This window comes from Gopherus flavomarginatus, chromosome 9, assembly GCF_025201925.1.
Source record: "Gopherus flavomarginatus isolate rGopFla2 chromosome 9, rGopFla2.mat.asm, whole genome shotgun sequence".
NCBI classification, from domain to species: Eukaryota; Metazoa; Chordata; order Testudines; family Testudinidae; genus Gopherus; species Gopherus flavomarginatus.
This window is the reverse complement of record NC_066625.1, coordinates 74,237,804-74,381,982: the sequence shown is the minus strand read 5'-3', so window position 1 is coordinate 74,381,982 and position 144,179 is coordinate 74,237,804. Positions and strand designations below refer to the sequence as shown.

Below are 144,179 nucleotides of genomic sequence, written 5' to 3'. Positions count from 1 at the left end.
GTTGATTTGCACCTAGTTGCATTTTTTAAATCATGAAGGTGCCTAACTCAATGGAAGTTACATATCCAGGCACTTTTGCAAATCTAACTAGGCATCTGTCTGCATTTTGCAGTGTCTAAATACCTTTAAAAATCTGACCCTAAGTGTTTTCAGAATCAGGCCCTTGGCAATTCTCTTTCCATTCCTGCTATGGCCTTCTTCCTTGTAGTTGTCTCTAAATAACCTATGTGTTCTCTTTCTACAATCAGCCAGGGCCAGTGCAATCATTTAGGCAACCTAGGCGGTTGCCTAGGGTGCCAGCATTTGGGGGGCACTATTTTCTTCGGCAGCGACCGCAGCAGCCAGATCTTCAGCTGCCCCGGTTGCCGCTGGCATTTAGGCGGAGGGAGCTGGGGCAGGGGAGCGCGGGGAGGGCTGCCTGCAGCAAGTGTGTGTGTGCAGGGGTGGCACGCAGGGGAACTCCCCGCCCCACCTCCTCCCTGAGCGCGGTGTGGCTGCTTCACTTCTCCCGCCTCCCAGGCTTGTGGCATCTAAGCTGATTAGTGCCGCACGCCTGAGAGGCAGGAGAAGTGAAGCAGCCACGGCGTGCTCAGGGTGCGTGTGCTCGTGCTTGGAGAAGGGGTGATCTGGAGCAGGGGTGGGTGCCTCAGGGCAGTGGGTGGGGTGTGGGAGCTGCTGCAAGGGGGGCGCTTCAGGGCAGAGAGGGGGAGCTGCCGTGGGAGGGCTCGGGACGGGGGAAGGGGGTGCAAGGTGGAAATTTCGCCTAGGGCACGAAACATCCTTGCATCGGCCCTGCAATCAACCTCACCTAACCATCAATACTGCAATTTACTACCGTGTGACAAAGCCCCCATCATTCCTGACTATTCTTTGAATGAATTTTAGCACATCAAATAGTAATAATGTTATTCTCTTAATGGAACTCTTTCAGGAAGGTGTTAAATACTCTTTGACTAAACAGAGGACCATACACTGTAAAAAAAAAAAAATAGTTTAGTTTATCCAGAAAATAATGAGGAAGGAAAATATTTGATAGAATGCCTAGTGTTGTTAACTCTTGCTGTTTTATCATGAGTCTCATAATATCTGGTGATTCTCTTAAAGGCCCAGCTTCTCTAATCATGTTATTTCATGAGAATTTCAATTTTCATTTAAAAGAACAAAGTTTCTAACTCTCATGCTTGTGGAGAAAATCTTCAAAATGTGACCTAAGTATGCCCTGATGGCACAAAAACTAAGATGCAAATAAAAAGAACCTGAAATTTGATTGAAAATGTTATTTGTTTAAAATCTCATAATTTTTATGCCAATCTCCTAAGTTTTGGGGGCCTGATTCATGATTTTGGAACAATTGGGATGGTTAGCACAGGCATTTTAAAGAAATGTTGACTTGGTACCAAGAAAAAGGAAATTGCAATTTTTATGTATTTCTTTAACTTCCAATAGGAGGAGTCCTTTTAATCAAGGCTAATATGTACTTTGAGAAATCAACTGAAGAATTAACACCCCTTGCAACTGTGTCAGCTCTGACCAAAGGAGAATGTGCTTATATATGGGCAAAGTCTATGCAAGCAGAGATTCCTCCAAGGAGAGCATCATAGATCATGTTGGTATGAGAAGGAGAAAGAATAAAATGCTTCTTCTGTCAAATATTACTTTATCATTAATTTATTTATTATGAAAACTAAGATTTCCTCTTGCTTTCCAAATCTTTTCACATATTTCATGTTAGTTGTCTGAATGCTTTCATTTTCTTTTTCTCTGTTGTAGTCTATTTGATATTAAAAGTTTTCTCTGTTTTGTAAAATCAAAAATTGACTGTTCAAATTATTTTACTATGGGAGAGGGTAGTGTCTGACATGTTAAAGAGAGCATGACCTTGTGCTTTGGCTAGAGGCAGGTAAAAGAGGTGGAAGTGAAAACTTCTTGCTGATTATGAGCTGAGAGAAGCTGGAGTTTCTGCACATGAGATACCATAAGACCACCAGAGGGCAACTCAGTGAGTAAATGACAATAAATTATTGGTTAGCATCATATAGTCACAATGAAAGATAGCAGTTGTAAGGCTATTTTGTAGCCCAATACCACAAAAATACTCAGAATTGTATTCTTTCTTTAGATCCTTCTTGACTTACAAAATCAGTTCTCATTGTTAGATGTTATTCCCTTGGCTAGAGAGGATCTTTGCCTGGATGATTCTCATTTAAGTAACAAGAAAATCTGAGATATGGCAGATGTTACTGACAGATGTGTTAAAGTCTGTGTAGTGATTCTGTCAGATCACTACATTGACTTGGTGTGTTTAAAAATGTTCTTTCCGCACCTCCATGTGAGATTGTAATGTGGAGCACGCAGAGGAACAGAATGCACAATTTCCATCAACCAGGGCTGCCCAGAGGATTCAGGGGGCCTGGGGTCTTCCCCACGGACAAATTGCCACCGAAGGCCCGGAGCGGAAGAAGCTCCAGAGGACCGGGCCCCGCAAGAGTTTTCCTGGGCCCCTGGAGCGAGTGAAGGACCCCGCTCCAGGGCCCCTGAAAAACTTTTATGGGGGCCCCTGCGGGGCCCGGGGCCTGGGGCAAATTGCCCCACTTGCCTCCCTCTCCGGGCAGCCCTGCCATCAACTATGCTCAGCACAAGAATATTTCTAAAAGAGCACTTCCTTCCCTTAACAATGACCTTTTAAATGTTAATTGCCTTTAAAAAAGTTGTCTTTATAGTAAAACATGCGTGTGCGCGCACACACACGCAAAGCAATTCCTGATGTCAGCTTTTGTTACAAAGTACCCATTTAGACTTTTGAGGGGACTGGTTCCTCTTACGCTAGCTTTACACCAGTATAATTCTTGATCTGCAGTGAAGTTACTCCTGATTTACACTGATTTGAGAGACTGATAAGTCCCTTCAACTTCAGAAGTACTGGGGTTTTTTTTAATCAGTCTCTTCTAAAATACAATCATGAAATTATATTTCTAGCATCTTGTTTCTGGTATTATTGCAGGGGTGGCCTTCCCCTCCTGCCAGTTTTTTATGAATGTCACCAAAGTCTTGCTGTCATCTCTAATTTTCACCTTTTAAGATGACTAAGCCAGCTGTGCGCTCCTGGTTCTTTAAGAATGATTCACTTTTATTATTTTTGTTTTCTAAAATAGTAATTACGTACTGCAGCACAGAGTCTTATTTTTTCTAAATAGTATAGTGCCAGTTTAATCTCTGACGTAATACCAGTGACTTCAGTGGAGTTACATGACAGATGATTTGCCCCTATGAGACTTTTCCAAATGTTAAATTCTTTTCTCATCATTACTCAGTGGAGCTGTGAAGACAAAGGCAAGAAGATGGGTCTTTGACAAAAAGAACCTAGTTCAAACAGCATCCCTGTTGCTGCCACTTATGCTGCTCCATATGTTGCTCATTTGAGAGGGAGGTAGATTAGATCCAGTGCAGCCAGTGCTGATATGCACGCTGTGTCTGAAGGATAAGAAGAAGCATTCACCGTAGCAGATCTGGTGCACATTTCACAAAACAGATGGATTATCGACTGCTACTATATCTAAATAAAACTGAGTGGGAGAAGCATTCAGATATTCATGTAAGTATTATGCAGAACTGTTTGAAAGTTAGGAAATGAAGTAGCATGTCCACAAACCAGACTTACCATATTTGTCAGAGATTTGCTCAAGTTCCAGAAATCAAGATCCAGTTGCAGATTAGATTTCAGGAAACCCAAAATTGTTTTTTGTTTTGTTTTTTGGGTGGGGTGGAAGGATGATCCTGGGCTGATCCAATATCATTATAAAGATAGGAGACATTTACAAAGGTATTTGGATTCAGATTTTGTTCTTGCCCAATTTTTGGTTTTATTTGGAGAGTCGATTTTACATTGGGCTTGTCTCTAATGTTCCTATCCAATCAAATAATCTGCCAGCTCTGTTAGAATATGGAAATACTGACATTTCTGTTACAGCCAGATTGATAGTGTCAGTCTGCATATATTATGAGTATTTAGAGAAAATTCCCCCTCATACCCTAAGAAGGCTGCTGGTGTATTTGAATGAGAAACTGAGTGGGAGGGCTCATGAGCCCAGATCTGTGGGCCTACAGGTAGGCCTCAGATTGCAGCCATGAGCCAGTAGCTTGCTAGTACTAACAGGGAGTGTGGACTGGTGGACCGTAGCTCACCATAGGCAGTAGGAAGTTATCTGCGAAACTAGGTGAGTTCCTGGATGGCTGCCATAATGGACCCTGCCTTCTCACCTGACTCCTTATTCCTCCTGTCCTGTCCTGATCCAGGCATTTTAATGTCCCAGCAACAGTTATTTATATTCCATTTCTTTTTGTGTCAGCTGAAACTACATTTGCTTAATAAACAGCATCGTTCATAAATGCCTGTTCTTATTCCTAGTTCAGATATATTAGAAATGTGTGTACTGGACACCAATCAGTTCCCTCAGACACAGAGCCTGAATTTCAATCACTTAACAGGACATCCAAATCCCCCAGTTTACCCTCGGATTTTCACTCCACTGCTTAAATACATTTTTTATCCACCAAAGTGTTGATCTGAGGATTCAAATGTGGGATTTGATCATTGTATTAAGGGAACCCCTGTTTGAAAATAGGCCCTGTAGGTAGATGAGTAACAAGATTAGTTACGGGCCTGCTCCAAACTGATATAGGCTCTAACCCCACCAAGTACTTAATCACATGCTTAAATTGAAGACAATGAGACTTGAGCACATTCTTAAGAGTTTAACAGAATCATGGCCTTAAATGGGAGCAGGGCTGGCTCTAGATTTTTTGCCACCCCAAGCAAAAAATTTGCTGCCCCAAGCTTCGAGAGCGCAACTGCCCAAGCAAAACAAACAAACAAAAATGGGTGGCTGGAATGCCACCCCTGGAATTGTGCCACCCTAAGCACGTGCTTGATTTGCCAGTGCCTAGAGATGGTCCTGAATGGGAGTAGAATTGGAATCTACATTTGCTTGAATAAAGCTGCCTACACTAACAAGTGAACATTACGCTCTCCAGCAGACTTTATTGGCAAATACTGTTAGCATGAGAATTTACTAGCTTCTTTTTGCTCTACCCTCTGTATGTATTTGAGGGAGACTTCCTGAGCATTTCCATGGAGTCTTTCTAATTTTATAAACATAAGAGGGCTGAAGTTGATCTGGTGTAGCTAAGGAAAGCTAAATGTCTTCTGAATCTGAAGTAACTCCATTTAAAAAAAATAAATCATGTTTGTATTACAATACTCGCCAGAGGCACCAATCAGGACTGAGACCTCTCTGTGTTAGGGATTATATAAACATATCGATCTGAGCTGCAGAGAAGCCTGTGAGGCTTCCATTGGACTGCAAATCACCACTTCTAGCAGTACCTAGGTATTTTGTACTGAGGAGAGCACTGAGTTTTTAAAAAGATGTAACTTTATGTTTGAGCACAAACAGTGAAGTCCTGATGGAGCTGACTTCATTAAAAAACAAGCAGGCAAAAGTGCGCGCACGCACAAAAACTATATACTGGGGTTTTGGTGATGCTTTGAGTGTGATTGCTTCTTTGGATTATGCTGTAGCTGCTTATTCTAAAAATAATACAGTAACTTTTATCTTAAATGCTGCTTTGGGAGTATTGCAAACTTCCTGAGTAAACATTTCAGTTAGAAAGCAAATCTCAGAGCACTAGCATCTACAGCATATTACAAAGAAGAGACTTTGCCAACCTGAACAGTGAAGCAAAATTCTAATTCAACTGGAAAAAAATGTATAAACTAGTTATAAATTTTATTTAAGGATCTCGGTTACTAAAAAAATGACCAAGATCTCACAGTTCCTGTCAGATGAGAGAAGTTACTGTCAGATCCCACACGCTACATGTTGGGAGTGAAATTCTTGGCCCTCTTGAAGTCAATGGGAGTTTTGACATTTATTTCAATGGAGCCAGGAACTCCCTCTGGCACTGGGCTTGGATAAAAGCAAAGAACAATTAGGTGTTGATGGAAGTGATGTTGGTGATTCAGCAGTGAAATGATAAAAACAGCATGGTGTGAGCAGATGCTTTACTGCTAGCAGTGTGATCTTTCCAATTGGAGAGAAAAAAACAAGGTCTTGACCATTTATGGTTATTAAAGATCCATGGCACATTTGTAGAAGTGGAGCTGTTAATCCCAGTGTCCTGGCCAAATTCTATTTTGGGTAATTCCAATCTAGCTATTAGCATTCCCTCTATTGTTTCCATTGGCTATGGTATTTGCCACCACATCCTGTTCTAAACTATTGTATTCATGTATATTTTGGAACGGAGATATTTTTCAGAAGCAGCTACTTTGCAGAGGTGGGTGAAGTGATTTCTATATATCCCTTATCTGTCTCACAGGAATAACATGAGGTTTAATTAATTGTGGGTGAAGCCTGATCCTGTTGAAGTCCATGGGATTTTTTTCCATTGGCATCAATGGGAACAGGATTTGCCCTGCATATGTGTAAAATGTTCATTCTGTGATGAGAGGTATAGTCCTGCAGTGTTACCATATCAACATACCATCTATGACAGGGGTATCCAAACCATAGTTTATGAGCTGCATGTGGCTCTTTTACAGTTATAGAGCAGGTCACGCCCAGCACACACCTCCATTCTCCGCTGAAGCCCTGAGCCCCAGCACGCGCCTCCCACGAGGCTGAAGCCCCAAGATGCCACTCCTCGCAGGGCAGAAGCCCGTAAGCCCACCACTCTGCTGCAGGGCAGAAACATAGAGCCACAGGAGGTGCGCCCAGCTCTCGAACTTCTCAAGATTATCGTATGTGGCTCGGAGAGTCAGTAAGTTTGGCCACTCCTGGTCTCTGACTTTGTGCAAGTGGGTATATAATTAGAATTTCTTTAGCCAGACACTACATTGCACCCTAGAGGATTTTGTCCCCAAAGTATTTGATAAATATTTGTCACATGGCCCAGGACAATCGGTGAGGAAATCAGAGATCTTGGAATCAAGCTTTAAAGAACTGGTGTTGATTGGACTACTGTTTTGGCTTTGCGTGTGTTGTGCATTCAAATAATGATTCATGCTGCAGTTTAAGGGTCTGCTCTTGCTAGGGTGACCAGATAGCAAGGGTGAAAAATTGGGTCAGGGAGGCGGGGTAATAGGCACCTATATAAGACAAAGCCCCAAATATCGGGAGTGTCCCTATAAAATCAGGGCATCTGGTCACCCTAGCTCCTGCTCTTGTCTCATTGAAGTTGATACTGTCAGATAATATCCAAGAAACCAAATTCTCTGCTGGTGTAACTCTTGACATAATTGAAGTAACACCAGCAGAAACTTTGGCCTTACATGTTCTCAGAAAGCTAAATCGTAAACAACTATGGCTGTCAGGCTTGTTCTCTTAGATTAAGTAAAGGTGAATCCCTCTGGGAGAAAAAATATCAGGAAAATAGCCAGATCCCCTAACTCTGACAGACTTTGGCTAGATGGGTGAGGAGAATATAATATAGTCTTTGCTTACTTCTTCTGTCACATGCCATTTATGACTTGTGATATACCACTTGAGACTTTAGATCTGCTGATATGAGGATACAAGTTATATCCTTGAAATACACATTTTAAAGGGTGGTCTAGCTTCTTCCATACAATCTTAGAAAAAAATGGCCCTGTAGTATTTTGGGGAAAAAATGTTAGCCAGATGGACTAGCAATAGGAGGGAAAAGCCAGGCAGCCACCAGATGGACAGAAGAGCTGTAATGAACATTCTTAAAGGTGAGTCTTAGTAAAGGTTAGTCTATTCCTGTGAGAGAAAATATCAAATTCAACTTACAAAAATGTCAGTGCATACAATAGTCAGATACCCTATATTTTTATATACTTTTCACTTGAATGTGACATTCATGCCTTATAAAATAAAGTCACGTTACTCTCACCCTTTTAAGTATCTAAGAAAGATTTTCAGTAAATGTGTCAGAATATTACTCCATTGAATAAGGATTGATTTAAAGCAAAATAGTTGAAATGTGGTTAAATTTATGTTGTGCTATAGAATTGTATATATCTTTTGCTAGTGTTGGTCATAAAGACAAGTTTAACTAGTTGATTAAAAATGTCAGCTGTACTGAGAAGGAATCTTAGAAAAAAGCAAAAGCCGTATTTTCCTTTTCTTACTTACTGTTTATTCGAGACAAAAATTTTCTGGTACACTGATGTACATCTGGAGGAATACCAAATGGAAAAGTGAATAGAGTTACTCCAGATTTATATAAGTGTAAATGTGCAGAGTTTTACTCAATGGGAGTTTTGCCTGATTGAGGAGTGCCAGATAAGAGCCTCTTATGAATTAAGATATGAATTGCCTCTTTGAACAAAGGCAGCTTTTGAGTGGCACATTCAGCATTCTAAAAATAGCTCTTATAATGTGTCTTTTAAAGGAGAAACCCCCATTTTTGCGGCCCATTCTGGGAAAGGGCTACTAGATCTGAGATACCCTGAACCAACTGAAAGTCAGACCTCGCACTTCATGCAATCCAACTGGCTTCACTCGGTTTGCATGGTGGAGTAAGTTAGCATCAGATTTGGCCTGCGTAATGCAGAGTATGACTCCATCTCTGGCTATTACAATGACCCAATAAACTAATTGTTGCCTGGTGTTAAAAGCAAAACATTGTCCTGTGATTGACTGGGCACATTAACTATGGGATTCTTATGATGCCATAAACTTGCACTTCTGTCCAGCAGAGAAAATACACAGATACTGTGCTTCTGAAAAGTGGAAGATATATTCTAGAATATTTATTCTAATTCTATTCTATTCTATTTTTGAATTTCTAGAATGTGTCCTTTTGTGTATGTAATTTAATGTTTTATTGAGTTTTTGAAACTCTTTTTATATAATCAGCAGAAAAAGATTGAAAACCCATTAGAATCTAGAAATCTAGGAGAGAATAAAATCATCCTTTGGACAATAATTCATATCATTTTTCCATATTAGAGGAGAAAGAAGAAAGGAGCATGATATGGGAAACAAGACAGCAAGAAATTAATGAGGAAGAAAAGCATGACTGTGGAACTTCACAAGTTCTTCTCATTGCTTATATATTAGCCTCATATTTACTAGACCATTTTACCAGACCTCCGTGTTTTGGGACTATTTATTTATTTATTATTATTTAGTAACGAGGACAGATATTGTGGTAGCACCTAGAAGCCAGCTATGTTGAGGCCCATTGTGCTAGGTGTAATACAGTACATATAGGAACAGTCTCTGTCCCAAAGCACTTACAATCTAAAAGACAAGACATAACAGGTAGATGGAGACAACTCTTGGATTTCTATCTTTATAAAGCTAGAAACTTAGCCATCAACGTTGCTTGAAGTATCCAAAGTTTCTATTCCATGAGGCCCATTTTTACTTCTGTTAGTCCCAATGGGTACTCATCAGCCCTGTGAAGATGATCAGTGCAAGGCTGATTCACCATTTGAGTATTACTGGTGTGTGATTACCAGTGCTTATCAACACTATTTTTATACTGGTCTGACTCCACTGACTTTGAGAGAATAATGTCAACTTAAAACTGGTGTGGCAGCATAGTCAGTCCATGCAAGACTTCAGAATATGATTGGGACATAACTGGTGCATTGGCCCTGTGCTGGGATGAATTTCAACCAGTATGAACATCTCAGATCTTGACAACATATTTTTATTTTGCAAAATGAAATTGACTATAATAACATACATTCTTCAAAAAGCCCTTTTACTTGGAGGAAAATCATGTTAATCAAGGAGCCTAAGATCTTCCTGGAAAGCCAGCATTTATCATCGCTTTTTGTACCTATTTTATATAAGCGGTGTGGGTTCTTGTACAACCTAAAGCTTTTGCTGGATCTAACATAGGGCTCTGATCTTGTTCCCACTGATTTCAGTGAGAATTTTTCTATTGATTTCAGTGGGAGTTGGATCAGGCCTTCAGTGCTGATCCAGAGCTGATGGCTTAGGGTTGTGTCCTATGGCATGACATTGTGAGGTGTATGGACATTCCAGGGTCAGAAACCTTAAGTCAGCTAAGTTCTCTTCAGAAAGTTTCATAGGATATTAATACATGACCTCAGCTGACCTCTCTTATTTTTCTCTCTCTCCTAAAATCTGAGTAAGCACAATGGGGCCAAAGTGATGCTCAGTCAGACACTTCAGCTGCAAACATATCCAGAAAGCAGCTCTTGGATGTTTGCAGAAGACTTAATGACTTTGAATCTTGTACATCTGCAAATGATTTAATGACATTGTGCTGGATGAATTGAGACAAAGTAACAATTCCCCCCCTTCCCATTTTTTCAAAAGTGAAGGTTAATTCTGAATACAAAGTACGTAATTTCCCCGTAAAACAGAAGTGTGGAACTTAAGTTTAGTGGTTAGGTATGTGACCATACTCGTCTAATAGCTACAATAGCAGGAAATTAGGCATAAGAATGCCTATAATAAATTAATCCTAAACAGCAAAAGATGGGGCTGTGATATAATAGTTTTTGTTCAATATGAACCCATCTAGGGAGGTTACTTGGTTTTCTGACATCAAAATATTGTTTGCATCTCAAGAAATGAGTAATATTATGCACCTAAATTAGGAAAGCAAAATCTTCCTTTGTACATAGGGAGGTAAGTGTGTGTGTGTGAGAGAGAGAAAGAGGGAGAGAGAGAGAAATGTTCTTTTTGGTAGGTTCTCACTTTGACCAGCTCTCTAATGGATAGGTTGTGATATCCACATTGCTCTGCTTTTATGAGTAGTTAGAGCACGTTTCCTTTTATAGACAGATTACCATTCCTCCCTTCCCCGCATCAATTGGCTTCTCCCTTGCTTAGCTGCCTCTTCTTCTCCCAGATTCAGGTGGGATGTTTTGGGAAGTTCTTGGCACCACTCACCCTTTGAGAAATAGGAGAAACTTAGAGTTGCTCCAGCTAAACTGATTTTGATAACTTATATCTAGGCATGGTGATTATCTTTTGGAAAGACTTTTCCACTTCAAGAAGGAGCCCTTGATAAGAAACAAAAGCTCCAAATATTTCTGGCATTCTGTCACAGATAGGCCGTCCAGGACTTCACAGTCACCCAGAGAAAAAGAGAGAGGAAGGAAGGCAGAGCTCTCACCTCTACGACCTGAGATTGCAGCCATCTGGAAGGAACTGGAAGCGGAGCTGTTCCCTTCCCCAAAAAGTAAGCCATATTCAGACCCTACTGTGACCATCATTCTATGTGATTTTTTTGTGAGGGAAAAAACAACAACAAAAACACAGGCAAAAGTAGCTCCAAATTTGTAATATACAGGGCAAATACCAGCCTTTACAGGGGCTTGTGAGGAATTTGAATACTGAGACTTACAGATCTGAAATAAAAATCGTACTGCTACGCAACAAGCCACTTTCAGGTGACTGGTTAATCACCATTTCACATGACTTTTGAAAAAAAAACAGGCAAAACTAGTGCAAAAATTTGTAAGTCTACAGCAACAAACCAGGCACGTGTAAGGACTTGTCTGGGATTTGGAACAGGACCTGCTCAAACCTAAAACAAGAATCATGCCGCTAGACCAACAAGCCATATTTGAATGCAGTGCAACAACCATTCCATACTATTTTTTGAAAAACAAGCAGGCAAAGTAGCCCAAAAATGTAAAGGTTGAAGACAAAATCAGGCATTTGCAAGGGCTTTTTTGGGATTTGAACCCAGGACCTCTCATGCTGTTCATACAGAAGGACAGACAGTCACAATGCTATTACAGTTTGGTAAATGGGGCACCTGTGTCGGTATGACAGAGGGCAGGGGAGTCCACTGAGAACTTGACTCCTGGTAGCACTGGCCCATGCACCATGTGGGCAAGAGAGAGGGGAGTGTCCCCAGCTGAGGGAGAGATAGGATCTGCAAAGACCAAAAAAGGGTCCTTGACAGGAGACTGGAATTTTCCCCACTGCTCTCCCAATAAATATATGAACTGGAGCTACTGATTATTAGGTCTATTTTTCTAGGTATTATGATTCCCAGATATCTGACTTAGTTATTAGGCCGTTGGAATTCCTATCTAATAAAAATATACTTGAACATTCTCCTAGAAATTGGGGGAATATCAAATTTGTCCCAGTTAGTTTTAAATCCGACACTGCTCCAAATATCTGTAAAGAAATTGTGGGGGGATCGATCTTACCAGATATCATTGTTCTGCATTCACACTGATGGATTTTGATTTCAGTTATACGTATAGGTGGACATGAGATGCCATAGGCAGAGACACAGGCAATATGAAGTACACATAAGAAGAAAACATCTTTGTTGCATGAGACAGATTAGGGAAAAATATTTGAGAAAAGGCTACTTGTTCTGATGGATGCCTTGGGTCCTGTACATAGTACTGTACTTTAGACAAGATTCAAAGTAAGTAGTGAACCCATATTTCTCCAAGCCAAAGAAAGGGAAATCCTAGTCCACCTTATTGAGTGCTTCTTTGACGTCAAGTGATTTACTAAAGAATGGGTCTTGGTATAGAGTCATTAAAGCAATGAGGTTGGAGGTAATTTGCTTGAATTGTATATGTTGTGGACAAATCACTCTTGGTTACGGTGAGTGATATTAAGTAGAGTAATTTCTAGACTTCATGACAAGACTTTTTCCCGTGTCTTGCAGGGTAATCTGGCTTTAATAAGACAGCAATCAGGGCCATTTAGAACGTAGGAAGAAGTTCTCTGCTAGTCAGGGGCAGCTCTATGTTTTTTGCCACCCCAAGAATGGCAGGCAGGCAGTTTTCGGTGGCGTGCCTGCGTGGGGTCTGCTGTCACACAGATTTGGCCACATGCCTATGGGCGGTCTGCTGGTCACATGGATTCGGCAGCATGCTTGTGGGCGGTCCGCTGGTCACACGGATTCGGCGGCGTGGTGTGGGCGGTCCGCTGGTCACACGGATTCGGCGGCGTGCCTGTGGAAGGTCCACCGGTGCTGCACCATCGGCGTCCCCGCTGCCGAATTGCTGCTGAAGTCATAGGACCAGCAGACCTCCCGCAGGCACGCCGCCGAAAGCCGCCTGCCTGCTGCCCTCACAGCGACTGGCAGGCCACTACCCCCTCCCCCCCTGGCTTGCTGCCCCAGGCATGCACTTGCTGCGCTCGTGCCTGGAGCCACCCTTGCTCCTACTCTTTGCTTCTGCTAATCACCTTAAGTAACAAAAAGAGTCTACTTGGTCTACACGTTTGGTAAAATTCATCAAGGAAGCTATCTAAGGCAAGGACTTTGAGGTTTTGTGCTATTAATAGCATCTTTATTTTCAGTATCAAAGGATGGCTCTAAAAATTCTTTTGATACTATGTTCATAAATTCAGTGAACCAGCTGCTTGAAAAGGGAAGTCAGATGTATGGCTCCCTACAGAATTTTTTTAAGTGAGTGCTTATCTGTTGGTGATGTGTGTAAAGTATTTCTGTTATTTGATTCGCGATGCTTGTATCTTTATTGTGCTTTTGTCTATAAGATGACAACTTTCTTCCTTTCCCTCAGATTCTCTTTATGACTGGTGAAGTCTAAATAGTGCAAATTTTGCTTGGGCTGCATGTAACTTATTGGCTTCATAACTATTATTAATTAGTTGTAGTTTAGCAGGGGATGAACTAAAAAATTGTTCAAAGTCAAAGACTGTAATTTTATCTGATCAAGGTATAAGATCAGCTGGGTAGGGTTTTTAAACTATTTTTTTATTGGAAGCATAAAATATTATTCAGCCTCTCAAACCCGTCTTCATTGCTTCCCTTCAGATTTCCTGAGAGGGGCGTGTAGGAGCATGAGTCATCAAACAAAAATCAAGCCCTTTTTCAAAGAATGGTGAACAGTGTGGATCCCATAGTAAGTATTAGGGTTCCTTCCCCACTCTAAACTTTAGGGTACATATGTGGGGACCCGCATGAAAGACCCCCTAAGCTTATTTACCAGCTTAGGTTAACAGTAAGCTGCCACCACCAAGCGTATTTCAAATTTTAGGGGAGAGCCACTTGGAACTCTGCTTTCCCCCTACTATTTCCCAAGTCCCTAACCCCCCCTTTCCTGGGCAGATTTGAGACTAATTCCTCCCCCCCTCCAAGTCCTTACACCCCTTTTTCTGGTAAGCTTGAGAGTACACCCTCACCAATTAGTTCTAGTGAGCACAGATCCAAAACGCTTTGATTTTAAAACAATGAAAAATTATTCAGGTTTTTAAAAGAAGAATTTTATTAAAAGAAAAGGTAAAGTTCATTTCTGTAAAATTAGGACATAAATAACTTTACAGGGTAATTAGATTTAAAGAGCCCAGAGGAACCCCCTCTAGCCTTAGGTTTCAAGTTACAACAAACAGAGGTATACCCTTTAGTAAAAGGAACGTTTATGAGTTGAGAAAACAAAGATAAAACTAACACGCCTTGCTTGGCTGTTACTTACAAGTTTGAAATATAAGAGACTTGTGCAGAAAGATTTGGAGAACGTGGATTGATGTCTGGTCCCTCTTAGTTTTAAGAGCAAACACCACCAAAAACAAAGAAACACACACACACACACACACACACACACACACACACACACACACACACACACACACACACACACACACACACACACACACACACACACACACACACACACACACACACACACACACACACACGATTTGAAAGAATTTTGTTCCCTTATTGGTCCTTTGGTTCAGGTGTCAGCCAGGTTATCTGAGCTTTTTAACCCTTCACAGGTAAAAGGATTTTGGTGCCTTTGGCCAGGAGGGATTTTATAGAATTGTATACAGGAGAGTTGTTACCCTTCCCTTTATAATTATGACGGTAAGGCAGTACTTAGCCTTACAAATCGGAGTTATTCCTATGCATGGAGGGTATTAATCTCCAGATATTCCTGAACTTGATGACTTTCCCCTCTTGGACAGTCTGAGAAGCCAAATGTGGCTTCTCAAACTGTCCAAGAGGGGAAAGTCATCTTCTTATGCTGAGGCCCAGTCACATCCTCATTGACTTTAATCTGAGCTGTTGGATGCTGACTACCTTTGAAAAACAGGCAGGTGTCTCAATATGGATTTTTAAAGCTGACATTGAAAATTCTGGCCATCGTCTCATTTTTCCATGGCACTACTCATGCATCACCTAATCCTGCAGGGAATCCATTCAGGAGTTAATACAGACTGGTCCTTTAATGGCGCGTTCCATGTGCCACTGCCTAGACGGAAAAACATGTTAGCGCTGTGAGAGAGTCTGGAGCCAGTACAAAGGCACAGAATCTTGACGTAGATGATTCTGGCCCTTAGCATGGGGATGCCATCCATTTTCTGTGAGGGAGGCAGGGAGGACAGCGGGGTCAAAGTCCACCTCCACTTATGGAAGAACTGGAAAGAAACTCTGCAGGGAGAACCTAACAGAAAATGTTTTGCACTATCATGGATGTGTGATGTAAATCATCCCCACAAATGCAGTCAGCTGAAGAGTGTTGGCAGATAAAAGTGCTGTAACTTTGGACCCCTTACCCAGTAGGTACTGTAGCGTACACTCGAGCAAATTAATGGCCTTCAAAAAACTGACTGACTGCTCAAAGCTGTGGACCAAAATGTGACCAAAACTGGGGTATGGCCATCACTCTCTCGGAACATCTCAGTGTTCAAAAAATTTAAAGAATACTTGCCTATTCAATCAAATATTAATATTTGATATCAATTAGACAATGCCTAATGCAGCATGGAGTCCAGTGCAGCCAGCACAACAGAATTTTACATGCCCATCTCTCATGGTTTTAACCCAACTTTAGTATTATTTTAGAGATTAGTTTTTTAATCTAAAATTCTGTGTGATGGAAGAGAGGAGTATTTAAACAGATGTCTGCAATTTTTAAGAAATAGAGACTGAGTTACAGATGGTGGTGAGGTCTGAGAATTAAGAACATCTGAGTTATATGAAAATTTACGTGTGAGAAAAATGTTTTATTGAAACGAATGATCCTGAAATTCACTGTTTGAAAATTAAGCTGCTTGCACCAAAAATGTGAACACCTTTCTCTGTTGATAGTATTCTCTATCTCATTGTTTCATTAAGTCATTGTGTCTTTAAGACGTCACTAAAAGCCTTGACTTCAGTAAGGCTTTTGATACAGTCTCACATGGACCTCCTCATAAACAAACTACGAAAATACAATCTAGATGGAGCTACTATAAGGTGGGTGCATAGCTGGTTGGCAAACTGTTCCCAGAGAGTAGTTATCAGTGGTTCACAGTCAAGCTGGAACGACATAACGAGTGAGGTCACTCAGGGATCAGTTCTGGGTCCAGTTCTGTTCAATATCTTTGTCAATGATTTAGATAATGGAATAGAGAGTACACTTATAAAGTTTGCAGATGATACCAAACTGGGAAGGGTTGCAAGTGCTTTGGAGGATAGGATTAAAATTCAAAATGATCTGGACAAACTGGAGAATTGGTCTGAAGTAAATAGGATGAAATTCAATAAAGACCAATGCAAAGTACTCCACTTAGGAAAAAACAATCAGTTGCACACATACAAAATGGGAAATGACTGCCTAGGATGGAGTACTGTGGAAGGATATCTGGGTGTCATAGTGTATCACAAGCTAAATATGAGTGAGTGAACAGTGTAACACTATTACAAAAAAAGTAAACATAATTTTGGGATGTATTAGCAGGAGTGTTGTACACAAGACATGAGAAGTAATTCTTCCACTCCACTTCACTCCGCGCTGCTTAGGCCTCAGCTGGAGTATTGAGTCCAGTTCTGTGCACCACATTTCAGGAAAGATGTGGACAAATTGGAGAAAGTCCAGAGAAGAGCAAGAAAATGATTAAAAGTGGTGTGCCGAGTCTTCATTTATTCACTCTGATTTAAGGTTTTGCGTGCCAGTGATACATTTTAAAGTTTTTAGAAGGTCTCTTTCTATGTCTATAATATATAAGTAAACTATTGTTGTATGTAAAGCAAATAAGGTCTTTAAAATGTTTAAAAAGCTTCATTTAAAATTAAATTAAAATGCAGAGCCTGCTGGACCGGTGGCCAGGACCCAGGCAGTGTGAATGCCACTGAAAATCAGCTTGCGTGCCATAGGTTGCCTAACCCTGCCTTACAGGGTTCTAAATTAAGTGTATCAACTCAGGAGACGTACCTGGGTATCCTTGTGGACAGCTCAATGAAAACCTCTGCTCAATGTGAAGTAGTTGTTAAAAAAGCAAGCAAGATGTTAGGAAGCATAAGAAGCAGGTGGAAAATAATATGGAGAATACCATTATATAAATCAGTGTTGCAGCCTCATCTGGCATACAGTGTGCAGTACTAGTCACCCCATCTCAAAAAGAATGTTGCAGAATTAGAGAGAGTTCAGAGAAGGGCAACAAGAATGAGTAGGGCATGGACAATCTCTCATATGAAGAGAGATTGAAAAGGTTGGGATTGTTTACCTCAGAAAGGAGACTAAAAAGAGGAGATATGATAGTATATAAAATAATAAATGGTATAGAGAAGGCAGATGGTGAGCTTCTGTTCTCAACATGCAAGAACAAGGGGACATTAAATTAAATTAAAAGGCGGAACATTCAAAACTGGTAAAAGGAAATATCTTTACACAACACATGATTAGACTGTGGAACTCACTGCCACATTATGTTGTTGGGGCCAAGCATTTAGCAAGATTCAAAGAGGAATTGGACATTTATATGGATTTAAAACTCTAGCGTTATAATAGTTAATGCTAATGTTTTTTTTTTTTGAGGAAGGTTATTAGACCTCATGTATCAGGTCTCAAATTAATCTCTAATTATTAGGGATTAGGATGAGACATTCATGGAGGCAGATTATCCCACATCTACCTAATGTGGTGTTTTTTGCACCTTCCTCTGAAGGTGCCACTGCTAGAAACAGAATACTGGACTAATTGGACCACGGATCTGAGGCATTATGGCAATTTCTGTGTTACTAAAGAAGTAATAGGAGCTGCATGAGTCATTTCAAACACACAGCACTCAGACTAATCCATGAATCAAAATCCTCTGGGAGCAACAGCTGAAGATGGACCAAGTAAGTTGGGAAACACTATGTACTTTCAAATGATACTTCAGATTTTGAACAAAGAGCTGAATTTGATAGCTAATATATTTATTACTAGCCTTGCATGGAGGCTCCTCAGAATAGCCAGGGACAGGAGTGCATTGACTCCCCTGTTCTTGAGTCAAATACAGTAGTATCTTTAAAAATAGGTACTGAATATGTCTCTGCCTATTGGTTTTGCCTACCCACTTTCAGATGCCGTCAGCCTCCTCTGCTGTCTTTGGAAAATAGCATAACAGTAACATTTATACACTACAAATTTTCCTTTGTACAGATCCTATAAAGAAGAAATAACTTGACAAGAAGCTCGGAAACTCTCTCTCTCTCTGACCTCATCTATTTTATTGTAGTGCATCCATTTCTGGTATATGAGCATAAACCACATGCAGAGTGAGACAGTCAAGTTCAGGGCACAATGCTTTCTCTAAGTGTGGGACCACTTTTTAAAATGCTTTTTATTGATTTTTTTCAACACCAGGAACAATATATTGTAGAACAGTTTATATGTAGATATATTGCACATTTAGTATGCTTTGCTTGCTCTGGTTTTGTCAGAAATCTTGATCAGAAGAAATGGTCCTTTTCCCCCAACCTTCCCCAAATATTCAAATGGTAAAACTTAAGCAATGTTCATGTTATCTCAAAAGAGGATACATTTCATAGAGATAAAAACTCTATTTGAAAATATTGTATCTGGCATTTCTGTAGCATCTTTTTTATAGTAAAACAGTAGAGAAAATTGTGGCAATCCAGTTTTACACTTACCAGGTTCAGCATGTTCTCTATGATATGATTTAGTCTGGATTTCTATCAGGCTAAAGATGGAGAATGCCTGGAGGACCTGCATTGAATTGTTTATTAATGCTGACAGCTGCTCTCTGACTATACTGGAATTATTAGGTATTTTGGCAGCCTCTAACACGGTACTGTGTAGTTTCACTCCAGAGTTTAAAGACCTGTGTTGGACAATCTGGCATTATTCTGGCTCCACTGGATTATTTTGTGTGTGTGTCTTTTTTTGTTTTGAACATCTCACTTATTTTTTTTTTTTTGGTCATAGATTTTCCTTCACTGCAAATGCATAGGGCCCCATGGGGTGACTTCAGTTCTTTATATTTACATAAAACTGCTTTGAGCTGATATTTGCACATTTTCCAACATTACCTTTTGAACAGAGCTGGAAAGCACTTTGTGGTATCACTCTGAATTAGGAAACGCCTGGTGCCAGATGATTTTATATAAAGGATAAGATCTGAAGAATAATGAAAGAATCTTCCTAATTAATAATCAATTTCTACCCCAGGTTCCCTGAACTCTGACAAAAAAAGATGAGATTAAGTTTTGCAGCACAATTAATCTTCAATTTGCTCTTTTAAGGATGACCTGCAAAGGGCTTTTAAAAAACAGGGTTGCCTTTTATTTATATATTTATTTTTTCTTTTATAGTAGGCCTGAATAATTGGTTTGTTTTTTAAAGTGGGTGTGTTTTTTTTTTTCTGCTTGTTTGGGTTGTCGGGTCTGGTTTTCTCTGCTTTTGCTATAGGACTCATTGAAGGTCTCAGCTGTTTATTGTAAACTCTGACATTTTAATGGAAAGGACAAGGCTGTTGAATCTTTAACAAATACATCCTTTGTCCAAAATATTAATTAGTCATTGGATTAAATCAATATTAACAAAACCAATCATAAACCAAAGTGTTTAAAACTATCTGATGTAAAATCCCTTCCTTTATCAGTTGCTTAGCTTTCAGTTTTTTGTTTCTTATGATGTACTAATTTCACTTGTTCTCCAGTCACCAAAGAATCTTCTAGGGGAGACAAGAACTCAATTTCTGCCATAAAACACAAGAACTCCTCACCAAACCTTTTTGACTAAATCTTTCAGGCCATATTTATACATCATAAATAGGGTTGGTTATTTGTTATCACAAAAAATCAGAAAAGGCATGGCTCTGACATGGTGAAAAATGCAAATCTTATAACTCTAGTTTTTTAAAAAAGTGAAAGCACACAATATTTTGTTTAATAGTAAGTTTTGGGAAATAATGAGAACATTTATCACCAGATACATAAATAGACTAAAAAGACTTAACAGCATCTTTTATGGCATAAAAATATACATGTGAAGTAAAATAAAATAAAGCAAAAATGTAAAATATGGCAATAGTGAAAGCTAAACAAAAAGGAGAGTAAAACAAATAGAGGTAGGAATGGGATGAACCATCTTTGAACTCTGTGGAATGCGGACTGAGTACGTATATTTATTTTAACTAGGACAGTCTTGTGTGAAGGACATATTTATCTTGGTTTACAGGAATCAGAAATAATATATTTTACAGGCTCCCAGGAACAGTACTTTCCATTTGCAGGATTTTGATTAATTTGTTTCATAGTTTGGATAGTGCTGGGGCTTTCTGCACTTTTTTCAGAACTTGGAGTTTTCTTGAATCTTGCCACGTAGTAAGGACACTCTTATGAATAATATATTGTGACTGAATTATCTCCATCCTGTATAGGCGCCATATCAGAAGAGAAAAATAGTGTCCTATGTGAAAGCTGAGGAACTAATTAATTATGACAGCAGATTTATAGTTCTTATTCCAAGAGATCCCGAAGTGCTTTAAGAACTATGGGCCCAATTCTGCAGCTTCCTCCTCATGTGAGTAGTCTTTACTTATGAAAATAATTTCGCCTGAAATGTTTAACCCAGAGGTGGCTACCTTTCAGTGTTGAATTAAATAATTTATCTATATAGGGCCCAATCCTGCATCCCTTTACTCATCTGAATAGTCCTTAACTACATGTAATTCCATTGACAAATTATTTTCATGGATAAAGACTACTCACATTAGGAGGAGGCTGCAGAATTGGCCTCATAGTTCTTAAAGCACTTTGAGATCTCTTGGAATAAGGAAAGCAAGAATATCTTATCCAATTAGAATGATAGAAGGAATTCCAGGGAAAGATAATGCAATATCCCAATTAAATTAAATTTTGGCCAGAATGCAGGAGTTAACTTCCCCTCTCAAGCAACATGTGTCATTGGACCTTTGAAAAGTCAGAACCACAGTTTTATGTCTCTTCCAAAAGGGGGGTCTGAATTCTTACCACAAATAAAGCTTCATATTGGGGAAGATCTCTCCAAGCCCAGTTATATACAGTACACTTACTACCATTATGATAATATAATGGCTAGGGCCAATCAGAGGGGGGCCCAGGAGGGCCATTTGGCCTGGTCCTCAAGCTCAAAGGGGGCCTCAAATTTAATTTTTTGGCATTTGATAAGTTTTGCAACTTGTTTTTATGCACATCCCTATCGGACCAAAATGTGACACAGTCTCTCAGCTTAGAGCTGCAAATTTAAGCAAATAAGAGATGTAATTTGGTAATCATATAATTTTTTTGTTAACAGATATATATTTTGTTATATTAACGAGTTTAAAATGTTCATATTAATAAAATTATATCTGTTCTGATGGCATAAGATTAGGCAGTGATGAATTTGTCCTCACAGATCAGCTGAATTATATAAACAAACCACTACTAGTGGCTGGTGCTGGATCAAGTGTGTTTTGAAAGGTAGAGAATTGTTACATTTTAGTGTCTTTTTAGTTTTATGTCTAGTTGACTAAGGAATTATTCATGTGTGAGAATTCCTCATTATTGTCTTCATATGGTAGATAAAAGAGGTGACTGGCTGGTTGGTTGAGCCCTAACTTGGTAGCTTGGCCATCATCATCGGCTTTCATAGTCTATAGGCCCAGGTTCAAGGTGAAAATTTGTGAGGACAATCTTGTACAGTGAGTTTCGTGAGGACACACGTTTTAAATTTTTTGACATTATCCCTCTGTCTGTATCCATGTCTGCGTTTTACTATATATATGTCACCCCTTTGTCTTCAGCTCAGCCTGTTATACTATACCTTGTGTGCTTGAGTTTTGATTCAGTGATAAGGATAATAACCTGTATGACTATTTCATTTTGTGTTCTTATTAGTATTCCTTCATTTTAAGTCTTTTCAGCATTTGTGTACCATTCAGCATTTCAGTACGTTTACAGTACAAGATTTCAAGTGTAGATAAGCTACTTATTTACAGCAGAACATTTCAAATATGGTTAGCAACATGTTGCATATTGTTGTCAGTTTGCCTGCATCAGTGTCTTCAGGTGAACGCACCTTCAACATGTTGAAGCAGGTAAAGAACTAACACCGTTCAACTATGGGACAAGAGCATTTGAATGGGCTCGCCATGCTTAATATCAACTGTGACATTGCACAAAAGCTAGATTTCTCCTCAATAATTAGTGCATTTGCACAGAAAAAGCATTTGTTAAATAAAAAAATATTCAAATTATGACTCACTATTTTTGGTGCCTTATTTTGTTTTCACGTGTCATCATTTTTTATTTTTATTATGGCCAGGGGCCTCAAAAGTGGGAGGTGACCCGGGCCTCTCTGGACCTCTGAGAAGGCCTAGCAGTGGCTGCTCTTTTGGTTAACACACCAGGGATCGAACCAGGGATCCTCTACAGATTGGCAGCTTTAACACACATTCACCAGTTGGTTATATTGTCACACCCATCCCTTTGCTAAATTTGCTCGTGTGGCTATGGCCTTAACATTTTTTTACTGTAGTGCAGTAGTACCTGTTTCACACTTCATATTGTATTAGATGACAGGTTAGAAAAAGTGATAATTTTACATTAAGACAAACGCAATTCCAGTTTCTTTTTAATAGTGAAACACATAAAGCCTTACTCTACTTTAATAAATCTGAATTCCATTGGAAATCTGTAAAAGTTCCCATTAAGCCATCTATAACAGTAGCCCATAAAGTATAACTGTTCAGTGAAACAAACTCTTTGAATAGGGAGGGTGTATGATTGAATTTCTTCTGTCACCTGCAGGATTGTTCAGGGCAGGAGGGATATGAGCTGAAGGTTTAAAAAATAAATTGTGAGACAAGAATCTCAAATCTAACCCTGAATTGTGGGGAAAGCTGAATACCAGGATGAATTTAAAAAAGTCTAATACTGTCTTTATGATTACCTAGGAGGAACTAGAGGGTTTCTTTTAATCTGAGATTGGGAATGAGGAGAAAAAGAGAGAGCGCAGAAAAGGAGATAAGAAGTTTTTAGGCTTCAGCTGTCAAATAAAGAGGTGTACAGCTTTCCTGTTAAATCTCCTTCAAGTAAATTTAGTATCTGGCCCTTGCAAACCGGTAAAACACAACTTAAAATCTATAGTAGACATTTGGCTGTCATTATAATAATCCTCATGACAGTGAGAAAAGCCTTTGGAATACAGCCATCCTGAAGTTTAGAATGATACAGCTGCTTATCTTTGTGACATTTTCTAAATTTGCTCTTAATTTTTTTTTAAATGTCCTTTTTCCATTTTTTTGAATGCTGGAAACTTCTTAGAAAGAGGCTCATACAGCTGTAATTCCATCTCAGGGTTTTAATGACATTAATAAATGACTCAAGTTTCACTTGAGTGGTTTATGATATTACCAGAACCCCTAGATGGAATGTCAGCTTTATTTTGCACAGTTGGGACATTGTTCCTTATGTAATTGGTCAAATTTTTCTTCTTTGCTTGGTTTCTAGTTAATGCCAGATCTGCAATTAAAATACAGCTATCATACAGAGCACCAAAACAAGTACATTTAAATAATTTACCCACACCTCCATTCTTTAGGTTTTAGGGGTTTTTTAAATGTAAATTAATGTTCAGCAGGAGCGGCGCCAGGGTTTTGGCGCCCTAGGCGCAGGGCCGGCTTGCCGGTCCCACGGCTCCAGTGGACCTCTGGCATGCGTTCCTGCGGACAGTCCGCTGGTCCTGCGGCTCTGGTGGACCTGCCTCCATCAGAGCCGTGGGACCAGCGGACCCTCCGCAGGCACACTTGTGGGAGGTCCACCGGAGCAGTCTGCCGCCCTCCCAAATCCTGGTGCGGTCGCCTAAATGGAAGCGCCGGCCCTGATGTTCAGTAATAAAATGTTGAAGGTAGTCATTCTTGACAACAGTGTATATCTAAGCTGTCCAATCACTTGTAATTTTGAATGGGAGGAGAAGTTAAAATTCAGTCATCACACACAAGATCTCTTTCCCCAGCATAACAATGTATGTGTGCAACACAGTGACAAAAAAATGGAAGTGGGATAAACAGAAAAATTAGCTTCAGAACATATTTGCAAACTTACATCTGCAAAATGAGCATTTATTTATGGAATTCATAGAGAATATTGTGTGTATGTGGTGATGGGGAGGTAAATACTGGAGAAGAGAAGTCACATTACAGTCACAAAATGACAGACCCAGGTAACTGAAGTATTTAGCATAATATGATTAGCAAATGTTAATGCAAGCAGGGTTGTGTATTTTTGAGATTGTCTTGATTTTAACAAGGTGATTCTGTGTCCCACAAGCCATCCCAAAGCTGTTTCAGGGCCAGCAAAAGATCATCATAGTGTGATTTTGCATCTTTTTGATGATAGTTTGACACAATTTTCATCAGGCTATATTATGAAATGACAGTCAAACTCACAACAGTAGCACTCTGAAAGGACAATATAGAGAGGAGGCGATAGACACAGCTAGAACTGTGCAAAACTCATAAAAACTAAGAGGTGGCACTGTTAGTGGGACTCCAGAAACCTGGAAATGAGTGCAATTCCACAGAAGGATCAATTTGGACCATGGTGTCAGCTCCTGTCACTCACTAATTAACAAACACTTAGCCTATATGTGCTTTAGCTTCCTCATCTGTGAAAATAGTCTTCACAGCTCAAAGCACATTCCCTGAATTTAGCGACCAACCTGCATGCATAGAGATGGAGCTGAAACTTCCCACAAAATCTGTGGTGTTTGGTTTGTCCATTGGTACAGCTCGTGGAAAGGCCATAACGTTCAGAACCAGAGGGGATCGTTCCCAAACTTTAGGGTTCAGGGATCCCAGTGTGTGTGTGGGGGGGGGAGGGGAGTGGCATTTGAGGAGGCTCCAAACCCTCGGGTCAGAGGCTGGCTCATATGGAAGAGCTGGCGTGCTCCCAGATCTCTCCCAGAGTCTTGGGGTGCTAGGCCTAGGCCGATCTCTGCCTGGGCTCCCTCCACAAAGCTCGGCTCTGGATTCGAACTTCCCCGGTCCCTTTGGTCCAAGCCGACGTCGGGCAGACAGTGAGCGGGCAGAGTGAGAACTCAGGGCGGGGGCGCCTGGAGGGGCGGGGAGCCCTGCCCCCCCGGGGAAGGCGCCCTGCCCAGCCGCTGCCGGGGGAGCGCAGACAGCATGGGCAGCAGCGCGTGGCTCTGCCCGCCGCCCGGCCTGCGGGAGGCGGCTGCGCGAAGCAGGTGGGGACTCGCCGCCGCCAGCTCCGCGGTGCAAGGGAGCTCCCGGGAGAACCCCCCAGCTCCCGCCTCCCTGCCCAGCGCGGTGTCTGCGGGAGGCTGGTCGCTGCCCCCGCCGCTGGGAGAGGAGGTTATGTAAGGGGAGGAGGAGGAGCAGGACGGCTGCAGCCGCCGAGCAGGCACAGGGAGAAGCCGCCGCCCGCCCGGCTCTCGGGAGAGTTGCTGCAGCCGCCGGGGCCGGCCCGGGATGCGCAGGAGCTGAGGGCGCCAACAGCCGGCGGCCGCATGTGCGAAGTTGGGAGTCGCCCCGCGCCCGCCGGGGACAGAGGCGAGAACCCCGGGGGCGCGCCAGGGCTGCAGGCTGCGGGCGCCGCCGGGGACAAGTGCCGAGACATGGGGTGAGTGTCCCCGGGAGCCTGCGTCCCCCGCGGCCGCTGCCTTTCCTTCCCGCCCCGGGGGCTCAGGTCGGGCTGTCCCCACCTGCTGCCGCTCCCACGGGGGTGGGGGCTCTAGCGAGCCGCTTGGGGCTCGGCGTGTTGAACTTGCAACCCGGGGCGCGGCCAGCCCCCGCTCGCGGGTGCCGCGGGGCGCTGTATTGCGTGGGGCAGTTTGTATCCCGGGCTCCTGTGCCTGGCTCCGAGCCGCCACCCTGCCAGGCTAAGCGGGGTCAGCGCTGTTCCGGGGTCAGGCTCCTCTCCCGCAGGGGGGCTGAGTCACTCCCCGGCACGGGGCGGCTGGAGGGGGCTCGCCGGGGACAGAGCCCGGCTGTCTGCAGCCGCGGGGCTGGAGAGGAGCGTGGAGCGGGGGCTAGGGGAGCTTGTCCGCGGACAGGACTCGGGTGCGAGCTGAACGAACGGGGAAAGGCGCAGATCGGGAAACGCCAGAGAGAGCCCGGCAGTGGGAGACAGAGAGCGGGGCTGGGTGGAGCGCGAGCAGGTCCCCAATACTTGGTGCGCTCTGGCTTCGGGATTTGGTCGTTGTGGCCGAAGTAGCGCAGCAAAGATTCATTTCTGGCTGGTGGATTGAATCTGGTCCGGGGGCGTTTACACTAGTCCTAGGACTTGGCTTGGGCCATGATTTCTTTTTGGTTTCTATCTTGTTAGTTATTTTTGTTAAGGTTCTCGAGGCCTTTGTATGAGAGTTCCCAATGAAAATGTATTTGCAGTGTGGTTGTTGCCCTGTTGGTTCCAGGATATGAGCCTTTCTCTGTTGTTGTTGTTTTTTATGTTTTAAGTCTATTTTTAAAAAAGCGTTTTAGTTCATTAAAACACTTTTATGAAGTGCTTTGAAATCCTCAGATGTGCAAAGTATTATTATTCAGTTTAATGTTTTTAAATGTAGTTTAACTGATTTTCATGCTGTCTGATAAAATAGGATCTTGTAGAAATAATGTGGATAATCAAAAATAAGTATAAATGTAAGAAGGGGGGCAAAATTGTTTAAAATTTGAAGATGTTAGTTTTGCTGTTAGCTGTAGAATAAAACCTGAAGTGTGAAGAAATGTCCTTGTAGCAGATAAACACTGAGGTATGATTTAAATGGCTAAAATGACTGAACAGGTGTCTAAATTATAATGTGAAAGATTTGTATCTTGAAATGAGTAATCTCTTCATATGTATAAACTCACTTAAAAGCAGACAATTTATTTTCAGCGACTCTATGGTGTAATTCAGCCAGAGTACTAAGTCACAGAAAGCACACAATAAACTTGTCCAAACATTATTGTTTGTTATATTTAGATAATTGTTTATGAAAGATTTCTCTGTTTAAACGCACAAGATTTTGGTCTGAGAACATGCCCCACTGGACAACTCAGTTTGGCATTTCAGAGAAACTAATAGTGCATATTTTCTACCCTCTTGTTCAAATTACAAGATATGAAAAGTAAATACTGTGCTTTAAGGAATCTGTAAACTAAAATCTTAGAAAGCAAGAATTTTTTTAAATTTTTTAAAAAAAGCATATCTTTTCAGTGTGAACTATGCCTAGACTTGAAATCGTCTTAACAAGACTGGAAGGTGGTATGCTGGGGGGATTCCAAAACCCACACATCATTTCATTTGCTATATTTGCTGTATGTTCTCTTACAACTTTCCTCTTCTCACCCTCATGTGGTGAGGAATCATTCTTTAATTTCTCAGTTTACTTATGCCATTTTGGAACTATGCAAACTCCCACTACAGAATTTATTACCGTATCACTGAAGTGGCATAATTTGCAACAGTTATGCTAAAGGTAAATAATATAAACATGAACAATTAAAAAATACAATGAATGTGCCTGATTTTGATGCAGAGAACTTTTGGAAAGAAGGTGGGAGGAGGAAGTAAGTGTGGGGTGATATAAGTGGATAATGATCAGTATGCTACACCAGAAATTCTCTGATGGGCTTATCTTCATTAAGTAAACATTCATTTAAAAACAAGATAGCATCTTGCCTTTCAAATTAGAAAAGTAAGTTTCAGAATATGAGATGATGCAGTGCTGTCTCATTGCATCTATAGATGGACAGAAAAATGGGTCTGAAGAACTGCCCTATTCATCTCAGTTGGGTGGCCAAACAATATTTTCATTGTCATCCTTGTTAACTAACTTTAGCAGAATATTTTTTGCTATTCTAGCATGAGAACTTCAATAAAAACTAGAAAAATATCTTTTAAGAAAAACAGTCTGACCTAGAAACAGGGAATCCATATTCCACAGAAAAACTATTCTTTAAAAGTTCAGAAGGATTTGAAGTCTACTAATCCACTTGCAGATTGCTATTTGTACTTCTTGTGGATTTATGGTATTACCTAGGCTATTTTGCGTTAGGCAAGCCTATATAAATACAAGGTGTCTCCACCAGTGTGCCTGATTCTCCACCCATTCTTGCACTAATGCAACTCAGTTTACGCCAATGAAGTTACTTCAGGCTTATACTGATAAGTGAGAGGTGAATCAAGCCCCCAGTTCTACATTTTCATAGTGTTTGTGGGCTGAAGATTCCATCTGTATTATCAAAACCCAGTCTTGGATATAATTATATCTTTGTATGGCCTCATGCACAGTTAAACTTCAGTTCAGTTTTGTAGTGTAGACAGGATTGAACCACGTTATAAATAATGCTAAAGCAGCTGTGGCATACGTAGTGCAGTGGTTCCCCCTTACCCCCCCATCTGAAGGGCCAGTCCAACCCTAAGTGGCGCTGCGACTCCATGCACCAGGGGCCAGGTTCTAATGCCTGGACTGGGGAGCCGAGCCTACTCAGCTCTGCCGAACAATATTTGCTTCACTCAGGACAGAGGGGTTTGTGGGTCAAAGTGAGATGGTCTTGTGATTCCCTAGGGGGTCACAACCTGCAATTTAGGAAATGCAGGTCTGGTGAAATAAATACAGGCTTGGGAGTGAAGACGCTTTGATTTTATTCCCAATTTTGTCACGTGTATATTAAGTGACCTTGAGCACATCGCTAAACAGCTCTGTGCCTCAGTTTTGCCATCTGGAAAATGGACATATTAATGCTTATCCATTTTTGTAAAGTGCTTTGAGATGTACATTTTTCCAATATAAAAATGCCAAGTATTACCTTGCTGTTTATCAGTGTTATAGACAGTCTGGTTTGAGAATACTATTGAGTTCTGTCTGTGGTGCAAGAACAAACTTTAAGTGCTTAGGACACTACTTGTTCCAGCTAGGTCCAGTAACATGGCAGGTTTTGATAAATTTACATGGGACCTAGTCAGGATCATATGGAGGTGGAAGCTTGCTGTGAATGGGGGAGGGGAAGGATAGAAAGGGGAATGAAGGAAGCTACTGAGACTTGATGGGACTTGGGCGTGGAGGAAGCTGGCTGCAGGCTGGGATGTGGCATCCTGGTAGTTCCTACTGCTGTTCCTACGGCGGTTCTTTGGTGGCTGTTGCCAACTGCTTTGTGTCACTGCCCCCTCTGATCAGGTGCCAGTGGCTTATCCTCCACCCTGGCAGCTGGTGCACATGCTCCTGCCCATCTGCTGATCCAGTGTCTTGCCAGAGTGGCTGGAAGGTGGGTAGAGCAGAGGTGTTACTGCTGGCTCCCTTCCTGCCAGCCTGATCTCCTGCGCTGCAATTGTGGCCACTCCATCCCTTCCGCTGGGTCCCGCTCTCACCTCTGTGAGGTAGTGTGAGGGCAAAAAACATTGAGGGGGCTGAAACATACATTGTCCCCTCCCTCAATATGTTGATTGCAAGGGTACTAGCCCCATCTCACCACCTGGTTCCTCCTCCCCTAGTTCCTCATGTGTAAAGTGTGGGAAGAATTTGGCTCATAGTACTTAAAATTGTTTTTGTGTGGTTGGCCATTATTAATATGTACTGTTCCTGGGTTTGGCACTGAGTAACACTATAGAAGTATGAAAACTGACAGCTATCTGAACTGTGCAAAACTAGTTATTTAGCTCATTAGCATAAATTTCCTGTGATGTGAGAGATCTAAAGAAGCAAAATTACTAAAATGTATATTCAGCTAATCATGAGAATGTTGCTCTTATATAAAATGTTCCCTGAACAAAGAGAACTGGACTCCGAAGCCCATGGAAGTCCATGCAAAGTCAAGTCTTGTTGATTTCCATGGATTTTGGATCTGGCCCTAATGTTGTTTACATTAAAGAAAAATAGTTCTTTTTCCCCCAGGGCTAATTCCCCATCCTTGCAATCCTACAGCTGTGGTACTATTGTCTCAATAGTCTGGCCAATGAACTTGAACTATTCCCAAAACACTGTATATCAGGCTTCCAATGTCCAAGACTTTTTTTTAAAAATCTGAACCAAGGGTCGGCAACCTTTCAGAAGTGGTGTGCCGAGTCTTCATTTATTCATTCTAATTTAAAGTTTTGTGTGCCAGTAATACATTTTAATCTTTTTAGAAGGTCTCTTTCTAGAAGTCTATAATACATAACTAAACTATTGTTGTATGTAAAGTAAATAAGGTTTCAAAATGTTTAGAAGTTTCATTTAAAATTAAATTAAAATGCAGAGACCCCCCTGGACCGGTGGCCAGGACCCAGGCGGTGAGAGTGTCACTGAAAATCAGCTCACATGCCACCTTTGGCACACATGCCATAGGTTGCCTACCCCTGATCTAAACATATCTCTTGAGTTATGTCTTTTCACACCTCAGCAAAGAACTAAAAAGCGAAGAAAATGGCTAGCTTATCTGTTGCTCAGATTTCTAAACTATATCTGCTAATCTAACAAAGAATACCTGTTTCAATTTGACCTCAGTTTTTTTAAACAAAAAAGCTAACGTTCTATTGTAAAGGTGGCACAATTTAATTATTAAAATGATTTTAAAAGATATTGGCTACATTTTCCCCTTTCTGTAATCTAAGACTCTTTTTACCTTTTTAATTTCCAAAATACACTTGCAGTTCCCTTTAATTTTCCAGATCTCTCGCTTACAAAATGTTGCTTGTTAGTAGAGAAGTGACAAATACCCAGTTTGGATTAGAGTTATACATCGATTCTTTGCCACTGAAGATGGTGGTGTTCATATTTGTTGAATTAAAATTCAGCTAGTCTAAACACCTATTAGCAATGAAACATAATTTTAAAGCCCTTTTTAATAAAGCATTTGTATCAAAATGAATTAACATCCAAATATTAAAACACACTACAAGGAAACACCATACAAATTAAATGCAAAAATGTACATAGAAAATAAATGGTGAATTATCTTGGTGTGTGAATTAATGTAGTTTAGTTAATATGGAACTATTTGTTATACCCACTTCTGCAGACTGAGGAACTGGATTTTGCATAGGGGTGAACTGGGAAGGAAGCATACCAATACTTCTTTCTTCCTCCATCTCTGGAACCTTGTGGCAATCCCTTTGTTGAAACTCTCTGTGGACTGAGATCAGGGGGCTATGGAGGTGAATGGAGGTATCACAACCTTAGTCCCAGATTTGGACCTTAGCGTCCAAAATATGGGGGTTAGCATGAAAACCTCCAAGCTTAGTTACCTGCTTGGACCTGGTACCTGCTGCCACCACCCAAAAAATTAGAGTGTTTTGGGGGCACTCTGGTCCCCCTGAAAAACCTTCCCTGGGGACCCCAAGACCCAAATCCCGTGAGTCTCACAACAAAGGGAAATAATCCTTTTTCCCTTCCCCCCTCCAGGTGCTCCTGGAGAGATACACAGACACAAGCTCTGTGAATCCAAACAGAGTGAATCTCCCTCTCTGTTCCCAATCCTGGAAACAAAAAGTACTTTCCTATTCCCCCAGAGGGAATGTAAAATCAGGCTAGCAATCCAACACACAGATCTCCCCGATTCCTTCTTCCCACCAATTCCCTGGTGAGTACAGACTCAATTTCCCTGAAGTAAAGAAAAACTTCAACAGGTCTTAAAAGAAAGCTTTATATAAAAAGAAAGAAAAATACATACAAATGTTCTCTCTGTATTAAGATGATACAACACAGGGTCAATTGCTTAAAAGGATATTGAATAAACAGCCTTATTCAAAAAGAATACAAATCAAAGCACTCCAGCACTTATATTCATGCAAATACCAAAGAAAAGAAACCATAGAACTTACTATCTGATCTCTTTGTCCTTACACTTAGAAACAGAAGACTAGAAAGTAGAAAGTACTTCTCCAAAGCTCAGAGAAAAGCAGGCAGGCAGACAAAAGACTTAGACACAAAATTCCCTCCACCCAAAGTTGAAAAAATCCGGTTTCCTGATTGGTCCTCTGGTCAGGTGCTTCAGGTGGAAGAGACATTAACCCTTAGCTATCTGTTTATGACAGGAGGCCAGGCTCCATTTATTCAAGAAGGAACTATTCTTCACAGCATGCTCCTCTCCAAAGTCCACTGGTATTCAAGCAGATATCTGTGCCTAAGTAATGCTGCTTGAAGCTGTATTAATGTGGGCTCCATGCCTGCACCCATCTGGGAGAGAAGGCCTGGGATGTCTGGCCAGTGGAGAGAGCCATACTACCATGGCTGAGGAGGTCAGAAGAGTAAGAGGGTTGATGTCTAGAGCAAGATGAAATTTTTCAACCAATTTTTTGTGTGCGAAATGTGCAGATTTGGGTCAACCAAAACATTTTGTGACTTTATGTCAATCTCACCAAATTGTTTTGTTCAGGAAAAAATACTTTTAAAAAATGCTCTGAAAAAATCAAAATGTTTTGTTTCTACATTTTTGAAATAAAACCATTTGACTTTGGTTTGAAAAAACTTTTTATTTGAAATTTCCTTCAATTTTATTAAAATGTTAAGTATGAAAAATCCTCAATCTAAATGAAATGTTTTATTCAACCCAAAACTATTTTTTGACACTTAATCACCATATATTTTGAATTTTTTTTGTTTTGGATCAACCTGAAACAATTATTTTCTGAAACGGCCAGACAACCAAAAAATGAGTTATTTCCCCATCTCTACACGGGTCTACCATCAATGGGACTTAATGTAAATTCTGGTTCCCTGAAGATCATCTGGTTTTGTGAGGTTTGGATATGGCACTTCTTGCCCCTTTCCTGCTCCTCAAAAGCCCCCTCTCACTTCAAAGGATAACTAGCTGGAAACTCCATCAGGCAAAGCTCATCTAGTTTTTGACATCTCTCCCTCTCTTGTTGGTACGTCTGCAAGAGGGTACAATTTGGTCCTGTTTTTTTTCCCCCATTATGTGATGATATTTAAGAACACTGTGAAGTGATCTGCCTTCTTCCCCTCTGCTAGCAATATGCTCTTACATCTTTCTCCTAAATTATTCTTTAACTGATTAAAGAATGCCAGCAGAATGGAGGGAAGTGGCATGGGCAGCTGCCACATATTTCTTTCCTTTTTGTCTTTTAGTAGTGTTGGATGGAATCCTATGGGTGAGAGTGAATGAGTTGTAAAAAGATATCAATGGAAAAGGTACAGAAAAGGGCAACAAAAATGATTAGGTGTATGGAACAGCTTCTGTATGAGGAGAGATTAAAAAGACGGGGACTTTTCAGCTTGGACAAGAGACCACTCAGGGGGCATAGGATAGTGGTCTATAAAATCATGAATGCTGTGGAGAGAGTGTTTACTCTTTCACATAATACAAGAATGAGAGGTCACCCAATGAAATTTAAAACAAACCGAAGGCAGTACTACTTTCCACAACGCACAGTCAACCTGCTGAACTCATTGCCAGGGATGTTGTGAAGACCAAAACTATGGGGTTCAAAAAAGAACTAGAGAAGCTCATGGAGGAGAGCTCCATCAATGGCTGTTAGTGAAGAGATGGTCAGGGGTATAACCCCATGCTCTGGGTGTTCCTCATCTGTGACTGCCAGCATGTGGGCAGCAGGGGATGGATCACTCGATAATTGCCTGTTGTGATCATTTCCTCTGAAGCATCTGGCATTTTCTTTTTACGGATACAGACTAACACAGCTGCTACTCTGAAACCTGTCAGAAGACAGGATACTGGGCTGGATGGAGCTGTGGTCTGACTAATGTGGCCGTTCTTATGTTCTTATGGTTGGAGGGTCGAGTTTGTGGCAGAACATGAGAGAGAAATCACAAACAGGGTTTCTGTTCCAAAATACTGACAGTTCTACGTTTGAGAGAAAGATCTTCTGATCTTTATTCAATAGATGTACCCCATTTCCAAGAAACAGTGAGGTATCAGAGCTTGTTTCTATGCCATACAGTAAAAATTGCTGGTCAGCCAGAACAGAACCCTCCAATGAATTCTCCAATGATTAATGTTCTTCCAGCAGTTATTAATAGCTTTCATGTTGTTGTTGTAGCAGTTATTCAGACACTCAGCCAAATCCAAGAAAACTATCAGTTCCTGGACACAGATCTCTGCTGTAGTCCAAATCTGTATGAGGTGTATGCCAGGAATAAAGCCAAAACCATTTCCACCCAAGTGAATCACTACAGTGTCCAGTAGATCATAACATCTTAAGTCAGCTGGTTAGGCACTGCAGAGTGGGCAAAACATGAAGCCCATGCAGGCTACCACTCTCCATCCCAATGGCCCTGTAGTGAGCAATCTCCATGTCATGGTCTACTTCTTGCTCTCCCACAAACTTTTTGCAACCTTGTTATTCAAGAATCCCACAGAATCCACATGTTGGCAACCTTGGCATTACACACATTTCTTTTCCCTCAATAGTCAAGGTGCCTGTGCTGTGAGTTCCAAAACTTTCCACCACGTCTCTTTGGAAACATCACATTAATCTGCATTGAGGTAAGGAAGGAACCATTTGCTCCCTTCCTCCCACCTGGAGGCTAATAAAATATAGATTTTCTCAAACAAGCAATCCAAGGCTTTCCTACCAACTTTCCTCATTTCCTGTCCCCTCCGCAGCTGCAACCCCTCTTCCTGCCCCCCCAGGCCTTTCGCCCCATCTCCACACACACAATCATCTGTTTCTGACTCTTACCCACCCGATGTAACAGAAATTTTGGTTACACTGCCTGATGATTATTCTGCTGTGTTCACACAGTAAGCCTCCCCATAAATAACACATCATAACAGAGACAACTTATAGCAAGCAACATGAGTTGACACATTCCTCTGAACTACCCAGGCAAGCATAAAGGGGCTGCATAGAAACCTTCTCATGTGTTTTATTTTTTTAATTGGTACGTGGACACTGTAATCCCTCCAGACTGCACATCTGTGCAAGTGAAGAAGTGAACATGTTCTTAAATACCATTCTCAGTTTGGGTCCCCCAAAGATTTAGTGGGTGCCATGAACTACCTTGGATAAAAATAGACAGATTGATACAACTTTGACCTGCATCACACTAATAGTTTGATCCCTCGCTCTGCACACAAAAAAACCCATCTGGAAACTTTTTGAGAAATGACTGTTCTCTTCACAACCCCTAGCTCAAATGACCCCAAGTTTGGGACACTCACCTGATCTAGCATTCTCCTGAGGCAAACCAGATTTAAAAGGAATCTGACCAAGCATGTCGATTTTAGAGACTTAGAAATGTTGACCTTTAAATTAATGTAGTGAAGCAATCTTAATTATATTGGCGCTGCTATGCCACTTTAGTAGGGTATTGCAGAGGAAATTCACTTTAGCCCTAGTTTAGCTCCAACTGAAGTCAATTAGAGTCGTGTTTGTGTGTGTGTGTGTTTTATTGACTTCATTGAAAAGTAGATTGGGCCATCCATTGATGTTGGAAAGAGCACCTTGCATCACTCTTGAACAGCCTTTTCTGGCCAACTGACAGAGCAGCATAAAGAGGCTCATCCAGACTTCCTTTGGTGGAGAAGGAACATCACTGTGTGTTCAAATCCAGCCCAAGTTGGTAGTGAGTGATCTGATGGCTTTCTGGCCTATGGGAAGTGAGTTGGTGGTTTTGGTTCAGGGCCTGTCAGTTCTCATGAGCCCCGTTTGCATCAAATGTCATCCCAGCTGGTGGTGGTATTGGCAGCCTCAACAAAGGGACTGAAGATAGAGTGGATATTGAAGCTGATTTACTCTCTGATTTGGGATGTTGGTTTTAGGCCAGAATTGAGGCATGCTGGTGGATGCTTTGGTTACCTTACTACCTATACTGTACCTCTTATGTGGATAGTGGCTCTGATGGTCCATAGCCTTGCATCTTGCATAATCATTTGTATCTGTGCAAAGTGGGTCTAAACTGCTGCCATTCTGATATTGAGCATTTTACACACACTTTGCACAGATATAAATAACTTTACACAAAGTGCAGACCAATGGAGAATCAGACCCAGAGAACTCTAGGGGCAAATCTCTAGGGGGTAAATTCCTGTCTCCATTAAAGTGAATGGGAAAACTCCCATTGTCTTGAGTAGGGCCCAGAATTTCACCCCAGGATTATAGAAGCTTTAAAATAGCTTTAAAAAAAAAGAGTTAGTAGGGAAACAGGAAAGTCTTAGCAAGGGCTTGTCTACGTTTGGGATTTTGGCACTGGTGTAGTTACCTTGGGGTAGCTGCATTTGTGCAAACCCCTAGTGCAGATGTACTGCACCAAAGTGAAAACTGACTTGCACTAGTGTGGTTTACTCTTCTTTCCATTGCAGGCTACTGTTTGCACCAGTGCAGTACATCTACATTAAGAGTTTGTGGTTGTGCAGCTACACTGATATTACCATACCAGTGCAAAAATCCTCACTGTAGATAAGCCCTAAGTGAAAGAGAAACCTGACATTGGGAAGATGTTGAAACAAAAATGCAGAAAATGAGCAGAAACAAGTGAAAGGGAGCGACTGCATGCTATTCAGAGACAGAAGTGGGGGCAGAGGCACTGGGAGGGCAGAGTAGAGAGAGAACTGTAGGCAGCGTCTGCAGTAGAGAATTTCAACAAAAAATTCCCACCACTGGTACCATTGATTCCACTATACTGGTGGGGAGTTCAGCAGATATTTCCACTAGTGTAGACAAGGCCATAGAAGAAGAATGAAGAGAGAAAAGAGAGAAATTGAGAATAATTTAATTTTAGAGAAGAGATCACAACTAAGATTTTCAAGCTAATAAATTACCACTGTACATTTGATTGACACTTGAAAGTAGCTCCTAAATAAAATATCCTCCCCAAAAGATGGAATATCCCTCAAATCTCTCCTCAGGTGTAAAAGGATAGGCTCCTGACAAAAATGAAACCCGGAATGAAATGCTGAAGACAAGTGACCATTTAAAATATTAAAGCACTCCTTTCAGTAGAGAACAGTTTTAAACTAGGTCAAGCTTTGACAATGTCACTTTAATTTCTCAAAATATAGTCTCTCTATGACCAAGTTGGGCAAAGTGCAGCAATTTATGTGGAGAGAAATCAGGATAAGAGGATGTTAGTCTGTTTCTGTTCATGGATTTTTTTAATCATTTTATATTATGTTCAGATCTAAACATTACTGTAATACCTAGAATAAATAACCTTAGCCGTAAAATTAAATTTATGAAATATACATATTTTTGAAACAGCTGCTGTTGTGTGGGAAGTTCTTTGGCTTTCTGAAGACCGGTAAATAAATGATCAAATCTCCAACTCTTTTTCGCCCTGAAGTACTGTTAGTCGTGTTTGTGGATATGGGTATCCTTTCTGCACCTACAGTGTGTGACTTGAATTGTATTTTGGAATTAGCTTGTTAGGATGTAAATGTGCTTGAGGGAACATAGGCTGTTAGTACCAAGGAAGGTTATTGAAGCATCATAGCTGCATGTCATTCAGAACAGGCTAGATAAGGCATGAGTAGGGATTATGTGTAATATTCCTGCAAACTGTAGATGATTACACTGGACGATGCAGTTGATCTTTTCTGATGATCTTTTCTATGACTTATGCTCGCTGTTCTCTACCTGCTGTAGAATGAAGGTTTCTTCAGTGCTGCCTGCTGCAAAGTCACACTGCTTAGCATGTGTGATGCTAGTAGCCTTCTGCTTACCTCTGACCTTATCACTGAGGTTGAAACTGGTAGGGACCACTGTGCCCTCTGCATCACTCAGAGTTATTTTGTAAGGTTAGTATTACCACTGGGATCAGGATTAAAAGGAAGCAAAATATTTGTCACAATCCACGTTTAGGAATCTTGGTGTTTTTAAAAAAGAGGTGGATGACATCACTGTTGCTGGTCTGCTTGGATGACTCAGATGAGAGAACCAGCTCTGCTGTGTAGGTGTGTAGGATTTGCAGGTTTGATGGTAATTTTATCCTTTCATGCTTATAGCTGGCAGGACTGGGAGCTTTAGCTGGAAAACGACGACAGCTTTATCATGGAGAAGAGGGAGTGGATTTAAAACAGAGAAAAACAGTGTCTGACTATGAAGGCAGGCATAAAAAGGACTACTGCTTACCATGCAAAATCGCTCATTTCGCTGTTAACTCCTCCTCCTTTTCCCTTCTAAATACCCCTCAGTGTAAGTCTGATTGCTTTCAGCCATTTGTTGTGACTTGTCAAAATACAAGACTGTAAGCATTTTCACAGAGGAACTGTTTTGTCAATTGTTTTTATTTTTATTTTGTCCAGAGTTTTCAAAGGAGCCTAAGGGAATTAGGGGCTGTTGTGATAATTGGGCCTACAAAGGTAACCTATTGTGAGATTGTGAATTCAACTGTAAGACATGAGTCAAATGTTATAAAACATCACAATAATCTATAAGAACAAAAGTTGGTGGGAAAAGGTACAAAAGGGAAACAGACTGGATTAGTCCAAACCAAAAGGCCTATTGATATAACTCAAGGACTGTGTTAAAATCATGCCAGGTAAATGAGAGAAGTGTGAGATCAGAAATCAATGAACCAAAATCGGTGTGTCTGGAATTAGGTTTCGTTGGTAGACCTAATAACGAGGGGATGGGCTATTCCACCCATCAGTCCCTTAAAGGAAGAGACTTCGGGGAGACAATTTTGCTATAGGAACAAGCTTCTCCATCATGGCTGCCATCTGGCTGGTATGTGACCGCCATGTCCAGTTTTATATGGATTTGCTGGTTGCCAGAAAAATAATTTAATCTGCTGGCTTTTTTTTCCATGGGTCTAATGATTTGCATTATCACCACAGTACACTAGGATATCTAATGTTAAAAGTTTCCGTGTCCAGCTAAAGATGCTGCAGTGTTCCCACTTCCACAGTTTGTGATAACAGATCTAAACAGTTGGAAATACAGCAGCCGTCTGCCCACTAACATGCAAGCGCACTAAGCATGCGTGTGTGAGAGAGAGAGAGAGGGTTTGAATCACCCGAGAGTGAGGAGACATGCAATGTTATCAATCTTGTCTATATGTGTTCTCTCTCTAGATACTAGAAGTGGCTGTTCAAGGAGGGGAGCCACTGAGTTGCTTTGTGGTTGAGGTTGCGATGGGCTGTCCTTGTGTGTGCGCGGGGGGGGGGGTGCGTGTGCAATTTTTGCATTTTAAAAGTGGTAATCCTCCTGCCACCCCCACCATTTCTAGGGACCCCCGACCTTCTTCATCTTAATCCTGAAAGACGTCCTGATCAGAGAGAGGGACCCAGATGCTGCTGCCACCTTTACTAGCTCTGGCTGAATCCTGAGCATCACTTGGGATGTGAGACTTCGCTGTCTGCCCTCCCCCGATGTGTTCTTTTCTTTCCTCCACCTTATTTCTTCTCTTTCCAGTCCCTCTCCTTTTTCCTTCTGTCTGATAAGAATCTGTCTTAGCTGTCAAAGACTATATATTTTGCAACAGTGTTGTAAACCAGTGACCAGACAGTGGCAGCTAAAAGCAATGCCCTAAACAGCACGATGCAGGTACAGAGTTTGTCAGGTCTTTGAGTGGCTGATAAGACCGTGTGCCGTGCCTATGTTTTTCCAGCTGTGAGATTGCAAATGAGTCAACAGCAGAGACAGAAATTGCATTTTCTATCTTAACTGTTCTTTTCTTTCCCCTTTTGTATGTTTTGTTTTGTCTTCCTGGAAATGGAATCTTACATTTCAAAGACTTTAACTGCTTTTTCTTTCTTCTCTGTATCTTTAATAAAAGGTTGAAAGGATATTTAGTGGTGTGTTTGCTATGGTCCTAGGCAAGCTGAGATCTCTGTATTCCAAATTAGGTTTAACACTGTTTAACATTGGACAATGACTGGGTTATGTTAACACCTTTGACTCTTTGGGCCCATTTATGCCATGCAAATTAGTACAACAGGGCTCAATCCCCCATGAAATTCACTGAGAGTTGAGTGCCTAACTCACTGGAAAATCCCAGCTTTCATGTATGCACGTGACCTAGCACAAGGGGACCCTGATTCCTGACTCGGGCTGCTAGGTGTTGCTGTAATACAAAGGACAAACAATAGTAACCGTGGTTCTGCAACCTATTCTGACAAGACCAGGCTCTTTTTTTTTAGTAATTCAGGCAGCAAAGGCCTTTTTGGAATGAGTTAGAAAATATATAGCAGTCTTGTAAAACATATTTTCATAGGCCATCCCTAGTCTTGTTCTGGATTCCTGGATGTGGACTATTGGAATGTTATGTCCCCGATTAAGATTTGCCTTTTCCTTTTTGTTTGAGCAATGTGGTGAAACAGCGGTATAGCTGCAAGTGGGATCAAATGGCCTCTTGTGGAGCAATATACTTTTTTCAATGCTATATGCTTTAGAACTAGCATGTAGCCTAAATAAAAGGAAACCACTAGGTTTGTTATTTGGAGGTAGAGAGTATTTTTGTTTTCTATGCTTATTATTGATTGATCTATTTTCAGAGAAAGGATGGAAGTGTGGTAATAGTGGGGAGTATTCAGTGTATTAAGCCTTTTTCTATGAAAAAGTGTTCTTCCAACAAAGTAGAATCCACATGCTCTTGTTCACTTTCACTAAAGTTCCATGAAATTGAATCTTTGCATTTGGGAAGTTGCGCTAGAATCTAACCCCCCCCTACAACTTGAACAGCTTATTATCTCCATTACTTAGTCCCTCTCTCTTTTTCTTATACAGATACGTGTAGTTCTGCCTCTCACTAGGAATGTGTTACACATAGCTAAAGATCTCTCTTTAGTCATTAACCTAGGAGTGTGTGTCCTGTTTTGTGATTTTGCAAAAGATCTATATCAGCATTTGAAAAAGAAGAAAAAATATTTTGACCGAGATTCTTCAGCCTTTAACTGAGCAGAACTCTAGTGAAGCTAGTGGGAGTTCTGCTTCATTAAGAACTGCAGAATTTTTTTTTAGTTATGAAACTGAAAATGGGAGAGAAATCCTGCATGATGATGTTATATATTGTGACGGGTTGGGTCACAGATACCCCTTTGGCACTGCCAACTGATGTGCTGGGTCTGCCTCTGAGCCCGTTTTCCCGTGCAGTTTACAACTTCACTACCTTGCCTTGTTTGAGCCAGACACGCTTGCCTGCTACAAACACAGATCCAGGTCTGAACCATGTCCCCTAAAAGCTGCAGGCTTAACTGAAAACAGCTTAAAAACTGCTCCTGTCTATAGCACTCAGATACCTAGTTCCCAATGGGGTCCAAACCCTAAAAAAATCCATTTTACTCTGTATAAAGCTTATACAGGATAAACTCATAAGTTGTTTGCCCTTTATAACACTGATAGATATGCACAACTGTTTGCTCCCCCAGGAACTAATACTTGCTCTGGGTTAATTAATAAGTAAAAAGTGATTTTTATTAACTATAAAAAGTAGGATTTAAGTGGTTATAAATAATAGAACAAAGTAAATTACCAAGCAAAATAAAATAAAACACGCAAGTCTAGGCCTAAAACAGTAGGAAACTGAATGCAGGTAAATCTCACCCTCAGAGATGTTCCAATAAGCTTCTTTGACAGATTAGCCTCCGTCTAGTCTGGGTTCAGCAATTACTCACACCCCTGTAGTTACTGTCCATTGTTCCAGTTTCTTTCAGACATCCTTTGGGATAGAGAGGCTCTCTCTTGAGCCAGCTGAAGACCAAATGGAGGCGTCTCTCTCTTGTGGGTGGAAACTCCTCTCTCCCCCATGTAGAATCACCACTAAAAGATGGAGATTTGGAGTCACATGGGCAAGTCACATGTCCATGCATGACTCAGTTCTCTACAGGCTGAGCCATTGCCCACATGTTGGCCTGAAAGTTCCCAGGAAAACTCAGATATGGATTGGCATCTGTCAAGGTCTGTTGTTGACCAAGTACTCCCAATTACTTGAATAACCCCCTCACACTGTTGACCAAATCTGCCTTACGTGCTTTCTACAGTAAACACTTTAAATACAAGCATAGCGCCAACACGCATAACTTCAGATATAAAAATGATACATGCATATGAGTAGGATGAATATATTCAGTAGAACATAACCTTTGCAAAGATATGTTACATGGCATATCTAGCATAAAACATATTTCAATTATGTCATATTTACATTCATAAGTATATTTCTATAAAGCATTATGGGGTGCAACGTCACACATATAATTTCATTTGGGGGAACATCTGAAGATCCCAGTCAGGAACAAGGGCTGCAGTGTACAGGCAAATAGTACTAGGATGGCCCCTGCTTCAGAGGGTTTTCAGCATTCGACCTTTCTGCTTCCTCACTAGCTCTATCACACCTCAACTGCTAGAACAGGGCCTCATCCTCCCTGATTGAACCGACCTCGTTATCTCTAGCTTGCTTGCTAGCACACATATATATACCTGCCCCTGGATATTTCCATTACATGCATCTGAGGAAGTGGGTATTCACCCACGAAAGCTCATGCTCCAAAACGTCTGTTAGTCTATAAGGTGCCACAGGATTCTTTGCTGCTTTTACAGATCCAGACTAACACGGCTACCCTCTGATACTTAGCCCTATCTTATCCACTTTACCTCTCCCCACTGGTGGCCTGCCCTTCCAGGAGAAGTGTAGGGCAGTGTTCCGCAACTTCTAGCAGTTTATTGAAAAATTACACAACTCCATTAAGGGCAAATCACTGGCAAGAAGAAAGCTGAGACATTTCTCACTTGTCCATTGAGGTGCTACAGAACAGGCAAGGTATCACCTAGTATGTTTTAGGGGTGGGAGGGATGTGATCCAAGTGGTCACTTTGGGGAAGATGTAGGTCTATATAAAATGTGTTTCTGGGGGCCTTTTATGAATTCAGTATTTGTAGTAATGATTCCTTCACTTCCTTCACCCATTGGAATTCTATTGTCCGTAAATGAAAGGACCAAAGGGATTTAATTGACTAAGACATACACAGCACCTAATCAAACGAGTGCACTCTATGCTGTTACATAGCTGGAGGTTTAGTACCCTCTGATAAGCTTCACTTTAATCACCAGCAATGAGTGTTGATTATTGCAGTTAAAGTGACACTGCCAATATAAAACTCATTAGTCCCAAATTTATTACCATCCATAGTTATAAGCCACACCTAAGGTGACTTGACTTGAAAGAAGTCAGCAGAAAAATATTTTTCTGTATGTTTTTCAGTTTCTTTACTTCATGCATTTGATAGGCCTCGTCATATTCATTGTTTCTCATGTGTAGCCCATCATGGGAGTTAGTTATTCCTTTATTGAAAACACCCTTGTAAACATCAATGAGGGAACTGAAAAACCCTTAGAAAATGTACTTAAAGGGATCTTCTAAAAATTTCCAAACAGACTATATTAACAAGTGCTAAAAGTGGATACCGTCCCTATCAAGCCAAAAACAGAGTGGGCTTGACCCCAACTGAATGTGACACACCCCAAATTCTGGGAAAGTCAGATCTGAACTTGAACCTCTGTCCCATCTCCATATAAAAATAAGCAAAATAAAAATGAAGTAGGATCTGATTTGGTGCTCCTTGAGCGTTCAGGAATTGAGCCCTTGAAAGTCTTTCAAAAGAAAAAAATGTTGCAGCTACTTCAGTTTCAAAACCCATTCTTTGCCCTTCATAGACAGACGTTGACTGATCAGGGAAAGATTCTGCCCCTTGGAATCCAGGTTTCTTCATGGTTCCTTGTGCCTGTTCCACTTTTTCCTGTCCTCGAGGTTCCTGGGGCAATGTCTGGGTATGTGTGAATGTTCTGCAGTTCCATGCTGTATCTTTTTGAAAAGCTCGAAGGACGGGTGTCTTACTGGTGAATCAGTAGCTCAGGGCTTAGCCAAGTTTAAGCCTAAAATCACCATGTGCACTCTTGGGTTCATAGACAGGATACTCTGGATTCTCCTTGAATGCTGCCTGAGGCATTTCTACACAAATATCTTCATGTTGGATCTTTGGAGATTCCCCAACCCCAAGTTAGACCTGAGCAGCTACTCCCAGGATCCTCAGACTGATCCAGTAGGAAAGATAACATATCGACTTTCAAATGCTGAATTAAGATCTTGATCAGACAGCAGCTCATGACTCTCCAGATGTCTGATACAGTGCTCAGCCATCCCAAACTTCTTCTGGAAACTATCTCGCTTTCTACTGTGCTATCAGAAGAGATCTTAACATTCACTAGTTCAGAACCAGGGTATTTTAACTTCTTTCATAACGATTGTTGTAAGTAAACCTCTTGAGGTCTGGCAGCTCCTTTTCCATGCCATCATGGCTACTACTGGCTGCTTTCCTCTGCTGAGCGGACCTATTATGAGTTTTTCCCTCTTAATGCAGTAAGCTTGCATGACTGTATTTTAGATTTATCACATCTTGGAACCTTTCTCCATGGCTTAGAGAAGAAAATTTCAAATTCTTTTGGAGGAATAGTTTATATTTTAAACTTCATATTAGGGTACCAGAGTAAGAAGCTGAAATAAAATGTCTTGTTCATTTTGCATTCCCCGCCAGACCTCCTTCACCTGAATTTTTAATTGAAATCTTTCTGTCTGAAGGAAGTACAGAAACTCTGTGTAACCCATAAAAGACTTCTCTTGTGAATTGTAAATGTTACATTGCAGCGCTTAGCAACACATTTTCAAATACCTATTAACACAGCATAAATGACAGAGTATGACATAGGACTGTAACGGAAAGAAGTCAAGATGCTCTATTTCATGACCTCTAAATTATTTGTCAGCAAAGCAACATAGACACACAACTATTACAAACAATTTAAGATGGATTGGTAAATCTGTACTTAAAAGCGTTGCCTGTTTGTTTTGTGATGTCATGAATGAATAGGCTCCATTAATTCGTGTACTAGATAGTCTAAAACGGGGGTGGTCAACCTATGGCACATGTGCTGAAGGCGGCATGTGAACTGATTTTCAGTGGCACTCACACTGCCCGGGTCCTGGCCACCGTCCAGGGGGCTATGCATTTTAATTTAAATTTAAATGAAGCTTCTTAAACATTTTAAGACCCTTATTTACTTTACATACAACAATAGTTTAGTAATATATTATAGACTTATAGAAAGAGACCTTCTAAAAATGTTAAAATGTATTACTGACATCCGAAACCTTAAATTAGAGTGAATAAATGAAGACTCAGCACACCACTTATAAAAGGTTGCCAACCCCTGGTCTAAAATACGGTTTCATACATGTGAAGTTCTAGACACAATGATCCCAAAGACATTCCTGATGCAAGCAGACTAGTATAGCAGGGTCCAAAGTGTTAAAAAGATTTCCTATTCCAACTTGACTCTTCCTGCAGGGCTGCCTTGCCGTGCTTTTATTATTATTATTATTCTAGCAGAGAAATCCTAGAAGGTAGTTTGGGGTAATTGCATTACCTCTCCTAAGGGTTCTCCCCCACAAGATTCCAACTTATCACCCCTTCTCTCCAGTGTGTCTGTGGACCATTGGGAGTGTTAGTGAGGAGGTGTGGGTTGAGGTATTTTGGATATGCTAATGACACTAGGTGTAACTTTCTGTGTCATGCAACCCAGAGCATGTGTCTGAAAGCAACTGGAGTGTGGATGAGAACCTGTTTGGAACTTGGTAGGTGAGGGAAAACAGCCAGAAAATGTAGCAAACTTTATATTGGTCCCCTCTGAGGCCATATGTTCACCTTTGGTCAGTTGAGTACACAGTTTTGGGACCTACTTAGACTCAAATCTTCTGTTGGACAAGTGTGGGCTGGATTCTTTGGTCCAGAGAAAGGAGGAGTTTTGCTTCTGCTATTCTTATCTCTCTTGGACTATTTTAAATTATTTGTCAAGAGCGCTGAGAGCCTGGGGCAGGAGTTCTTATGTTTTATATATTGAAATCAAAAGAAATAATACAACGTTAATGGAGAAGGATAGTACGGTTTTAGGTTGCAAGTACAGTATTCTTTACTGAAACTCTCCCAAAAAAGTTTACTTAAGTCCATAAATTGAGCATATATTCTACTTTTATTTTTTTATACAATTTTAATTGCCGTGGAAACTCAATATGTGAGTGGCAACCATGCTGGGGTGTTCTGCTGTTTGTGAGCCCCATGTTCTTAACTTGACTCCTAATAATTTCTTAAGTCTTATTTATTAGAAGAAAGACCAGATGGTGGTGATTGATATTGAAATTGACAAAGATATGATAAAAATGTTACATTTAAAATAATGTGGTTATGTACAGTATTTGTTTAGAGACAATGTACATTTTGGGCAGTTCTTACTTGCCTAACCAAGACTTACGTTATGAGCTGGGTTGGAAAAATATTGGGCTGTCTCTGCTTCACCTGAGACATTTCTGCAAGGACATTATTTTATTGGACAGGGTTCTTTTTAATAAAACCCTACATTTTAAAATGCGAATCAAAATGTTGCAGGTATGGCATAGGAATAAAATATCTTTCTGTTCATTAAACAGCTCATACTTTTCTCTCACCTATCTTGTTTGATGGTGATTATCTACAAAAACCTTTTTCAGATGCCATTCAATGGTATCTGAAATAACCTGGGGAATGTGAAGAGATGACAGCTATTAAACATTGCAAAAAATATGTTTTTATTGCCAGTTCTAAGAAGAAAGAGGTCTCAGGACAGTTCTGAGAACTGATCAATCATAAAAGCAGAGGAGGAGGAGGACTGCCTGGATTTTTGTTAATAGCAGAAATTTATATTACAAAGATTTTTCATGCTGTTGTTAAATACAGGCAATATGCTTTGTGCTATACAGAACACAAAGGAAGCTGTGTCTTTTGCACAAATAACTGAAAACATATCTATCTGATACCTGTGGTATTTAGATCATTGCCAGTGCCATCCCATAGTATTGATAGTAATCCTAGATATTAACTACAAAATTAGCAAAGTGACAGGCTATGCATGCAATCATTTTGCTAATAACACCAAGGGCCTGATTCTCCTCTCACTTTACACAAATGTTATGACCACATAATTCCATTGATTTAACTGGAATATACTCTTGATAGATGCTGGTATAACTGAAATCTGAACTTGGTGCTCAGTGTTATCTGCAATATTGTCAACATGAAGGAAAGTTGAGGCCACTGGGGTGGTGATCCACAAATAGACACACAATTCCTGCTGATTTGGAGAGTGGGCAGCTTGAGGGAGGAGAGCTAAGAGGAGAAGGTTTTAAAATATTTAGTCTTATTTCATTTCATTAAAAAAAATCTCTGTAGCCCCCTAAAGTGTTACTAGTGACCATTGCAAATAAATTAACACATTTATGGTAGGCTAGTGCCCGGATAGCTCTGAGAATTGTTGATGGGATATGGAGCTTCTCGGTTCTTGGTGGTCTGGTTTAAATGTGGCCCAGATTAGTAATAACTGATAACTGCCACCATCTGTCAGTTTTTCAGTGGTGTGCATAGAACGTGATTATGAGGTCTTAGTTAATTTCCTAATGGATGTGTCCACATCACGACTGCCATTTTGTTAGCAATTCCAGCAGAGAAGCCACAGACTGAATGGGCTACAGAGACTGACAACCGTCATATTTGTAGAGGCAGCTTGTCTCTCGAGGACAGTACTGAGGCACATCATTAAGGTGGTGTGGGGAAACCGGCACTGCTACTGCCGATGTTATATATATCCAGGGAGGGGGAGAGGCCATTGAGTCTGTCGCTTGACATCTTTCAAGAGTAATGCAGTCCACCTAAAAGGCAGGTAATGGTTTGTAATAGTAGAGAACTAAAAGTCTGAATGCACAGGTCCATTCATTTCCATATTTCTCGTCTTCCTTTGATTCTTATAGACTCATAGACTCATAGGACTGGAAGGGACCTCGAGAGGTCATCGAGTCCAGTCCCCTGCCCTCATGGCAGGACCAAATACTGTCTAGACCATCCCAGAGAGACATTTATCTAACCTACTCTTAAATATCTCCAGAGATGGAGATTCCACTACTTCCCTAGGCAATCTATTCCAGTGTTTAACTACACTGACAGTTAGGAACTTTTTCCTAATGTCCAACCTAAATCTCCTTTGCTGCAGTTTAAGCCCATTGCTTCTTGTTCTATCATTGGAGGCTAAGGTGAACAAGTATTCTCCCTCCTCCTGATGACACCCTTTTAGATACCTGAAAACTGCTATCACGTCCCCTCTCAGTCTTCTCTTTTCCAAACTAAACAAACCCAATTTCTTCAGCCTTCCTTCATAGGTCATGTTCTCAAGACCTTTAATCATTCTTGTTGCTCTTCTCTGGACCCTCTCCAATTTTTCCACATCTTTCTTGAAATGCGGTGCCCAGAACTGGACACAATACTCCAGCTGAGGCCTGACCAGCGCAGAGTAAAGCGGAAGAATGACTTCTCGTGTCTTGTTTACAACACACCTGTTAATGCATCCCAGAATCACGTTTGCTTTTTTTGCAACAGTATCACACTGTTGACTCATATTAAGCTTGTGGTCTACTATGACCCCTAGATCTCTTTCTGCCATACTCCTTCCTAGACAATCTCTTCCCATTCTGTATGTGTGAAACTGATTGTTCCTTCCTAAGTGGAGCACTTTGCATTTATCTTTATTGAACTTCATCCTGTTTACCTCAGACCATTTCTCCAATTTGTCCAGATCATTTTGAATTTTGACCCTGTCCTCCAAAGCAGTTGCAATCCCTCCCAGTTTGGTATCGTCCGCAAACTTAATAAGCGTACTTTCTATGCCAACATCTAAATCGTTGATGAAGATATTGAACAGAACCGGTCCCAAAACAGACCCCTGCGGAACCCCACTTGTTATACCTTTCCATCAGGATTGGGAGCCATTAACAACTACTCTCTGAGTACGGTTATCCAGCCAGTTATGCACCCACCTTATAGTAGCCCCATCTAAATTGTACTTTCCTAGTTTATCTTAATTGTGGTGCCAAAGTGTGAACTTGCAAAAGCACAATAAGTATTTCTCACCAATTGGTGCTTCATCCTCAGTGACTGTGTAGTTGCACTCTAACACCAGGCACTAATTTTTGATTATAGCAACTATGATGAGTACAGGTTTTAGCTCGTGGTTCAATAGAATTTACTCACGGAAGATAGAGGAAAATGGTGCATAAACTTTGCCTCTCCTGACAAAGAAAAACATCTGCTGCCACTTGTTGATTAAGTAGCAACTTGTATATGCTCGACACTTTCCAAACAAATCATTCTTGTTACACAGGACTTGTGGAATTTCCACATATGTTTCAGAAGAATGAAGCAAACAAAAGTTTGTTCTGAAATGTTACATGGAAATTCTCTTTTATTGTACAACATGGGTTTACTATTTTAGCATAAAACAAGCCCTATTAAGAATTTGTGGGTCTGACTCTGCCTCCATATACACTGGTGTAAATAAGAAGTAACTGTAATGAACTGAGTTACAGCTGTGGAAAGCTGATGCGAGAGGAGAATCAGGCCCAATTTGTTTAGCTCTCTCTTGTGTTTAGGGGTTAAATTCATCCCAGTGCATGAGGCATGTAAAATGTCCTATGCACTATATAAGCCCCACAATAAAAGAATAAAATCATAGATAAGGTCTTATGCAGACAATCTCCTTTGGAATGAATATCACTCTGATGTATTATCCAGAAACAGTTTGCTTTTGGTAATATGATAAGAGAAACTCTTAATGCTGAAGTAGTTATGTGGCTTATCAATTCTGCTGTGTACAGATCCGGAGGTGTGCCAGAGCAGTACATGAAGAAGAGAGGCAGGCATAGGTTGCTTTTTGCCACCCTTCTGGCCCTCTGAACCTGAAAGCATCAGGTGCCAACTTGATTCCACCAAGTGGCTGATTTAGCTTATGCTGGCAGTAACACCCAACTAGAGGCTGTTTCACGGGCCTAGGGTTGCTAGAACACAGTCCCATACCCTCTGGCGAGGCTCTTGTGTTGGAGGCAGAAGTGAAAGTAAGCCGGTACGGTACAGTCCGGCATACTGGCAAGAGCCGGTACACCATGCCGGACTGGACCGGCTTCTCCAGCGGTGATTTAAAGGGCCACTGCAGGGACCCCCTGGCCCTTTAAATCACCACTGGATCTCTGGCAGCCAGGCTCAGGCAGGGATTTAAAGGGCTTGTCATAAACAGATAGCTAAGGGTTAATGTCTCTTTCACCTATAAAGGGTTAACAAACAGTGACCTGCAAACACCTGACCAGAGGACCAATCAGGAGACAAGATACTTTCAAATCTCGTGGAGGGAAGCCTTTGTTTGTGGGTTTTGGGTTTGGCTTTGTTCTCTCTGGATCCTGGACGAGACTAGAGGTGCAACCAGGTTTCTGCCAATCTCCCTGCTACAGTCTCTTATCTATTCAGAATTGTGAGTAAGAAAAAAGGTGGTTATAGTCTTTTAATTTGTTTTCTTATTTGCATATGTATACTTGCTGGAAGTAGCTTAAATTGTGTTTCTGCTGGAGAAAGTTTCTTTCTATTGTTTATAAGTTGAAAGACCCTGTAACTGTTTACCATCTATAGTGCAGAGATAAACCTTTTACTTTTTTCTTTCTTTTTTATTAAAAGTTTTGCTTTTAAGACCTGTTGATTTTTCTCTCCTAATTAAGACTCAAAGAAATTGAGTCTGTATATACCAGGGAATTGGTGGGAAGCAAGGAGGGAAAGGTAAATTTGTATTGCTTCTGGGTGAGGGGGAGAGAGAAACTTGATTTCTCTGTGTTGTGTTTCAAGGAATTGATTCACGGTATCTCCTAGTGTACCCAGGCAGGAAAGATCTGGGAGGAGGTAAAGAGATGGGAGGGAATGGTTTATTTCCCTTTGTTGTGAGACTCAAGGAATCTGGGTCCTGGGGTTCCCAGGGAAGATTTTGGGGGGACCAGAGGGTATCAGGCCCTAAAAATTCCTGATTGGTGGCAGTGCTACAGAATCTAAACTGGTAATTAAGCTTAGAGGACTTTATGCTAGTACCCATATCCTGGACGCTAAGGTCCAGATTTAGGAACTATACTTGACAGGGCCCAGAGTTCTGGCCCCTGCGGGGAGCCCCGGGCCCTTTAAAGTGCCACCTGAGTCCCGGTGCGGGAGCTCTGGCGGCGCTTTAAAGGGCCTGGGGCTCCCCGCAGCAGCCAGAGCATCTGGCCCTTTAAATCACTGCTGGAGCCCCGGGGCTCCTGCAGCCGGGCTCAGGCAGGGATTTAAAGGGCCCAGAGCTCTGGCCCCTGCGGAGAGCCCCGGGCTCTTTAAATCACTGCTGAAGTCCTGCCTCCCCTACCCTGGGGCAGTGGCAGCAGAGCTTCAGTGGTGATTTAAGGGACCCGGGGCTCCAGCCACCACAGGGAGCCCCGGACCCTTTAAAGTGTTGCTGGAGCCCCGTTGCCGGAGCTTGGGTGGCACTTTAAAGGGCCTGGGGCTCCCTGCAGCAGCTGGAGCCCTGGGACCCTTAAATCACCACCAGAGCCCTGCCGCCACTGCCCCGGGGTAGCGGCTGCAGGGCTGTGGCAGTGATTTAAAGGGCCCAGAACTCTGTGGTGGCCAGAGCTCTGGGCCCTTTAATTTGCCCCTGAGCCCCAGGACTCCCAGCTGCCTCTGCAACTGGTAGCTCTGGGGTGATTTACTTTAAATCTTGAAAGGCCCCGGCTCTTCTGGTTGAGGCTATGCCCCCGATCAGGACTCAGGTGTACCAGTAAGACCTTTAAGTTAGTTTCACCCCTGGCTGGAGGTGGCAGGGGCAGATGAAGTGGAGACCCCCATGCAAGAGGAATTTCCAGCTGGTTGTTCAAGCCAGCTTTCCATCACCTTTGCCCTGTTGAAGCAGCGCATCAGTGCTGAAGATTTGGCCCTTAGCGCTTTTAAAAATAGAAACAGGACTGAAATAATTTGGTTGAGTTTGAAATCCAGTTCAGGATCAGAGAAGGATTAGAAAGAATTCTCAGGGAGAAAAAATAAATGTGCAGACTTCATTACAGCATAAATACCATGTAGTAAATATGGCAGCTAAACCAAAGGCAAGGCATCAGTGGTGAAAATGAGACATTATCCTCTGGCTGTACCACCACTATTGTACTCCAGCTGAGGACCCAATGTACAAAGCCAGTTAGATCAATAAGTTTGTTGCCCTAAGGCCATGGAGTCTACACTAAACTGGAGGAAAACATTCATTTCTAGTGTGCTTAAGGTTTGCTCATCTTAGCTCTTTAGTTTTTCATTTATTCTGGGTTTCATGGAAAAATTATTTTAGATCATCTCATTTTAAACATTTTTAGGTGTTAATATACTTTCAACAGAATAGAAATAATTACCATATGGCTGCAAAATTTGCCATCTGTCCAAACACACTAAAAGACAATTAGTCTGTGTAGTCTGTTTATCAATCTATAAGTGACAATATTCAAAGTCCTAGTAATGCTGCTTGCTGATAGTATAAGTTTTCATTGGCCTACCTGTCCATCCTTATTATAATCAATATGTAAATGAAATGGAGAAAATTCCTACAGCTATGTCCTTCTCCCTAGCCCAAAGGAAAAAAAAAATCTGCATATATGTAAAAACTTGACAAAATATTCAGTATTGATAAGTGTCAGCATTTCGTTTGTACTAATGCATTTCTGTTTTATAAAACAAATCCTAACTTTCTTTTCAACTTCAAGTTCACAGCCAAGAAATATCAGCAGGTCTCTGTGCTCTGTAGAACAATAGAATTTAATAATAGATTCTGCCCTGTTACGTGCAGAATCAAATCTGAAAATCTACAAGTTGGAAAGACATGGTCAGTAGCATCATTTATCTAGGGTTATGTATAAGCTTGTTTTAGTCCTTCAAGGTACCTTGTCTGGGTTTTAAACACTGAATAGATCCCTTATTGTTCTTACTTGAAGTACACTGATCTGTAGTACATGCGGAACTATTTTTTGAAGCATATTTAACTGTGAAGAACTAGGGCCAAGGTTTAAGAAAAACAACTAGTGATATTGTTGCCCAATTTGACCCCTTGGAGTGGTCTGATTTTCAGAAACTGCTGAAAATCAGGTCCCTTCGGGTAAGTCTACGCTGTAGCTGAGTGGTGTGATTCCGTGGTTTGGACAGATTCATGCAGGCCCAAGCAGCTGCTTGTGCCGTAATATCTACAGTGCTATTTTTAGTGCACTAGCTCGAGTAAGCTAGTAAGCATCTGTCTGTCCATGCAGGAATCATGCCTCCCAGCTACAGTATAGACATACCCTTTTGGTGCCTAAGTTGGGCACTCAAAATCACAAGTTCATTTTTTTTTAAAGCTTGGGTTTGATTTCTGATGGATAATATGGATTTCTAATAATACTGTAACTTGTGCTCTCAGTTTTCTCCATGATACACCTAACTCCATTAGTCTGTATAATACAAATTAATGTCTTTTGTTCCACTACTTTTCTGTCAAGTCACAGTGGGATTCTACCAGCATAGGCATGGAAATCTTGCACATCTGACAAGCCATCCTTTCTGGAGGTCAGGAGAATGCCAGAGGATCCACAGTTACGTGCAAATGCTGTTACCAGTCCTTTATACTCATAATAAATGTGCATTTCAGAAATCTGCAGTGCAGATCTGATGGTACCAGATGGTCTTACATTTTTAAAGTTTGTCATCTTTGAATAAGCTAATGTCTAGGAGCTCGAAGTTTCAAGATGTATTTTTTTAATATGTAACGGGGGGGGGGAGGGGAAGACCCATCTTTTGTAAATAGAGTGAAATGTTGTAAGTTACTTTTTTTTTGCTGTAGGGATGGGAACTCCTAACTGTGTCTATGGCTGGTTCTCCTTTCTCCCAGCTCTTCATGCGGTAAAACACCCCAGAGTATGTTGCCTCATGTACTGTTGGTTCCGCTGGTCTCTGTCTCTGAGGCACCTATTTTCACCTGCTAAAGCACTTGGGGATTGCTGCCCATATTTTCCTAGAAAGCATTGATGCAAGTGCAGTTTGGCAGCATGGTAGATGCAGATGCACAAATAGGTTTGACACAGGAATAGTGTTTGGGAGGGAAAAAAAGCTGTTTTGTGAACGTAACCGTGCATTTTGTAACCAGGTCTGGCGAGTGTCGTGAGTTGGCTGCAGAAGCATGGCTGTATGTGTAGTATACCCAGGCCTTTACTCTCCCCTCCCCCTTTTGGTATGGTTTTGTGTACATTATTTTCAGGAATTTTTGTCCTCTAGTTAAGGTGTGCTAGAAGAACCCTGCTAGTTGCAGCCCTATTTATACATGGCTGAACCATAACTAACCTGGTTCTGCTTTCAGTGTTCGTTATGTGCATTAAAAATCCATTCTGGCCATCGGTTTGTTCATCAGGACCACGAAATAGAGGAATTCCATATAATGGCCTTTGAAATTATGATTGATGGAATTCCTTATTTGGCGCGTTAGGCAGTAATTCAAAAAGAGGTATACAGCTTGTTCTTTAAACTGTGAGCTGGTTGAGATATTTAGTCATATTTTAAAATAAGTGGAAGGCAAGCCTTGAGAGAGAATATTTGAATAGTATATGAAAAAGGTATATCAGTAATTACGTGCATGGGTTAATGCACCAAAGTACATCTTTGTTCAAGGCTCTGTGTAGTTTTATGACATTTGAAATCGTTGAGCCTTTGATTATTCTATTCTGCAATAGCAGTACTTTGACTGTATTACTGATTAAAGTCAAGTTTTCAGATTCACTTATACAAAGATAACATAATCTAATGTTTTAACTTTAATATGCAAAGGAACTAAAAAATTCCAAATGTCAACACATTGCCTTGGGGAATATCAGTGGATTTGTCCTCTCTAATGCCCCCAGCCCCATATTAATTTTTCAGACTTCATAAATGTTAGTAATATTTTGGAGTTCGGTTCTGAACTTTAATCTGGTTTTTGTTTTGGCTTTTTAATAAACATCAAACAGTACATACAACCTGAAAACATTCCCTGCCTAGCACTGAGCATTCATCCCATTGACTCAGCAAGCCTCCAGAAGGACATTCCTGGTATTGAATGATGGCAGGGCATAGTATGCTGTGCCTATACTATCCTTTTTGTTTAAAAGTTTCCTACCATTGCTAACACTTGTTCAGCTCCACCAGTGGTAGTAATGGTGAGTGTGCAGGTAAGGGTCTAGGTATTTAAATTGTCTGAATTTGCACTGAGCTGGTCTATACAACATTGTAGTAAGAATACTGGCAGTCACTGACACCTTATCTACCTCAGCACTTCCACCATAGTTAACAACCATGGCAAGGCCCTGGAAGGACTTTGAACTTGTATTGGTCTCCTTAGCAGAGACGAAATGGCAAGTGCTGTGAGAGATTTTAGATGTGTGTCTCCGGCTGTTCTGCCCCTGTATCTGTGCCTGCATCCTAAATTCCATGAGGGATAAGCACCTAAAAATATGTATGGACTTGGTTACCCTGTTTGGACATGTGTCTTACCTATACCTTAGGACAGTGGTCCCCAACCTTTTTCGTCTGGTGGGCGCTGGGCGATGAGCCACCGAGGACCATGGCCAGTGGAGGAGCATCCGCCGAAATTCCGCCGAGAAGCAGCAACGTCAAGAGGCGTTGCTGCCGAAATGCCGCTGAGAAACAGCAACGTCAAGAGGAGTCGCCGCCGAAATGTGCCGAAAATCAACGGCATTTCGGTGGCGACGCCTCTTGATGACACTGCTTCTCTGCAGCATTTTGGCGGATGCTTGTCTGCTGGTCAGTATGCAGGTGCAGATAGATGCCCTGGCTGGCGCCATGTCGCCCGCAGGCATCACATTGGAGACCACTGCCTTAGGAGATGTTAGTGAGCTATATTTAGGGAATTTAGCAAGCTAGTTTATAGATTTGCGATTTACTATTTGTCTGTTTTTTCATTTTTGTTTTGTTTGAGGAGGATATTACCAAGGGAAATAACTTGTTATTCACTTGTTAAGTGAGGTTTATTGCGACGCTGAAGCATAGGCCCAGACTCTCTCCCCAGTTCTGGTTTCTTTGGGCTGCTCCAATAATATAAAGAGTTGGAATTTGGATGTCTGTCAACTGAGAATTTCCCTGGCATAGTGCTATTCCCAAATGGCATGAAGCTGGTATCATGTGCTTGAGTCAGACAGAGATTCAGGCAATTATAACTGACTCCCTTGTGGACCCTCCTCTGCTGTCCTGAATGGATCTTGGCTGCAGCAGAGAACCAGGCCTAGAGCATTACAGAGCAGCCTGCAAGGTGGAGAGTTCATGAATTGGAAATAATTTATCCTCATCCCACAAATTAGTAATCCTGACAGATCATGGCTTTTATTTAATGCATGCAATCAGCCTGCTGAGCCAAAGAGTTGTGGAATGTAGCAAAGAGGGTGCTGTCTGGATTCTGTTTAGTTAGGGTTGTCTTAGCATCACAGCATCAGTTGCAATTAAAAGCTAGGTTCCTTCCTTTTTACTTTCTTGGCATATCAGATCAAGATTTTATACTTCTAATTAGCAAAAAAAATACCCTGCAGTGAAACGTGACAATAGAAAACTTTAACATCAGAGTGCCACAAATGAGATTGTACTCTCTTAGGAGTGAGCACATCTAATAGACATGAACATGGTTGCCCACCTACCATGGAATTGCAGATGCTCCTTGTAGTCCCCTATGTGTTAACAGGACCTCAGTTGCCATATATGACAATCTGGGTAGAGGACTCTGTATGTGCACTAACAAAGAGGGAAACAACCATAAAGCCTAATCCCTTCTTCCTCAGCTGTCTGGCATTTGAGTTTCTCTCCCGTGTCAATGGAAGGCTTTGTGAAGATTTCACAGATCTGTACCAATGAACCAGATTTTAGAGCTTTTAAAGCAGTAGTTTGTTTTCTCAAGATTATAAACATATTGTGTCTGTAAGAATTCTCAAAGATACACACAACAGTTTTTCACAGGCTTGTTCATCAAGTAATAAAAATACTTCGCAGTTTTTTGCTCACATACTGTACTTATTTTTTATTTCAGGGAATCGTACCTGTAGAGCATTTCTTTAGTTTCCATTCAGCTCAGCTCAGCTCTTACTCATATATGAGATTTCTTATACAATCTATTCATAGAGCATCTTGAAAAATTAATAATTGTGTTAGAGAGTGCCTGCTAGGCTAAGTGTGAAGCCAGTATATGAATTAAGATGTTTGCATTTAGCTATGTGTTTGAAGCAGGACATCACTATGCAGTGAAATCAGATGCTGCAGTGATTTTCACCCTCTGATGATTTTTATCCTGAAGAACTATGCTTGCTGATTTAAAAAAAAAAAATCAGCTGCTAACTCAAAATCCATTTGATTACCATTTCTTGCTTTAACAGTACGTTCCTCTTTAGCTCATCTGGCTTTTCTCTTTCTATATTATTTCTTGCCTCCAGTATCAGCTGGAGCTATTACAGTTCCTATGCATGCAAGGAGCTCCTGTGCTAATTTCCCTCCCTCTATCACAATAATACTGTCTGCTAATAAAAAAAAATGGAGCTGTATAAATGTGTGTTTTGCATGGATTTAATATCTTCAGCATGCTAGTTAATAGCAATTATAGTATTATAAAATGAATTCTAAAGAATTCTGGATTGTGGTGATTTAAACCAGTCATATGACCCTGCAGTTAATCAACACTATTACTGTGTTCAGAACTTCTTTTCACGTAGGTAACCTCTTTGCCATCATTAATAAGCATATAGATCAGGGGAGGGCAAAGTTTTTGGCCCAAGGGCCACATTGGGGTTGCAAAACTGGATGGAGGTCTGGGTAAGGAAGGCTGTGCCTCCCCAAACAGCCTGGCCCCCCCATCCACCCCTTCCCACTTCTCGCCCTCTGACTGCCCCCCTCAGAATCCCCCACCCATCCAACACCCCTGCTCCTTGTCCCCTAACTGTCCCTTCCCATCTCTCCCTCCTCCCCCCCGCCCCTAACTGCTCCTTGGCACCCCACCCCCTATCCAGCCCCCCTGCTCCCAGTCCCCTGACTGCCTCGACCCCATTCATACCACCGCCCCCTGACAGGCCCCCTGGGACCCCACACCTATCCAACCCCCCTATTCCCCATCTCCTAACTGCCCCCAGAACCTCCACCCCATTCAACCACCCCCTGTCCCCTGACTGCCCCCCAGAGCCCCGCAGCCCACTTACCACACTGAGCAGAGCATGCAGAGCAGCATGTCTGGCTGCTGTGCTGGCCAGAGCCAAACACGCTGCCACTCTGGTCGGCAGGAGCATGCAGCTCCGCTGCCCAGGGCGCTGCTTGTGCAGCATCGTAGCTCTGTGGGGGTGGGGAGAGGAGGGAGAGATGGGGGTCACTAGCCTCCCTGGCTGGGAGCTCAGGGCGGGGCAGGATGGTCCTGCAGGCTAGATGTGGGCCGTAGTTTGCCCACCTCTGATATAGATCAATGGAGGAGATGCACTTGAATTTCAGCAGCTGAAAAAGTCACAAATAGGGAAATTCAAATAATTTTGAATTAAAATAATGAAAAAGTAGGTTTTCCCCCCTAATTCCCCTTTTCTGTGTATTGTGTTCCCTCTCTGCTTGTGGCCTTGATTTTTTTTTTAAAGCCCTCCGATTTTGCACCGATTATGCAAATGTGCCATTGTGGGTACACTTTATAGCACATAAATGTCTAAGAACCTGTTTGCATTCACAAATCTACTTGTATGCCCGTGTGCTATAAAGTGCACTTTCAATATTGAGCTTGTATTTGTTTGTGGAGACAAAACATGAGGCTGAAAATAGGCACCATTTTTTCATTCTCTCCCTAGCTGGTTGTGACACAGACCCTTCCCATTCCCCTCCTGAGTTCTTCATGTTACATCCTTCCCCCTTTCTACTCCTCATTCCCTCTGCTTAAGTGTTCTTTTTCCTTCGTCTCCTGCTTTGCTCAGGATTGAGTCTCTCTCCTCCTGGGCTATGCTTTTTTGTTATATAAAACTCAAATGGAAGATTGCTTGAGTTTGCAAACCAAATAGAATTTAATTGGGCCAGAGGAAGAGCCTGGTGGGGAAGCACTGGGAGGGAGCTGCAGCCTGACAAGAAAACTTAAAGCAAAGAAAAAGAGGTTGTTTAAAAATGTTAGTGTCCTGGCCCAGTCATAGGTCAACTGCTCACCTCCCCGGCTTCCTCTCTGCCTCATCAGTTTCTTTACTCCAGCATGATTTATTCTAAGCAATCAATAGAGCTGCTGATTAGTAAAGTCTTATTTGTCAAGGTTTTTAGTTGTTTGGGTGGGGAACATTCTAGTGGTGCTTTAGCCTGTGTTAAATTAACACAAACAAACATTTTCCTGGTTTAGGGAAACATTTGTTTAAAAACTGGCCTGTAACCTTATAAGTGTTACCAAGGAATTGGAAGATCTGAGTTGTATTTCCAGCTTTGCCGTTGATTCTGTGTGTTCCCCATAGCAGGTAGTTTTGTCAATTTGTGTCTTTTTTTTTTTTCCCCCTCATGTGTTATGGAGATATTACCAACATGTAAGTGCTTTGAAATGATATTAAAGGTGTGTTTCACGTTTGTCCCACCCATCCTATGTCCTTGACTGTTCTTCTTATTCTGTGCCATAGAATATTTTGCAATCTTACTCACAGGTTTAAATGTGCATTTCACTTTTGATTGTTAAACATCCTGGCAGCAGACTGTGTAACTTGTGTGAAGAGTCTGATGGAATCTGACTGAGCTGACTTAATTAGTGTATGCCAGTTTGGGGCTGGGAACAAGCTGTTTACTTTCATAACTCTTGCATGCTGTTATTCCTGGTGTGAAGTGTATAGATTTCAAAAGTTTTTGTCATTATGCTGCTGCATTTTGCATTATGGGACTTACTTAATTCGAGTGAGCTTTTTCATGTTTAATTCAAAATATTGCATATGTTTAAAATACAATTCAGTTTAGACATTGGACACCTGAGTCTCTTCAAGGTGTGATGTCAGATATTTTTTAAAAAACAAGTCTCCCAAATCTATCAAATAATCAAGTTAAGGAAGACACTCTTTCTTTTACTACCTAGGGTTGCCAATTTCGATTGGATATATTCCTGGAGATTTCATCACATGACATAATCTTTCATTAAAGAATAATCTTTAATTCCTGGATACTCCTGGCCAGTTCTGGAGGGTTGGCAACCCTACTCCTATCCCTTTTGTTCTCCAGTGAAGAGCTCTGTTGTGGATTTATGAACTTCAGGAGGGAGCAGCCATAGGTTTTCCCACATATCCCTTCCAATATATCTCCATACTGACCTGATACACTTCCTGGTTTTCTAATCTTTGTCAGTCAAGAGAGAGTTGTGGTACCATACTGTGTGTTGCATTCATAATATCCATGAGGAGTAGGATGAGACCATCAAACCTATTTAATTCATGACTTTTATGGCATAGGTCAGGAGTCAGCAACCTCTGGCATGTGTCTCTCCAGGGTAAGCACCCTTGCAGGCCCGGCCAGTTTGTTTACCTGCTGCCTCGGCATGTTCGGTAGACTGCGGCACCCACTGGCCGTGGGTCGCTATCCCAGGCCAATGGGGGCAGCGGGAAGCCCCGCGGGCTGAGGGATGTGCTGGCTGCAGCTTTCCGCCACTCTTATTGGCCTGGGATGGTGAACTGCGGCCAATGGGACCCTCGGTCTGCCGAACCTGCCGACATGGCAGGTAAACAAACTGGCCCGGCCTGCCAGGGTGCTTACCCTGGCAAGCCGTGTGCCAGAGGTTGCCGACCCCGGCATAGGTTGATCTTGCTATCTTAGAAAGCAAGTATCAGTTTCACTAATGATTTCAGTAAGCTTACTGCTGGGCCCTTCGACCCTGGTTTCCAGAGGTAAGACTTCCTTCATTTCTTCACTGCGCCATAAGAACCAGTGAAAAGGCTTATACCATTTCTTAACTATAGTCAAAGATTGAAAAATGTTCAATGTTCTTTTGAACAATGATTAAAGTTTTAGATAAACTTCAGCCTGTGTGCAGAATGCCATGTGTTAAAATAAATAAGTAAATAAATAAGAGAGTTGTAGTCATCCTCTTCTCTTCTCTGTATTAGGGTCAGTGCTTTGATCTTTAAAAAAATTATTACTGGTAGCGGAGGGTGTGAGAGTATGGGAACATGCATCTGTGTACTCACTCACTTGTGCCGGGGTGAAATTTGTATGAATGAGTCATGAAAATACATCGTGTGTGAATATTTGTCCAACTTAGTGTTTGATATAAGGAGATTTAAGTAGCCAAAGATACAGAACCTGCTGTACCACTTATCTCTTCATGAGCCCACTGTGCCAAGGAAGCCTGGGACAGAAACTAGAGGCTTTTGTTTAACAGCTGTTCACGAGCTGAACAGGCATGCAAGGCAGTCAGTATGCAGAGCTGGATAACGGAGCTCTATGCAATATATGGTTGGACTATTCATATTTTTCACAAAAACAACACAAACAATTATTTTAAAGAGGGAGACACACACTTACGGATGATTTGGCCAAAAAGTTTATTTGCTGACCTCTTCATTATTATATCTATGGATATGTTGACAAGGAATTGGGCATGGGGCCTCGTGCTGGGCACTGTTCAAACATAGATAAGAGAGAGTTACTGAGGTCAGAACACTGCATTTCTAGGATGTTAATAATTAACAACAAAAATGTTGTTCTCTAAAAAAAAAAAATTACATAGATTGCTGCAGTTTTTAAATTGAGAGGAGTGGTGACCAGCATCAGGGTCAGATTTGGTGCCTTAATGGTGATTTCATGTTGGTGGAATCTGGCATTTTCCTGAATCACTTTAGCACAGTGTTTCTCAAACTGGGGTCTCTGCTTGTGTAGGGAAAGCCCCTGGCAGGCCGGCCCAGTTTGTTTACCTGCCCCGTCCGCAGGTCTGGCCGATCGCGGCTCCCACTGGCCATGGTTCGCTGCTCCAGGCCAATGGGAGCTGCTGGAAGTGACACGGGCGGAAGGACTTACTGATTGCCGCTTTCAGCAGCCCCCATTGGCCTGCAGCGGTGAACCATGGCCAATGGGATCCGCGATCGGCCAGACTTGCAGTCGGGGCAGGTAAACAAACTGGCCTGGCCCACCAAGGGCTTTCCCTACACAAGCAGCAACCCCAATTTGAGAAACACTGGTTTAGCAGATCAACAACCTTTGCTAGAAGGCAAGTGTGTGAATTGAGACAATCAACCCTACAAGTCCTGCTTACCATGGTTGCGTGTGGTTCTGTGTTAACAGCTTGGTAAATTAATACTTGTAGGCTTCAGTCCTGGAGCTTGTTATGCATGGGTGGATTACTGCAGCCATGTGCTGCCCTACTGATTTCAGTGGGTTCCATATGCATGCAGCATTCTGACTGCAAGCAACAATTTGCAGGACTGGGTCAGACACAGCAAATCATGTCCCAGAACTGGTAGTCAAGGTTTTATCATTGTATTTCGGAGTGAAAAAATGAATGCCAAGGTTGGTATTACTTGTGTAAGAATTTGCCATGCCTGTATCTATATAATTCATAATAAATTTGTACTTGGACTAGTGGGCAAGTGTTCTGAAATTTAGACCAAGTACTACAAAAGGTTTTTCAGCTAAATTTTGATTTTGCAAAGTGCTAACCAGGAGTTCTGATATGATTATCTGAGTTTCAAATGACAGCAGTTTCTTATATACAGAAATCTGAACTGAATAGGGAAGGTGTTGTACGGTGGGGATGATGCGGAAAGGGTGTAGTTGCGTGTTTGTATAGAGCCTTGCATAATAGGGTCCCTTACCTGATTCAGGTCTTTGGTTGCTATCAGAATGCCAAAAAATAAAGAGAGCGAGAAAAGAAATTAGGACATCACCTTAGAACCCATATAACCTATAATCATGTTGTCTCAGTCGTGCAGATTTGTGAATTAAAGGATTTATGTATCACACATGTTAGTTAATTATTTTTTAGCTTTAGTGACAGTTACCAATAACATCTAAAATATATTCTTTGAACAACAGGTGCTGTTTATTTGCGTACTGTGAAAAACATGTGAAGTCCAATGTTCAAAAATATTCCTTGCTATATTGCTTTAAAATAAACCGCAGAAGCTTCAGTGAGGAAGGAATAAACACACATGACGTGTTTACCAGGAAACTTTTCCTTGCTCATCAATCTCTAAACAAAGAGACATTCTTATTGAATAAGAAAGCGGCTGTGTCAAGATGTACTTTATCTCTATTGTTTTCACTTTCTCTATAGATATAGCACAGATTGCATCCTGTGGAAAAAGATTTATCTTGCACAAATATTTTCTTCCTACACTAATTTTCTGGGATAGTGGTCCCTAAAGATGTGACTGTTAAAAAGATCAATAGCAGTCAATGACTTTGCTAAATTAATATATCGTTAATTTTCTTAGAGGAAGGACACACACACACAATAATACTATAGTGAATGTGGTGCTTGTGAATGGAGGTGATTTGACAGAACTAACACCCCACCTCCCAAACTCCACAGAACGTATGCTGTATGGGTGGTCCAAGACTCCTCATTCTGTCTGCAAATATACTTATCCCCAGACGGAAGACCACTTCTTAAAGTGAAAAGGTAGTTATTCTTCATGTGCCCAATCTATCCTTGCCCTCTTGGCTGAGGCAGCCAATAAGCTTGTCCCAATTATCATGGGGAATTTTGTGGGGCTGTGAGATATGGACAGCAGTCCACTAGCCACTGCATTGAGGACACAAGTTAATTTCACATAGTCCAGAGGTGAGCAAACCTTTTGGCCTGAGGGCCACATCTTGGTATAGAAATTGTTTGAGTGGCCGTAAATGCTCACAAAATTCGTGTTGAGGTGCAGGAGGGGGTGCGGGCTCTAGCTGGGGGGTGCGGACTCCAGGGTGGGGCCAGAAATGAATTCAGTGTGTGGGAGGGGGCTCTGGACTAGGGCCGGTAGAGTGGGTGCGGGGGGTAGTGAGGGCTCTGGCTGGGGGTCCAGGTTTGGGGTGTAGGACAGTGCTCCAGGCTGGGACTGAGGGGTTTGTAGGGTGAGAGGGGGATCAGGGCTGGGGCTGGGGTAGGGGGTTGGAAGCAGTGTCATGTCTTCCTTCCATCTCCTATGCAGAGATGCAGCCAGGCAGCTCTGCTACGCACTGCCCTGTCTGCAGGCACCACCCCTGCAGCTCCCATTGGCCACAGTTCCCGTCCAATAGGAGCTGCGGGGGTGGTGCTTGGTGTGGGGGCAGCATGCAGAGCGGAGCCCCTGGCTGCTCCTATGCATAGGAACCAGAGGGGGAACATGCCACTGCTTCCGGGAGCCACACGGAGTGGCCCCCGACCCTACTCCTCGGCTGGAGCACCGGAGCAGGTCAAACCCCAGACCCCACTCCCCAATGGGAGCTCAAGGGCTGGATTAAAACAGCTGGTGGGCCAGAAGTGGCTCATGGGCTGTAGTTTGCCCACCCTGACATAGGCCATCAGACCATTATTGGATCGCAATATCTTTCCTTTATAGCTGACCAGGGACTGACTTAAGCTTGTGACCTAGCTATGAAGAGCTGTAATATACCATTACCTATCTGCTGAGCTAATCAGTCCACAGTGAGTCTCACTTTCATTAGCATGAACTTCAAATTTCTCCCCAAAAGTAAATCTGATTGAACTTGCCTTCCCTCTCTTCCTGCCACATACTGCTGCAGAATAGGAAGGGAGGGTTGATTTTTCATAAACATCCTTCTACATAAGAATGGGGAGTGAGGAGGGCATTAGTTATAGTCTTACACTTTTTATGATAGTTTTTACAGTAACATTTAATGGCTGTGTAAAATACTTAAAAGTAAACATGAATCCTTCTAAATCTTATTAGGAGAACAACAAAAGGAAGAAATGGTAGTAATGAGGCTTGCAGATTGGAGCTATAGGGTGTGATTTTGTACACACCAGCAAGTGCTACAGGAAGACACTTGGAGTACATCTACGCTGCAGCTGGGAGCATGCCTCGCAGCCCAGCTAAACTGACATATGCTAGCTGCGTCTTAGCTAGCATGCTAAGACTAGCAGCTCAGGTGGTGGCATGAGCTAACTCCCTGAATACATGTCCGCCTGACCCTCTGGGTCCATACTCAAGTTTCTAACCCGTCCTGTTGCACAAGACACAATGTCCACACTGCTATTTTTGGCATGCTAGGTCCAGCAGAGCTAGCGTATCTCTATCTAGCCAAGCTGGGAGGCATGCTCCCAGTTGGAGCGTAAACATACCTGTATGTACAGTACTTCCAGTCTGAGTAGTGACTGTCTGTAAATGTAGCACCTTTGTGCTCAAATAACCTTGACAAATTCCTTTTTATGAATTGGTTCTAAAAGAGGATAATATACTCATTTTTGGGATTGTCTCAGTCACAGAACCACAGGATCCCATGTAATAGTGAAGCAGTCTCTTTGCCCACCTAGTACTCTCTTTCAGCAGTATAAGAGAGACTCCTATTTTAAATGCATGTCCTTTAGAAAATAACTTTTCTTGAATACTCCGTTATATAATGCTTTTATAGTTTTATATTGAGCATAACACAGAAAACTGTTGTGCCTTGCATTGTGCATTTTATTTAAAAGAATCCTCAGCACAACATTAACTGTTTTACCAGAATGGCAAATGGAAGAATTGATTCTTGATTCAGATGCCAGAAATCATTACTAAAAAAAAAATTACCGTGTGGGTTTTAAAGTGTGGTGTGTGTTTGTTTCATTCTTTTGCAGCCAGGGCTACACACATGAATCCCTGATATGCTATTAGCTTCAGGGCCCCTTTAATGCAGTTGTTAGAAATCACAAGTAAGGAAATAATTCTATTTGAGGCTTCTGGAATTGTAGTTGCAGCTGTCACTTTGCCATGTGAGAAACAATGTGATGGTGCGAATCTTATTACCTCATGGGAGTTCTGTATATCCACAGTTACGCGTTTGCAATGTTCAAACACAATTTTTTTCTTTAGTAATTTAGCTTCATAGTAGACTATCATAAATGTGTGCCATTCCAGATGCCACAACATATATGGAGGTTGATTTGTTCTTTTCGTTTATCATACAATCAATAAAATCAGTGGGTAGTAGTACTGGAGCCAGATAATTATTATTATCAAGTTTATTATGTTATATGTATCAAAAGGGAATCTTTGTTAAAGCCCAAAGCGGTAGTAGTAATGGAAGGTTTACCTTGTATCAAGTGGCTTTGTGTTACTATCTAATTTTTTCTTTCATGGAAAATTGTCCATATCTAGTACTTGCTATGGTGCACCACTGCAAATCTTTTGGGATCATCCGCAAATAGAAGTATCATCATGTGCCTGGAGATGGCCTCTAGCAGCAAGTACTGTATTACAAAAATCCCGAGCTTAGATGTTGTCTGGAGACCTACAAATTCTGTACCAAATGCAAATGATATAAATAGAAAATAACTACTTTAAATACTTTAATAGTATGTATTTATCAATAGAAATCATGTAAAACTACCTAGAACAGGGGTCAGCAATCTTTCAGAAGTGGTGTTCCGAGTCTTCATTTATTCACTCTAATTTAAGGTTTTGCGTTTCAGTAATACATTTTAATATTTTTAGAAGGTCTCTTTCTATAAGTCTGTAATATATAACTAAACTATTGCTGTATGTAAAGTAAATAAGATTTTTAAAATGTTTAAGAAGCTTCATTTAAAAATAAATTAAAATGCAGAGCCTCCCGGACCATGGCCAGGACCCAGGCAGTATGACTGCCACTGAAAATCAGCTCATGTTCCGCAGGTTGTCTACCTCTGACCTAGAGAGTGATGGGAAACTAATGAGCATTACCAATTCAGGTTCAAGCTTCCTAAGTAATCAAAGAAACCTCAGATATCCAAGTATCTATTAATTATTAGTACAGTGCACAGCAGATGGGCAGATGTATTACCAAGCATGTGGAACTGAAGCTTGCAGCTGATGGCAAATATGACACATGGGTCACAGTGCTGGTTCTTATTGCCCATTCTCACAATTATGCTCCTAGTTTCTTAAGATGTCTGCAGTTTCTGTTACTAGTAGCTTCCTTTTTCTGACCCAGATATATCTTGTATTTCAGTACATTTCCAGACTTCGTCTTTTCATAAAATTTCTAACTTCAGAATTAATATCTACTGCTTACTCATCATTTTGTTGTTGGTACATTATATTTATATATGTAGTCCCGTCTATTGCAGTTAAGACATTGCTTCCTTAGTCGAAAGGCCAGGGTACTGTGTTAAAGGGTCACTGTCTTTCTTAACAAATTTAGCAAGCTTGTGTTTTTCCCTTCTTAGCCTAACCATCAATGATTGCAGGAATCTGGTTCATGAGTGAGCTCTAGGCCTTATAAAAGTCTGGCTCATAGTTCAACATGAGTCTCCAGATAATGTTTTCAGTGTCAGTGCAGATAAAAAGCAAGTGACTATAGACCATTAAAGTGAAAATTTACTTACTGTAAAAATTTGACTGACTGTATCTGATCCATAGGAAACTTTAGACTGGAACTCTTTTAGACATGCTATGTATTTTATAAACCTGAGTCCTGATCCTGCAAACAAACCTATGAGAAACTTTTCACATGAGTAGCCTTTTTGAGCTCATGTGCGCATAGTTACTCAAAACTGTAAGTGTTTGCATGATCAAGGGCATGATACCTTAATGCCTGAACCTGACAGTGACTCCCTACAGCCAGGCAAGTCCTTGCGGCTCCCTGTGGGCACAGCAATTTGTTGTTATCACACATAGTCAGTTGTGGGAACAGGGCTTTGTTTTCAGCTTGTGTGCATGAAATAAAACCACAGCTTGCACTCTTTCTGTATTACCACTAGGAAAGGGATAGATAAGAAGATAGAAAATATCATCATGTCACTATATAAATCCATGGTAGGCCCACACCTTGAACACTGCATACAGTTCTGGTCCCTCTGTCTCAATAAAAATATATGAGAATTGGAAAAGGTGTAGAGAAAGGCACATAAAATGATTAGGGATATGGAACAGCATCCACATGTGGAGAGAGAAGAGACTACGAAGGGGAGGCATAATAGAGGTCTATAAAACCGTGAATGGTACAATGAAATTAATAGGCAGCAGGTTTAGAACAGCCATAAGGAAGTATATCTTCACACAGTGCACAGTCAACCTGTGGAACTTATTACCAAGGGATGTTATGAAGGCCAAAAATACAACTGGATTAAAAAAAATTAGGTAAATTCATGGATGATAGGTCCATCAATGGTTACTAGCCCAGATAGTTGGATGCAAACCTATGCTCTGGGTGTTCCTAAATCCTGACTGCCAGAAACGGAGACTGGACAATGGGATGGATCACTCAATAATTGCCCTGTTCTGTTCATTTCTTGGGAAACATTTTGCACTAGCTGCTCTCAGAAGACATGATGGTGGGTTAGATGGATCATTGGTCTGGCCCAGTTGGCCATTCTTGTGTTCTTACCAACCCTAAGCATTCAGAAGGCCCATAAAAGCCATGATGGTGATTTAAAGTTCACAAGACTCTTATAATTTTAGCATCTCTTTGCCTTTTTTTGTTGTTGTTGAGGTTTTAACATTTTGGTTCTTCAGGCTTTTCTCCATGACCATGATGGCTAGAAATGCATCTTTTTTTAATGAAAGTGGACATTTTTGTGTAACCAGATGATTTCATGTTCAGGGGCTTTAAGAAAAACACCAAATATCACAGGAGGACTCTCTATAGAATCATGAGAGATGGCAATGCTGTTGCTCATATTCAAATTTTTATAAACAGCAACGATCCTGACAATGAAATAAATCATCCATAACTGTAGAATCCCCCCCACCAATACACATACTATTTTTGCACTTAATTTGTTTGTTCATTTATAGTTCATGAATGAAGGGTGCAGTTATAGTGATCACAGCTATCTATTGCACAAGAATGCCTACTTTCTGGCCGAGTGGTTTATCATGAATTGCTGGGTTATGCCTCTACAGTATTCACAGCTGTTTTCTCATATATGATTGAAGATAGAGCCATCTTTGGAATTCTTTCTAGGGTACATATCCAAAGACAGGGAGGGACTTGATAGCTATGATCGTGTTGAGCCCAGAGCTGTGGTCAAGTCTGTGTCCAGAAAGTATTCAAAAATGCCAATTTAACACAGATTTGGTAATTTATTCACTTGATCTGATTCTGAACATAAGAACATAAGAACGGCCTTACTGGGTCAGACCAAAGGTCTGTCTAGCCCAGTATCTGTCTACTGACAGTGGCCAATGCGAGATGCCCCAGAGGGAGTGAAGCTAACAGGCAATGATCAAGTGATCTCTCTCCTGCCATCCATCTCCATCCTCTGATGAACAGAGGCTAGGGACACCATTCTTTACCCTTCCTGGCTAATAGCCATTTATGGACTTAGCCACCATGAATTTATCCAGTTCCCTTTTAAACATTGTTGTAGTCCCAGCCTTCACAACCTCCTCAGGTAAGGAGTTCCACAAGTTGACTGTGCGCTGTGTGAAGAACTTCCTTTTATTTGTTTTAAACCTGCTACCTATTAATTTCATTTGGTGACCCCTAGTTCTTGTATTATGGGAATAAGTAAATAACTTTTCCTTATCCACCTTCTCCACATCACTCATGATTTTATATACCTCTACCATATCCCCCCTTAGTCTCCTCTTTTCCAAGCTGAAGAGGCCTAACCTCTTTAAGCTTTCCTCATATGGGACCCTCTCCAAACCCCTAATCATTTTAGTTGCCCTTTTCTGAACCTTTTCTAGTGCTAGAATATCTTTTTTGAGGTGAGGAGACCACAACTGTACACAGTATTCGAGATGTGGGCATACCATGGATTTATATAAGGGCAATAATATATTCTCAGTCTTATTCTCTATCCCCTTTTTAATGATTTCTAACATCCTGTTTGCTTTTTTGACGGCCTCTGCGCACTGCGTGGACATCTTCAGAGAACTATCCATGATGACACCAAGATCTTTTTCCTGACTCATTGTAGCTAAATTAGCCCCCATCATATTGTATGTATAGTTGAGGTTATTTTTTCCAATGTGCATTACTTTACATTTATCCACATTAAATTTCATTTTCCATTTTGTTGCCCAATCACTTAGTTGTGTGAGATCTTTTTGATGATCTTCACAATCTGCTTTGGTCTTAACTATCTTGAGTAGTTTAGTATCATCTGCAAACTTTGCCACCTCACTGTTTACCCCTTTCTCCAGATCATTTATGAATAAATTGAATAGAATTGATCCTAGAACCAACCCTTGGGGAACACCACTAGTTACCCCTCTCCATTCTGAGAATTTCTCTCTCTCCATTCTGCTCCCACAGCGTGCCTGGTTCATAATTCCCTGGGATGTGTTTAGTTTAGTTATATTGTAATTTTGTTCTAAACACAGTTATTATGGGTCCGGCTCACGTTATTTCAAATAACTAGTGTACATGAATAGAGTATTTATTCCATCATCTGTGTATTTGTAAATGTTGCTGTGCCTGTAAATAAATAAAGCATACAGAAAGTAAACTTGTCAGATTTCATGGAGCATGGAGGAGACTTTATTTTAAACAACACAACGTTAGAAACTTTTTTCTTCTTGTTTTATATCTTGGAGGTACACCTCTACCCCGATATAACACGAATTCGGATATAATGTGGTAAAGCAGAGCTCCCGGGAGTGGGGTGGTGGGGACTGCGCACTCCGGTGGATCAAAGCAAGTTCAATATAATGCGGTTTCACCTATAACGCGTAAGATTTTTTGCCTCCCGAGGACAGCGTTATATCGGGGCAGAGGTGTATATGAGGTTTCATTTACATTACAATGTGTGCTATGGAAATTGAAATTTGAAAGTAAGTAACCTAGCATATTTAGTCTTGGGAGTGTATTCAATAATTTACACACACTAAATGTGTAGTGATGTTGAAATTCTTTGGAATTGAAAACTATTAAGCTATGCAAAATTAAACTGGTGAGAGTGAAGATATGGTGTTGTCATAAACAGATAGCTAAGGGTTAATGTCTCTTTCACCTGAAGCACCTGACCAGAGGACCAATCAGGAAACCGGATTTTTTCAACTCTGGGTGGAGGGAAGTTTGTGTCTGAGTCTTTGTCTGTCTGCCTGCTTTTCTCTGAGCTTTGGAGAAGTAGTTCTGTTTTCTAATCTTCTGTTTCTAAGTGTAAGGACAAAGAGATCAGATAGTAAGTTATATGGTTTCTTTTCTTTGGTATTTGCATGAATATAAGTGCTGGAGTGCTTTGATTTGTATTCTTTTTGAATAAGGCTGTTTATTCAATATTCTTTTAAGCAATTGACCCTGTATTTCGTCACCTTAATACAGAGAGACCATTTGTATGTATTTTTCTTTCTTTTTATATAAAGCTTTCTTTTAAGACCTGTTGGAGTTTTTCTTTACTTCAGGGAAATTGAGTCTGTACTCACCAGGGAATTGGTGGGAGGAAGAAATCAGGGGGAGATCTGTGTGTGTTGAATTTGCTAGCCTGATTTTGCATTACCTCTGGGGGAAGAGGAAAGGGCTTTTTGTTTCCAGGACTGGGAACGGAGAGGGGGAGTCACTCTGTTTGGATTCACAGAGCTTGTGTCTGTGTATCTCTCCAGGAGCACCTGGAGGGGGGAAGGGTAAGGATTATTTCCCTTTGTTGTGAGACTCAAGGGATTTGGGTCTTGGGGTCCCCAGGGAAGGCTTTTCAGGGGGACCAGAGTGCCCCAAAACACTCTAATTTTTTGGGTGGTGGCAGCAAGTACCAGGTCCAAGCTGGTAACTAAGCTTGGAGGTTTTCATGCTAACCCCCATATTTTGGACGCTAAGGTCCAAATCTGGGACTAAGGTTATGATAGTGTAGCTTTGTGTTTCGTAGTCCTACGACTATTAAGAGTGAACTAGAGTATTAGACTATTGTAGTGCTTTAGCTACTTATTAATAGGGGTGTATCTTGTGAAATGAAAGCTCTGCCCGTTTGATATGGAAATAAGTTTGGCAGAGGTGGATTGGGCTTGCCTCTCTCCCCCTGTTATCTGAGCAAACCTTGCAGTGAGATGAAAAGGAGAGCAGCAGAAGGAAAGGATTACGCTCCAGTGAAAACAGCAATACTACCTGGAGTTTTCCTATGCTTTCAGATGTCACCAGCCACTGCTGGAGTTTGAAGGGATTGCACATCTTGGTTTAACATACCCATTCCATTTTTAATAATCAGGAACCAAAGATGGCAAATCAACACTAAATGACATATCTTAGAGACGTCTTGCTCATACTATGTAGTAGCGAGTGCCAGTGCTGTACTCTGCTGTTGGAAGTGTTTTGTAGGGCACATAAAATAACTACATTTCATTCCAATCTGATATTTGGTAAAATGGTGTCTCTATAAACTACAATATGTTTATATAAAAGAGATCTTGGTTTTGCACATTATTATTCTATGTCAGTTGCAGGGTATTTGCACTTGAAATGTGACTAATACACATTAAATATGCATGGAAAATCTGTGGAGGGGGGTATAATTTATAATGGGACTGAATTATTCTCTTACACATTTTGAAGTGAAAGCTGTGTCATGAGTGCAAGTAAGAGCAGAATTTGGCCCTCCTGGTGTACTCCAAATTTGACTGGCTGGTTGTGAATGTGGCTTTTACTTGATGGTGCCAGTTAGAAATTAAAATGTTCATTGGGGAAGATGCATTGTTTTCAGTGTCTGTCTCCTCTTCTCTTTGTCAGTTCTTGCACTTCTCTATAACTCCTCTTTTTTTTCTTTTCCTTCACTGTGTGCTTTACCCACAAAACTAAAACTAGGGGTCACCTGATGAAATTAATACAAACAAGAAGTAGTACTTTTTCACACAACACACAATCAACCTGTGGAACTCATTGCTGTGGGATGTTGTGAAGGCCAAAAATAACTGAGTTAAAAGAAGTAGTAGTAAAGTTCACGGAGGACTGGTCAATCAGTGGTTATTAGCTAAGAGGGCTGGCATGCAGCCCCTTGCCCAACACAGTTCTTAATCTCTGCAAGAAGCCAAAAGTGGAAGATAGGGGTGGATCACTCCAGAATTGCTCTGTTCTGTACAGTTGCCGTGGAGCTCTGGTATTGACTGCGGTTGGAGACAGGATGCTAGACTAGATGGACCACTGATCTGAGCCAGTATGGCTGTTCTTATGTACCCATCCCCTTTATTTCTGTCTCTTCCAAGTCTTTCCCCAGAATATTTTCCCTAATTCTGTTTTCTAAATTGGCCAATCAATCTCTTCATTCCCCCTCACTCCAATATCCACCCTCTTACACACCATCAGCCGTAACTTAATGTTGCATACACACACTCTTGCATGGACTACCAGGCACCTTGATATGCAGAGGACTAAACAGCAGTGAGGTCTCACTGCTCAGAAGTCAATACCATTTGAAAAGGCACGACCTTACCCGTCACCCCAGTGGCTGGATTCCTACCAGGTTGCTGCCCCTGAACATTTTTTGGCAGCTCCATTTATTTTTGTAGATGCCAGCTGGTGTAAGTGTTTTGAGTAAATTGGAATGCTCTCTCCCAAACTCAATCTGCCGCTGCCGCCGCCACCACACACACACAGCGTCCTGGGTGCTGGAGGAGGAGCTTTCTCTCTAGGCTTTCCCTCCCACCCAAAGATTCCTGGCTACCTCAAGACTGGAGGTGGTGAGGTTATCAGCCACTATTTTGGGGGTTTAACTTTCTCAGTAAAAAACTCCAGTGTCTGCCTGTGCGCAAGGTTTCTTTCCCAAGCTGCAAAAGAAGACTGAGTCTTGCTACTTTGACTGCTCCCCAGAGGTTTCTGAATAGCAGTACTGGAACTGTCAGTCTGCAGACTCAGGATACAATGTTATGTTTGTTATTCCCACAGAAAATACAGAGCAAGGCAAACAGGGTGAGGGAAGATATCTATTCCCTGGCTGCGGAGCTATTTAGTATTTTTTTTAAGAGCCCAAGAGCAAGTACTTTAAAGGGCAAATTTCTCTGACTTCCCCATTATGGATAAACTCTCGCTGCTTACTCAGGTGGCAATCTGATATGTTTTAATATGAAGATAATTATTGGCATGGCAGCGAATAGACTCACTCGTATTTGCTTAAATAAAAACTTGACATGTGAGTAGGCTTTAGGCCTCTTAACTTGAGTATTTTATGACTGAAGTAGTCCATGTGTAGCATAGAGAAATGCCCCTTTTTTCTAAATAAGCGCTGCACAAATATTGGCATTTGAAATGAGAGCCAAATTCACATACCTAGGACTACATATAACATCAGTCTCGGAGAGCTACTGATAAGGAATAACTGGAATAATTTATATTTCTTCACTGACATAATGAGAAAGTCCCATTGTATTTGAAGTGTCTTCCTCATGAGTATTGAATTTGGCACAGCCATCCATCCAGAAACTTACTTAAGAGCTCCTGAAAAATTTAAAACCTTGCATATGTCTTAGAAGGAAAAAAACATTACTACCGCACTTGCATGTTTTCATTTTTAGGCCTCATTAGGCTTTTCACTAGCAAACCACCTTTGCCAAGTTAATTCTACAATTAGAGTAGCAGATATGCCCAATGTCAGTAAATTTACAGCTCTGATTTGTATCATCATGTATTATCTAGCACCTAGAGACCTCAATCAGGATCAGGGCTGGTTTGTGCTACATGTTGTTGTGCAGACAGAGCAGACCACAGTCCCTGCCCTGAAGATCTTACGGCCTAGAGGTATGTCAGCATTTTGAGCTTGAGGTGTAATTTCCAGATCCAGGGCACACCCTCACTAGCTCTGATTGAGCTAGGGCACTAAAAATAGATGGGTAGCTGCAGCAGTGGGAGGGGCTAGCCGCCTCAAGTAGGATGCTGTCTGAGATGCTAGCTGTGTACTCAGGGCTGTTAGCCCCTCCTGCCTCTCTCACCCTGGCAGCTACCTTTCTATTTTTAGTGTCGTGGATCTGTCTTCTCAAGCTGGAAATTACTGTTCCAGCTCCAGGTGTAGCCATAGCCTAAGATAACACAACAAGTGGTGTAACAATCAGCTGGGAGGAACAAAGGACTGAACACGATGGAAAACATGCAGGCCAGATATGTACACAGATTGATGGTTTTGAGGTGGGTAAATTTAAAATATTTATAAAACAAAAACCTAGACATCGTTAGTTAGCCTGGTGCAGCCTATTCAGTTTGTGTGTTGTAAATATCCTATTTCTCTGAGGCTGATATGGTGGGTTGTACTGAAATAAACTGACATTTCTGCATCCTGTCTTAATTATGTCAAGATAACATCTTAATTATATAATATTCTATATGTGATATACTGAGTGGTGATGTCATGTAATGTTCACTATTTATGTAATCAGCCCTCAGACTCGGGGAATAAAATATTATATAAATATAGTAGCGTTTGCTTTACAGTTTAAAATTTAACTTGGATGGAAGTACAATTTGAAGTGGAAACAGAATATTTACTGACATTACTGCCATAATAAATCCTAACTGTAGTCTTCAAACCAAATAACTTCATGTTTATCACATGTATTGTTCTTCCAACCCTGCTGATTCTCTGCTCTCATGTTATTTATGCTGTCATCCTTAAAAACAAACCTGTACTTTGTGTGGAATTCACGTGTTGGGTAAAATTGTCTGTGAATTGACTGTGTTATAGTTAGGAAATGAAGCTGTGGGGTGGGACCCCAAATACTTCACCCATAAATACAGTTTGTTGAACTACAATTTAATACAACTTTTTTTTTTCATGGTGGTTAGCTACTTTGCAGCTAATTCAATTTTCATGCATATCCATAGAACAAAATGAAAGAAAGGACTGAAATTTTAGTATGTAAATAGTGATACTGGGCATTTGGTTTAATAAAATTGTAAGGAGACTCTGCAGTGAGTTCTGACTCTAAGTAATGATTCATATGGCTGAGTGGTATGAGGAAAGAAAGCTGTGTGTTTTTAGAAAAAGCAGATCTATTTGGCTAAGATGTGTGTCAATGTAATTTAATTGAAATAATGTGCTAATTTGCAGAAAAAGATGTTAATGTTTTAAGTGTCCAGTTATGGCAACATGGGAACTAAAATTGAATTTGCACTAGTGGCCCAAGAAGGGAACAAGGTCAGTGAGTTCAGGGAGCTAAATGTCACATGGTAAGGCTAAGAATAGGTATAGAATGCTGGAGTGCTGATTCAGATAGTAATTTTAGTGCACTGTTTTTCTGTTTAGAATTCCAGGGTTATCTCATTTGAACTGTGAGGTTAGGTCTGCTGTTTTCAACATGGTTGATCAAGAGCGGACTTCTGCAACATTTCATCTTCCACAAACTCATGCATCCATTTCTCCTGTCCCTCCCTATTCCAGAGAACAGCCTATCTTCACCACCAGAGCACATGTCTTCCAGATTGACCCCAGCACCAAGAAGAACTGGGTTCCTGCAAGCAAGCAGGCTGTAACTGTTTCCTACTTCTATGACAGCACAAGAAACAGCTATCGGATTATCAGTGTGGATGGAGCCAAGGTAGGAGGTTGACAGATACATCTAGCATGTTTATTGATTGGAGAGCATCGTATGATGATACTCAGCATTAACTGGTAATAGATATGGATGGGCCAGCCTACAGAGATAATTGAATAAACACTTAATTTGTATGTAATCCACTCTGTTTATTTGTACTCTTAAAACTTTGAGTGCAGAAATGGAAGAGTGTGTGTGTGTGTGAGATAACAAATGGCTTTCTAAACACAATCATGTTTGTGGAGGCAAGACTAGATCAATTAGAATAGCTTAACATCTTGGCAGGCCAGTACTTCTTAGTGTCAAATTTTGGCTAGTATTTGGCTGATTGTGTCTTAAAATATCGTCCATTGAAGGTACATCTGAATTTTTGTGGCCATTTTTAAAGGGTACAATGAGAGAGTTGCATGCTCAGACTAGAGCTATTAGTTTTGAAGAGAGGATTGTCTACCCCTTAGGATAAAATAATATGTCTTCAGTGAGTAATTATGCCCTCCAGCCTGCACCTTGATAGACTGTGCACTGTTGGTCACTTTTTTCAGTCTGCAAGACATAGTCTGCTATTGTAATTCCCAACTCCATGCAACATTCCTTCTAGCACAGTAAAAAAAACTGAAGAAACTCCACAGTGCTGCAGCCCTTCTCTTCTGCCCCTCTCCTTTTAATTAGTTTTTATTGTTTTCGATAGTAACTAGTTAGGGCCAAATTCTGCCCTTGGAAGAATGTCTACATTGATTCAGTGGGAGCCCCAGAGGTGCATCGAGGGCAGAATTTAGCCCCTTGCATGTTTCCTTTGTTAAGAGAGAAACTGGAACAGCTTCTGTTTATCACTTAATTCAGTGGCTTATGTTAGCAAGGCAGAGTTCATTAGCCTGTCATCGTATTCTAGGTTAATCTTTTTTCCTCCCTCATTTTTATATTAGTCTGGCTAAAAGCAGTACAACTTCAGTGACCATTTTATTTAAAATATTTCTTTCTTTAAAATAAATTATGAATTACAGTTTTATTTTGGCCTTAATAGAAGCAAATAAACATTTCAGTTGCTTTGTTTGGGGTGGCATACATCACTTGAAGCTTGTGTGCTCCCTTGTGGGGCTCAGTGTGCTTTGAAAGGAGCCTTGGTATATTCTACCAAAAGACATTAAAAAAGAGCAAAAAACCTGTCAGCATTAGGGTGCACCAAATGAATCCCAGTCATTTGAAATTAAAAATCTCCTGAGACACGTTCAGCAGAGAATGAATTGTTCACCAACCTCTGGATTGTCCTTCCTCTTTCCAGAATAGTGGGCCTGTGCTGGCTGAGGAGCAACAGAATGTTTACACTGGCCTCCTTGGAGAGTCCCTCATTACCCCTTCTGTGGAGTCCTTTCATGTTGGGAATATAGGCTGGAAAAGGAAACCCGGGTATTGTGCTGCCAGATTCAGATAGTACGCATCATTGTTATAGCAACTTTTTTCCATCCAAGAATCTCAGCACATTTACTAATACCAGTTAATCTAGCTTCATAATTTACCCTGTGGGTCAGTGCTTTTATCCCCATTTTAAAGATGAGCAAACTGAAGTATGGATCGATTAAACTAGTTGAGTGAGGAAGTCTGTGATGAAAATAACTTAGATTTCATGACTCTCTATCTTATGCCTTAACCGCAAGATTTCCCTCCTCATAGGCGACTGCTTTGCTTAGACAAGTCAATGCAGGACATGCTGAGAAACTTGCATAAAAATCACATTGAAATCCCACTTCAGCAGGTTTGGTATGGTTTTACCACATCACTCTGACATTATGTAGCAACAATAAAATATTATGAAAACTTTCGAGTGCAGTGCAATTCAATCAACGTTGGTTATTACTTGGCTGTGTAAGCTTCATTTTACTTTTTTTTCTTTTTTAAAAGCCTTCATTGTTCCTCTGGGACTACATGTTGAATTGCAAGTATGGAAAAGAATGTAGGGTCGATCTAACCCCTTTGCTGCCGTTGTCATTCACAAAGTCGGGGGCTGGCTGCGTAATGCTAACTTAATGAGTATTTGTTATCCTTCTGACGTGCCAACAGTCTGACAGGTCATGCTCCTTGAAAGAGTGGTTTGTTAAGGGGAAAAACATGATTTTCCTAATAATTACCCAGTGTTTAGGGAGCACTCAGTGTGTCTGTAGAGGGCTATGCAGTTTTCTCTGTATGGAAATGTATGTACATTTATAGAGAACATAAGCAGTTAAGAAAACATGAAGTAAAACAGGTTTGAGAATGAAATGTGAATAGTAGGTATCTCCGGCTGTCTGACCAGCATTTGTCTTCCCGGCAGAATGGTTTCTAGAGGTAGTGTATCACCTATAAGGATGGCCTAGATGAGTTAAACTACATGGTAGATCAGGGATCCAAAGACACACACACAAACCTTAGCCACCCCAGACCGGGTAGTGCCTTTGGTGTAACCTCTCACAGAAAAAACACCTGACATATTCCCCTTTCCAGATAGGCTGTTAGTACTTATGTCAAGTGTGAACATAAGAATCTTTTACAAGATACCATTACCAAGGAAAGGAATAGAGCAAAATGTCTTTTAATTACATAATAAGAAAGGGACTTTGTAACTTTTTCAAGAAAGTTATTTCATCATAATTCTTGAAGGAATCATTCGCCAGAGGCCATCTGAACAGGAAGATACAGAAAGCTAATGAAAGTAATATTGACAAATAGGGCTTGGAATGTTCCAGACTTAATGAGGCAACTAGTGGCTCTGCCATATGAAAACCCCTAGTCTTTTAGGCAAAAGTCAGAGTGTGACTTAAATTGGGGGAAAAACATGAGCTAATCAGTGGCTGGTTACTGTGCAGTGTGTGGGGGAAAGCTTAGGCCAGACTCCTCATTAAAATCAACCTATATTATTTTACCTTTAGAAACATAGAGACCTGAAAGAGTGCAAACTAAACAGAGCAATAACCTCCATCACCCTTTGGAGTTATGCATGGTACTGCCTGGATTGGTTTTAAAACAGTAAAACCTTCAAGTTCTAAATATTTGTTAAACAAGGAAAATTGAGGTTGGAAAAATAGGAACCTAACATTTCCATAGAGAATCTGAGAATTAAAACTGTTATTTTCAGCCCCCTCCAAATATGGGGGCAGTGACAATGAGCAAGGGCTAGGTCTCCCCCGCCCTCAATATTGCACTTCGCTCTGTTGACCCTGTGTAAGACCGATAGACCTCAGTTGTCGATGGGTGGGATTGAACCTGGGGCCTCTGGAGTTGAGTGCATGAGACTCTACTGCATGAATTAAAAGCCATATGGCTGTTAACTCAGGGTGTACTGCAGATTCATTAGTCTCTCTCTAAGTGGTCTTGGTACCACTAGATGAGACAGAACACCGCACCAAGGAGGGGTGTGCGTTTCATACTTCCCCTAGCCTGAGGAGGTACATCCGAGCTGAAATCCCAGATGAGCCCATACTTGTGACATCAACAGACACCGGTCGTTGGTGGGTGGGATAGAACTTGGGGCATCTGGAGATAAATGCATGAGCCTTTACTGCATGAGCTAAAAGCCATATGGCCCCTAGAGCAGACTCATTAATCTCTCTAAGTCAGTAGTCCCCAACGCAGTGCCCGTAGGCACCATGGCGCCCACCAGGGCATCTGTGTGCGCCCGTGTACTGGCCGGCGGACAAGCATCCACTGAAAAGCGGCGTCACCAAGAGGTGTCACCGCCAAAACGCTGCTGATTTTCGGTGGCATTTCGGCATCAACACCTTTTGATGTTGCTGCTTCTCAGCGGCATTTCGGCGGATGCTTGTCTGCCGGCCACGGTCCTCGGTGGCTCGTCATCCAGCGCCCGCCATCCAGAAAAGGTTGGAGACCACTGCTCTAAGTGGTCTCGGTGCCATTATATGGGACAGAACACCACACCCAGGAGGTGTGTGGGTTACACTTGCACCAGTTAATCTTTTGAGAAAATATTCTATTCTGTCCTTGGGGAAAAAAATTACCCTGAGAATTAAAATCCAGTGATAGTTTGCGATGGAACAGATATTTTGAAACGGGTCCGGCAGAGAAACCTGACATCTCATGTTGTGATTGTGACAAACTGAAGAAGATATTTCTATGAAAATGATTAGACAGAGGGGCTGAAAGAAGAGCAATGAAGCAAGATCACAGAGGGGAAAGACCAGCATGTTTCAAGACTGGATCTGGTAAATATATGCTACAGAAATGATAACCTTCAGCGCTGTAAGTAAGGAAAGCTTTCATTTCAACTACAGAGTGACCATTCATTTGCAAAGCCCAAGTTTTTGTTTCCATGTGATATGAAACAACATACAGCATATTTTCCCTTGAGAATTAACTGGCAATGGCCAAGTGGATGATAACCTTGTTAAAATACTATGTATAGTAAGGAAGAGTCCCAGGATACAAGGTTTTGTTATCTGACAGACCTGCGGGTCAAAGTCAGTGGGCCTATTCTTGGAGTAAAGTGCAACTCAGTGTGAATAAGGATGGCAGAATCAGGTCCTTGGTGTATATTCCTCAAAGTGAATATAATAAAATGAATAAGCCTCTCTGCAAAATACTTGTCCTTCAAATTTCATATCCTGTCATATGAGATGAGTAAAAATATCACATGTTGAAAAGGAAGTTTCTACTGCTGAAGACAGCTTGGATTTCTTTAGGGTTTGTCTTTCTAATCCTTGCACCAGTCTGCATTGCTAGTTAATACAATAGCTCAGCGCCTCTGCACAGAACATACATTTCTTTGTTGAATATTTACACAGTGAAAAGGGGGTGGATTTAGGAAACTGAGCTCTAGAGTTACCACTGTCAAGAAAACCAGCTGCATACTTTGTGGATGAAAGTGAAGTGGTTGTGAAAGACTGGAGGCTATTTTTTTTTACATTTTGGGATGTTCTGCCAAAAGGTGTGCATTCATATTTGAGGAATTTGCAGTTAGTGCTGTCAGGGGTCTGAGAGAAACATACCTTTCTCTAGATTTTGTTTTGGCTTCTATATCTTTATCTTTTTCTTTGTCCTAATTTCCTATATTAGAACAGTATTGAATCTTTTTAAGAAAAATATTTGGAGTGACCTTGAGAAGCAATTCCATACTGTTGCCTTTTTTTGGCACCACATAAAGACTTCATACCGCATGCTATGAAAATATTTTGCTAGATACTTTCATATTCATCATAACAATTAACTTTACATCTGAGAATTGGTGGATCTGATTTGTAGCAAATATAATGCATGATTTAGCTGCAATTATTTATATTTCTTCTGAGCATATTCCAAGTGAAGATGTAGTGATATCCTGATTTAACAGATTAATTAGCTGGGGATATATATAGTATGGCTGAACATATCTGTGGGAATCGCTAATGGATTCCTCCCCTGCTACTCCCTGCTGTTGTGACTATGACAGTACTGACATGCATAAAGTCCTACTTTTCCATGCCCTTTATAGATTTCACAGCATTTAGCTCCATTGTGAACAGATTGCTGGGAGGCAAATGGCTTCCCACCTCTGCTTTTGCCCCTGCTGACTTATGGACCCTAAGGGAAATGTGTGTTAGCTGCAATTATATGTTGTACAGTGATTGCACATTTTGTCTACATTTTTGGTCATGTCATCCACTAAAAACAAAACATATATGCTTGTAATCGGAGATTCACCTTTGTCAAACCTAAATTTCCTGTTCTGTGAGCATTACAATTTAATGACCAGCAAATATTTTATAGTCACAAAATGCAGAGGAGGAGGAGGAGAAAGCAGCTCAGGAGTCTTTAAAAGTGATCTGAAAAATGAAGTGCTTTGACTTTTTTTGCTTGTTTTTATAATGTATAAAGAATACCTGGAAAAATATTCAGAAAGAGATGGGGAAGGGGCATGTGCATGGAGAGGGTTCTGTTTCCTTGTGTTTTTTTTTCATTAGAAAGTCAGGTTTTTTCTAGCCAGATTTTATTTGCTGTCATTATTTATTTGTTGTTGTTGGCTGTTTATTTTATGGTAGCACCGGAGTGCTGGTCAGGATCCTATTGTGCAGTGCACTCTGCAATTGTGGAGGATGACATGGTCCCTGCCCTGAAGATCTGTTAGTTACTGGATTGTGACATCCAGAGAACTTGTGCCAGTGAAACCTGATCACGTGAGCAGAAAATGATAGACTTTTTAAAGACTTTTTTTTTTTTTTGGTCCAACAACTCAAATGCCTTAATAAACAGTTTGGTGGGTGAGAATGTTCTCTTCAGCACTCCTTCCCACCTCTTTGGGTAGGAGCTGAGCTTGATAGAGATTCCAGTCCACGTTTGAGTCCTCCAAGAAAGACCTCTAGCAAAAAAAAGGAAGAATTAACTTGACACCATTTACATTTTTAACATAAAACATTCAGCAGAAATAAACATTCAGCAGGAAGAAAACACTTCAGGCCCTCTTTATATTGCATAAACCTCTTTGAAAGTTAACTGTAAGGTGAATCAAGATACTGCTCAGTATCAAGGTCAATAGCTTTTTCCTTTGGACACCTAAGTTCAAATGAAGGTTGACTGGTTTTACTAAACTCCTATGCAGATTTGTTCACAATAGAGAAACCTCAGCACAATTCTCTTGAGCAGAAACTCCCAAGGCTGGAGTAGTTGAGGTGCTGCAGTTTAGGAAGTTGAACATATTTGATCACCTTATTCTCATTATCTATGAAATATCAAAACTGCTAACTTTGACATGGTTATCAACACAGGACTTTGTCTGCTTTATGATTCTAATATGTTTTCAAAAGGAATTACCAACTAAGGAAAAGATTAGCATGAGGTGAAAACAGCATGGTTGGAACTTTAAAGACTCTATATAAAGTGTAAATGTAGAGCTCAGTTCTGTCCTCCTATGTTTCATGCATCCCTATGTCTGTTGTTATTAACATTTTGTTTTTATATTGGAGAATCAGCCATTGAATGCATGCCTATTAGCTGAGGTGTTCTTATGTATGTAGTGATGCATGCACTGTAAATACTGTTTGGGTTTAGAAACTGATATGTTAAGCTGCTGGAAGCCCACACTTTTTCTTATTGTAATCAGTCCTTACTCAGACTCATCAGAGCAAGCAGTTTTGCTCTTTGAGACAGCTGTAACTTAGACTCTCGTAGCTTGAGACGTCACAGCATAGGTTAAAGAAAAATGCTTGAATATAAAGATCTGTGTCCTAGTAGCAGTGGCAGTTTAAATAATGCACTTGTAAAAGCTGTCTGGAAAATCTGGAGTTGCTTCTTGCAGTCTTTTTCCCTTTGTAAATAATGAAAAGGGATTGGGCTTCAGTCTGAGAGGCAGCTGTTGGTTTTGTTATGAAGTTCTCCTTCATTTTGCATGATGAACAAATTGAGCCAAGGGGAGTATTTGTCCTACATCTGAGGCAGAGCCAGTTACCACCATCCAAAAATGGACCTTGCTGTTTTTTTAGCCTTATTTTCTAATTACATTGGAATAGTGGAATAAGTTACAATGAATGAAATCTACAGAAGACTGGTTCTAATATGCACTTCATGAGGTCACTGGAAGACACTGATGAATAGTTCTGTGGTGCACACTTCTTTTAAAGGGATATTGAAAACTGGAAAGGGCTCAGAAGAGTCACAAGAATGATGCAAATTATTAAGAACCTGCCTTAAAAGTGAGAGGTTTAAGAAGAGATTATATGAAAGAGAAGGTTGAGGTGACCGGATCACAGTCTGAGTACCTGCACAGGAGAAGATTTCTGATAGTGGGGGCTCTGTAATGTAGCATACAAAGGCATAACAAGGTTGGCAATGGCTAGAAGTTGAAACTGGATAAGTTGAAACTGGAAATAAAGCACAGATTTTCAGCAGTGAGGGCAATTAAGCGTTGGAACAACCTCTCAAGGGATGTACCCGATTCTCCATCACATGAGGTCTTAAAATGCTTCTCCATCACAGAAGGTCATCAAGATATGATGTCTTGCTAAAAGATATGATACATTTCACCCAGAAACTTGACACAGGAGTCACTGGGTGAAAATCTTTAGCCTGTGTTATGCAGGAGGTCAGATCAGATGATTTAATTGATCCCTTCTGGCCTTAAAATCTATTATTCTAGTTCTGCATTGGGTTAGTAGTAGCTTATGGTTATCTGAATTTGTGGTACAACAGTATTAAATGGTATGGTAACCTAAAATAGCTTGAGTGCTCTCTAGCTATTAAAGTTAAGCATAACTATTACAGGTGCTTGGCTGGTCCCACCAATTGGTGTTTGAATTAGTTGCAGCAGCCTGTCTGCATGAGGGGCTCCCAGAACTGCAAATGCTGGTTGAGCTGAACTGGTGTGAGGGATGGAGGGAAAATTTTGAAGAACATTTTTGGCATAGACAAGACCTGAGGCTGTGAAGGGAACAGAAGATTGGTTAGAACTGGGAAATGAAATGAAGTGGGATCTGTTGTGTCCTGATTTGGCTTCAGGAGACTTGATGGGTCCTTTGAGACTATGTATGTATTAACTAGGAGTTCCGGCATCTGTTCAAGATGGGTTGTATTTCAGAATAAAATATCATCATGTGGAGCTTTGTGATTTGAATGGCTTGATCATTTGTACTGTAATTTATTTTCACACTATTAAAATCCAAGTGCAAGATCTCTCATCCCTTCCTTTGACACGCAGGATATGAATTCTTCAAAAGCAATCCTGTAAACCTAGTCAGACATAGGTGACAAATTGTTGGCAGCAGCTGCATGGTGGTAAAAGTGAGCTGGACCAGCTCCACATTTGATTATGATCCTGTGCGGTTTGTGTCTGTGTTCCCGTGGGACAGCCCAGCTGCTTCTCACTGGCTGTGTGAAAAGACCACCCAGAATTGCCTCCAGCAGATTAATGCTGCAAAAACCGCTTTTCAGATACAGTTTGTGGAGTATGTTGGTCACAAAGCATGTGCCCTACAGACACATTTTAATCATGGCATTTTCCAATTAGGAAGAAAATTGTTCCTTTTGCTCAAGCTGGAGATCACATGTAATTGGTGGGAACACCTATACTTATGGAAAAACTAATGACAATTCATAATAACCTCTAACCAGGTGGTTATCCAAACTGTGTGATATTATGATAATGAAACCTGAAACCAGGCAAAGCGCCCTGATGTCCAATTTTTTGTTACTCTCCTAAACTCAGGCCAGGCTCAGTGACGTTAGTGGATATTTCGGAAAATCCTGCTCAGGTCTTTGGTGAGCATGAGCCGGTAGGTGGCATCAGGTGAAAAATCACAAACACTCAGAGGCTGTTGCTGGGGTCATGAAACCAGGCACAATCTGCTGGGGTTTTTGGTGGTGTTAGCTTTCAAAGTAAAGCTTGCAGGGGCGTGAACTGATGAAGATGAGTGTCATGTAGCGCTAGTGGTTAGAGTGCCTCGCTTCGGCTCACCAGAGTTCATTGACTATGAGAACACTTGTCATCATGTATGGATTCTGCGTGCTCCTCTGTAGCCCTTCTTTTCTAACAGGAATAAAAGCCATATACCTTGCAGTTTATTCCCAGAGGTTTCCTTGATGAATCAGCAAATGCTTTATTGCATAAGCCTTCCTCCCTTCAAACAGGGCATTTTTGCTTTAACCCATTTTTTTAGTTCAGCCACCGAAAGTAATAAGGAAGAATTGACGTAAGCTGTGATGCTTTTTAAAGCTCTAAGGATTGCTTGTCCAATGGAACAGCTTTTTACAGTGTTAGTTTCTCTTTTTCCCCTGGCTGTACGGCTGGAGGTGTCTAATGTTCAGAAATCCCCACACAACCACTAAAACAGTCTGAGTGTTAATGTTTCAGCCATTCTAATCAAGTCAACAGTGCCAATGCAATTTATAAATAAACTATTATAACATTCACTCCTTAAAATTTGTGCAGCAAACGTAATTTGATGTAATAGTCTGGCCAATTTTATTGCCATATTATTTTTTAAAAGAGGAAAAACAAGTAGAATAGAAATGATTTTCTTCCATGGAGCACACAGATATTATTTTATACAATCCCATAGATGTATATGTGTATACATAGAGGCATACGCCTTTGGCTGTGTGGCTGTAGAAATTGCCAGGTTGGATCAGACCAGTGAGCCTTCCATCTAACTGTGACCAGACCAGATGCTTCCAAGGAAAATGGCCAGGAGACGTTCTCATTGCCTGTAAATAACTTGTCCATGTTCCTTCCTCTATCAGATATCAATTATCTACCCAACAGTACGACTTTTGCAACACAGAGAGTCTTTTTAGTAGACTGTGGTTACAAGTTCAGCCTTTGGGGGGCAGAGAGTAAGCTGCATTGATCGCTCTATCGTAGATTCAAAGAGTGGCACCGAATTGCTTCAAAAAGACTTCCAGTTAATCTTCCTCTGAGAGAAGAAGGGTGTCATGAGCTTAGGGGTGGGGAAAGGGGAAGAAATAGTAACATAAATTAAAAATATAATTAAATATAAGAGCTCAAAACAGAATTTTTCTTTTTTATATGTGCAGTGAAGATGTAAATATATTGCTGCACTGGAGCAGGTTTCACTACACAGGGATGACTAAATTAGCTCATGTCCCCTAATTATACCTGCTTCCCCTCTCCAGTTCCAGGCCATGTGATCAGTATGAAAAGTTTATGACCATAAACAACCAAGTAGGGAGAGCCTGTGCAGATTGGACTCTCTAGTACGTACTTGGCCATGTCTGTCCCAAGATAGGAACGTTTAGAACAGCAACATGAGGCCTTTATCCTGAGGCTGCTGTAAAGTAGTTACAGGGGTGTAGAAAATGTCAGACGTTTTGTAAGACTTCATACACGTGTTTGTCTGTAATATGGTGGCTGCACAAAAGACAATGTGCTTTTATTAGGCACAGAAAATGTGGGTGTTCTGTAACCACAAACTATTTTTGTGACATATAATTATAGTGTTTTCATGTACTTATTTCCAGTCACCAGGAAATCCTTAAAGGGTTAGCTCCACAAAGGAAAATTAGGCTCAGTGTTGCAATGCTGAACTCTAGGTGCCCTGCCAACTAGTGGAATCCATTGCCCTGAGTTGGTCACCCAGGCTCCCTATACAATGCATAGGAACAGTTAGGCACCTAAGAATGGGATCCACAAAAGACTGTGTGCTGAGCTAGCCAGTGGGAAATGCTGAACAGAGGGGTGTGGCCTAAGCCCTGCCCTTCAAAGGGATTTAGGTGCCTGTCTCCACCTGGGATTCACAGTCACGAACCCTCCCCTGGAGTTAGGCCTCTACGCTGGATCAGGCCTTTTTGCAAAGGAGGAGCACAGACTTGAATGTGGTGTATCGTGGACTCATTCTAGTTCAGTGAATAGTCTGTTTTATACAAGTGGAACAGCTTCAACAGGAGAGCTTGAGAGAGCCCCCACCCCAAATACCCCATAGCTTATCCCTCACAGTTCCTACTACTCTCAGGCAGAGTGGGTTTTGGAACCTGGGTGGCCCACATTCTGCATGACTGATCTAAGCACTGAGCTATAGAATATACGGTTGTGTTTTGTGCAGGACCTGATCCATTAGGCTGGGAAACTCCTACTTTGTGAATATCACAAGTTTAGGCTTTGCCTGTGACCACCAGCAGAAATGTGGGTGTCCTGGGGGCTTTTGGGGGGGGGAATGTAGGCACCTACAGGATTTGGTGGCAGCGGAGTGAGGGTTTTGAGGTTCTAAATTTTGGATTTTGGCACCTAAATCCCTTTACAGATCTAGCCCCAACTATCCACTTTGTACAGCCTGCAGACAAATTAGAAGGCTCCCTTCCCAGCTAGTTGAAACAATACAGGAAACTTTGCTTATATTCCTTATAAAAATCTTACATTAAATCTATAAGTAACAGTTCATATCAATGATTAAAAGTGCTTGGAAAGACAGACTGTAGACTTCCTACAGGAAACAGTACTCGGGCTTTTGAATAGTGTGGGTGGCTGGATGTGTGCACTGTGCCTTCAAGGGAAAAAATTTTAGTCAGATGTCAAAGCAAACACTGGAGATTTAGACTGGATGACACCGCCGCACTCCCCCCCACCGCCCCCCCCACACACAAAAAAACCTACCAAAAACAGTGGAGATGTAAATTACCTTGGAAGATATTACGTTCGGAGTAGGCGTAGCTGTAAAATTACGTAGTAGAATTCACGTAAACCAGGAACATTTTTTCAATGCATTTAGACATGTTTCTAAAGTAAGAAAGTTAAGAGTTCATCACAGAATTATTTTTTCAGTGGAAGACTTCTTTAGTCTTATTTTGTTAGTACTTTTACATCTGTTCATAAAATGAGTTAGGAGCCATTTCCAAATGGAAATCGTATGTGGGTTTTGCTTGATTTGTTTTAACTTGGGGTTTAAAAACACACTCCCATCACTCAACTTGACTGTTTTGCCTGGATGCAAGGTAGATTCATAAGGCAAAGGGATGTGAAGAATGATCAGTATTGAAATACCAAACCTGCCGGGTTAGTTTCACGTACAACAGAAGTCCCCGCAAATAACCAGCCTTGCCAGATACATCGGGCTAAAATGTGGGTCTCTTGTTCAGCCCCTGTAACTAATTATCTGGTGATAAAATCAGATCTGGTCTCAAGTATTGTCCCATCAATGCTCTGAGCCCCTCAGTCATGTGTAAGTGATGTAGAGGAGCAAAGAGGAACATGAAGAGAGAGGAATTACAAAGCTCTTCTTTGAATTGTGACCTATCCATATTTAATACATCCTTATCTTCAACTCATCCAAATTAAAGCAAATGGTACATGGCAGGTTGTGCAGATGAATCAAGACTAATGCATGCGCACAGCTGCTACATTCAATTTCCAGGGAATGGGTGTGTCAGATTGTATTTCTCAGGGTGTAGCAGCACTCAATTTTTAGAAGCTTCTCCCACAAAGACTTTGCAGAAAGAGTGAAAAGAAAACTCGATCACATTCAGTGGTAGCGATTATAACAACTATAATTAATCCGCCTGCATCACAGGCCCACTGCTTGAGCCAGAGTACTGTTCTCAATTTCTGACTCCTTAGTTGCTGTTGGATTGTGTTTCTTTGCTCTGCTCCTGTGCCCTTTGTTTCTTTTTATAGCAGTCTTGATTAACAAAGCTTTTTTGAAATATATATTTTGGTGGACTATAGACAAGGAGGAATACTCTAGATATTCAATATGACTGGCTTTGTAAGACTGGCAAGGAGATGATCCAGCATTACATAGCTGTAGAGAAGCTGCTTATTGGTGGCAATCAACATGCATGTGCCAAAATGAATTTGTTTGCTATGACTTTGTTTTTTATTTGAAAAGACTGAAAGCGTTCTAGGCTTAGGTGCCATGCTAAGATAGGCAATGTTCCTCACTTTGAAATTTGAATTTTTGGAACACTTTGCCAATACCATGGGCAAGTGATACACTTCTTCCCCCACATTTTCCCCTTTAATTTTTTTGTGCATGAATACCTTCTAAGATCCTTCTCGTGTGGAGAGCCTAGCACCATATTCTTCTTCCTAGTGGTTTACTGGTGAAACTCCTAGGGAAAAGATAGTGTATGTAGGTCTTGAAGCTGCCAAATGAGTTAAATATAATGTAACATCTTTATAAAACGGTAATACAAACTGCAGAAATATAGGACAGACACAGAAAATGCAGAAGGAAATTACTGAACATTTGACGGGAGAGAGGGAATTTCCCTACATATTAATTCCTGCCTAATCTTCACATACAGGATAGCAAGTACTTCTGGTTTTCATTTCTTTGACACAGAACCTACCTGCATCCAGAGGAATGGCTATTTCTTTCCCTTTTTCATTTGGTTTTCAGACTGAGTGCTTGTCTAATTGGTGAGGTAAAGCACTGTAAAGTATGTTACCCCACCATCTATACAAGCCTTGAGACTAGCCCCGATTGCAGACATGCAACCTAGAGGCCTGGAGAAATGAAATTTCAGTTGAGGCGGGACACACACATTCAGCTTCACACCTTTGAGAGAGAAATTGATAAATTATTAGTAGCTTGTTTAGGTAACTTTAATGACATACTTAATGGTCAGTTACTGTGGCTTCATTATTTAGGGCGTGTCCATGTTAGGATTCCTCTGAGACCTCTTCCACTTGGTTCTGCAGGAGCTCAGTTTGACTCCAGTCTCATCACCGTGGTTCCTTATTTGGCATACAGGAAAGCTGCGCTGAGTTGGTCAGGCTCAAGCATAGGAGGCGGGAACAGGGCGTACCAAACATCCAAAGTTACACAGCAGACCTCTCCCTTTATATACATTTACACATTACTTTGCATCTGCCATACATTGCATCACATATTTTTGGATTGGGTTGGTCTCTTTGTAAGAACCTGTACAGCAGGCTCTGTCCATGCACAATTTACTCTTTACCTCAATTTATGTTCCAGGCTTATCTTAGCCATTGTAAATTGTTCCCTGGGTGTTTCCTCTTATCATATCTTTTACAGACATTCTATTTTCGGCCTGCTGATCCATTCAGCTGCCTAATCCTGTCTCCCAAAAAATAAGCCTTCCCCCCTCGCCCCCCATGTCCAATTACTCATGTCAAGCCAGGCCTACAGTCCGTGTGAGGAAATTATTCCAGACTAAGCATATGAATTTAAAATGCAATAGGTATTCTGTGTTAACTCCTGTGTGGGTACTCTTAGTGCCTTTTTCCAGTTTAGTTTAATCGACTTCCAAAGTATACTGGCTAAAGGACTGGCTACTTTGCAGCAGTTATTCCATTGAGTTTCCACATGTAGACAAGCCCTTGGGTGGAGCAGGTGAATTGGATGTTGTTCAGACCTGGCAGATATTCTTGTGGAAGGTTCTTGTGTATAGGAAATATTATTATATTGGAATATGTCCTGCTTGTGAGTTGCCCCACCCTATAGGTGTGCCTATCACTCTGCCAAGGTCCTGCTGGGTTCTTTTTCCTCTTCCTTTGGGAGTTGAGCCTCTGAGTTCTTTACTCCTCCCTTGTTTAGATAGGTGCAATGGGGAGTGCTCATCTGGCAAGCAACGGCTGATGCCACAGGGCATGCCAACCTAAAGAAAACTAAATCCCAAAGATCCCTTAGCTCCAGTCTGTTGATATTCAGCTAACTGACATTTGTGCTGTTTTTAAATCCTCTGCTCTATCCATGACCTTGTGAAATGGTGACAATACACAATGTAATGAGCAACTCACAAATATCTCTTAATTTTTTTCCTTTAGCCTTGCTTTTGGGAAGTACAGTGGCATTTTTGAACCTGTTCTGCAAGGTGTACATGAGTAATACATCTATGAATCAAGAGAGCCACTTTCTGCCCAATGCAGTTCTGTCACACAGATCTCAGACTTCTTAGATGCCAAAGTCCTACAACTTTTAAAAAATGTCTGTATGCATCTCACAAGCATTTTGACAAATTACATCACCCATAGTTTCTCTCTCTCTTTCTACATGTTTATGCTTTCTTGTAGAGCCTGTACTATTTACTTATTTGGCTGAGTCTCTCTGAATGAAGGCTTGGATGTCATCTGTTGTATATGTGTCTTTGTAGTTTCCAGCATATTTATGTTAACTTTTATCCAACAAACATTCCCTTTTTCAGGCCATTCTGTTAAAGTATCTAGAGTCATACATGACTTTGAGAACTTGCTATCTGGGCATTGTAGCACTAAGCTTGCACTGAGATGGGTTGCATCATATTTTTTAATTATTTTTATTATACAGGGTATCCATTAGGGTTTTCTCTTTTGCTGAAGGAGGTCCAATTAATATAAATTGTTTTATATAGACATTTCAGGAACAATAACTATCAATACACTATATATACTATCAATATAATAACTTCCGATAGTGACAGAGGATGTGGAAAAAGCTAATGTACTCAATGCTTTTTTTGCCTCTGTCTTCACAAACAAGGTCAGCTCCCAGATTACTGCACTGGGCAGCACAGCATGGGGAGGAGGTGACCAGCCCTCTGTGGAGAAAGAAGTGGTTCAGGACTATTTAGAAAAGCCAGACAAGCTCAAGTCCATGGGGCCAGATGCGCTGCATCTGATGGTGCTAAAGGAGTTGGCGGATGTGATTGCAGAGCCATTGTGCATTATCTTTGAAAACTCATGGCAATCGAGGGAGGTCCTAATGACTGGAAAAAGGCTAATGTAGTGTCCATCTTTAAAAAAGGGAAGAAGGAACATCCGGGGAACTACAGACCAGTCAGCCTTACCTCAGTGCCTGGAAAAATCATGGGCCAGGTCCTAAAGGAATCAATTTTGAAGCATTTCGAGGAGAGGAAAGTGATCAGGAACAGTCAGCATGGATTCACTAAGGGTCATGCCTGATTAACCTAATCGCCTTCTATGGGGAGATTACTATCTCTGTGGATGAGGGGATAGCAGTGGACATGTTATTCCTTGACTTTAGCAAAGCATTTGCTACGGACTCCCACAGTACTCTTGCTGGCAAGTTAAAGAAGTGTGGGCTGGATGAATGCACTATAAAATGGATAGAAAGCTGGCTAGATCATCAGGCTCAGTGAGTAGTGATCAGTGGCTCCATGTCTAGTTGGGAGCCAGTATTAAGCGGAGTGCCCCAATGGTCGGTGGTTTTATTCAATATCTTCATTAATGGCATGGACTGCACCGTCAGCAAGTTTGCGGATGACACTAAACTGGGAGGAACGGTAGATACACTGGAGGGTAGGGATAGGATACAGAGGGACCTAGACAAATTAGAGGATTGGGCCAAAAGAAATCTTATGAGGTTCAGCAAGGACGAGTGCAGAGATCTGCACTTAGGATGGAAGAATCCCATGCACTGCTACAGACTAGGGACCGAATGGCTAGGCAGCAGTTCCGCAGAAAAGGACCTAGCGGTTACAGTGGATGAGAAGCTGGATATGAGTTGATAGTGTGCCCTTGTTGCCAAGAAGATTAACGGCATTTGGGGCTGTATAAGTAGGAGCATTGCCAGCAGTTCGAGGGATGTGATCCTTCCTCTCTATTTGACATTGGTGAGGCCTCATCTGGAGTATTGTGTCCAGTTTTAGGCCCCACGCTACAAGAAGGATGTGGAAAAATTGGAGAGAGTCCAGTGGAGGGCAGCAAAAATGATTAGGGTGCTGGAGCACATGACTTTTGAGGAGAGGCTGGGATTATTTAATCTGCAGAAGAGAACGAGTGGGTATTTGATAGCTGTTTTCAGTTATATGAAAGGGAGTTGCAAAGAGGATGGATCTAGACTGCTCTCAGTGGTAGCAGATGACAGAACAAGGAGTAATGGTCTTAAGTTGCAGTGGAGGAGGTTTGTGTTGGATATTAGGAAAAACTTTTTTTCACTAGGAGGGTGGTGAAGCACTGGACTGGGTTACCTAGGGAGGTGGCGGAATCTCCTTCCTTAGAAGTTTTTATGGTCAAGCTTGACAAAACCCTGACTGAGATGATTTAGTTGGGAATTGGTCCTGCTTTGAGTGGGGAGTTGGACTAGATGACCTCTTGAGGTCCCTTCCAACCCTGTTGTTCTATGATACACTTAGTATAGATGACAGTAAAAAGCTTTTCTTTCTTTTACTACATATACAGATCTTAGTTTGTGTGATAAATGAGTTTATTATTCTTTAAGGTGCTTATTACATTACTTTCTCCTCTGCCCTGTTTCTAAGGAAAACTATCTCTCTGGTCTTGATCATATTTGATTAGATTATTCTGCCAAGAGCTGTATGACCATTGAACCTTCAATTCTGGATTAAAGGTCGAAAGATTATTCAAGTTTCTGGCACGGTAATAATTGCATCTAGTGCTTGTATTATATTAGTGCAGCCCAAATCCAAAATTATTACGTGTCTGTTGGATTTGCTGGGTCATCTTTTCTTACAGAATTAGAACAACAGATCCAGGAAGTTACAGATCGAAAAATCCTGTCAGATTATTCTGTCCACTGCAGAATTTTTTATTGAAGTGAATTTGCTTATCTAGTGTATAATTTAGCTTTGAGACCCAAGCAACAATGTTTCCATCACTTCCCTTCAGAGACTATTTTACTGACTAATGGAGCTAATGGTCAGAAAGATTTTTCATGATATTCATCCTAAATTTCTTTTTAATGTGCACCTTTTATTCTTTCTTACAGCCTTTTGTGTGTCTGTCTTTTCTATTCTTAGTGCTTACAGTCTTCAAATATTTATAGGCTACAGAAACATAGAAATTAGAAGTGTTTTTCATCTCTGAATATTAAATGACAGGATTTTCCAGGGTTGTGGATTTTTTTTAACTTGTTAGTTTTTTGTTCAACTAAATGATACTGCAGCTGTTAGCTACAATATTTGGATTTAAGAGATTTTTGACTCTTCTCCTAACCAACCTGTTCAATGCAAAAAGAATAAAAAGAGTGATAGTTCAGGGTTGTCTGCTGTTTGAAATTGTGTCCTATGATATATTTTATTGTACGATACCAAGTAATGTTGGAGCACTATTACATGGCTGCTGCTCCTTTGTGAACCACATTAAAAACAAGCTGGCTATCTCATGAGGTTATTTTAGTGAGCAACATCTTAAGTAAACACAGTTTCCCTCTTGCATGTAACATTCAAATTCCAGTTCCCACTTTTATTTCAAAACCCGATAAAATTAACTGTCTTTTAAATGTTTTTTCAATAGAGATAAATAATGAATATAGAAAATGTTGGTCCAGCTGTGCATTGCGTGCTATTAGTGTAGTGGCCGAACAGTTTGGACACAACTACTCTTGCTCTAAGCAAACTAATAATGCAAGGACACTGAGATGGAGCAGTTAAGAGTATTTGTGAATACATAAGGCCTTGTGCCTGCTTCCTCTCGTTCGTGTGTATGTGTGTTCTAAGTATACTCCCTTCATATCCATAGCACACTAGATAGTTCTTTACAGGTAATAGCATCTCTGCTTTCAAAAAAACAGATGGAAGAATGTTCAGATAATCGAGCGAACCTGTAGGCTGAGTATTCTTAGATGCTTTAACATAGCAGTCTCTTCAAAAGTGGACTTTGCCTCATTGTTTTTCCATCAGAATCCTTTCCCTGTTTGTCCCTGACTAGATAGAGATTGGTAGGCAGAACAGGCAGGTAGTAAAATATTGTAGATATGGTTAAAATGGCCCCCTAACTTCTGTGAACCAATTTAGTGCCATCTCTAGTTTAATCTCTTATACCTTTTATTCTCTTTCTTTCCTGTGCGCAAAAGGAAATCTTAGTTAAGTAACTGATTGGCAGACTAGGGTGTAACAGTTAGAGCCAGCTCCCTCGTAGTTTCTTAATTGCAGCTTATTACAAATAGATGACCTGTCAGTTTCTTGGAAGATTTCTGATCGCGGTGCAACATTTCCTTGCATTTTAGCTGCCAAAAAAGCGAACCTTTGCCATGTTTAATGGATAGCACCTAACATTTTTCACTTCCTTTCCCAAGCAGGTGTTTTTACTTGTCTACAACTCATACTATCTTAGTCCCTTTATAGCGTATTGCATATTATCATACATGATACATCTAGCTTTTGTAGTTCTAGGAAATGTAAATATTTATCGAAGGACCTTTTCAAGGTAGCTGTTTGAAATATTTTATTGCTCTTTCAGTTTCTGTCCAGTGAGTGGGGCCGTTGTCTGTCAGTGGTGGCTGCCATTTTATTAATATTTTCCGGTGGGAGTCCAGTTTAAGATGCAGATTCAGATTCAAAGAATAGTTTTAATCACTTGAAAGCCTGGGAAATGTTGAGCCTTTCTAAATTCTGAAGTAAGTTCTATAACTGAAAAAGCTTGATTTCATTTGCAGTTGGTTTAACCACTTAGCATAAATATTTTATTTTTTTTAAAAAGTGCACCTCTACCTCGATATAACGCTGTCCTCAGGATCCAAAAAATCGTAGTGTTATAGGTGAAACCGCGTTATATCGAACTTGATTTGATCCACCGGAGCATGCAGCCCCATCCCACCGGAGCGCTGCTTTACAGCATTATATCCAAATTCGTGTTATGTTGGGTGGCGTTATATTGGGGTAGAGGTGTATTTCCCATGAGTTTATAAATGGTGGTTTTCGTGGCTTTCAGATGGTCCTATTCAGTATCATCTCATCAAGATGTCATATTCCTGTTGCATTGACAATTAGTTATGTAGATCACTTAACTAAAATCTTTAGAGTTTTGTTTTTCTTTGCATTGAGATGTAAAGGCTTGAATATCTCTTATTACACTTGGATTTTCTTTTGAATTGCAGCTTCTGTTTCCTTTGCTACTTCTGTGATAGAGAAGAGTATATCTGGAATCTCTGTTTATATTTGGACCTCTGAGTCAGTCATTCAAAAAAATCTTGTGTGAAAGATCAGTTACATACTATGTATATCAGCCACTGCCTCTGCCATTCTGATTCTTCTAAAACAAAACAAAAAGCCTCAGAGTAGCATCCCCCTTCCCCCGGTCTATTTTAGTACGTTTGTCAAAACACAGGAGAATATTGTCAAGGACATTTGTGTTTGGTTGCTATTTGGATCTGTACCGCGGTGCACTGATTTTTTTTTAATTAATTTTGTCGCATATTGCATGCCATGAAATAAGGTAATAAATATATCTATGCATATCACAAAGCATTATGGTATGTATTCAGAAGAGGAAATAGTAGAAAGAGGGAAAGAGTAAAGCTGAATGGATTATAAGAAAAAAATAGCACTAATGGAAAGGTCATAAAACTTAAGAAAGTAGGGGAGGAGGAAGAATCATGTTATGAATTGCATAAAACACTTTTTGCTCAATGTAAATTATAGTTTAGAAAAAAATTCTGCTTGAAATACATCGTAGATGGTGTTGCCAGGATACTTCCTGATCGTGTTAATTAAAGTGTCCTGCAGATATAGCTTAATTAGCGCATAATTTGCATATTAGACACAATGGTGCATGTTGCTAAAGAAAGCTCCTCTTCTACTAAAAGACCATGGTATACAGATACATTTTTCAAGGGGGAAAAAGTCTTTAGACATAACTATATTTTCTTTTTGCAACCACATGATTAAGATCTGTGCTAATGAACTGATATGTCTCTAAACCTGTGTAGTAAGATGGTATTTTATGCCAGCTCCAGTACATTCTTTACCAGATCCCTCTTTGAGGGCTGATTCTGATAGTTTTCCTCCTGTCCAATAGTGCCTTATTTCATGACACACCCCATTGCTTACTGTGGTATTACTTGTGGAGTAAGGTACTAATAAAATGAGCAAGAGAGGCAGAATCTGTTTCCTGAAGATATGATTATCTACAGTACTGATGCTACAGTTCAGAAGTCTCCCAGATCACCTGGGACAGTCCCGCAATTAAGCATGGCTGTGCTGCTCATTTGGGGCTCCCTTCTCTGGAGTTAACTCCCGCAGCACCTCTGGATCAGCTTGCCATGTCTGTCTGAAGTGACATAGTGGGGAGCAGAGCGCTGATAAGAAGGCAGTTCCTTGCTCTGCCTACCTGTGGAGAATGCTTTACTGATTGGCGTTCTGTGGCCTACTTAGGGTGACCAGGTGTCTCGATTTTATAGGGACAGTCCCGATTTTTGGGTCGTTTTCTGATATAGGCTCCTATTACTCCCCACCCCCGTCCCGATTTTTCGCACTTGCTCTCTGGTCACCCTAGGCCTGCTCTGGCCAGATGCTAAAGCAACGGGGATCAGATGCTGCAGGAGTGGTTCCACTGCAGTGACAGAGGCAGCCAGGACAAAGGAGGAATGAGAGAAGAACCAGTGGGGCAGTGAGCATGCTTGCAGATGGAGGAAAAAACAGTAAGAGAGTCATTGAGAAGAAGGGGACAAGGAAGGACAGGGAGCAGGAGGGAAAACAGAAAGACGATGAGAGAGAGAAGAGTTCAGAAATGGTGGGGAGGAGAAAAACAAGGTGGGAAAGGAGAGAGAAAAATGACAATCAAAATTGTGTGTGTGTGTGTGTGTGTGTGTGTGTGTGTGTGTGAGAGAGAGAGAGAAACAATCCCTACAAAGTGCATCCTTCCCATCTCTAGTGCCTGACTTTCCCCTGCCTAGCTCCTTGTGTGGTCATTTATACATGTGCTAAGTAGGTAAATGGCTACCCAAGGTGCTAAGCAGAGAATAATTAAGTTCCTAGTGCCTATGAAATGCTAAAAATGCAAGTGCTTCTGTGAGTTCCCAACGAAGACACTGCCCTTCATCACAGAACTCTTGGCCTTGGATGCACCTGGCTCTCACGCAAGGTGTTGGAAGCTGTTAATAGTGTATATAGAAGTATTTTTGACTGGCAATTTATTGTAATGTTTACTGAAAGTTTTATGGGAGCATCTAATAAATACATTTATTTACAAATATACCCATTTACAAAGAAGATGATAAAACAAAACAAAATATGGTAAAATACGTGGGTCAAAAGATCTCCCTGGAAATTGGAAGATTGCAGAGAAAATCCAAACAAAAGGAAGTTAGCAAGAGAGGAGAACAGAAAGAAGACACTTCTGTCTGGAGTCTGTAACATTCGTATAGAAATTACAGGGATTAATTATATATTTTTTCCTTGTATGAATTATTTTTATGTCCAAAGATTTTTCCTGTAACTCTCGGCATTGCCAGGCCAGCATTCAATCAGTATTTCAGCTCCTCAAAGGAAGCATTTTCCTGATGCTCTGTGAGCTCTCTTTTAATAGTAGTGGATTTGGATTCTCTCATTTACAGAAGAAAAACATTTTCACTCGTTTTCACCTTGCTAAAGTAATCTACTTCCTCTTTGATTATGACAGAATTCTGATGTCAATGAAGTAGTGCAGGAGTAGTAAGCTGTGGGACTACAGTGGCATTTTTTTTTTAATAAAAAGTTATTGAGCATCTGAATCAAGTGACAGTCAAGGTATTAAAATATTTCATAAGTTGGTAAAAACCTTCATGCCTATTGCAAACTCCAAATTTAGACTGGGAACCTGCTAATCTTTCTGAATAATGTTGTTGCTAGAATATGCATTTCAGATGTTGCTTTTGTATCTAATTATTTTTTAAATTTTTTAAAAACAGGTGATTATAAACAGCACAATCACACCTAATATGACCTTTACGAAAACATCGCAGAAGTTTGGTCAGTGGGCGGACAGCAGAGCAAACACTGTGTTTGGTTTGGGTTTTTCCTCCGAACAGCAGCTAACAAAGGTAACTGGGCTCATTTTATTTCTGAAACACCAGTTGTGGTTCTTGTGAATTAAGGAACTGCTGCACTATCAGTACCAATCTGGTGGGAGTCTCACAAACTGAATTTCTTGGCAGCTTGTTAACTGTCTCTTCTTCTCTACATGCAAGTTGGTAAACTCTTAACTATCCAGTGGTTGCTTATGGAGCCTCAGTGAAGGTTACAAAGTTCACTGTTACAAGGATACGTTTTAATTTGATCCCTTATCCCACTCTATAAAAGCAAAAGGCTATGAGATTTTGAAGCTTAATTTTTTAGATGTTCTCAAATACAGTGTAAGCAGTTTTTTGGTATCTCTTTTCCTAGACTGTGCGCTAATTTTATACAAAAACTACATTAAAAGAACATGAAGGATACAAAGTGAAACACTAAAATGTCAGAAAATGCCAAAGTTAGGCTTCCTATGCATGCTTAGCTCTACATCGATGTTGCAGTGATGTCTCTATCATTTTAGCAGTGACATCCAACTAACAGGCTTATCTAGAATCGAAAATTGCCTTCCTGTGAAGGACACATGGCCTTGGATGTAGTGTAGCGGTGAACTGGCTTGGGTGTTGATGAGTGAATTTGACCCATAGTGGCTGGCCCTTTGATGTTAAGAGGACTTTACAAGTGACTATAAAGGAAAGTTCTTTATCTCAGCTGGTGTAGGCCTGTGCTTTTGGAACAGAAGGCTGAGGATTGTAGTTCTAGCTCCCCCATGTCACTTGTCTGCAGAACAGGGCTTGTTTACAATGAAGGCTTGTAAAATGTCCAGCCAAATCTGGTAATCAATAACTAGTAGTGTAAACAATACGCTCTTGCAGTGATTCAATTAATACTTTGCAAATGCAAGTCAAGCAACCAGAATGTATGTTTGCACAATAAAAGAAGGTACTTATCTAACACATAGTTGATGTTTTAAGCATGCACACTCAGCCTTTATTGGCACCGTTTTATCAGTTAACCAAATATCATGTCCTTGGGCATTCCAAACAGTCTCCATTAATCTCCCTCTGTCTTCTTGCATGTTTTGGTCTGAGAAGTACTAGAGTTGAAATTTTAAAAGCTGCTTCTTGGGTCTGAAACAGCAAAGACTGACTATTATAGGGAAAGGAAAAGCCTGTTGGATGTAACGTGTTTACTTTTAGTCAGTTGGGTGACTGAATTCTACATTAACTTATTTTTATTAAATTGGTCTTACTGAGTTCATGCATTTTCCACACCATTGCATTTTTTGCAAATATTTCACATTTGCAAAAATGTTCATGCAAAATTGTTTTTCCTCTTGGGGTGACTAGAAAAGTGTCCTGGTAACAATCTGGTTCTCCTGGAATGTTACAGGACTACACCATCCAGTAAAATGAAAAAATATTACCTGCTTTAAAAAAAGGAGAACATATCTGCGCCAGTGCTTCAGGAAACTTACCTCAAAACAGAAGAATCAATCTTAAAAGGAATGTGTACCATGGAATATCTTTCAGCTCCCATAAGAGAGGGGTGTGTGCGTTAAGTAGAATGGGAATGTAAAAGGATTTAAAACCTATCCAGAAGTCAGATGAGGTGGTTGTTGGATGTGCAGAGGGCAAACGTAACAATTATGCACCAAGTAAGGAATATACCTTTCTTCAGAAATAATTTTGGAGTGATTGCAATGATCCAGAATTCAAAGGTAATAGTGGTAGGTGACTTCAATAGCTGTCTGACCACAATGTGGGATAAACTACCAACGAGACAAGGTCCAGCTAAAGGAGCTCAAATGCTGGAACTAGGACATAAAGGACAGGACACAATGGAGATTTGGACTTGACTTTTTTTTTCTCTGAAACTGCCGAAAACAGATACTAGCATAGATTTAATTTTAATATCAAAAGGTTTCCAACATGAAACCTTAATATTAGAATGGAGTATCTCTGACCCTGTTCCTGTCTTCATGAAAATAAAGTCCAGTTCAGGATGAAGAAAAGTTGGAGATTCCGTAATATAGTGTTAAAAGACACAAACTTTGTGAGTGAAATTGAAAACCACATTGATGATTATATTAAGGACAATAGCTCACAGGATATACCTGGGGAACTAGATGGGAAGCCTTTAAAGCAGTGATAAGGAGACATACTATCTCATGCCATAGGTATAGGGGAAAAAAAGACATTGGCGAAACTGGGAAGAGTTAGAGTAAGAAATTTTGCAGGAGCCATGTGTCTAACAGTGTAGACTTAGAGAAATTAAGAATGTAAAAATAGCATTAGAAGGACTGACAACAATTAAAAAAAAATAAGTCTCTACGAATTGGGGAACAAGTCAGGCATATTATGCACCAGACTGCTCTCGAACAGATGTCCCACAGCAGCTGTCCGGTACTTTAAGGACGAAAATGGGGTACTCCAAAGCAAGCAAGTAAGCAAAGGGATCAGCAAAGTACTAGCGTTATATTTCCAAGAGAGAGACACTAGCAGATATATCAAGTGGAAGATGTGGGAGGAAACATGCTGCAAGATGTTAAAATGCCCATACTCCCCTGCATGTACACTTTTTTGCATGTGGACCTTGTCATAAAGGGTGACAGGAGAGCACTGATAAGAAACTGTTTATTTCGTGGTCCCAATCTCCTGACAATAGTCCACAGTTACAAAGGTTTTTAATAAACCTGTCACATGACAGGGATCAGTGTCTAGGGTTGCCAGGCATCCAGGTCTTCACCAGAATGCCCAGTTGAACAGGGACCCTGGTGGCTCTGGTCAGTAATGCTGATCGGGCCACTAAAAGTCCAGTTGGCGGTGCAGCGGGGCTGAAGCAGGCTCCCTGCCTGCCTTGGCTCTGCGTGGCTCCCGGAAGCAGCTAGCCTGTCTGGCTCCTAGCCACAGGTGTGGCCAGGGGGCTCCGAGCACTGCCTCTGCCCTGAGCGCCAGCTCCGCAGCTCGCATTGGCTGGGAATCAGGGTCAAAGGTAGCTGCGGAGGTGGCACCTGCGGGCAAGGGAAGCTCACATAGCCCCCGGCTCCTCTGTCTAGGAGCTGGTCAAGCCAGCTGCTTCCGGGAGCAGCCTGAGGTTAGCACCGCCCAGCTGGAGCCTGCACCCTGAACCCTCTCCTGCACCCCAGCCCCCTGACCTAGGCCTCAGCCCCCTCCAGCATGCCAGAGCTCGCACCTCCTCCTGCACCCTGGACCCCTAATTTCAGGTTCCCACCCCCATAGCCTGCACTCCCACCCAAAGCCCTCATCCCCTCTTGCACCTCAACTTCCTGCCCCAGCCCAGTGAAAGTGAGTGAGAGAGAGTGAGCGACGGGTGTGTGTGTGTGTGTGTGTGTGTGTGTGGAGTGAACAGGGGCGGGGCCTGGGGGCAGGGCAAGAGTTCCGTTTTATATAATTAGAAGTTGGCAACCCTATCAGTGGCCACCGACTTAAGTTAGCTGTCATAAAACAGAATCATTGTTCTCTGCTTTTGTTTAGCCATCTTTTGTTCCTTCTGCAGGCCGGCTCCAGACACCAGCTGAGCAAGCAGGTGCTTGGGGCGACCAAGGGGAAGGGGCGGCACATCGGGCTCTTTGCGGCAATTCAGCGGCAGGTCCCTCAGTCCCTCTCGGAGGGAAGGACCTGCCACCAAATTTCTGCCAAAGAAGAAAGTGGAGTGGTGGAGCAGCCACCGATTGCGATCGCAACTTCCTTTTTTTTTTTTTTCCACTTGGGGTTGCAAAAACCCTGGAGCTAGCCCTTTCCTTCTGTAAGAGAGGTTTCCAGGCATGGATTATGTCATATGAGCTTGGGGTGGATAGTGTAACTGTTGCTTTGGTGTAAGTTGCCAGCTAGTTTGTTTGGAATTTGATATTCTTGCCATCTGCATAACTTTGTTCTTATTGTAGGGCTGCTTCAGTTCCTGTTTCCTGACATACAGCTCTCTTGTAACTACTTCGGGGTTAATTGTTTGCCTAAGCAGCTTATTGGCAATAGGTGTTTGCCTTCAGCCTGGTAGTCTCTAAGCCGATGATCTTCATAAAGAAACATAGTGAGGTGTGTTGTGATATTTTAGCAATGGCTTTCTTCTGCCCACCAGAGCTTTTTTAATTGAATTCTTTGCTGTTTCTCCTAAATTCTCTGCCAATCCATTTGATGATAGAGACGTGACATGGCGTGCCTGAACTGGTATAGCAAAGAGAATCGCCAGAATGAGCCACTCATTAATTGTGAGCCATTATCTTAACTCATTCACAAAACATAAATGGCAAATTTCATGCAGCCTAGTTTCCAAGAGCTTCCTGCAAAATGAGCTGGCAATTAAATATAAATGAGACTGGTTGGGGGATCCGGGCGGGCAGCTGCTTTATAGCTCTGGCACTGGCGCAACTTGTACTTAGGAGGAATAAAACATAACACCAGAAATGTAAAACCTAAACATGTAAAACGTAACATCTACGAAAATACATATTTCTGTGGATGACTATCTGCAGATTCAAGTGACTTTCAAATAATTCATATTATGAGACACCTATTAGCATGTTCAATTCCCCATTAAATATCAGTAGGGGAGATTCATAACCAACTATAGCATTTGTATGCTACTCCTGCCCAAGACCAAAAACACTTGTCAAGATTTGGTAGCTACAAATCCTTCCTTTTAATGCAGCCTGTGCCCACAGTTTGCTGGAGTGCTGTGAGATGTCATGTATAATTCATAACTGGCTGCAGAAGCTGGGGCTGGCTCTGAAATGTACTTTCAAACCTGCAGCAATGATTACCTTCTACCTCCTCCCCTTTCTTTGCTAATTTAGGATAGGTTTGTCAGCCCAAAAGAGTTCATTTGAAATAGCTACAGCAGTGGCAGTAGGGGAAAAGAAGCGTGTAGATGAGGAATGAGGCAACTTTTTGAAAGATTTTAAATAACTAAACATTGTCTCCACCCTCTAGAAAATCTCACTCACTACTTACATTTCTTTGTTTAAAATATATTTAGTAGGATCTTGCTAAGCTTACAATTAACTATTTTAATTACAAAGTACACGTTAAAAGCAACCAGCTGTTATGCTGGTTTAATGACTCATGGCCTGTCCAGATCACAGGTTTTAATACCAATGGGCAGTGGTCAGGGGGCATAATATATTAACAATTCTCAGAAAATAGGATCCCTGTGATTCTGCAGCCGACAATGAACTGGGTATACATGCGTTACCAATGCCTCAGAAGTTCTACAGACACTCTGTAACCTCCCTCAGAAATGTCTTGTCTGTTGCTGATGTAGCAATTGGCACTGGAAATGGTGCAGAAGTTTAGTCTGCCACTACAGTGGCTACATAGTTAGAAGAACAGTCAGGTGTAAGTCTTTCATTTCTCACAAGAGCTAAGTGCACCTATCAAACAGTGAAAAGCAGAGATTGTTTAGTGGAATCCAACAGGTATAAATTAGGCAGAAAAAAGACATTTCTAACGAGGAAACAGCAAAACTGTTTATGCACTGAATGCTAACAAATGCATAAAGTAACAAACTGAACAAATAGAAATATTTTTCATTATAATTTCAGTTACAATAACCTTTAACTCTAGCCACAATAGCGGGTAAAAATAATTCAGAAATGTGACTGTTTTTAAAGTGAAGATGTCCCTTTAAGTTGGCAGACAATTCCTTTGTTGGTCTTTGCTGCTAGAAGCACATTTATTTAAATAAAATTTATTAGTAAACTTTAGCCTTGACTAAAAATCACACAACTAGACTGAGATCATTGTTGAATATATTTTAAAGAATGGGGCGAGGGTGTTTCATATATTCACACATGTTTTTATATGGAACTGTGGAAAATGTTCTCTTCACAGCACGCATTATTTTTCAGAGTGGTCATCTGTGTCCATTATGAGGATAGTTTCAGAAATCAATTTTGAAAGATTACTTTTTTCCAGTTTTTCATCTCTCTTTCTAGTGCACTTAGACTCATAGGAATTTTGATACAGATTTATTGTAAGAGAGTGGCTCAATACAACAATATTAACTGTATGCTGACTTAAAGATACCCAAGTCTGGAGCTTATTTTTGACACAATGTGCTAGAAATAATCTTGTTATAGATGTTTTGGTCTAACAACAGCCGCAACATAAAATGTATTTTACCTAGAAAGGTCGGGGTTTCATAACTCAAGGACAAAACATAGTGCAGTTGTATTCAGTGAGTTTTATAGGTCTACAGATGTAGTCGAATCATATATATACTACCTGTGTGTTCCGTCAAATAGTAAACTCTTTTCATATGCAACTCCACTTGAACGTGGCTGGACTCTGTAGTTCAGTATTTTCATATGTACCTTCACAGATCATATTCACAACTCTTTCTATATTATATCTGAAATTCCCCTTGGCTTTAAGCACATGCGTGCCCATCCAATGGAATCCTACGATGACATATGTTTAATGGTAATTTCCACTGTGTGTGTGTGTTTTATATAATGTGTTAACTACTGATGCAGTTTTTTCTAGGCTTGCGTAAGAGCTGAATTATGGTAATTGATAAAACTAATGATCTTCCAATGTTCTAGCAGTAATCTCCGTGTGTGTGTATATAAATAAATAAAATAGAATGTGTATATGTAATGTAATGTTGTTCAGGATAGTTCAGTATCTTGTCTCTGACAATGGACACTACCCGAGAAAGGTGTAAGAACCTCACAGTAAATGTGTCAGCTGCTGAAGCATATATCAAATCTCTGTGTGGTCTTGAACAAATCATCTCTCTCTCTGCTTCAGCTACCATCCTTGTAAATTTGTGGTGACAATACTTCTCCCCCTGATAGAGTTGTCATGTGACTGAATTCATGAATGTGTGCAAGAACTTTGAGATCTTTGGATGGAATGTGTGATAAAAGTGCTGAATGTTAACCATTGTAATGCCTTTGGATAGACTTGATATAATTTTGAAGAGTTCAATCATGTGGTTTTATTAGGGGTGTAGTCTGTGGCCATATTTGTGCCTCTTTTAACCTTCTTCCTGAGGGGTACTTTTTGTTTTGACACCGTTTTTTAGGGATTTCACCATTGTACTTCACAGATGACTGAGTTTTCCCTTTGGTACTCCCTCCTTGTAATCCCTCTCAGTCCATCCCTCCCATCCTTTAAACAGCTTTCTTTTCAAGATATATTTTTATAGTGACAACCCTTTTCCTCCCTGCTAACGCTTCCCTTGTCCCTTTCTCGCATATAATTTCCCTTCTGTTCCTGGATTTTAGTGTAAGTGTAGTTTTTATCACATTTGAATGTTTGTGTGTTTTAGTTATTTACTGTTTTTTTCCATTATATATATTCTCAACCATCGCTTTGCCATGCCCAGTTGTTTCAGTGGAGAGGTGCTTAATAAATTGATCTATTCAGATGATTTAAAAAAAATCAATATTGGAAGGAAGGAGAATGAGCTACACTGAAGTAATAAAATGTGGCTTCTATATCTTGGATGCTATTTAGGGAGGGAAATATACCTGTCTGGAAGGAAATATGGCTTACCGTTGAGCAGGTGTCATGTTGTCTTCCCTTTCCAATATTAGAAATTTTTCCACAATAAATTCATGTAAGTGTGAACTGCCTTTGGTAGAAGTGAAAGACACAGTCAAAGTGTTACAGACACCCTCCCTCATACTGAAGACTTTTTATTTAAATGCCTCCCTTCCCCACCTCTTGCAACTGTGTTTTTTGGGGCAGGGCCCACAAAATTAAATGGTTGTGTTAATGATTGGGGTTTGCATATAAGACCAAAAGAGCAGAATGAGGCCTTTTATTTATAAGGCTTTAGGATGGGCCTTTCAAAAGCACCAAGGTAATTCAGAAGAACAAAGCCTACTGGAACTTGGTTTTGAAAATCCCATCTTTAGATTTAACTATAGAACCTTTACTGCATTTTTCCCTGAGGATTTGAATTAAGATGTTATGTGAACAGAAACATCCAAAGCTTTTATGTCTTCAAACATTGTCTAATATCTTTATTTTTATCAGCCAAAAGATGATGAAACTTTTAAGAGAGAGGCCATTTGCTCCCACATTCGCAGGGGTTACCTTAATTTCACCTTCCTGTTCCTTTATGACACCCTGTCCTCAATCCCCCAAATGTGTCTCAAGCTCATTTATATTCTTTCCTTCAATTGCCTTTCCCTTCAGAACAAAAGACATTTGATAACCCTTAATCTAAACCTACATCTTTTATCCTCAAACTTTAATAGATGATGAACATTTAAAAAAAACACATTCACTTTTCCCCCCAGACTTTTATTAGTAATTTCTAAAGAAACTATGGAGATATTGCCCTGTTTTCAAAACAGTGACTGCCATCCCTTGTAAGGGAATCTGTTTCTAATTCAAATCAAGCACACACTTAATGTTTCATATCTAAAATTTAAAAATGCCCATAAGCGATTGTATGGTCATGGGGTTTTGTGGACTACAAAGAAACCATATAAAGATACTATCCTGAACAATTAATGTGTCCTAAATGATTTTAATAAATATCCTTCATGTATTCGGCAGTTTGCAGAGAAATTCCAGGATGTAAAAGAAGCTGCCAAACTAGCAAGAGACAGATCTCAAGAGAAAATTGAGACCTCTAGCAATCATTCCCAAGTAAGTCACTTTTCTGTAATGTTATATAGACACGCATATGGAGGAAAAATGATTTGAGACTAGATTCAACAGTGGAATATACCTGCATCTGGCAGCTAGTTTAAAGTGTCAGCAAAGAAGATGGTTAAATATCATTGTTAACTACTGGTCGTTAACATTGCTGGAGGAATTCTTTTTCTTGTGTGCGCTCTCTCCTTCTCTTTCTCATTTAAATATAGTAGTCTTTTCAGGAAGTTACTGAGTTATAATAATTTTTAAAAATAACAAGGTCATCTATATATTCTTTGATATAGTTCTTCATTGTAGTGGTCACTGAGGACCTTGCCTCACTGCAGTATTTCAGCAATAAATAAATGGAATCTGTTGTAACGCTTGTGCCAGTTGCCCAACCCATTTTTGTGTGTAGTTGGGACTGTGTTAGAGATAAGTTTGTACAATGTCATGTAGCTAACGTTGTCTGAGTTCTCATATATTTCATTATCCAAGTGATTCATAGATGTTGGGTGACAATAGTTTGTCTACAGCTAAGGCTTTGCCACCCTTTACTCATGGTGACTGGTGGAAAGGAAGTTTATAATGTATGTCTATGGGGTACATGTATCGGGGACAAGTTTGAGTGGTAGCTGTGTTAGTCTGTATCAGCAAAAAGAACGAGGAGTACTTGTGGCACCTTAGAGACTAACAAATTTATTTGAGCATAAGCTTTCGTGGGCTAAAACCCACTTCATCGGATGAATGCAGTGGAAAATACTGTAGGAAGATATATATACACACAGAGAATATGAAAAAAATGTGTGTTGCCATACCAACTATAATGAGAATAATCAATTAAGGTGGACTATTATCAGCAGGAGAAAAAAATATTTTGTAGTGATGATCAAGATGGCTCATTTCAAACAGTTGACAAGAAGGTGTGAGTAACAGTGGGGAAAATTAGCATGGGGAAATAGTTTTTAGTTTGTGTAATGACTCATCCACTCCCAGTCTTTATTCAAGCCTAATTTAATGGTGTCCAGTTTGCAAATTAATTCCAGTTCCACAGTTTCTCATTGGAGTCTGTTCTTGAAGTTTTTTGTTGAAGAATTGTGACTTTAGGTCTGTATGTCAATTTGCAAACTGGACACCATTAAATTAGGCTTGAATAAAGAGTAGGAGTGGATGGGTCATTACACAAACTAAAAACTATTTCCCCATGCTAATTTTCCCCCCTTCTGTTACTCACACCTTCTTGTAGAGGTGAAAGTAAGCCAGTACGCCCCTGTACAGCATATCAGCAAGAGCCAGTGCACTGTACCAAGGCGGCCTGGCTTCCCCAGACAGCAATTTAAAGGGCTTGGGATCCCAGCGGCAGCTGGAGCCCCAGTCCCTTTAAATTGCCGCCATAGCCCTGCTGCTGGAACCCTGGGGTAGCGGCAGCGGGGCTCCCAGAGTTATTTAAAGGACTGTGGCTCCTGATGCCTCTACTGCCCTGGGCCCTTTAAATAGCCTTGGGAGCCCCAGGGCTCTGGGGGCTATTTAATGGGCCAGTAGAAGCAGGGGGGTCCTGGGCCATTTAACTAGCCCCCAGAGCCCTGGAGTAGCGGTGGGGCTCCGGGCGCTATTTAAAGGGCCCGGGGCTCCCACTGCCTCTGCGGCCCTGGCCCTTTAAACTGCTGCTGGAGCTCCCAGCTGCTGCTGCTACCCCAGGGCTCTGGCTATTTAAAGGGCCCGGGGCAGTAGAGGCAGGGGAGCCCTGGGCTCTTTGAATAGCCCCCAGAGCCCTGCTGCCAGAGCCTCTGGGGAAGCAGCAGCAGCCAGGGGCTCTGGCAGCGGTTTAAAGGGCCAGAGCCATAGCAGCAGCTGAGCCCTGGGCCCTTTAAACTGCTGCTGGAGCCCCCAGCTGCCGCTGCTACCCTGGCGGGGGAGGGGGAGGGCACTTACTGGTACAGGGCAGTCTGGGGCTGGCTCTGACCATCCCATCCCCGCCCCTTCTGCCCGAGGCCCTGCCCCTTCCAGGGGCCAGAGCCAGCCCCACCCCAGCCCCGTACCGGTAAGTCCCTATTTCTACTTTCACTCCTGCCTTCTTGTCAACTGTTTGAAATGGGCCATCCTGATTATCACTATGAGAGGTTTTTTTCTCCTGCTGATAATAGCCCACCTTAATTGATTTGTCTTGTTAGAGTTAGTATGGCAACACCCATCTTTTCATGGGGTGTGTATGTGTGTGTATATATATATACACACACACCTAATGTATTTTCCACTCTATGCATCTGATGAAGTGGGTTTTAGCCCACAAAAGCTTATGCGCAAATAAATTTGTTAGTCTCTAAGGTGCCACAAGTGCTCCTCCTCTGGGGCAGTTTAGTTTAGAAAGATGCCACTGTACCCACTGTTAATTGTTTTTGTTAGAATATGATGAAATCAAGTTTTATCACAAGCTTTGTTACAGTCCCTTACAATAATTCATTAAAATTCCAGGAAGTCTACAGCTAGCTAAGAATTAATACTTGTTTAATGAAAACTCATTCATTGTGTTTTGCATGAAAGCGTTGCTTTGGAGGAAAGTTAGAATAACGACTATTTAGTGATTGCTTCAACTGCACAATCAGAAGAGCCTTTATGACATCGGAGAGAACTGCTTAGTGTTCATTTCTTCTGAAAATCAATCCCCTTGTTTAGGTCCCTAAACCAGACTTAGAAGCCTGACATTAGATGCTTTTAAAAAATAAAAACAAAAAAAACCGTGGCCATTGAGTCTAATGTAGAGCAAAGGAAGCTAACTGACGACTGCTAAAAAGTGGGTGATGTCAGTCTCTTGGGAGTAGGAAAGTTTGTACTTCACAACTTCCAGTAGTGTTTCTTTGCTCCAGTAGCTTAAACTGATTTAAAAATATTCTTCTGGAAAACTTTGCAAACTACAATTTTATAAATCATCATTATATTTTTTCTCTTTGAAAAGAGACCGCTTTTTGCCCCCAGGGCACTTCATTGTGATAGTTATTACTGTTCTGTGTTTTAAATGTTCTTTTTTAATTATTACCTCTACTGTTACAATGTGTATAGTCGAGTATGCTATAAAGATGTGATGCATGTGAGAGCTGGTAAGAGACTGGTTTTTATTTCCTGGTCTCACTGACTTGACATGGGACAAGGTGACAAATAGCACAGATGTCAGGGTCACTACTCACCAGTCCCAATGACTACTTGTGCACACTGATGGTATCACTAGGCTCAGGTAGGAAGCTATCTGTCATTACTTAAAGGGAATCAGAAATGTTCTTGCTTAGTGCAAATATATAACATGATATGGTATATAATGTGACCTCTTATGATGCCTATATTTACTTGTACCGATAAAGTCAATGTGAAGATAAAGCTAGGACTCCATTTTGATTGACAAGAAGAGAAACTTTTTTACTTCTTTATCTGGGTCACAAACAGTGGCATCCCAGACAATAGCATTACCTCAAATAAGCCATGCCAGGCAATCTGCCATTGCATTTTGTGTCACATACCTAGGATGTTATGTCACAAAAGTAAATGCTTTCAGTGACTGATATTTTTGAGGGGTAGGGAAGTAGGCATATGTTTAAAAAGGGAAACACAGATGCTGTGGGGGGGACAATTATACACCAGTCATCCTACCTTCGATACCTGGAAAGATACTGAAACCAATTATGAAACAATCAGTTTGTAAGTACCCAGAGGGATAATAGAGTTATAAGGAATAGCCAGCATGGATTTTTCAAGAACTAATCATGCCAAACCACCTAATTTCCTCCTTTGACAGGGTTACTGGCCTAGTAGATAGGGGGAAGAAGTAGATGTTGTTTATCTTTATTTTTTTAAGGCTTTAGACATTCTCATAAGCAAACTAGGGAAATGTGGTCTAGATAAAATTAGTGTAAGGTGCACAGCTGGTTGAAAGACCATACTCAGAGGTAGTTATCAGAAGTTTGCTGTCAAACTGGGAGGGCATTTCTAGTGGGTTCCCACTGGGTCTGGTACTATTCAGTATTTTCATCAGTTACGTGGATAATGGAGTGGAGAGTATGCTTCTAAAATTTGCAGATGACATCAAGCCTAGAGGGGATGCAAGCACTTTGGAGGATGGGACTAGAACTGAAAATGACCTTGACAAATTGAAGAATGTGTATAAAATCAACAAGATGAAATTCAGTAAAGAGAAGTGACAACTACTACAGTTGGGAAGGAAAAATTAAATGCACAACTTCAAAATGAGGAATAACTGACTAGGTGGTAGTGCGGTTAAAAAGAATTCTGGGGGTTACAGTAGGTCACGAATTGAATGAGTCAAAACTGTGATGCAGTTGCAAAAAAGGCTAATATTCTAGGGTACATTAACAGGAGTATCATTTGTAAGACCTGGGAGGTAATTGTCCCACTTGACTCGACACTGGTGAGGCCGCAGCTTGAGTGCGGTGTGTTGTTCTGGGCACCGCACTTCAGGAAGGATGTGGATAAATTGGAGAGAGTCCAAAGGAGAGCAACAAAAATAATAAATGGGTTAGAGAGCCTGATGTATGAGGAAGAGTTTTTAAAAAACTGAGTCACGCTTCCCCGAGGGATCCCAGGATTGCAAAGCTCCTCATTACTACCTGCCCTTAGCGTGAAGCAGGCATGTCTGTGCCTGCTGGGGTCAGCTCTCCAACTCCAGGGGCCATGGGCAACACAGGCCCTGCTCCCTCTCTTCCAGTTAGGCACACTCTAATCCTATAGCTCTCTGAGAGTCCCCCTAGAGTGACCAGAGGCTGGTCTATTATTCAGATTTTCTGCTCCCAACGAAGTAGTCCACACCAGCTTACTAGCCTCCCTTCAGATCACCACTCGATTTGACACACAGCATTTAAATAATGTTTATAGTGAAAACTAGTAAGAATTTACTTAACGAAGTACAGAGATTTGAGAAGTAGCAAGTAAACTATTGGAAACAAATAGTTGCATGTAAAATTAAATCATAACGTGCATTTTAAATCTTAGACTTGACTACCAAGTTACTGTTCCGTCTAATTAAATTTAGCTCATCCAAAGTCTTTGCAATATTTTCCAGCCAGGTTGGCCATGATCTTCCTTTCACAAGGCAGAACATGCTAACAGTTTTGTCTCCTTCATGAAGGATCCGGACTGTACCTCAGTACCCCCAGTTATGCCCCAAACATCCATTGTCTTTACTTGTAAATGGAATATCCTCACGCTTTTTTTGTTTTTTCCTGCAGCTTTCCTCTCTTGTTGAATCTGCAATCTTCTGCTTAGCATCAGACTCAGTAATGCAAATAGGCCTCCGCTGCAAAGCGGACAATACAGAATAGACACATGAGCAGCCAGAGAGAGATAAGCATGTTTTTCCCCTCCTACATGACAGAAACTTGTTTATCACCTTCTGGTGACATGCTTTAACTCACATACCTTACGATGAAAATTTTCTGTACCTGTACATAATTCCTTAAATATTATGCACACATACATTTCACAAGTATTATGACGACCCGTGGGCTCTTGGTTCTTGGTATATACCTCACATGCCACCTTCTGGTAAATTTAATATACATACATCTGCCACAAGGGATCCTGGTAAAACTCTATAAACATCCTTGTACCCTCTGCCAGTTGGCACCAAGAGATTTCTGGGTCACACTGGGCATGCTTACTCTTGAAAAAGAAGATTAAAGAGGAGTATGATGAGTCTTCAGATATGTTAAGGGCTGTTATAAAGAGGATAGACTCAGAGATCAATTGTTCTCCGTGTCCACTAAAAGTAAGACAAGAAGTAATGGGCATACTCTATAGCGAGGGAGACTTAGGTTAGTTACTAGGACAAACTTTCTGACTATAAGGGTAGTTAAGATCTGGAATAGGCTTCCAAGGAGATTGTGGAATCCCCATCATTGCAAATTTTTAAGAACAGGTTGGACAAACACCTGTGAGGGATGGTCTGTGTTTATGTGGTCCTGCCTCAGCACAGGGGCCTGGACTTGATAAACGCTCGAGGTCCCTTCTAGCCCTATATTTCCACAATTGTATGTTAACATTAATCTGTGAATTGTGCTGCAGGAATCTGGACGTGAAACGCCATCTTTTACTCGGGCATCCAGCATAAATGGAACAGATGATGAGAGGGCATCTCATGGTGACTCTGCTGATGCACATCTGAAAAGTGAGAATGACAAACTGAAAATTGCTCTAGCCCAAAGGTGAATCTCTTGTTGTATCTAAATTGTACTGAATGAACTGTGCAGGAACTCTTCGGGAGTGGTTACATATACATATCCAGGGATGGCTCAATAAGGAAACAGCTATCTCACCTAATAATTACTATACTTGTTAAAAGGGAAACACCAAGGTAGATACAGTAACAACTTGTATAAAAAAAATTGGAAGACGATAAAAAAAAGTAGTAGTGGGATCTGTGTTGTTGCTTGCCTATTACCCACGTTATTGTAAATGGAAATAAAAATAATCGATGTCCTATTTAAGCATAGCACATATAGTCGTGGGTTATTCCTATAGCAATAAGAGGGTGTAACAGGGTTCACTCACCAGTCTGGCACCTCCTGTTGGCTGTCATGGGAATTAGGTCTGCATGTTAGTGTGCCCTCTTTGGGTGGTGCCTCACTGCCGTCACTCCTGCTCTAGGACTGTCAAGGTTCCTTCCCCACTCTGAACTTTAGGGTGCAGATGTGGGGACCTGCATGGACACTTCTAAGCTTAATTACAAGCTTAGATCTGGTAACACTGCTACCATCCAGAATTTCAGTGTCTGGAGCACTCCCTGTCCCCCCAAAACTTTCCCCTCCCTGGGTTGCCTTGAGGGACTTCACCACTTCCCTGGTGAACACAGATCCAAACCCCTTGGCTCTTAAAACAAGGAGAAATTAATTAACCCTTCCTTCTTTCCCCCCACCAATCCCTGGTGAGTCCAGATCCAATCCCTTTGGATCAAAAAAAAAAAACCAAGGAAAAAATCAATCAGGTATTAAGAAAAGAAGACTTTTAATTAAAGAAAAGAAAGGTGAAAGAGAACCCTCTGGGAGAGATTAGCATACCAGTTACTCTCACAGACAACAGATTCAAAACATAGAGGATGTTCCCCTGGGCATAAATTTAGTTACACAAAGAAAAAATACCCAAATACCCAATTTTTGATGATTCCCTTAATGATACCAAGACAAGTTACAAAGAAAATAAACATAAACCTATTTTGTCCCTTTCTAAAACTTACTACTCTGATAAGAGGCTGGTTCCTTGATCTTTTTTACTCTGGCTGAAACTGAAACTCTCAACAAAGGAAAAACTTCCCTCCTTCCTTTTGAAACATCTTGTTCCCCCATTGGTTCCTCTGGTCAGGTGTTAGCTAGGCTAGGTGAACTTTTTAACCCTTTACAAGTAAGAGGCATTAACCCGTAACCATCTGTTTATGACAAGGACCAACATCTCTCCAAGGACTGTGGTGTCCTCTTCAGTGACACAGCCCACCGGGGACCTGCAGTCTGCTGTTCAGCCACTTCCCTTAGTGACTACTACAGTGACTTGTCTGGCCACTTCCTTGTGGTCCCAGCATCTTCTTTGCTCTTTCCTCAGGGCCTCAGACTAAAAACCCCAGCAACCAGACAGAAGATGTCTCTCGCTCCTCTGGTCCCTGCTAGAAGCACTGCTCTGTCCAGGGTACTGACAGGTCTCTCAGCCCTACAGAGACACAGTCCTTCTTCCCTGGGCTCCCAGCAGAGAACTGCCCTTTTCTGCCCTATAGCTCCCTTTTTATATGGTCCTGCTTGGCCCTGCTTGGCTGCTCCCATCAGCCCTTCTCTGATTGACTGCCTCCTGCGCAGCCTTCCTAGGGCTTTATGAACCTTTTAGAGCCCAGTGTGGGGCAGGTGCCCCATCACAGGGGCATACATGTACCAGAGTGAACGGCTCTCAAAATTCTTCATTCATTTCGAATTTACTTGTGTTCCTAAAAAAAAAAAAAAAAAAAAAGCTTTTTTTCACGTGAACTTTAAATTGCTGACAGATTAGGAGGAGTTTTGATATACTGCTAAAATGTCTCCTCTTTAAAGGCTTAAAATGTATATATTTTTTCTTTTACATTAATAAATCATCAAAGGTTTGCTTATACAGTTTAGACCACTGAATATTAAATAGTCATAGCTTATAATATCTAGGCTAATAGTATTAGCAGAAATTATTCAAATGTTATTGCATCAATTTAAAACCACGTGTTAGATGATTGAATGAGCTGCCTTTAGTAGGTACTTCTTTTGTCAAATTGGGAGATTTAACACTTTCTTTCTGATTTGGTGCATGATGAGGTAAATTCTTTTATGCTAGTGATACCAGATCACATTGCCAACCATCAACGTGGCGATGCAGATAACATTTAAGAATGCAAATAACATTTAGGCCATAGGGGAGCAATTACTGCTGATATTGTGTGAAGCCAATTTTCTCTTCTTTTAGTTTTAGTGGGTGTACTTTATCTGTGAAAACAGATGAGGGTATGTAAAATCACAAAAGAGATCGGTTCATCATAAAAAATTCATGAAAAAAATTTAACTTTATGTAGCTTTCTAAAAAACTTTGTGCACCACTTTAAAAATGTGCCCTATGTGCCTTGATCACATTTTGTACCATTTGATTTAATAAATTATTTGAAAAGGCAAATCACTGTAATTTGTAGCCATAGTAAAATAAAAAGTTGTAACATTCTAAGCAGTGACATTAATATGCCGTAATTCTCTTCTTGGAACTTATTTGCCACATCTGCCCATGAGTGAAAAGGAAAAAAATATCAGGGTCACACGCTGCTTTTTTAAAAGTTTTAAAAAAAATGAGGCAATACAAACCATATGATACATTAAGCCAGGGGTCAGTAACCTTCAGCACATGTCCTATCAGGGTAATCTGCTGGCGGGCCACGAGACATTTTGTTTATGTTGACCGTCTGCTGCCACTTCCCGCAGCTCCCATTGGCCAGGAATGGCAAACGGCCACTGGGAGGTGTGGTGGGCCATGCTTGTGGATGGTCAACTTAAACAAAATATCTCGCGGCCTGCCAGTGGATTACCCTCATGGGCTGCTTGCTGAAGGTTGCTGACCTCTTCGATAAGCAATTCAAAGGTTATATAGGAACATAAGAATGGCCGTACTGGGTCAGATCAAAGGTCCATTCAGCCTAGTATCCTGTCTACTGACAGTGGCCAATGCCGGAGCACCAGAGGGAGTGAACCTAACAGGTAATGATCAAGTGATCTCTCTCCTGCTATCCATCTCCACCCTCTGACAAACAGAGTCTAGGGACACCATTCCTTACCCATCCTGGCTAATAGCCATTAATGTACTTAACCTCCATAAATTTATCCAGTTCTCTTTTAAACACTGTTATAGTCCTAATGTTCACAGCCGCCTCAGGCAAGATGTTCAACAGGTTGACTGTGCACTGTGTGAAGAACTTCCTTTTTATTTGTTTTAAACCTGCTGCCCATTAATTTCATTTGGTGGCCCCTAGTTCTTATATTATGGGAACAAGTAAATAACTTTTCCTTATTCACTTTCTCCACACCATTCATTATTTTATATATCTCTATCATATCCCCCCTTAGTCTCCTCTTTTCCAAGCTGAAAAGTCCTAGCCTCTTTAATCTCTCCTCATATTGGACCCGTTCCAAACTCCTAATCATTTTAGTTGCCCTTCTCTGAACTTTTTCTAATGCCAGTATATCTTTTTTGAGATGAGGAGACCACATCTGTATGCAATATTCAAGATGTGGGCGTACCATGGATTTATACAAGGGCAATAAGATATTCTCCATCTTATTCTCTATCCCTTTTTTAATTATTCCTAACATCCTGTTTGCTTTTTTTGACTGCTGCACACTGCGTGGACGTCTTCAGAGAACTGTCCACGATGACTTCAAGATCTCTTTCCTTATTAGTTGTAGCTAAATTAGCCCCCAATCATATTATATATATATATATATATATATATATATATATATATATAGTTGGGGTTATTGTTTCCAATGTGCATTACTTTACATTTATCACATTAAATTTAATTTGCCACTTCGTTGCCCGATCACTTAGTTTTGTGAGATCTTTTTGAAGTTCTTCACGGTCTGCTTTGATCTTAACTATCTTGAGCAGTTTAGTATCATCTGCAGACTTTGCTACCTCACTGTTTACCCCTATCTCCAGATAATTTAGGACTATAACAGTGTTTAAAAGAGAACTGTATAAATTCATGGTGGTTAAGTACATTAATGGCTATTAGACAGGATGGGTAAAGAATGGTGTCCCTAGCCTCTGTTCATCAGAGGATGGAGATGGATGGCAGGAGAGAGATCACTTGATCATTGCCTGTTAGCTTCACTCCATCTGGGGCACCTCGCATTGGCCACTGTCGGTAGACAGATACTGGGCTAGATGGACCTTTGGTCTAATCCAGTACGGCCGTTCTTATGTTCTTATTTATGAATAAGTTGAGTAGGATTGTTGCTATTCAAGGTTGCATACAGTGTGTATGAATCATAGAACTGGAAGGGATCCTGAGAGGTTATTTAGTCCAGTCCCCTGCACTCATGGCAGGACTAAGTATTATCGAGACCATTCCTAATAGGTGAAGTACTTCAACCCTCCTTTTAATTTTTAATGGGATAACTTTTTTATTCCTAGTGGCTGTAGTCACTTCTACAGGCTAGTAACTGAGATACTAGGAGCTTTCAGTTTCCTCCATCCATTGTCCCTCACCTCTTTAAAAGGCACATCACTCCCCCTTTACTTCAGGAACTTGGAAGGTCCGGGGTCGTTTAGTTCTTCAACAGTAATATTTTATAGCTATATAGATATTTAAAATCAAACAAAAGAAGTGAAAGTATTTTACCTACAGAGTGTATATATTTTTCTTGACTTACTATATAAAATACTATAGTATTATCTTTCATCCTGAAAGATCCCAACATGCTTTATAAACTGATATGTACACTATGTGTAGGTACCACCTGAAATGCAGCCACTGTTTAACAATTCACAGCTACAATTCAGTACAGCTTAGGACAGGAAGTAAAGAATGCTGTAAAAATCCATGATTGCAAACACCACACATCTAAACTAAACCTCACATCTGGCACTGACAATAGTACTTTTGATTCCAAAAGCACAAGCTCCTCCTACTTGAATTAATAGAGCATCTATTATGCTAGGTGTAGTAGCTTGTATTGTCTGTGGACTGTTCATTAGAGATAAGTGATCATATACACTTGAACAGGTCCAATATTCTTTGACAGTGATCATTCCACTAGGATACTGTATCTAATTCAGCTTGCCACCCATTGTTGCAATCAGGTGTTCTCAGAGTACTAAATGGAAATAAAGCATTAGTGAATCTAACTCTAGCCTGTTGTTTTCAGTTCTTCCAGTGTAAAGAAATGGGAAACAGAACTGCAGACTCTGAGGGAGAGCAATGCCAGGCTGACCTCTGCACTCCAAGAATCTGCTGCCAGTGTAGAGCACTGGAAAAAACAGTTTTCAGAATGCAAGGAAGAGAATGATCAACTCAGGAACAAGGTAACATGAGTGGGTTAGATGGAATAAAATGAACCCCAGAGCACCATTTGAAATGCCAGAGAACCCTGGGTTGGGGACTCCTCTCCTATTTATCCTTGCCCCAAGCCAGTGTCCTCACAGACAGCCCATGCTGTATGATATTTACAAACATAAACAGCAGTACTAGGTTGTCCAAATACTAATCAAAAGCTACTGAGGACTCTGCAGCCAAGCACTGAACAAAGCAGAGGAGAGCAGTCAGCAGCAGTACTTAGGGTCAGAAGCAAAAAATGAAGTTATAAAATCCAGACCCAAACTCTTTTTGAATTATCATTTTGAAATATATATTTATTGTAATATTATTAAGCTTTAAAAATCCTTAATATGGTTCTTTCTAAACCTTTTCTGATGCTCCTCTTTTCTTAGCCTAGGCAGAACAGAGGCGGCAGCGGCATCTTTTGTATTCATGTGTTGTTCTTCTCTGTCTATCCTGGCTTCTCTGCTGCTTCGTTGTATTTTCTTGTGCTAGAAAGCAGAAAGAGAGGAAGAATGGAGTAGAGGAGACTGAGATGGCTACTTCTCCTTGCTTCCAGCATGCAGGAGGCAAAGAACTGGGAGCCAGTAGGTGGGCTGGGATTTGCATATCACCCAAGATTCCATGCTCGCTGGTTGGTGGAGCTATAATACTGTCTGTCCGTGCTGTTGGATAGGATGCGAGGAAAGAGAACTCCAATGAAGATGATTGCCATAGTGTACTCTTCTCATAAGTTATTTAGCTATAGTATATTGATGCCTTGAGCTCACTTATTGTGGTAAGGTAGCTGATTTAACCCAGTCAATAATGCTACTTAAATCTCAAAATCAGACAGCTAAGTGACAACATGAGTTGTACCCACAATACTGTAAGCACAAAAACGGAGGAGGAGGAGGAGGAGCTAGGCTGAGAATCAGGCCCACCAGCTTCAAAGCCACGTATTTCAACTCCATAAGCCTCTTGGAGATCGTTGCCAAAAGCCTTTTTCCCTTCCTTACCGAGCGTGTAATTTCACAGCACTGTAGTACAGGGATCGAATGTGAACCACAAGAGAGAACACTTGGGAGATGTAAATTTAGATTTTTAAAAACCCTGGCTTAGAATAGTAGTTTGTACTGTCACTAAAATAATATGGTACCATCTATCAAAAGCTTGTAATTGGCCCACGCACTGGTACAAGTCTGCTGAATATAGTGGAATTCAGTTTCCGTGAATACTGCTTGTAGTGATAATTTCAGCCTGTTGATCTTAAGCTACTTTCCAAAAAGCTGGGGCCTGTTGTTGCTGCTGTTTTTGCCTTTCACTTATACAGATCTCTGGGGCATTCAATGTATAGAGCAGATTTCAAGTGATTTTTTTTATTTTCTATTGTTTTCAGGGGTAGGTATGACTTTCATTCCTTTTCGCATGCCATTTAGCTCCAGATGAAGAATGCTATAGCTTGTGGGATTGCCACTGATAGACAGATGTAACCTGACTTACCTGTCTGTCAGGGCACTAAAATGCCTATTGGAATTCACTCTGTTTTGCAAGATGGAGATTTTATATCTGTGTGCTGTTTGGGGACGTCACTGTCAGAATGTGGAGATAATTCCAACAGAGTAAATCAGTGCTTCACAACAAGCTTTCTGTATTTAGACTACCACTTAACCCATGCTGGGTGTCAAGATTGCCTGACACTAATTGTTAGCATCAAGGTAATATTCGGTTGTTAAGATAAATCTGATTCCTAGAGCAAAGAGTTAATAGTTCATTGTTAAGGCTAGCAGTGAAGGTTTCTTTTATGTATAAGGGAGAAATAGCTGATCAAAATAGTAGATTACAGTTAAATAGAATAGCATGCAACATAAATTATTTACTCAATGTTTTTGCTTTTGTGTAATGTTGCATAGGAAAGTTGCTTTTATTGACATGACCAGGTGCAAATTTGCCACTTCTCTCTAAGTGTAGTCAAAAATGAGCAGGTTCACAAAATGCTTCCTTATTCTGGCGCAGTGGTTAAGATACCTATAGCCCAACAGTCAGATGCTTTCTGTGGTTCATATAGCCCCACTGTCTGCATACGGTGTCATTGATCTTCCTGCAGAGAGAGAGATTCTTCTTTGTTTCTTCTCTCAAGTAGGTTTCTCAATAGGCATTGGTGCTGCACCAGTATGGGGTGCTTGGAAATTCTTTCTCCTGTGTTAATTGGGTTAGGCAGTTTTGCACATTGGTCTGCCTTAAAATGATGTCAAGTACAATCCCAGAGTAACCCAACACTGAGAATTAAAAATACATTAATGAGAGAGCCTGGTGACTTAGAAGCAGCGCAGCACACAAGATCTGAGTCCAGAGGTGGCTAGAAGAAGTGTAGAATCAGCAAGCTCATTCCCTGTCTGAGAGAACAAAGCACCATCTGTCACACTGTACTAATCCTTCTGGCTAAATTTTAATGCTGTATCCAGCCCTCTTATTCCTGCTGGAATAATAGACAGGCCTTGAGGAGGTGATGTTGGGAACTCCAGAGAGCTTACTTCGTCATACCATATTTAAAAAAAAAACCCATAGATTATTAGCTCATACTTTCATAAAAATGGAAGTGGAAATATATCCCATCCATTGCTCCTCATTACTTATTATGACATTCCAGTGCTTTGCACAGTCCTGTGTAATTACATAAGGCACTGTCTTAAGATAAAATAAATGCATCCTGTGAGTCTGCCTAGTGTGTGTAAATGAGTTACTTTGTTGTTCTTAATTTTAAATATAACAGTGGTAACTTTGATCTGTTGTCCTAACCGGTATGCTCTGGGCAAGGGAGATCCTCAGCTGAAGGGAGTTGTCGTACCTTCATTGATTCCAGTGGAGCTGGAACGGTTTACACCAGCTGAGGATCTGCCCCTAGATTTGCAGAGAATTTGAGTTTGCTATGATCTTTTTTTAAAGATTGAAGAGCTGGAAGAACAATGCAATGAAATAAATAAAGAGAAGGAAAGAAATTCACAGCTGAACAGGCGCCTCCAGGAACTGGAATCAGAACTTCAAGACAAAGAATTAGTAAGTAAAATAAACTTAGAAATGGCACAAATTCTTTCAAGTCAGAGTGGGCCCATCTGCTTTTCACTACACAAAGCAACATGTACAGTGTGTCACCACAGTCAAAGAGAGCCCAGCATTTAAAATTACTGTTCTTTCTAGCTGCTGTAAGACTCTTTAGATCTCCAGTCATGTCCCCTAATCACTTGTTTACAACACTGTAGGTTCTGAATTTTTAATCTGATTTGGCATTTCAGTTTGACAGTTGTTAACAAAAATGGTACTTTACGCTTCTGAGGATCTCCGTGCCTCTTAAAACCATTAATTGGTTAAACAGCATAACACCTGCTGAGACAGGTAAGTAGGAGTATCCTCATTTTATAGATGGGTGAAATGAGCTGGAGAGGTTCATTGCCTTGCCCAAAATCATGCAGCAAGTGAGTTGAAAATAGAATCTCAGAATCACTGCTCTCATTCCCCCCCCCCTTTACCATATGGGAGGAGGGGAGCTGTTGACTTTCAGGTTCTTGTCAGTAAAAAGACATTCCTTACAACAGAATTTAGTATCTTTGTTAAGACAGGTGAGGTGCTCTCTTTCAGAGGAATCTTGTATTTTACTATTTTTCCACCCACACCTTATGATTTTAAGAATTAAATCCTAGATGGAGATTAAGATTAGAGGATGTTACTGACAGATTCATTCACAATTTCTAAATCTCTCATCTTAGCTTGGAGGGTATTGATTTTGCTAAGGCGAATAATGTAGGAAACTTACAGCCCCTGACTAGGGTGGGGGAAAAATGGAATCTTTGAGGTTCTTTTCCCTCCCCCACCACCCCCAGTAGAAACTAAATGTTCTGTGCTGACTCAAGAGCAAATGCAGACAGCCGGTGTAGTGAAGCTTGCCTAGTACCATTATAACTTCTCAGCTGGTGCTCCCAAAGAGCAGTGCTATTAAGGAGTTTTAAGATGGTACAAGGAGATAGGTTAGGGAGATGGATTTTGATGCACAGTTAAAAATATAATGTAGTTTTCAGCACCAGGTTTCAAAGGAAAATGTCATGCTTTCTGCTCTAATAGCATATGTAATAACCCCTACTTTGTGACAGCATTTTCCTTGAGGTTCACATTCTCCAAACACCAAATCAGCCAGAAAACGGATTGACTCATGAATATTACAGACCGAGCTACCATTCGTTTGTAGGGGTGTAGGGAACTGCACCCCTAGCCTGATTTCAGACTGTTTCTTACGTTAGTGGATTTCTGATTAGCTCTAAACCACTGTAATTAAGCTGCTCCTGGCTTTGCATGGCAAACCAGCGTGGAGCTTGCTCACAAATGCAGCCATGAAAGAAGCACCTCTGAAATTCTGTCCATTTGAGGAACAGTAAAGGGAGGAGAGAGAAATGAAAGGATGGAAAGAGGCGCAGAGGCTTTGAGAAAAAGAAATATAAGCCACAGACTTATACAAGGGCATCAGAATGCTTGAAGATGTATGGGGGTTCACTTCTCAAAACACAGGAGGTTACTGTCACAGAGTTCTGGGGTGTAATCCAGATCAGTAAGGAGTTGTCACTACTTGCCCTGTAACCCTTGGATGCCTCACAGTGCTTTGCTGCTGTAGCTTCCAGCCTCAGATGCTCATGGCCAACCTACACATATGCAGGTGACACCCTAAGTGTCTGTGTGCTAGACATCCCTGGTTAGCAGCTCTGACTCCAATCTGTCTATCACCCTGCAGCCCCCTCTGGCTTCCACCAGCCTTGCTTACAACCAACAAGGTGACCCCATCACACTTATAGTCCCGAATTTCCCCCAAACTGTGTGCACCTTGAAGTATCTAGCCCTCTCCTGGACAACTCAGAGAAATATTAAGATTTATTTCTCCTTTAAAGAGACAAAAGCACATTACAGCTTATTAAATTAACTGTGGTAAATTCACCTTTCTTTCAAACACAGCACTGAGTTAATTTATGGTAAAAATAAAGTGATTTTATTGACAAGACATAGGTTAACTGATTTCAAGTAAAAGGAATAAATTTGGAAAGGATCACAAGCAAATAAAAAAAAAAAGTGAAAATATGCACCTAAAACTCTGAAAACTTAAACTGGCAAAGTACAGACTTTGTTCAATATCATTTCTGTCGCCAGTCTTCCTTCTTTTCAGCCAAGGCTGACTTTCCTTCAGTGAGGACCTTTTACAGAAGTACAAGAAGTTGGCTTCCCTTGTCTTCCTTGGTGAAAGATCTTTGCCTAAGCAGGTTTCTCACTCATATTCAGTTCCCAGAGACTTCAACCCCTCTTTGGTAGAAGGACCCATCTTTCTCAGCTCGCAAGAGTTCTGTTCCCTTGTGTCCACCTAGTAATGGATGCTGAAGATGACTTCTGTCTTTGCTTATAACTTCCAAAATTCAGCAATCGTGTTTAAAGAGGCAGGATGACCTCATGCTGTGGGACTTGTTACTCCCTGGCATGTGTATAAGACTTCCATTGTTTTGATTCCACCATGCTTAATTTACATAGAAGACAGGTAAATAGCTGCTATGTTCTCTCCTGTCTGGGAAAGACCTGTTTCCCCCTTTGTTTGGACATACTGTAAAGCCTAATATCAATAAGTATCCATAATTCCTTATATAGTGTTAATACATGCATTTTACAATGATATTTATCACCAGAGAATCTTAGGCTTTCATAAAATAACTCACTTAATAAACTTTTATATTACAGTGATGTTGTTTGCAATCAGTTTGATTCGGTTGGTTATCATGTGAGGTTCAGATCCCTTGTCTTTATAAACCAGTACATCTTTGCAGCGTATTCTTTGAAAAATAAATCCTGGACCAAGCTTCTCTCGGGCTGGGTGTAGATGCCATACTGTCTCTGCCCCTATTTGTTACCTTGATAGCTTTGTTTACCTAATATGTAAATTGGACCTTCATTGGGTGTGTTTGAGGGGAGGGATAGCTCAGTGGTTTGAGCATTGACCTACTAAACCGAGGGTTGAGAGTTCAGTCCTTGAGGGGGTCATTTAGGGAACTGGGGTAATAATCTGGGGATTGGTTCTGCTTTAAGCAGAGGGTTGGACTAGATGACCTCCTGAGGTCCCTTCCCACCCTGATATTCTATGATTCTGTGGTGATGGGGCTAGTCAGAGAAGCAAACATTCCTTTGTCTAGGACAGACTTGTTTATCAACTCACCTGGCTTAAACATATTTTTGTAATCATTCCAACATATATCCATAACTCTTAATACACACTGCACACATCCATCACACAAGTATATTAATGATCAGTGAGTTATTAGTTTTCCAATGACCTATTACTTGACACATTTTAGATACAAATTATAACCGTAGTTGGGGAACACTGAATTGGTCAGACCAACTGAAACTTATCACCTGATACCAACACAAATCCTTGCCCTTTGACCCTGGGATGCTCGTAGGGTCACTCCTTCACCCTTACAAAGCTGCAGCAGGGCTAGTCACTCGCTGCCCAGAGGCTGCAGGTCAGAGTCCTCTTTCCTGACAGGGCATCTGCTGCCATATTTTCATTGTCCTTTACATAAAAAAAAAACTGTTTTGTCATCTTTGTTTCCAGTTTCCAGGACATAATATCTGAGAGTATATATAATTTCATCTACAGAGTTAAATTAATTTTTTTTTAATTAAATTAAAGGAGATAGGATATCTCCTAGAACTGGAAGGGAACTTGAAAGGTCATCAAGTCCAGACCCTTGCCTTCACTAGCAGGACCAAATACTGATTTTGCCCCAGATCCCTAAGTGGCCCCCTTAAGGATTGAACTCGCAACCCTGGGTTTAGCAGGCCAATGCTCAAACCACTGAGTTATCCCTCTCCCCAAGTTGTTACAAAGCTTTCACAGTGACTTTAATAACCGTTGTGCTGTTAGATTTCAAACGATCTATTACATCTCACCTTTTAAATCAATATCATGACCCCGCTGTGGGAGGTGTAGTGATTGTCAGACCTGATCAGACTTGCTGACACCATGTAATAGAGCCTCTGTGTCACAGTTAACAGCTTTTTTGCATTAGAAACGACTTTTAATTGATTTCATTGTGGTGGACAGAAACAGTTCATTCTAACAAGCAATTTGACCCTTTACATTAATGCTGTAAAGTAATGGTCACAGAGTTGGAGGAGAATACACAAAATATTGGAGATGTCCTGAATAATAGAATCACTCATCAAGAAAGCTCAGTTTCTGGGTGGGGTGGTATTTTTGGCAAAAATTTTGAAAGGAAATAAAAAACCACTCTGGAATAGACCAGATTCTTTTAAAAGTTGGGTAGTAACTGAAATGTGAGAAATGGTATTGTACCTGGAGGAACAGAATCTAGAGATATTGAGGAAATGGTTTTTTTGCACAATTTTATGGTAGAGCATGGGGTACATACTCCTATATACTCTTATTCTGCTGTGAGATCACCAGTACCTGGAAGAGAAGATGTCACATCCCACAACTCTACTTGTGATGTGTGTTATGGCTTGGCTATCCTGTATCAGCTTAGACTTTATCTTTATTTATTAATCTTTTTAGAATATCTGAGGAAATAAAATATATGTTTGGAGGCAAATCCTGTAGCCTGCTCCACAGATTGCAGCCTGCCTCCTCCTGGACTCTAGGGAAAATCTCCAGGAGCAGATCCTTGTGGATGTTTTCACCCAGAAAGTCTGTTTCTGCAGCTTTAAATGAGGGAGGGGGGATGATTTGGTCCTTCGTATTTACATTCTTCAAATATGTTCCCCACGTCACCACTGCCTTTGCTGTAAGCAGAGCAACACATGCTTTTTAACTTTCCTCTTAAATCCATCTCTCCAGCCACCTACTTGTCTTTTTGCTCATTTCTAACTCCCTTCTGTTTGTCCATATTATTCTAGTAATATGGCGCTCAGAGTTGAATACAGCATCCCAAGTGGTATTGCTCAGAGCTCTAGATGTATATGCTCAGGCCTGTTACCTCTGTGCTCTGTGATGTTTTTACATATACAGCTCAAAATTCCAGTGACCTTTTTTACTGCCATATATCATTGCACACTCATATCTAATTTGCTGTCTGCTAGGTCTCTTTTAGCATTATTGCGTTTTAGATCTCTGTCTCATGGAATATGTGTCTGTGTAGTGAGAATTCATAAATATAACTAGCTGGAAATTAGATTATGCTCAGGTGTAAAAACTATGTAGTCAATAGTTTAAATGTGGTGCAAAAATGAATATTATTATATTTAATTTATTAAATTAACATAAAGCCAAAACATTATTTTCAGTTATTTTAAATCCCAGCGATTTGGCAAACAATATACTTGTGCAAAGTAATTTCACAGCTTCATATTATTTTTTTTTCGACTGAAGTTTATAATTTTCCCCCTCTTTTTTATTTATAGGAATTGGAGGATCTTCGAAAGCAAGGTGAAATTATACCCCAGCTAATGACAGAATGTGAATCTGTATCTCAGAAATTACAGGTACAGTTCAGCAAATACATTGATTAAACATAGTGGAAAGGGCATTTGTTTTATATTTCTCAAGTTTATATATTTTTACCTGTTTGTAACTTAACTGATAAAGAGACACCCAATTCATAAAAGTGAATGCTGATTACATGCAAAATGTACTGTGGCTGCCCCAGAATTAGAAGTAATTATAGATAACTCTGCCTCTGCCTTGTTATCTGATTAAGTTGCTACTCTGGAATTATGTTGCATCTGTCACCTGGCAGACTCCAGGATATTGTATTTCCAGCATTTATGCTGCTCTTGCCTTGCATTGCCTCATATGCAGTGCTACTAGAAGTGACTGCTTCACATACAAGAGCTGGTAAGCATTCACCAGTCTCCTTCCAAACAGCCATTTTGAGTAGTCAAGTCAGTTATACTAACATCATGATGGCAGCTAAAGCTAATTATTATGTAAGAACAGGAAGAGAAGAAAAGTTATTTGTTTAAAAAAACAAACAACTAGTTACGTAACATTGGGAAGAAGTTCATACAAAAGGTATTTATATGGTAGGTAGTCTTTTTCAACACAATACATTCTGTATTTTTATGTAGATATTTATATAGCCCCCCCATCATCAAGGTATTTGAATCTAGTTGGTTTTAAAGCTTTCGAACTCTGACTGTATATATCAAAATGATGCATTCAAGAATTTGGACCTGGGGATCCCCATCGTGGGTCGGACCTCAGTGTGGTATGTACCGTACTAACACAGAACAAAGAAACAGTCCCTACCCTTCACAATAAAAGTGTGAATTCAAACAACAGGTGTATAAGAGTTGCCATACTGGGTCATACCAATGGTCCATCTAGGCCAGTATTTTGTCTCCAGCTGTGGCAAGTACCAAAGTTTCAGGGAGAGTTTACAGAGCGGGGCAGTTGTCTTCCCCATCATCCCCTCCCCGCCTCAGGAAGTCAGAGATTTAGGGTTGCCCACTCATGGGGTTGCATCCCTGACCATCTTGGCTATTGGCCGTTAATGGACTTATCCTCCTATTTCTTTTTTGAACCTAGTTATACTTTTGGCCATCACAACATTCCGTGGCAATGATTTCCACGGGTTAATTGTGGCATTGTGTGGAAAAACTACTTCCTCCTTGTTCGTATTAAATCTGCTGCCTGTTAATTTTATCAGGTGATGTTGGTTTTTGCATTGTGGGAAAGGAGTGAATAACACTTCTCTATTCACTTCCTCCTCCCACCATCATTCATTTTATAGGCCTCCTTGTCATCTCTTTTCTAAGCTAAACAACCCTAATCTTTTTAGTCTTTCTTATATGGAAGCCACTTCATACCCTTCATCATCTTTGTTGCCCTTCTCTGAAACTTTTCCAGTTACACTATATTCTTTTTGAGATGGGGCAAACAGAACTGGACACAGTATTCAAGAGGTGGACTCCCCATGGATTTATGAAGTGGCATTATGATATTTTCTGTCATCTTTTCTATCCATTTCCTAATCGATCCTAGCCTTTTTTGACAATTGCTGCTCATTGAGCAGAAATTTTCAGAGAATAATCCACAGTGACTCCAAGATCTTTAAGTGGTAACAGGTAATTTAGAATCCATCTTTATTTATGTGTAGTTGAGATTTTTTTTTCCCAATGTGCATTACTTTTCACTTATCACTATTGAGTTTCATCTACCACTTTGTTGCCCACTCACCCAGTTTTGTGAAATCCTCCTGAAGCTCTTCACAGTCTGCTTTGGACTTATTTTCTTGGGCAGTGGGTATAATAGACCAAGGAAGGCTTTGCCTCCCCTGGTGCAACCACCCCCCTGAGGGACACGTGGACCGTAGTGACCCTGCCCTTTCCCTGAGGCCACCCTCCCACTGCACCAACTACTTACGTGCACTCCAGGTCCCTGCTGCTTGCCGTGTTACTTCTCCTCAGGAGCAGGGGAGTGAGGAGGGATGCTGCAAGCAAGCAGCAGGCACTGGGGCCACCAGCTTGGACAGGGAGAGGGGTCTCTGCCTCTGCCTGGCACTCGTGCGGGAGGCAGCTCGGCCTGGCACTGTGAGTGCCCTGGCCCAGCACTGGGGCTGGGGGGGCCGGCCTTGGATGGTGGTTGGGGTGGGCTATCCCCAGCTCTTCTGGTTGCGGGGAGGGGGGCCTCAGGACTCCTCCTGTTATGGGGGGGTTGGGGCTCCAGTGTGCGGGGGTATGGGGCCTCCAGTGGAAGGGGCATGGCCAGCGGGTTAACCCCCCCCCCAAAATGGGGCTCACCCGCCACCCATGACTTAACTATCTTGAATAATTTTATGTCGTCTGTGAACTTTGCCACATAACTGTTTATTCCCTTTTCCAGATCATTAATGATTATGTTGACCAGCACAGATCCCAGTACAGATCATTGAGGGACCCCGTTGTTTGCTTCTCTCCATTGTGAAAACTGACCATTATTCCTACCCTTTGTTTCCTAGCTTTTAACCAGTTACTGATCCATGAAAGAATCTTCCCTCTTATCCCATGACTGCTAAGTTTCCTTTAAGAGCTTTTTGGTGAAGGACCTTATCAAGGGCTTTCTGAAAATTCAAGTACACTACATCCACTGGATCACCTTTGTCCACACGCTTGTTGATCCCTCAAAGAGATATATTACATTGGTGAGGCATATCTTCCCTTTACAAAAGCTGTGTTGACTCTTCCCTAACAAATCATGTTTGTTGTGTGTGTAATAATTCTGTTCTTTGCTGTAGTTTCAACCAATTTGCCTGGAACTGAAGTTAGACTCCCTAGCCTGTAATTGGCAGGATTGCCTCTGGAGCACTTTTTAAAAATTAGTGTTACATTATCTACCTTCCAGGCATCTGGTATAGAGGCTTTTTTCAGTGATAAGTTATGTACTACAGTTAGTAGTTCTGCAATTTCATATTTGAGTTCCTTCAGAACTCTTGGGTGAATACCATCTGGTCCTGGTGACTTATTACTGTTTAATTTATCAGTTTGTTTTAAAATTCTTCTACTGACACATCAGTGTGGGGCAGTTCTTCAGATCTATTGCCAAGAAGGATAGCTCTGATGTGGCAAAAATCAGAGGGGTAGCCGTGTTAGTCTGGATCTGTAAAAGGGGCAGAGTCACGTTGCACCTTATAGACTAACAAGTGTATTGGAGCATGAGCTTTTGTGGGTGAATACCCACTTCGTTGGATGCTCTGATGTGGGTATCTCCACTACATCCTCTGCAGCAAAGATTGATGCAAAGAATTCATTTAGCTTCTCTGCAGTGGCCTTGTTTTTCTTGAGTTCTCCATTAACACCTTGGTTGTCTAGAGGCCCCAGTGACTGTTCATGAGGCTTCCTGCTTCTGTTGTACTTAAAAAATTCTTACTGTTAGTTTTTGCATCTTTTTCAAATTGCTTCTCAAATGCTTTCTTGGCCTGCCTTTTGGTACTCTTACACTTCCCCTGCCAGTTTGAGCACCTTCCTATTGCCCTCAGTAGGATTTGACTTCCAAATTTTAAAGGATGCCTTTTTTCCTCTGATAGCGTCCATTACTCTGCTTTGAGTCATGGCGGCATTCTTTTGGTCCTCTTATTGTCTTTTTTGATTTGGGGTATGCATTGAATCTGAGTTTCTAATATAGTGTTTTTAAATAGTACCCATGCTGCTTACAGGCATTTAAACCATGTGACAGCTTCCTTTAATTTATGTCCAGCAAGCGCCTTAATTTTTGTGTAGTCCCCTTTTTTAAGTTAAATGTTACTGTAGTGGGATTTTGGGGGGTATTTTTTTTGCCCTACAAGGACAGTGGCATTGGAGCAGTTTTTATAGTGGGGATGCTGAAAGCCATTGAACAACACTTGTATATGATGGAAACCACTTCAAGCTACTGTATCCCCAGAACCCTTACTTCCTGCACCCCTGTGCAAGGATGTTAAATTTAATTATATTATGGTGGCCATTACCAAGTGATTTAGCAATCATTATCTCTTGAACCAAATCATGTGTTCCACATAGGTCTAAATCAGGGATGCAACAAACAGATGGGGAAAAACAGTGAGACAATACAGATCAGTCTGATAAACAGAAGTAACAGTACATCAGCTGTCTAACCATTATCATTTTGGCAAAGGAAGTGGCCAAGGGAGGTTTTAAGGAAGGATTTGAAGTAGGATGAAGTGATCTTTGTGAGTGTTTATGGGGAGCTCTCTCTATGCAGGTGTGTTCAAAACTTAAACAAATGGGTAATGAAGACTGGCATCACTGGTGGAGCAGATTTGACATCTCAGTAGCATGTAAGAGATAGGGCAAGGATCAGCTGTGTAGGACCTTAAAAGCGAAGACTAGTAATTTGTGTTTATGCAGCAGGGATGGGAGAGCCGACGAGGGGATGCAAAGAGAGGGGTAATGTGGTCAAAGCAACAATCCGGGGAAATGATTTTTGCAACAGTTTTGAATGGATATAACGGAGGTGAGATGGGACATGTCAAAGCTGGAGAGAGGGTTGCAGTAGATGAGAAGTGGATGAAAAATGTTGCTGTTTTGAGGGAGAAGAGAAGTCAGATCTTAGAGGTATTATACAGGAAGAGGTGGCAAGATCTAGACATGACCTAGATATAAGGATCTAAAGCAGGGGTCTCAAACTCAGTTTACCTTAGGGCCAGTGCCAGTCCTCAAATCCTCCCAGCGGACCAATAATGTCACTCATGCTGCCCAAAACTCCGCCCCCACTTGCCTAAGGTTCTGGGACAGAGTTTGGGTGGGGGACGTGGTCTGGGATAGAGGATTGGGGTGTAGGCTCTGGGATGGAGTTTGGGTGCTGGGTGCAGGCTCTGGGCTGGGGCCAGGGGTGGGGGTTCAGGAGGAGAGGGTGGGGTTGCAGGTTCTAGGAGGGGGGAGAGGGTGCAGGTTCTGGGAGGGAGTTTGGGGGCAGGAGGGGGTATGTGGGGAGGGGCTGGGGTGCAGGCTTTGGGAGGGAGTCAAGGGTGCAGCACTTACCTGGGGCTCCAAGGCAAGGCGGGGCAGGCCGGGGGGGGCCTCTGGCACACTGCTGCCCCCACGCACCACCGCCACAGCTTCCCATTGGCTGCAGCGGTGCTTGGGGAGGGGGCAATGAGGGGAGGCACAGCCCTGCCCCAATGCCGCAGGGAGGGGCCGGCAGACACGTGGAGTGAGCAGGCAGATGCCGCTCTGCTTGCCTGTGCTGTCAGTGGTGAGCAGGGTCCTGGGCCATTGTAAATCGCTTGGGGGATGTGCAGGGTGGGGGGGAGCGCCCAGGGGCGGCAGGTGGGGCCAAGGGAAAAGACCTGGCCCCAAAACTGCTGGAGCCCTGCAGGCCACATTGGGGAGGTTCTTGGGCTGCAGATGGCCCACAGGCTGGGAGTTTGAGACCCCTGATCTGAAAGGAGGGGTGAGTAAAATACTTTGGTTTTAGAACTGATTTGGCTAAAGAGTTTCTCCCCCTTCCCGTCTCTACATATTCTTCAATGCCTCCAGCTTGTTTGCAGAGCTCAGAGGCAGTGGTACAGTTCCCTGGTTAAACATACTATGTCCAGTTTTTATGACTATTTGGGACAGTAAAACTAAGAAGCATGTGGCCATGTTTTCAGCAATTAATTATTTTTCAACATTTGACACCCTGTAAATATGGACAAGCAAAGAGTGAAAGAGGAAATCAGTTTTGTTCTTGTTTGAACAAAGAGTGTAGAAATCTTTTTAATAGTGAAATCTCACTCTGTAGTTCATTTTTTTGTCTAATCTGTTCAGTGATACTAATTTTTGATTCACCAGTCACCTCAGTGCTCAGCCCTGTACAGAATGTAGAGGAATGTAAAAAAAAATAAGAAATCAAATCTGTTGTAATCTTGAATATTTAACTGGCTTATGCACTGAACTAGTACTTCAGCTGAGACTTTTTTGTGTTATGGCCTTTCTTAAATAGGTTGTGCTTTTATGGAAGGATACTCATCCTCTTGGTGTCAGTTAAGTTGTGATGGAGGCAAGCTTAGCAGAGCTCACAACAAAGGGAACAATGGCTAAGGGGTAAATATACCGGAAAAAGTAAGAACCAGAAGCACTTTATGGTTCCAGGGTTTGAGATAGGAAGCATCTAGGTAGCTGGTATAGGTTTGGTTTAGGCTGGTAGTGACCAAGAAGGTATTACAAGTTGATGGTGGTTTTCGCCTGTGCTATATAAGTGAGTGCTTTCATTTGAGTCCAAGTCACCATCATAATTAGCATCCTGAGCAGCAAAATCAAGAACTGCAAGAGCATGGAAAATGAACCACCCTCTCACTTGGAAATGATTACCTATGGCTGAGACATCTTGGTAAGATGTGTGTTGGGAGCTCATAGACTCTAGGACTGGAAGGGACCTCGAGAGATCATAGAGTCCAGTCCCCTGCCCTCATGGCAGGACCAAATACTGTCTACACCATCCCTAATAGACATTTATCTAACCTACTCTTAAATATCTCCAGAGATGGAGATTCCACAACTTCCCTAGGCAATCTATTCCAGTGTTTAACTACCCTGACAGTTAGGAACTTTTTCCTAATGTCCAACCTAAATCTTGTGTCTGTTCCCTGCTTGTGCTATATCTCTTATGGGTATAAATTAGGGAGACTAGATGTCCCGATTTTTGGGTCTTTTTCTCATATAGGCTCCTATTATCCCCCTCCCACATCCTGATTTTTCACACTTGCTGCCTGGTCACCCTAGTATAAATAAAGGTCTTTGGACTCTGGGATTGTCAGTTTGGCACTTTCACAAGCTTAAACCACCCTAAACACAGCTCATGAAAAAAGAATAAATGAAACAAGGTCATCTAGGTGAGAATAGTTGAAAGACTATTGAAGAGGTGGGAGGGAAATGTGTGCTGTGGGAATAAGAGATTAACATAGGCCATTTCTACATGGTAAAGCTCATTATTTAAAGTTTTAAGAAGACTCAAGTTTAGATATTTACACTGTCCTGAAATGAGAAAAAGCAGAAGGAAAGCTAATGAAATAAGAGAATGAGGCTTTCTTCTGTCCACTAACAGAATTTACTAGATCACAGTTCCTGAGTCTCATGGGAGAATTCAGTCACCTGGATATCTGCTGGGAGAGCAATACAGCAGTGCACAGACATTCCAGGAAGTTTTTGGAAAGTGTAGAGGACAATTTCCTGGTGCAAGTGCTGGAGGAATCAACTAGGGGCAGAGCTCTTCTTGACCTGCTGCTCACAAACAGGGAAGAATAAATAGGGAAAGCAAGAGTGGATGGGAACCTGGGAGGCAGTGACCATGAGATGGTTGAGTTCAGGATCCCGACACAAGGCAGAAAGGAGAGCAGCAGAATATGGACCCTGGACTTCAGAAAAGCAGACTTTGACTCCCTCAGGGAACTGATGGGCAGGATCCCCTGGGAGAATAACATGAAGGGGAAATTTGTCCAGGAGAGCTGGCTGTATTTTAAAGAATCCTTACTGAGGTTGCAGGAACAAACCATCCCGATGTAGAGAAAGAATAGTAAATATGGCAGGTGACCGGCTTGGCTTGACAATGAAATCCTTGCTGATCTTAAACGCAAAAAAGAAGCTTACAAGAAACGGAAAATTGGACAAATGACCAGCATGGAGTATAAAAATATTGCTCAGGCATGCAGGAGTGAAATCAGGAAGGCCAAATCACACTTGGAGTTGTAGTTTGCCAGAGATGTTAAGAGTAACAAGAAGGGTTTCTTCAGGTATGTTAGCAACAAGGTGGTGGTCAAGGAAAGTGTGGGCCCCTTACTGAATGAGGGAGGCAACCTAGTGGCAGAGGATGTGGAAAAAGCTAATGTACTCAATGCTTTTTTTGCCTCTGTCTTCACAAACAAGGTCAGCTCCCAGACTACTGCACTGTGCAGCACAGTATGGGGAGGAGGTGACCAGCCCTCTGTGGAGAAAGAAGTGGTTCAGAACTATTTAGAAAAGCTGGACGAGCACAAGTCCATGGGGTTGGATGCGCTGCATCTGAGGGTGCTAAAGGAGTTGGCACATGTGATTGCAGAGCCATTGGCCATTATCTTTGAAAACTCGTGGTGATCGGGGGAGGTCCCAGATGACTGGAAAAAGGGTAATGTAGTGCCCATCTTCCAAAAAAAAAAAAGGGGGGGAAGGAGAAGGATCCAGGGAACTACAGGCCAGTCAGCCTCACCTCAGTGCCTGGAAAAATCATGGAGCAGATCCTCAAGGAATCAATTCTGGAAGCACTTAGAGGAGAAGAAAGTGATCAGAAACAGTCAGCATGGATTCACCAAGGGCAAGTCATGCCTGACTAACCTAATTTCCTTCTGTGATAAGATAACTGGCTCTGTGGATGATTCATAGATTCATAGACTCTGGGACTGGAAGGGACCTCGAGAGGTCATCGAGTCTAGTCCCCTGCTCTCATGGCAGAACCAAATACTGTCTAGACCATCCCTGATAGACATTTATCTAACCTACTCTTAAAGATCTCCAGAGATGGAGATTCCACGACCTCTCTAGGCAATTTATTCCATGGTTTAACCACCCTGACAGTTAGGAACTTTTTCCTAATGTCCAACCTAAATCTCCCTTGCTGCATTTAAGCTGCTTGTTCTATCCTTAGAGCTAAGGTGAACAAGTTTTCTCCCTCCTCCTGATGACACCCTTTTAGATATCTGAAAACTGCTATCCTGTCCCCTCTCAGTCTTCTCTTTTCCAAACTAAACAAACCCAATTCTTTCAGCCTTCCTTTGTAGGTCATGTTCTCAAGACCTTTAATCATTCTTGTTGCTCTTCTCTGGACCCTCTCCAATTTCTCCACATTTTTCCTGAAATGCGGTGTCCAGAACTGGACACAATACTCCAGTTGAGGCCTAACCAGCGCAGAGTAGAGCGGAAGAATAACTTCTCATGTCTTGCTCACAACACACCTGTTAATGCATCCCAGAATCACGTTTGCTTTTTTTGCAACAGCACCACACTGATCATATTTAGCTTGTGGTTCACTATAACCCCTAGATCCCTTTCTGCCGTACTCCTTCCTAGACAGTCTCTTCCCATTCTGTATGTGTGAAACTGATTGTTCCTTCCTAAGTGGAGCACTTTGCATTTATCTTTTTATTAAACTTCATCCGGTTTACCTCAGACCATTTCTCCAATTTGTCCAGATCATTTTGAATTATGACCCTGTCCTCCAAAGCAGTTGCAATCCCTCCCAGTTTGGTATCATCTGCAAACTTAATAAGCGTACTTTCTATGCCAACATCTAAGTCGTTGATGAAGATATTGAACAGAGCCGGTCCCAAAACAGACCCCTGCGGAATCCCACTCGTTATACCTTTCCAGCAGGATTGGAAACCATTAATAACTACTCTCTGAGTACGGTTATCCAGCCAGTTATGCACCCACCTTATGCTAGCCCCATTTAAATTGTATTTGCCTAGTTTATCGATAAGAATATCATGCGAGACCGTATCAAATGCCTTACTAAAGTCTAGGTATACCACATCCAGCGCTTCTCCCTTATCCACAAGACTCGTTATCCTATCAAAGAAAGCTATCAGATTGGTTTGACACGATTTGTTCTTTACAAATCCATGCTGGCTATTCCCTATCACCTTACCACCTTCTAAGTGTTTTCAGATGATTTCCTTAATTACTTGCTCCAGTATCTTCCCTGTCACAGAAGTTAAACTAACTGGTGTGTAGTTTCCTGGGTTGTTTTTATTTCCCTTTTTATAGATGGGCACTATATTTGCCCCCTTCCAGTCTTCTGGAAACTCTCCCCTCTCCTATGATTTTCCAAAGATAATAGCTAGAGGCTCAGATACCTCCTCTATTAGCTCCTTGAGTATTCTAGCGTGCATTTCATCAGGCCCTGGTGACTTGCAAGCATCTAACTTTTCTAAGTGATTTTTAACTTGTTCTTGTTTTTATCTTCTAAACCTACCCCCTTCCCATAAGCATTCATTATGTTAGGCATTCCTTGAGGCTTCTCAGTGAAGACCGAAACAAAGAAGTAATTGATGAGGGGAAAGCAGTGGATGTGTTATTCCTTGACTTTAGCAAAGCTCTTGATACGGTCTCCCACAGTATTCTTGCTGGCAAGTTAAAGAAATATGGGCTGGATGACTGGACTATAAGGTGGATAGAAAGCTGGCTCACTGAGTAGAATCGTTGGGCTCACTGGATAGAATCAATGGCTCTATGTCTAGCTGGCAGTTGGTATCAAGCAGAGTGCCCTAAGGGTAGATCCTGGGGCCGGTTTTATTCAATATATTCATTAATGTTCTGGAGAATGGCGTGGACTGCACCCTCAGCAAGTCTGCAGATGACACCAAACTGGGAGGAGTGGTAGATATGCTGGAGGGTAGGGATAGGATACAGAGGGACCTAGACAAATTAGAGGATTGGGCCAAGAGAAATCTGACGAGGTTCAGCAAGGACAAGTGCAGAGTCCTGCACTTAGGACGGAAGAATCCCATGCACTGCTGCAGACTAGGGACTGAATGGCTAGGCAGCAGTTCTGCAGAAAAGGATCTAGGGGTTACAGTGGAGAAGAAGCTGGATATGAGTCAACAGTGCGCCCTTGTTGCCAAGAAGATTAATGGCATTTGGGGCTGTATAAGTAGGGACAGTGCCAGCAGATCGAGGGATGTGATCCTTCCTCTCTGTTTGACATTGGTGAGGCCTCATGTGGAGTACTGTGTCCAGTTTTGGGCCCCACACTACAAGAAGGTATGGAAAAATTGGAGAGTCCAGCAGAGGGCAAAAAAAATGATTAGGGAGCTGGAGCACATGATTTATGAGGAGAGGCTGAGGGAACTGGAATTGTTTAGTCTGCAGAAGAGAAGAATGCGGGGGAATTTAATAGCTGCTTTCAACTACCTGAAAGAGGGTTCCAAAGGGGATGGATCTACTCTGTTCTCAGTATGACAAGATGACAGAACAAGGAGTAATGGTCTCAAATTGCAGTGGAGGAGGTTTAGACTGGATATTAGGAAAAACTTTTTCACTAGGAGGGTGGTAAAGCACTGGAATGGGAGGTGGTGGAGTCTCCTTCCTTAGAGGTTTTTAAGGTCAGGCTTGACAAAGCCCTGTCTGGGATGGTTTAGTTGGGGATTGGTCCTGCTTTGAGCAGGGAGTTGGACTAGATGATCTCCCAAGGTTCCTTCCAACCCTGATATTCTATGATTCTATGAACATAGGTTTCTAAAAGAAAGAATACATTAATGGAGCAAACTGCAGTGTGGAAGAGCATTAAGTTGTTTTCACTGACTATATACTTTAGTATTTATCCAAAATATTCACTGACTATATGCTTAGATATTCAGCCAAAGAGTTTAAAAGAAATCCAGTAGAAGCTAATAAAGCGACATTATTTCTCAGGCAATGTTTTGTAAAAGTTTATTTTTCAAAGCTAAATCACCATAGATAATTTTGTGGCACAGAGACTAATTTTGCAACTGTTGCAATGTATGCACAGTGCACAATTTAAATCCAGCTGAATTTAAAGATATCAACCAAATGACAAAATCTAATGCAAAGCATCTTTTCCACTTAATCTGTATCCTTCCCTGCATTAGTCAGATTAAAAAAAATAGCCCCATCATGTCAAAATTGCTTCCAGAGGTGTTTGTATTAGGCAGACTAAAAGGAAGCCAAAGCAAAACATTTAAAGTCTGCATAACATTGTAACATCATCCATCTTCTCTAAGATTCATGTTGTTTTTTCTTTTCTATTCTTTTTTTAAGGCTGCTGAGAAAAAGAACAGAGACCTGGAGGAGAAAGTCAGAACACTAAGGACAGATGTTGAAGAGAGCAGACAGAGACAGAACAGCCTTAAAACTGAATTAAAGAATTTTTTAGACGTACTAGATGGGAAGATAGATGAACTACATGACTTGCGACAAGGACTGTCTAAACTGGGAATTGACAACTAGACGGCAACAGATTTTTGTAATCTAGGGTCTGAATGTTTTGGTGTTTTGTTGATCCCAAATGTATGTATTACAAAATTTGGCTAGAATGTTCCACTTGTTGGCATTGTTTCTGTACATACAGGCTGAAAATTTGCTATGTTTTTTCAAACCAGTTGTGCTGCTCACTGAATTCTTTTGAGAAGAGAAATTATTTATATGGCTGCTGTGGGTTTGCGAAGAGGTGGAGGATTCTGTCTCAGGAATCTGGAACTAGATCTACCTTATATGATTATGCAGTTAGTTGTTGCAGGGAAATTTATAACTTTCTTAAGGGCTGTTGCAACCATAGAAACAGAAAACAAGTATTTTCTAGTCCTGACTATCAGAACTCCTGGCAACATGCAATTTTATTTCTTTTGTTGAGTGGAGTGGAGTTAAGATTAGAGAGGGCTTCTGCCAAGTGTAAATCAGTTGGGTAAAATGTGTCTGAGTTGAGCTACAGTCAAGCGTAGCGAATCCCTCTAGGTAGATATTAAGATCCTTAGTAACAAATCATTAAAGCCTAATTCACAGAAAGAAACCAACTGATTTTATACTTGTGTGACCTCCGATGTAGGGTTTACCATGTAAATGTACGTGCACATACAGCACATAATCTGCAAAGTTGCAGTCAGTCTCAGCTCTTGTACTTCAAATAAACCGTACAACAGCTGATGAGAACTTGTCTCATTTAACAAGAGCATCTTTCTCCTCAGCTGTAGCGTTTAAATTCATATAATTAATCTTTATATCTTTGAAAAAAAATACTCTCTTCCTGGGACCAGATATACAGCAATAGGGATAGGTTATTGTTTCACATATAGATCTAGGTCCTCTAATTATCTATATAACTTAATAACTGCTGTGAACATCCACTGAAGTGATTTCAGAGAAGTTAATCTAAAAAAAAATTAGTTCTTTTCACAGAACCTCTGGGAATGGTTTTGTACAAATGCAAGTTTCTGTTCAAGAGACATCCAGGGCTGTGGTAGCATGAAAGCAAAACACTTTTCTTTGAAGTATACGTTCCAATCTCATGACACATTAGAAACCAAATTGCCCATTTAGAATGACAAGAAGAAAGGCATTGCAAAAACACATTGCAACTTGTATTTGATTATTTAGCAGCTCTAAACACATTCTGAGTAAAGCAAGAGAATGCTTGGGATTCCAGGACCATGAGAATAAGATCAAGTTTACTTCACTACAGGTGGTGACATAAACAGCAACGCTGGTTCAGAATTCAGTCTAACTCTGCTTTTGTCTCCATAACTACCTTCAGGGGCTATTTTATTTTTTTTTAAAGAACTGTTAGGGAATAGCCTGCTCTGAAGTTACTCTGAAATCCCCATGCAAATCGAATTCCGGCAAGAAGTTCTGTTTATGTCCGATACATTGATGGTATTGCCTCTTTTTTTTAATCTGGCAAAGCCTACTGAAGTGTGAAATTAATGTGTTCCAACAGGATGGAATAGAGTGGCCATGTCACAACATTCATTTCACATATTACAAATTAGATTTCTAATTCTTAATAAAGCTATCATCAAGGGGGTTTTGGTCATTTAAATAATGTAAGTGAAGAGTATATTGAATACCTTTGCACACAGATATAATAATCCAGATGCTGGAAGTCTGTAGAGAGATACTCTATCTGCAATAGTTCTTTTAATTCTAGATTGCATCTATCACTGAAGTATTGTCTATCTAGCCTTGCCTTTTTTGTATGTGTGCTTTGTAATCCTTTTATACAACTGGTAGTAGGAAGCTGGGCTATTTCACCATCTGATGGTCTTTGTTGAAGAGAACCAGTATTTAAAAAAAAAAAAAAAAAAAAAAAAAAAAAAAAAAGGTAGGTACTTGGAAACATAATATAGAATGTAGGCATGTGAAAATAAGCTTTCACTAGTGCAGAATATCCAAGTGTTACAAAATGTGGGGTTAGATAATGTGATCCGACTACTCAAAATTGAAAATGACAAAGGAAACAGAGTGTGTTTTCTGAACAAATTATTTCAGTATTTAGTTTGCATCTAATATAGTTCACTTTGAATAACGAATCATCAAAAAGGCAGCTGACCTACTTCTCCTCTACTCCTGTCATGCTCTCAAGGTTAGCAGCACCAACTGGGAAGCAAGGAAGGAAAACAGTTGTCCGTCACAAACAGTATAAATTGCCAGGCTCCCTACTCTATTTCCCATTAATGTTTTTACCTCCTTCATACTTAGAGCCTTACTCAATCTTCTGTTTTTCTTTCTCTTTTTTCCCTACTAGCAAGTCTTAGGGCTTGTCAGCATGAGAGAGTTGTATTGGTTTAACTTAAGGTGTGATTTTTAAAAGTATGTAGTTAAATGGGTGCAAAGGGCTGTGCAAAAACTCTTATTTTGGTTTAATCCAGATTTATTTTGGGTTCATCCAGTTATTTCAGTTTAGCTTAAACCACTTAGGAATCAGATTAAAATAAATGAAAAAAGCCACTCTTAAACTGAAGTAAGAGGGTCCACACACAGGGTTACATTGGTTTAACTAAATTAGTTTTAAAACTGACTTAAGTAAAACCGGTATAATTTTCTGATGTAGACGAGGCCTCATAAAGAAGAAATAAGGATAAGAGGGAAGGTGTGGATGCAGAGTCTAGAAAGAAAAGCATTTATTTCTGAACCTGCTACTTGTGCTACACACTTCCAAGCAACCACGGGAACAAGGCAGATACCCTTTGAACAATCTCTGTTCTCTCTCCTATAGTCAGGACCCAAGTGTTCATGTTCCTTCCTTCTTTGGCAGGTGTATTCAGTTCGTATGTGGTTGAGGCTCTGGAGGAGCTCAGCACACAATTTGCAGGCTCAGACATTCTGGCTGCTTCCATCCTCCACAGGATTGACAGCCTTGTCTAATTAATTTCTGCGCTCCCTTTTTCCTGTAACAAAATGTAAATACTGGGTCCTGGGATTCAGGGCCCTATTTGTTACCTGTAAGGAATATGCAAATTGGTTTTCTCTTGCCTTTGCCACTCTCTTCTTTTAGAAATTAGAGGAGATTATAAATGTTGCAGGCTCCCAGTCCACAGGAAGTTAATACCTCTGTCTCTTGGATACCTACAGGCATTTCTTCCTTGAATCTTGATCCTGACCGGACAGATTCTTTCATTAAGAGTGGCTGATATGAACCTATGTCACAGGGCTGCTGGGAGGGTAAATCCATGTTGGTAAAGCACATTGAGTTCCTAGCATGAAAAATATTTTATAATTGAAGCTCTGTTGTAGCCCATCACTCAACTTGCAGTGCCAGATATGTAAACCTTATTAGCTCCTCAGGGACTTGGTGTGGCACAAAAAACTCTCCTTTCTTCCCTTCCTCCAACTAACTGTGAGGGCAGGGCTTGGGAAACCAAGTATTCTCTTTGTGGGCAATTCTCAGGCAGTACTAAGGATCTAGCATTCATGCTTTCTCTCGCCCAACTTCATGCTTCTGTAGGTACTGGGCCCTGAGAATCCAAACCCTCTATTTCTGCAGTAACGACTGCTGAACTGTCCCTCAAGCTGTAGTTGGTTTTGCCGTTTCCTGTTCTTCAGGATCAGGCTTTCCCTCCGTTTTCTGCAGTTTCATTTCTGCCATGCTGCCTAAACAACCTGGAGAGCTCTGTGGCCTTCCTGCCATAAAGGTCCCTCCTTGACTATTAAGCCTGTTTGGTCACCATGAGAGACTTGTGTGTGGTCCTTAACCCATTATCTGGTGTCCTTTCAGTGCCTGCCTGCCTCAGACAGGAATACGTTGCCCAGTCAGTCTTGCATTCTGGCTTCCTTGCACACATACACAGCCACTCCTGCTCTCCCTGATTCTCAGCTCAGTCCAGCTTCTAAGCATCCCTTCCAGTCCTTTGTCCCCATG

At 41.2% G+C, this 144,179-nt stretch overlaps 1 protein-coding gene across 2 annotated transcripts; it reads left to right on the top strand.

Moving 5' to 3' along the window:
• The first annotated feature begins 25,720 nt into the window (after positions 1-25,720).
• Positions 25,721-142,101, top strand: HOMER2 (homer scaffold protein 2). 2 transcript variants are annotated; one of them, XM_050966661.1, is made up of 9 exons: positions 25,721-25,833; positions 76,411-76,567; positions 99,559-99,690; positions 108,193-108,285; positions 114,340-114,479; positions 119,691-119,847; positions 122,786-122,896; positions 128,285-128,365; positions 140,087-142,101. In XM_050966661.1, the coding sequence occupies exons 1-9, from the start codon at positions 25,721-25,723 to the stop codon at positions 140,273-140,275; spliced, it is 1,173 nt and encodes a 390-aa protein (XP_050822618.1). In that variant the 3' UTR covers positions 140,276-142,101. The 2 variants fall into 2 exon arrangements, with proteins under 2 accessions (XP_050822618.1, XP_050822619.1); XM_050966662.1 differs by lacking the exon at positions 25,721-25,833 and adding an exon at positions 74,956-75,161.
• The last annotated feature ends 2,078 nt before the right edge of the window (positions 142,102-144,179 follow it).

Bases quoted from the DNA above. Each gene is read 5' to 3' on its own strand.
- HOMER2 (XM_050966661.1), top strand. From the start codon at position 25,721: ATGTGCGAAGTTGGGAGTCGCCCCGCGCCCGCCGGGGACAGAGGCGAG. The intron at 25,834-76,410 runs GTGAGTGTCCCC...TCCCTATTCCAG, and splicing joins GACAAGTGCCGAGACATGGG to AGAACAGCCTATCTTCACCA. The intron at 128,366-140,086 runs GTACAGTTCAGC...TCTTTTTTTAAG, and splicing joins CTGTATCTCAGAAATTACAG to GCTGCTGAGAAAAAGAACAG.